Source organism: Thrips palmi, unplaced genomic scaffold, assembly GCF_012932325.1.
Source record: "Thrips palmi isolate BJ-2018 unplaced genomic scaffold, TpBJ-2018v1 HiC_scaffold_8, whole genome shotgun sequence".
Lineage (NCBI taxonomy): Eukaryota > Metazoa > Arthropoda > Insecta > Thysanoptera > Thripidae > Thrips > Thrips palmi.
In genome coordinates, this window is record NW_023144635.1 from 643,312 (window position 1) to 779,071 (window position 135,760).

Genomic DNA, 135,760 nt, shown 5'->3' on the forward strand with positions numbered 1-135,760 from the left:
TACGCGGGCTGGTGCCGGGCCGCGCTGTCTGTCTCTGTCGCACCCGCGGGCTGGTGCCGGGCCGCGCTGTCTGTCTCTGTCGCACCCGCGGGCTGGTGCCGGGCCCCGCCGCGTAGCGCCGCGCGGCCGACCGCCTCACCGCGGCCGTTCTAATGAGACCGTCTTGGTGGTCCGAGTCCGAGCGCGGGGCGGCGCGGGGGGCGGCGCGGGGGGCGGCGCGGGGGGCGGAGCGGGACCAGCCGTCTGTCACGTCCGGCCGCACCTACTTCAGCATATCAAATTATGAGAGGACCGGCCTGTGTGTGTGTGTGTGTGTGTGTGTGTGTGTTAAGGCTCGCGGGGGCCGTCTTACGAGTTTGCTCCTAACGCGCACGACGCGCTGGACGCCTAATCACCCCCTCCGCTCACCGTCTCCAACATGAACATGGCGCCCGCCCAGGCCGCCCAGGCCGCCCTGTTAGCCGGCCCGGCTTCGCGGCTTCGCGGCACCTCGCTGTGCTGCTTCGCCTGCTTCGCGCTTCGCGGTCATCAACTCGCCCGACAGTATTTATGTATTTATTTTTCACTCACTCGCGGCGCTGGCAGCTACGGCGGGGGTGGGGGCAGGGTGCAGGCCAGGCCGCCAGACTTGTTATTAAATAGAGATTTGGCCGCGAGAAAGCGCGTGAGGGGTGCGACGTGCTGGACGCACTGGTCGCCAATGGCCAATGGCAGTAATCACACCAAAGGATGCGCGTGGGTGGGGGCAGAGCGGGGCAGAGCGAGGCGACCACCATGGCGCCGAGGCCGCGCTGGCCGGCCGGCCGCCGCGGGGCGTGACGGGGGGCGGGCCCGGCCGCGGCGCCGCGGCCCGGACGACGGACGACCCCATGCTCGCCCAGATGGACGTGCCCACGGCCCACGCACCGCCAGTGCCGAGGCAGTGCCGTGGCCAGTGCGCCCCGCGAAACGCGTACCCCTCATTACCTGCGTCACCACGCGTGCACGCGGCGTGCCAACGCCGTGCACGTCCCCGGGGTCATCGCGATCCTCGATCCACGTTCCTTCCCCCGCGGGCCGAGCCGAGCGGCAGCGCGACCGAGCGCAGCCGGGCCCGGCGAGCGCGTTGAACGCAGAGAGAGCCGAGCCGGCGACATCGCGTTCCGTTCCATGTTCGGTGATGACGGCAGCGATAGTGTTCTGTGTGCCATGGAGGCGCGCCGCCCCGCCCACGTGATCACATCACACAATGCCGAATAATAATTCGACGGCCCGCCACGCCCCGCCTCGCCCCGCCACGCCAAGCCCCGCCACCGGCGGCACTCCGTGGACCCCGAGGACCCCGTGGGCACGGCCTGCTTGGCCTGCACAAAATTTGAAGACAATGGCCGGCAGCGGCAGCCCGCCCATCGCGTCGTTGCGTCCATCAGGCTGACGACGACGGGCAGGGGCGGCCGTCGCCGTCGTTCGGCTGGCTGGCCGTCACGACCACGGCGGCGCACGGCGGCCGACGGCGGCGCGACCCCCGGCGGCCCCGGCTCTCCCTCGCACTTAGCCGCCATGCTGCACACAGAGCGAGCATGGCGAGCATGTCGTGTACTGGTGCCGTTTGCTTCGGCTCATCTCCGCCGAGCTAACCACTCTATTTGGGGCCACCGCTTGGTGCCGCCGCGGGCGACGAGCACACACACGTACACGCACACACACACGCACGCACACACACACACACACACACACACACACACACACATACACACATACACACATATACACACACACACACACACACACACACACACGCAACATGTGCGTCGCTTTAATCGCGGGAGGCGGTGAGCGTGAGACCGAAAGGTGACGTTGGACGTTAGTCGGTCGCGGGGTTGTAAAGATTCGATCAAGTCGCATGGAGTTACTCAAAACTTGATTCACTTTGCCGTGCGATTCGCCCGTTCTGGCTCAGTGGACGGTCAGCGAGCAGCGTGTCACCGAGGAGCGTGACGACAGCGTGAGACGAGAGCGTGGCACGCACGCCAACTATAGTCGAGCCAGCCAAAGGTGGCCCTTTTGGCGACCGTTGGAAATGCGGCGGCTGGCCGAAGCATTGGCGCTGCCGTCGCCCGGGCTACCCCCTCCTCCTCCCGAAGCCCCGAACCGCCAATAGGAAGCGGTTCGGGAGGTGGAGGGGGTAGCCCGAGCGACGGCAGCGCCAATGCTTCGGCCAGCCGCCGCATTTCCAACGGTCGCCAAAAGGGCCACCTTTGGCTGGCTCGACTATAAGCGGTGGTGATTCGCGCCGAAGTGGCCGCAGCAAGCGCTGGCCGCCCTGCGCAAGTGGGGCCTTGTGAGCGCGGGCACCAGAAGGCGGGCCTCGCTCCGCGAATCGCAGCGAAATTAGTCACATTTTCAAACTAACGATATAAATACGCTGCGATTGCGGCCCCGCTCCGCGCTCCGCCGCGCGGTCGCCGTGTCGCCACGAATGACTTGAGCTTTCAGGCCATCAGCCCTGCTCGGTAAATCACGGCGCGCGTGTATTTTCGTCTCTCTCGCACCGCAGCAGCCGCGCGGCCGGCGACAAAGTCGACAAAGTGGAAGGTGTTCCCGCGCCACGCCGCGCCGCCTGCTGCCTGCTGTCTCTCTCGCACTCACGGGGCGGCCCGCGCCTCGAGTGCGGTGCGAGAGAGACAGAGCGACCGGCTGGCGGCGGCGTCCGTCCTGCCGCGGCCCCTCGGCCCCTCTCCGTCTAACAAGTCGCGACTCTGGCCGCGGTCCCTCGTCAATTAGCAGTGCACAGATTTACACGTGTCTCGCTGTCTCGCTCGCCGCCTGGCTCCCCAATGGCACGGCGGCACGGCCCATGGCACGGCCGAACGGCTCTGAGAGCGGCTCACGCGCACGCCGTTGCGACACCAGCCGCGCCACACAACGCCAACTTCCTCGCCTCATGAAAGGAGTAATCGAAGTTTAAATAACAGGAAAAGTAGCGATATATACTACATCGGCAACTTTGGCCCGTCCCGTACTTTAAGAAATGTGAGAATTTCGCCTATATTCGTCTCTGACGGGATTTGAACCTGAGTCTGGGGTCACAATAGATGTTGGGCATTGTTAGCACACCCCAGCCATGTAACGTGATGTAGACCAATGGATACAGCCCTGCTCCCCCGATCTCTAAACCCAAGTTCAATGCCCATAGATTGTACTATACAAGCATTATTTTTCTCTGAAGTAATGTTGTTACCAAAACCTTGAACTATTCATAAGACATCAGTTAAATGGTTTACGCCTTATATTGACTGAAATACTTAGATTACATTTGTGTCACCTGAAGGCAAAGAACGAGTGCCACTTAACAAAATTGATAAATTGCTTCTCTAACTTGTTTTACAAAAAAATACACGGGACGGGCCAAAAAGTCGTCCGATGCGCCGTTGGAGAGATTGCAACTCTAAGTTGAACCGCACTCTCACTGCACTAACGTCCAAGTTACATCATCACAAAATTGTCGAAGTTTTCAACGGCTTCCAACATAAGCTACGTCCGACTGCTTTTGAGATTCCGGTGGACTTCCGATTTGAAAAATGAAGTATACGAAAGTGACACCCGCCACTCACTCGTCGCTACCCTTGCCGTCGTTTCAGCCCACCCCTCACTGTTGGCCTGGTTCCGGCGCTGGGCGACAGATGCCGCCAGGGGTCGGCGCGCTGCCGGGAGTCTCTTCAGGCGGGGAGTAGAGACGGGGCGGGACGAGGGGAGTAGCGACGCGGACCAGGGCTCGCACTGCGATACCCCGCGCCTCGACGAAGGGATATGCGCAACGCGCGGGATATTGCTGAAGACAATTGAACCTCTTGCTGCTTGCTCTCCATTGGTCGGCGCTTCTTTTCATGTCGCCCCATTTTACCACCAACTTTTAATGAAGTTGTAAATAGTTTAGGGAAACAGAGCCATAGCCTTAATCATTGCCACCCGAATTAAAACTTTAAAACGCTGGTTATTTTACACGATTTAGTGAGAATTTGAACGCTGCTCGTGCGCTATCTTCCAGTTTTAAGTCCGGCCCTGGATATTTCCCGTGAGAAATGAAATGCTGTCACTTTCGTCGCCCACAGCGGCCGTCCGCCTGGAGGTGTTACAAGTGGCGCGGTGGTGGTTTGGGGGATGAGAGGGGCGGGGGGTTGGTTTGGCCTGCCGGCCTCGCCTCGCACAATAGCGTGATTAAGGACGTGTGCAGGCCTCAGACTCCAGCACGCCACGCCTCGCCACGCCTCGGCCAAGGGCACGCCCCAGTGACACGAGTAATCGGCCCGCGGTCACTTACAGTGTCAGGCCGTCCGGCTGAAGGGTGATTCCGTGCAGTGTTTCTCTCTCCCACTCAAAAGAAAGGCCAATATTGGTGAAAGGTCGAGCACCTAACCATTCAGAAGGTGCAACACATTATTGGAAAAAATCCTGCTGCACAAAATGCAAAAATAGAGCAAAAAGATTTTCGAAAATTTTGATGTTTTTTTTTATTTTTATATCTTTTTTCACGCAGAAGGGTTATTTCTCTAAACCAATAACAAATAGGGTATTTTAACGAATCCCTGGCCCAGAAGTCAAAGAACATAAGTAAGAACCAAAACGGCCTCTGCGCATGCGCAGACGCTGCCTCAGAGTGGAGAGGGGACGTCTGCGCATGCGCAGGAGCCGTTTTGGTTCTTACTTTTGTTCTTTGACTTCCGGTCCAGGGATTCGTTACCCTATACGAAAATACTGAAAATCTGTCTTTTCCTCGCACCTACGCCTCAGCAGCAAAGCGCGGTGCGTTCGTGTCGTTGCACTTCGCAACCCTTTTGCAGGAGGCAGCGGGCGAAATCCCACTCGCCCGCCTCGGCGGCGAAGATGAGAGCGTTCTTGCCTTCGCTGGTCTTGGCGTCCACGTCGCAGTCTGTGCCCAGCAGCCGCAGGCCCAGGTCCCACTGCCCGGCCTGGGCTGCGAAGAGGAGAGCGTTCCCGCCCTCGTCGGTCTTGGCGTCCGCGTCGCAGCCCTTGTCCAGCAGCAGCCGGACCGCGCGCCACTCCTCCGCCTCGGCAGCGAGGAGAAGTGCGTTCTTGCCGTCGGTCGTCTTGGCGTCCGCGTCGCAGCCCTTGTCCAGCAGCAGGCGAAGCACGCCCCACTGCCCGGCCTCCGCAGCGAAAAGCAGCGCGTTCTTGCCGTCGGTCGTCTTGGCGTCCACATCGCAGCTCCTTTGCAGCAGCAGGCGAACCACCTCCCACTCGTTGGCCTCGGCGGCGTAGAGCAGAGCGTTCATGCCGTCGCCTGTCCTGGCAGAGTCGTCGCAACCCTTCTCCAGCAGCAAGTGCACCACGAGCCACGACCCGGCCGCGGCGGCGAAGTGCAGCGTGCTCTTGCCGTCGGCCGTGTTGGCGTTCACGTCGCAGTCGCCGCCGTCCAGCAGCTGGTACACCGCCGGCCACCACCCCGCCTGCGCGGCCACGAGCAGCGCGTTCCTCCCGCACTTCCTCTCCAGGAGCCGGCGCACCAAGTCCCACTTGCCGGCCCGGGCGGCGAAGCGCAGCGCGGAGGCGCCCTGGTTCGCCTTGGCGCCTCGCCTGCAGAGCCTCATGGCCAGGGCGGCCAGCTTGCCCATGCCTTCCACCGGACGGCCGTCCATGTCACTGCGTCGCTGCAGAAGAGCGAGAGAGCCATGTAACTCAAATGTCACCTCCTGTCCGTCATGACCTGTGGTAAAGTTGCTCTGCGTTCTTACTTGATTATCGGGTTCTTCGTGCGCTGGTGAAGACCAAAACCTCGTCGTCGAGCGAGTGAAGAGCCGAGCTGAATCACAGTGCACCCTGACGGTCGAGCGGACACGCGGAGATTGAGCAGAGAGACGCGGCAATGCGCACTTCACGGCGGTTCGACGAAGACTGTCAAGGTGGTTATCGGCCGATACTGCGAGTCCACATTCGCTCCACTCTCTACGCGATAAGCTGGCCGCCCCACACCGTGACGCAGTCACACTGTCAGCGGCCGACCGGGCTAGAGTGACGTCATAGATCCCGACAGTCACACAAGCCCAGCAAGATTCTATCTATGACGTCACTGTGCTCATCAACCTCGCTAAGTAACCGCGAGAGGCTCATACTGTACTTGAAAGTCCCTCCTTGATCCTTGAACCTTGAAACGTCTTCGATGCACCCGCACCCGGGCCAGTGCAGGTGTCAGGTCTTAAGAACATCCGCACGCCGAGTGTGTGACAGGAAAAGACAGCCTATTCTTGTCTCACACTGAGGGAGAGCGATTGGCAACAACCGTTCGGGGCAAAGTCAACCCAAAACACTATTTTCAGACCCGTCTGTCCAGTGGCAGTGCGCCCGCAGAGTCGAGCATAGGCAACCCGACTCTCACGGTACGCGCTACTTAAACGACTTGGACTGTCGATTTGTTTCTCATTTATTTCAGACTGGATCCAACTGAAACCATTTCCCATGAGATTCCGCCTCCCGGGCGCGAACGTGTGGTTGGAAACAAAGTCCTTCCAAATGAGTCCTTTCGCCGGGGGCGCCTCGGCTCGGTCCGGTGGCCTCGGCTCGACTCGGCACGGCTCGGCACGGCTCGGCTCGGCTCGGCTCGACAATTGACGCATCGTTATCTCTTTATCCGAGTGCAATGAGTCCGACTCACAGCTCAGCGGTTCCAGAAAGTTTTCTCCGCGATACTCCATTGTCGGCGGCTAGAGTCAGCCGGGGGCTGGGGGTGCGGAGGCGAAGGGGTGAGTGACACTCCTCGCGGAACCAGGCCGAGCCGGGCCGAGTCGGGCGGGGGTGGCGCGGAGTTAAAACCACAAGTGTGGGAACAGTGATGCGCCCAGTGACGCGTTTTAATTGAGAGGAGGGCAGGGCGTCTGCTCCCTGCGATGCAACCTCGGACGCTCTTGAAGCGATTGCTGCCATCAGCGGGATGGCGGTCGGTTGCAACCATGGCAATGGGTCGGTTGCAACCATGGCAATGTGTCGGTTGCAACCATGGCAATGGGTCGGTTGCAACCATGGCAATAGGTCGGTTGCAACCATGGCAATGGGTCGGTTGCAACCATGGCAATGGGTCGGTTGATGAAGGGCATAGGTGGGTCGGCAGCGGGCATTGGGTCGGCAGCGGGCATTGGGTTGGCAGAGGTAGGGTCGTCGGCAGCGGGCAATGCGGGGCAATGGGTTGGCAGCGGGCAATGGGTTGGCAGCGGGCAATGGGTCGGCAGCAGGCAATGGGTCGGCAGCGGGCAATGGGTTGGCAGCGGGCAAACGGGTCGGCAGCAGGCAATGGGTTGGCAGAGGCAATGGGTCGTCGTCAGCGGGCAATGCGGGTCAATGGTTCGGCAGCGGGCAAAGTGTGGGCAGCGGGCAATGAATGAATTGGCGGCAATGGGTTAGCAGCGGGTAAAGTGTTGCCAGCGGGTAAAGAGTTGCCAGCGGGCAAATGGGTCGGCAGGCGTCTGGACTGCCTAACGGCCAGACCCAAGCTGCGTACGGCGTGTATGTGCATTTGTACCGAAGATGGCACGACAATTCTCCGAAGCGTGGGAGGAAGCGGCGAGCAGCGAGCGCGAGGGGCCGTGGCTGCATGCATGCATGGCCAGCCAGTCGGTCTGTTTGTTTTCCGTGAGGCCCTGACGTAAACACGACTCTTGTCCTAACCTCATCTCCTCGCGTATTTATAGTCGCGACGCCAAATGAGAATCAACGCGCCGACCAATGGGGAGGCCCCTTAGCGGAAGTAAGGGGAACGGAGAACGCGAGAAAACGGCCAAAGAGAAATGTAGGCGGTGGATTGGCAATTTGGGTGGAAGGGGGCGGGTCGATTAAAGTCGTTCTTGAAAGCGCGCTGTTGTTGTGCCGAGGCAGGGCGCAGGCAGGGCATGGGCAGGACGAGCGGAGTCCTCTCCGAGTTTGTCCACGTGCTCGGCCTCGGCCGCCGCCCCGCCCCTTCGCCGACGGGGACCCATTGGCGAAGCGGCGGCGAAGCAGCGGCGAAACGAGATAAAAGGAGGACGACAAAAAGAAGAGACTCAAGCACGTAGTTTCACCTTAATCAGCCCGTGGTCGTCCGGAGCCTCGTCCAGGGCGCTCCGCCCAGCGACAGAGGGGGAGGTCACAGTGGGGTACTCTTGATCCTGCAGAGCGTTTCGGTTCCCAAAGCGTCCGTCCCAAATTCAAAGCCGTCGGCGTGCGCGGCGCCGCGCTGCCGTGTCGTCGTCGGGGGGGTGTCTGACCTACCGCAGCGCCGCACCCCGCCACGCTGCGCCTCTGTGCACTTGTTTTAAAAGCTCGCCCCCTCCCCCTTCCCCCCATCCCTGTCGTCGTGGCCTCGCCGGCCGCCCCGCCAGCCCCGCCAGCCCCGCCACTACCCTGCAACCTGATCCACTGAACATCACAAGCTAATGGTTCTTGACTCCGAGCGCCCCCTCCCCCGCCCACACACTCCCACGCACACAGCGCGCTGCAGCACACTTTCCAAAGCGGCATATCCCCCCTGCAACAGCAGGGATGCCCATTCATTCATTTCACGGATTTCATTTACGGGCGGCTTCGGTTTTCGAACAGCCGGACTGCCGTTCCACTCGGCCTTCTTCGTCTCGTTAGAAGCTCGTATTTACCTCGTCGTTTTCACTCATCCATTCATTCGTTGGGGTAAACACCCCATTGACGGCTGCTGCCTGGCCTTGGAGCCGTGCCTGGTGCCCCTGGTGCCCCTGCAGCCCTTGCTCCAGACCCGGTCCCCGCTCATGTGTGCCTGCGCGCCGAGCCCGCCGTGCCCCTGTGGACCACCAGGTTGGATGGGCTCAAGTCTAAACAACAAGCACGCTCCTTTACAGAAACAAGGCTGAGGGAGGGGGAGGGGGAGAGAGGGAGAGAGAGGGGGCGATGGTCTGACAGCGACATCAGTAGCGGATGATCGGTAAATATTTGGCTTCCTCATCATCTCCGCGGGATGAGGCGAAGGACAGAGACGGAGCACGGGGCGGGGCGGGGCGGGGCGGGGCGGGGCGGGGCGGGGCGGGGACAGGACAGCGCCACAAGGCCGGGCAAGGGTCGCGATAGGATGACAATCAATGACCGCGACCGCCACCCCGCCACGCTCACCGCGCACCCCAAGTGCACCGGAATTTCTCATACCGCCTTCCCTTCCTCCTCTTTCTTCTTCTTCTTCGTAGTGCCGCCGCCCGAAAAGCTGGCTGGCTCGGCGGCGGGCGGAAGGGCGTAATGTAGTTCCCGGTAGTCCATAAAGTCGTGGCCGAGCACGCGTTGCAGTGCCGCAGTGCCTTGCAGTGCGGTGCCCATCCACGGGCTGCCAGGACCACTGGCCGAACGGAAAGTATGTAGTCAGTTGTTTACCAGGACCATCCGAACCTTGTTGCTAAGCTACGGATGTCCCGAAAATGTTTCCCGCCGTCATGCTTACCTTACACGATGCGAATGTGCAAATTTCAAAGTATAACAAATCATATCGTATAACAACGATTGTGAGAAACTTAGCGTTCTGTTCCGGTCTTTCCCTGGCCCACTGTGCTGAGTGGGACCGCTGGAAAGGAGAGGGGGGGGGGGGAACTTGCGTCATGAGGTGCCACAGCCCGGCACAGCCCGGCAGACGCAGCGAGCGGCCGCCGCACCCCGCCATTACAATCACACCTGCATTACCATAATACCGGGCGGGGGCGTCAGAGGGGCGGGGAGGGGGGGGGGCATACTTGGGGCGACCGCATAGAAGCACACAGAAAGCAGTTTGCTCCTTCGTTTCTCTCACACTCGCCCATCAGGTTGGCCAATCCGCCAACACGCCGGCCAGGGCCAAACAAGCGCAGGCAGGGCCGCCAACGGACGCCGAGCGCGCGACATCGCGTATACGCCACCGAGTCCACGACGCACAGTGGGCCAGAAGACCGGTGGAGGCGGCCAAAACTCCAGACGCGTTTTGAGCTCCAGAGTCGCTAAATGGGACTCGAACCGAGCGTGTGACCCCACCAATGGATTCCTCGTTCGGAGAGCAATCCATCGGTGGGGCACACGCTCAGTTCGAGCCCCACTTAGCGACTCTGGAGCTCAAAACGCGCCTAGAATTTTGGCCGCCTCCACCGGTCTTCTGGCCCACTGTGCGGCGAGTCGCGCGAAATTTCGAATCGACATTTCTGCGACAAGGGTTGTCAACATTGCATGGACACCGCGCGTCTCCGCGCCGCCACACAGTGGGCCAGGCAGCCAGGTCGGAACAAGTTTATAATGAGCGCTGCGCGTATCGGCCGCGCGCTGACAGATTAATAGGGCCCGGTTTGTTTTGCAGCGCTGGCAGCCCTGCCTTGGCCCTGCCGCCCGTCATATTACGGGAAGCCAGCCGAGCGGTTCAGAACATCGGCTCGTCGCTCTGTCTCTCTCGCACCCTCACGGCGAGCCCCTCGAGTGCGACAGAGACCGACTCTTCGAACCGCTCGGCAGCAGCGGAGCAGCGCGCCAGCCCTGAGCGCCAGCGAGAGCGCCAGCCCTGCCTAAAGTGTTGAACACTTTATTTATCAACGTACGGACTAGTTTCGGAAAACAAATGGACTGAGTGGTTGCGATGACGGGCACGGCACCGGGGAGGGAGCGAGAGAGACAGGAAGCCTGCCGAGGTGAAGAGGAGGAGGAAGGGGTGAGCCACCAGCAGCCGACCATAGCAGCGCCACTACATAAAACAATCTTGGCAAAATGTGGATCGCGTCCAAACGTCAGATTCAAATCCCCAGGTAATTTTTCTGTCCCAGGAAATCATCATGTAGTGGTCAGAACATTGTAGGTGCAGTCCTTTGAAGACAGTGTGTGTCGGTTCGCGGCGACTGCAGTCGGCCTAACTCTGTCTAACTGCGTCTTTTATTGTCTGTTCTTGTTGCTACCTTGTTTGTGGCATTCGAGCGGCTACCGGCTACCGTCCCCATTCGCGCTAGGGGTGGGGTGGGGGTGGCTTTGGGCGGGCTGCTGGATGCAGTAACGCTGCTGCTGTTGGTAACAAGTGTTACACGCGCGGGGCGCTGAGAGAGTGAGTGAGAGAGGCTCACTTCCTTCCGTTCTAACAGAGCCATCCCTAATGATGTGTGTGTGGCCCTGCACAGGCAGAGCGCGATGCCGCAGGGCGGCGCCCCCGTCTCTATCTCTCTCGCACTCATGGGGCGTCCCAGACGGGTGCGAGAGAGACGGAGCGACGAAACACTGCACATGGTTCATTTCACTTAAAGAGAAAGAGGAAAGCTGGAAGCACCGACTACGTACTTGTGCCGGGCCCACTCACTCCCGGCCTCATGCGGCAGGGCGGCGGCGACGAGCGCCAGAACGCCAGAAAACGCCAGAAACCGTCCAAATCTGTCAGGGGAACGACGAAGATCGCGCTGAGCTCGTTCTGACGTTTTGGCTCATAATCGCGCGTAATCATGTTCAGCCTTCTCGCCGACCGCCAAGCGTGGCTCTAGTGGGAGAGGCCGAACCAAGCCGCACTCTGCCCCTGTGCGTAGGCAGCTTTTGCTACATTCCCCCAGAACCCGTTCCTGGATCCGCTCCTGCTTGGCGCAGGCCAGGGCCAGGGCGGTGCCAGGGCGGTGCCGCGGCGCGTCACGTGGTCGGTGGACGGGGAGCGCCCTCTATTTCCTCTCGAACGGCAAAGACGCGCAAACGGATGGGCAGTCGCTTTGAACGGCGTAAACGACTTCGGACTCGTTACGATTATTTATGCAGCCTCGCCTGTTTACCGAAAGCCGTCAGCGTTCCGTTACTTTTTTCCGCGCGAAACGACGCCCCGGGGGGGGGGGGGGGGGGCGTCGGCGAGGCCTTGTCTGATGCGCACCGATGTCGACGAGTCCGACGGAGAGGGCGGCCGCGCGCACGCAGCCATCGTCCAATCGGAATGCTGAGGAGCAGCGGTGTCGCCCGCAAGTCGGCAAGTCAAGTCGGGCGGCGGCAAGTGGCGGCGCCAACATCCGCTTCGGTTCTGGTTTGATCGATGACGATCACGGAGCCTCCACGCGCACCGCACAGTGGGCCAGAAGGCCGGTGGAGGCGGCCGAAATTCTAGACGCGTCTTAAGCTCCAGAGTCGCTATACTGTACAGGACTCGAACCGAACGTGTGACCCCGCCAATTGATTCCTCGTTCGGAGGGCAGTCCATTGGTGGGGTCACTCGTTCGGTTCGAGACCTATTTAGTGACTCTGCAGCTCAAAACGCGTCTAGGATTTTGGCCGCCTCCGCCGAGCTTCTGGCCCACTGTGCGCCGCGCACCGGGCAGACGCCCTGGCCGGCCATGTGCGCGCGGCGCTCGGCGACACGGCCTCCACGGCGTGCCGCAGCATCGGGGACGCCGTGCGCGCCAAACGGGGGCCGTCACGTCAGGGCCGCCCCGAGCCGAAGGGCCCGAAGGCCACCCAGGGCACCGGCGTGGTGCTGCCAGTGCCAGGGGCCGCCGGGGCCGCCGGGGCCGCCAGGCCTGCCGCCAAAGAAGCCCTGGAACAACGTAAACACAGCCCGCGCCTCCAGGCAGCACCGGCAGCACACGTGCGCGGTGCGCGGCGGCGGCTCTTACAGTTTGCCTGCTACTCGGAACCTCGGACTACACTCCACTCGCAGGCATCGCAAGTGTGCAGCACTTGTGTGGACAGCACGCGCCCCGGGCTTCCTCCTGCCGGCCAGCGTTACGGCAAAGCACCTCGAAAACATACGCTTCGGAATCAAATCATAGACGCCACGCCCACCCGGCAAAAAATCATTCTTCAAATGTGGGTCAATATACCACGGGCTTATGACAGAGGCCGCTGGGCGTAAGCGCGTGGTCACATGGGAAACCCATAAATAGGTTGCTCTGTCCGATGACCACTCATGTGGCAATTGTACTTATTTTTTGTGCGGCAGGGTTGGGAATCGAACCCTGGTTACCCAGTTTCGAGGGTCGGTGTCTCTGCGCCCTCGACCACCGCGTTGATCCGCACTGTGTCCGCCACGGCGGGTCTCCGTGCCGTTCACGGCGAGAGGTCCCACGAGAGACTCGCGTGTATCAGCCTCGACCCAAATACAGCGGTGCTCTGGCCGCTCCGCTACACGCTCCGCCGCTCTGGCGCGCATCCTGCCAGACGCCGCGTCGTGCCGCGTGCTCCATGATGCACTCCTTGCACTCCGCTCTCGATTTGACGCGATACTACTTTGCGGCTGTCCTTCTCCCACTCCCCCGTCCGTCCCATTTGCACACATGGACGCGCCCAGACCGGCAGACTGATTCCGAGAGTCGTTTTCGTCGCTCTGTCTCTCTCGCACTCATGGGGCGTCCCCTATAGGTGGGAGAGGGACGGAGCGACGAAAACGACTCTCGGAATCAGTCTGCTGCGCAGCGATCCCGAATGAGAAGTGTCGTCGCTCTGTCTCCGTCGCACTCGCGGAGCGTGCCGCCTAGGGGTGCGAGTGAGACAGCGACGAAGCGCAGTGCGGGCGCAGCCTGCAGCCAACGGCCCATAAGAGGGCATCCCAGGCCGAGCGCCCCTCCGCCTGCCCTCCGCCTGCCCTTCGCCTGCCCTCCGCCGCGCGATCGCCTCTAGCGCCTCTCTTTCGCTATTTGCAAGACAAGAGGCCCGTGATTGTAGTCCGTGTGCCGCCGTCGCGCCGTCCTCGTCACACCCGCGGCGGCCGGCCGGGCTGGCCCTCGGAGCGACAGAGAGAGAGGTGCCCCCCGCTGCGCCGTGCTGCGCGATGCTGCGCGGTGCTGCGCGGCGCTGAGCGAGTGGTGGCACTACCCCAACCCCCGGCCACGCCGCGCCGCCCCACCCCGCCAACCCCCGCCGCGCTGTTGGACCCATCAGCAGCGCGGGGCCCGCCGGCGCGTGAAATTGCAGCCGTATGTGTGTGGTTAGAAATGATTGTGACAAGCCGCTCCGATTCCAACACGGCGCCGCGCCTCCCTCCCCTCTTTATCCCGAGTGACAATGCGCGTGGGAAGGGAATTGCCCGCTATTTCGGCTAGTGGCGTTAAATGAAGCTCGTTCGGCAGTGGCGGTGGCGGCGCAGGGGTGCCGTGGCCGCCGCGGCAAAGGAGGCCGTGGAGAACGCCCTGCCCGCCGACGCGGCGGACAGGTACACCCGCTCGCCTCTTGGCGGCTACTCTCGCGGCCGCGCCGTGGCGGGGCGTGGCGGGGCGTGGCGGGGCGTGGCGGGGCGTGGCGGGGCGGGCGGGGCGTGGCGGGGCGTGGCGGGGCGTGGCGGGCGTGGCGCGCGGCGCCGGGCGTCATGGAGGGCGGGGCCGGCGCAGGTCGCGGAGCGCCCTCACTGGCTGGCCGCGGCGCGGAGGGCGGCGGAGAGCGTCGGTGGGAGGAGCGACGCGCAGCGACAGCGACGCCATGCGTCGGGACGCAGCACGCCGCCCGCAGCCCGCAGCCCTTGGCGCGCCCCGCACAGCGTAGCGGCCAGCTCGGGCCAGCTCGAGTGGGTCAAGCCACGGCCACGGTTTGGGGAGAGGACGGGGCACTCGAGGGGCACGGCCGGCACGGGCCATCGGCAACGCGGCGCGGCGCCGCCACTCAGTGGGAGCAGGACAAGAAGTACTCTCTTCTGCAGAGGGCATGCAGCACGACCGCACGCCCTACTTTTGCATGAGGACAGCTTTGGCGCGTGACACTGGGATTCACTGCGTGTTCACAGAGACACCGCAGCGCCTGGGGACGCGGCGCGAAGTCCGGCCCGGCCTGAGGCTTACCACCGTGTGCTAAACCACCCGTTCACTTTCTGCAGCCTGATTCCAAGCGTCGTTTTAGTCGCTCTGTCTCGCTTGCACCTGTAGGGTACGCCCCGAGAGTGCGAGAGATACAGCGATGAAAATGACTCTCGGAAATCTGCTGGCCTACTTGGGGCCTGGCAGAGGCGGCTCCCGGGCTTTACCACCCCCTGCCCGGCCTGCCTGGTGAGCTGCCCGGTGGCGGCCAGGGCGGTTGGGCCAGGGCGGACAGGGGCGGGGGCGGCGCCCGGGTGGGGCGGGTGGGGGTGGCGGTGGCTCCACTGGTGGCGGCGCGACGCGGCCGCGCTGCGCGCTCAGACGCCTCCCACACACCGACGCGCGCGGAGTGGAGCAGGACGACGAGTGGCGTGTGATGGTGCTCTGAGTTTGTGCGTGGCGGAGCGCGGCGGGCCATGGAAGGCATCATGTCCACCACCATGGCGTCCTCGGTGACGCCCTTCTCCATCGCGGACATCCTCATGAAGCGGCAGGAGACGGCGGCGGCCGCGGCCGCGGTGGCCTCGGCCGCGCACCAGCGCCGGAAGTCCTGCTGCTCCTCCGACAACGACGTGCACCTGATTCGGCGGTCGCCGCTGTCCTCCCCGGGGTCGCCGCCGAGTCCGCGGAGCCGCGGCAGCCGAAGCCGCAGCGCGACGCCCAGCGCCAGCCCGGGGCGGCACAGCCCCGCCAGCCCCGCCAGCCCGGGCAGCGCCAGCAGCCCGCGGCACGCCGACGACCAGGCCCTGGACCAGGCCCTGGACATGCGGGCGCAGCGGCGGCAGGACGTGTACAGCGGTGAGTGTCCCCAATCAGCAACTGCGGGTTCGAATCCCGCTTGGCGGCCAGCAGAGAGTGTGCAATTGTTTAATGAATGAACTGTACTTCCGCACCCGTAAAACCTTACGAAGTATTCTGAGCATACATATAACAAACTAAAATACTTTGTTATACGAAGAAGTAGTTCGTAAATTACGAAGTATTTTCTTTGTAAGCTTACGTATGCTCAAATTACTTTGTTATACAAACTACTTTTCTTTGTAAGGCCCAAAATAGTTTGTAAGGTTTTCTCAGTGCGGGGACCACGGATGCCCCGTGTGTCCTCATCAAGCTCGCCAAGTGATAGCGGAAGGCTCATGCTTCAAGGTCCAACCTTGGACCGTAAACCTTCCCCGCACAATGTAGATTAAGAAGGTGACATTTGGACCCACATAAAATAAGGGCGAGCCCTACGACGGGCACAAACCATGTGATGTGACCGCTCTCAAAAAAAAAGCTTGTGGATAGAGGAAAACCCATAAGGTAAAGGGACAATTTAAAAACCCCACATCGCCTTCCTTTTGATTAGCTCACTTTAAAATCGTAAAACAAATTCAAAATGAGGGTGAGTTACTGGGGCTGCAGGCAGGCATGCGCAGCGGCGAAGTTCGCGAGGCTTCTCTTCGCTTTTCCCGCGAGAACGAGTAAATTTGGCCGCCATGGCGAAGACGCGCTTCAGGCAATGACCGCAGGCAAGGACTCCGCCACACTGTCTACCACCCCGACGCACTCCGCGTGTTGCACCCAGCATGCCTCAGCACGCGTAGCATGCCCACGTGGTGCACGGAGTGGCACGGAGTGGCACGGAGTGGCCGGCCGCCGCGTAAACACTAAACATTTCGCCGCGCCCGCCTATTGTTTGGTCTCATTCGCAAGTCTGCCCAGGAATAACGCAGGCTGATTGCTCTGTCTCTCTCGCGCCCCTCCGGCCGGGGCGCTCCGCGCGTGCGACAGACAGAGGCAGCGCGACGAGCCGCCTCTCGCCTCCATGCAGAGCTTGTTGACCTTGACTGTCGCGGCCTCGGTCGCAGGGATGTGAATAGTGACCCGCCCACCAAGTAAAAGTGAGAGGCTCATGCTTGACGGAGCCGTTTGTTGAACGTCCACACTGAGAATGAAAGAGTCATGATCATGACTAAAATTTTGGGCCAAGAATTCTTTATCACCCAAATTTATGTGAGGAAGGTTTCCTCGCCCAAATTTGGGTGAGGAGAGTTTCCTCACCCAAATTTCAGTCATAATACTGTGGAGCCATATAGGCAGCTAATACACCTTTCCTCACCCAATTTTGGGTATTGATCATGACTTTTTCATTCTCAGTGCATCCGTAAACATAAGCTGGTCACAGAGGGTCACTTGTCTCAAGTCTGCTCTCCCGGCCCCTCAGCGCCCTCAGCCCCAGGTCGGGAAAAACGGCGGCCCGGCCCCAAATATTTGCAGGCCGCGCCGCTTGCCGCTTTTGTGCGGCGAGGCGAGCGGAGAGAGACAAAGACAAAGCCGTTCCCTGAATTGTAACAGCAGCGCCGCCGCGCCCCGTGGCCGTGCCCGTGGCCGCGCCGCGAGCCGCCCCGCCCCGCCCCGCCCCGCCCCGCCCCGGGACGGCCGGCCGAGACGACGCCTGACGTCATAGCCCCTTTGAACGAGGATGAGTGACCACGTGACCACTCGGACGGCGCGCGTAGGTTTCTCGGTAAAGAGCTTATAGTAGTGCGGCTTTCGGGCTCTATGCGGCGGGCAGAGTAAGCAGCCGAGAGCCGTTTGCACTCCCCGAGCTCCAATGACGTTCGCGGAGCGAATCGACGCACATCAACGAGCGTTTCCGCATCACTTTGAGAACCAATTTGACGTTTCATTCCGCATGGCAACCGGTCGAGAACTCTGCTTGCGCTACCTACCAGACACAGGTCAATGTTCGAACAGTTTTCATTTCCATTAAGTTTTTTTGGTGTGGCGCCGTGGCGCGTGGCTTATGAGAATTGGCCGTGTCTACGGATGGGATGGGATGGCTGGGTTGGCGGAGGGAGCAGGCTACTGTTTGGAATATATGGGGCGCCCGCCGCCCTCGCCCCGCCCCGCCCCGCCCCGCCCCAGCGCGGCCTGGCATGGGTTTACCTTCCAGCTGTGTGCGTGTGTGTGTGTGCGTGAGAGAGTGTGGGTGCGTGAGTGTGTGCGTGTGTGTTTTCCTTCAGTGCATATGCATCTCTGCCCCGCCGCCCCCGCGCCCCAGCGCGCCAGGCCTCCCCACCCCCGGCCCGCCCGCCCCGCCGAGTCAAGTGCTTGTTATACCACTACAGATATGAGGGCACTCTTGAGCAGCACGAGATGGCCGGGCCGTGCGGGGCCGCGCGGCGCCCATCCAGCCACCCTTCCGCCCATCCCACTTGTCCCAAATATTTTGTGTGGGCAGGCCGACCAACCTACCACAAGCGCGCGTGTTCATGTTCTGCGCCTCTGCGGCCAGCGCTTACGGTTTTCGCGCAGCAGCCCGATTCCGAGGGTCGCTTTCGTCGCTCTGTCTCTCTCGCACCCATGAGGCGTCTCCTACAGGTGCGAGAGAGACAGAGCGGAGAAAACGACTCTTAGTCTGCAGACGCGGCGCGCTTAAAGAGCCGAGCCCCCGCTGCCCCAAATCGCTTTTTATTTATCCCCACCGCCGGGCCTGTAGTCCTGGCCGCCCTGGCCGCCCTGGCCGCCCCTACACTGCTCTGGCCGGACGGGCCGGGCCGGGCCGGACCGAGGCGGGACTGATGGGTAAACAACCAAAGTGCCGCGGCTTGATGGCTGCAACAGGAGAAGCACAATGTTTGCTGCCATTGCGAAACCAGCATCATCGGCCATCGGCTGCCATTGGCCGGCTCCAAGCCCGAAGCTCGGCGTTGGCAGTGGCGTGGGGGGGGGGGGGGGGGGGGGGGGGGGGGTAGAGTGGTCATGACCCCCTCCCCCCTTTGGCCACTAGACAGCCGCCTGGAAGGTAGGCAAATTGCGTCACTTTCCCCCTGTAAGTAGGCAAAAAGCGTGGCCTGACCCCCCCTCCCCCCTTTCTAAATTTCTGCGCACGCCACTTGGCGTTGGCGTCGGGGGAGTGACGCCGAGGCGCCGGCAAGCGGGGCTCGTTTCAAACACACTGGAAATAGCTGGGGCCGCTAATGATCGCCCTCCGGCCCTCCGCACACTTACTTTCTCATGTACCGGATCCATTTCTCCGGGTTGCGTGGAAATACCCTTTTGCCCTTCGCGCACGGAGTCTGTCTGACACCATGTCCTTGATTTGGGCGCTATTTTAAGGGGGAGATATGAGCTAGCTGATAACGTGTCTCGAGTCCACCCGCGCAGCTTGGCCCACTGCCCATACTCCACGCGCGTGGTGTCAGGGCACTGTCCGGACACGGTGAGGACACGGCCAGGACACCTGCCTCCGAGGGCTCACTCACTCACTGGCACCGCCGCCACACTCGTGGGAACGCTAATTCCATTATTGCCCTCAACTTCCGGACGACCGGATTGATACGCTGTAAACGACTGCCTAAACACACCTCGGCCGGGCGGGCAGGCGGGCTGGCGGGGCCGGCCCTCCCGGTGCCCTGCACGCGGTGGCACGTCGACGGCCACCCTCCCTCCCGCCCCTCCGCGGCCGCAACTTCCGCTTCATCCCCGCTAAAAGGGCCCCGGCCGCCACAGCGCTACGGCGCCGCTTAGGGGTCGGCTTGCCTCCCCGCCGCAGCACCGCATCAACAACACGGGCTAAGCAGGGGTGTCAGGCCGGCGTCAGCGTCACACGTCCTCGTCCGAACAGTGCGGCCGCGGCGTCGCGCTGTCTCCGTCGCACCCCTACCAGACGCCCCACGAAAGAGAGAGACTGATAGAAGACGACGCAAGCACTGTGTTCGGAATCAGCCTGCATAGTGTTCCTTTGGTATTTATAGGGCCACGTTGTGAACGATTTCCCCCCACCCGCCCCACCCCCCACACATTTTACCGGTGTGGTGCGCGAAGCGTCCTGACATGGCAGGTCCTCCCCCTCCCCCTCCCCGCCGAGGCCCCTCCTCTGCTGTCACCCCCGAAAGCCCAAGCGCCAACTTGGAAAAAGGCTATCCGTTGTGGCGTGGCGAGGCGTGGTGGCCCATCCCCCGGAAGGCACTAGACAACGCCCCTTTGTTGGGAGGGCCTCGCCGGCCTTGGCGCAGGTGCCGGGGGCGGCCGGGGGCGGCCGGGGGTGGCCGGGGGCGGCCGGGGGCGGCCGGGGGCGGCCGGGGCCATGGCGCTGCGCTACGCCGTCCACACGCCGTGCTTCGCTGCTACGCTGCTTCGCCGCTACGCGCGCTGCCGTGCGAGGCACCGGAGGCGCCGTCGTGGCCGCGCGCCGCACGCCGCAGGCACGCCCCGCCTAATGGCCCCCGGGCCAAGACCAGGGATCGGGCTTTCAATACGGAAAAGGAGTAATTCTGCTAAAAGCGACCGCGGCGTCGCGCGTCCCGGCGTCCCGCCCCGCATGCACCTGAGTAGAACGCTTTCACGATTCGTCCGCCGTAATGGAGGCGGCGCCGCACGCGCTGCACGCACGCCAAGGGCTTCTCGACGACGGCCGCCCCCTCCCCCTCCCCCTCGGCGCGCACGGGCCAATTTTTGACTTTGTCACTCCGTCGGGGAGCGCCGCTGGCGGCGTGAAATCGGGGCGGTGGCTTGATTCCGAGCGGTGCGCTGTCTCCCTCGCACCCCCGCGGGCGCCCCGTGCGTGCCGTGCGTGCGAGAGAGACAGCTGCTCCGGATTAGTCAGGCTGCCCTCGTCATTACTCAGCGCCTCTACAGGCGTGGGAGTCCCAGTTCCGCGTTCCGCCTCCGCCACGCTTCGGTGAAAACGACTCGCACCGGCTGGGATTCGAACCCGGGGCTCAACGGCCGAACTCGTCTCTGTTCCAGACTCGGAGGCCGACGGCGACGTGGACATCGACGGCGACGGCGACGACGTGGACCTGCTGGACATGCCGCTGCGCGGCGACTCGCCCTTCGCGTTCCTGGGCGCCAGGGCCGGCGGCGCGCTCGTCGGCCACCCCGGCGGCCTGCAGCACCCCCTGCAGCACGCTGCGCTGCACCAGCTGGCCGCCCTCAAGCAGCACCACCGGCAGCACGGCCTGCACGGCCTGCAGGTAAGGCCCACTCGCAGTGCTCAGGGCTCCTCCGCGACCTTCTTGTCCATCTAACGGTAGTGCGCTTGCAGCTGGCCGGCCTGCACGGCGCGGTGGGCGAAGCCGGGGGCGGCAGCACCGCCGGGGGCGGCGCCACGCCGGGGTCCGGGGGCGGCTCGCACGGCGCGCACAGCGCGCACCAGCGCAAGAAGCGTTCGCGCGCCGCCTTCTCCCACGCCCAGGTCTTCGAGCTGGAGCGGCGCTTCCACCAGCAGCGGTACCTGTCCGGCCCCGAGCGCGCCGACCTCGCCCACGCCCTCAAGCTCACCGAGACTCAGGTGAGGCGAGCGGAAATCGAATCGGGAGCTCACAACTCACTCCCGGAACCCAAATAAAAGTCGTTTTCCACCCGCAGGTCAAAATATGGTTCCAAAACCGGCGCTACAAGACGAAGCGGAAACAGCTGCAGCTGCAGGAGCAGGTGGGGCCCTCCGGCGGCGGCGGCAGCAGCGGCAGCAGCAGCGGCAGCTCCTCTGCCAAGCGCGTGGCCGTGAAGGTGCTCGTCCGCAACGACCAGCCCTCGCTCGGGGCGCTGGGCGCGCTGGGCGCGCTGGCCGGCGCCGAGCACAAGCCGCTCATGTACCCGCCGCACGGCCTGCCCGCCGGCCTCCCCTTCCCCTACTACTACTACCCCCTGCTGTACCCCAACGTGCCGCACAGGCTGCCGCCGCCCGGCGCGGGCGTCGCCGCGGACGGTCTGCTGGCCGGCTGCGACCTCACCAGGCCGCCGCGGGAGGCGTCCTTCTCCCCGCAGTGACGTCGCCCGTCGCCACGACGGCGTGCTTCGCGCCGACCGCGGACGTCGCTCCAGTGGCGCCGTCGCAGAGGCGCAAGTGAGGGCTGCTACACTGCGCAACCAAGATGGCGGCTGTTCCAAGACCCCACCCGCCCCACCCTCACTTCGGCTGCGCGATCCGGAATCAAACGGCGGCGTCGTCGCCACTTCCTGCCGTTATGTTGTCCAGCAGGGCCCTTGTTCCGCACCGAGGTCATGCCAGACCGGCATTCGTAGTCAAAACGAAATGTAAACTTTGATCTCAAGCTTTACCGTGAGACGCTAATGATTCGTTGAGCATTAGAATGTACAAAAGCAGCGAGTTACCGCGCAGAGGCGCCGTTGCATCAGAGCAATAATAATTTGTAGATAGAGGCGTTAGGAGTTCTAAGTTTAAATGTTTTTTCTAGCAGTGTAGTCGTGTAGATTCGCGTGTTGAATGATCTGGCCGACTTTGCTGCCGCTGCAGGCCAAGTTGAAAGCACTTTTGTCACGTGGTTGTTGTTCTGTTTTGTCTCACGTCACGTGTATATTATCATTACTTAATTTTAAGGTTGTTACCAATAAATGAATCAAGAGTTGTTGACGCGCTGTGCTTCAATATTCCCTCCGCCGCATTCTGATCAGACGGGTTCGGACCGGCCCGGTTACGTCGGCCGAGCGCCGACCGCGACAAGGTAGCCGTAAACAAAAAGGATTCCGTTTTCTGGGCGCGAGGGCGAACGCGTCCTCCTGCGCGAGGCTGACGTGCCAAGACGCCGCCGGCCGCCGCCGCCGCCGCCTGACCGATCGAGGGTAGGCAACGCGCGCGCACAGGTGTGCTGCGGCCGCGGCCGACCTCCATCCATGCCATTACCATTACGGGCTAGACGACAGAGTCTGACGCTCGGGCTCCGGCCGTGGAGGACATCGGGGACCTCGAGGCGGGGTCGCGCGCTGCCCAGCACCACAAGGGTGGATTCATTGACGGTTTCAGAGGACCCCCCGTCCCCCGTCCCCCGTCCGTTTTGAAAGTTAGCTACCTTTGAGGGGAAAACGCGACTTTTCGTCTACCTTTGAGGCGGCTTGGCTTGAGCCTTCAGGGCGACGCCCCCGTCGCCTCCCCCTGGATCCGCGCCGAGCAGCCCAGCCCGGCCCAGCCACTCACAGCAGGGGTCAGGCTACCGCCGCTACCGCGTTTAGCAGCGTGCGGTCGGCGCCCCAAGGTGCGGCCGGCGGCCAGCACCGCGAGCCGTAAACACGAACAGGTCCTCGTTGACCCGCGGGCCGCAGGGAGTCTGGCGGCCGGCCGGGCCATGGCCGGGACGAGCACCGCCTGCCCCCTCAAGTGGTCCTCCGGAAACGAGGTCACGAGGCACGAGGCGCAATCTTCCGAAATCTTTTCCTGCCATGCGGGGGCAGCCACCGCGGTTTGACCCGCCTCCGAAATCCGGGAATCCGGGGTCGTCCTGATTCCGTTTGAATTCAAAGAGGCGCCGCGCGCACCGCGGGGAAGGCGCGAGAACAAAAAGAAGGGACTCAATAAGCATTATGGATTGGCGCATTGGCCCCTCGATGTCTTTGCCACAATGGCAGGCGAGTCAAACATTTCGGTCGTTTTGATGACGGTCGCGGTGGAGCCCCGCCCCGCCCCGCCCTGCCGTCGTGTTCGGATGATCGCTCTCAAACGCCGTGGCCACAAATTGCCGCAATTCGCTTTCTTTTTCTTCCTAATCCCCGGGAGCGCCCCTCCGTCCTGCGCCCCTAATTCGCCGCGGAGGGTTCCTCGCCGTCGCCCTGCACCTCCCCGTCGTCCTGCACCTCCCCGTCGTCCTGTGCACCTCCCCGTCGTCCTGCACCTCGCCGTCGTCCTGCACCTCCCCGTCGTCCTGTGCACCTCCCCGTCGTCCTGCACCTCCCCGTCGTCCTGTGCACCTCGCTGTCATCCTGCACCTCGCCGTCGTCCTGCACCTCCCCGTCGTCCTGCGCCTGCACCTCCCCGTCGTCCTGCACCTCGCCGTCGTCCTGCACCTCCTCCCCACGGCCCCGCCAGGACGCCAACCTGGAACACCTGGCAGAATCGCACACTCGCGCAGTGCACCGGGAACGACCACTCCACGACCAGTGTGCCGGCGAATTAGTTCCAGCCAGCAGACTCATGCCGAAGAGTCCTTCCATTACTCCGTCTCTGTCGCACTCATGAGTCAACCCGTAAAGGTGCGAGAGAGACAGGGGGACGAAACGACTCTTCGGAATCGCTGGGCCGAAGGAACGACCCGAGGGCAAACTACAAACTACCCCCGTCGGCTGGTGGGGGCTCCTTAGGGGACTCTTCCCCCTCCCCCTCCCCCCACTAATCGGCCGCCCGCTCCGAGGCACGACCCCGCCATTGGTAGGGCTCTATTGAGCACGCTCACCGGAAAATGTCTCCCAATCAAGGAGCTCTCTTTGCTCCGCCAACTCTGCTCGTCGTCCTGGTGGCCCCGCTCGCCCTGCTCCGCGCGGCGCACAGTGGGCCAGAAGGCCGGTGGAGACGGCCAAAATCCCGGACGCGTTTTGAGCTCCAGAGTCTCTAAACGGGACTCAAACCGAACGTGTGACCCCACCAATGGATTGCTCTCCGGACGAGGAATCCATTGGTGGGGTCACACGTTCGGTTCGTGTCCTGCTCAGCGACTCTGGAGCTCAAAACGCGTCTAGAGTTTTGGCCGCCTCCACCGGTCTTCTGGCCCACTGTGCGGCGCCTCGCCGTCGTCGTATCAATTTTTCCGTCGCCGCTCCCCTTTCGCCCCGCCGCGCCGCCTTCCGGCAATTTCTTAAATTCGTCCCTTTCAGCGGCTCGCTCGGCTTGCTCCGCTCGCTCGGCGACGCTGCGGCGGCCAAGTAGCGCGCCGCCACGCGCCGCCACACCGCACTTCCGGTGTGGCGCTTCCGGTCGGCCTGCTGCTGGTCAGCCCAGGTGGACCGCGCGGCGGGGGTTGCTTTTGGTGCGCCGCGTTTTCGCGGAGGCGGCCGAGGATCGCTGCGAGGCAGTGGCCATGCAATGGCGCTGAAAGCGGCCTTTCAAAGCGGCCCGGCCATGAAGATGCAAAACGCGGCGAAACGGCCCTAAGGAGGAAAGGAATTAAAGGAATCGCGCTGAACTGTGGAACTGAGACGCCCGCCCCGGCCCGTCCCACCCTGCCCCGCCCCGCCCCCGCACCTCTGAATGGGGGACTCCAGCGACGCGAAAATCACGTCTCACTTGGAGAGCTGAGCGAAGCGGGGCTGAGTCAAGGCGAGACCAGAAAGACTCTCGCAACTTTGGGGACGACCGCCCTGTCGCATTTCACAGCTCTTGGAGACCGTCGAGGCGGCGGCGGTCGTGGAGGAGGACATTTGTCGAGACCGTCTATCTATGACCACCACACTCGACGTCCTCAAAAAGGTTGACCACCACAGCGCCGCGAGGACACAAGTCGCCCTAGTAGACAAACACCTTTTTCCTCGCCGGGGTCTTTCTGCGAAACTTTCCGCGCACGGCGTGGCAGTGCAGTGGCAGGGCCAGGCCCCGCTGCACCTCGCGACGCCACTGCTAGCCTCGCGCCGCTCCCAGTGCCTCGCAGTGCCTCGCAGTGCCTCGCCTCATCGCGTATGCGAGTCAGGCGCGCGAGGGCCATCCGCCGAATGGCCGAATGGCGGGGTCTCGACTCAACTTTTTGGCTCCTTTCCATCCATCGACACACAATGGCACCTACTTTCTTGGCGCCAACTTACTCTCCTCTTCTCGGTCGGCACAAATAGGGGCTGGTGAAAGGCCAAAATTGGCCGCTCCCTGAATAAAATGACACAGCGGCTCCCCCCTCCTCCCCCCCCCCCCCCCCCCCCCCCCCCCCACCTCCCCGCCCCGAGGGGACACGCGGCCACGCCCACCCGGAGCCACCCGTGCCCCGGGGCGCGTCGGCACGTCCACGACGGCGACGTCCGGGACGTCCGGGCCGCGCGAGGAGCGCGAGTCGCCGCAGGGAAGGGTGCCGCGCGCCGCCGCGCCTGGCCGCGCGTCGCTCGTGCGTGAGAGTGACGCAGACGCACTTGGCACACACATTCGCGTGGGAGTGAGGCAGACACTCGGCGGGCGCATTCGAGCGACAGTCATGATCGTCATTGCTAGAGGGACAGGGATTTCGTGGATTGAAAGTGGGGGGAGATTGTTGACAATGTTGAAATTATAAGATTTATTTGTGTAGGCAGTAGATAAAAGTTTTGTGTTGGTACCCTGTTCCCGCTCTCTACTTCCTGTCAACCATGTGATCTTTCTGTCAGTTGCCGTTGTCTGTTGTCGATCAGTTGAGAATAAACATCATACTGCAATCGAGAGTCTCGTGAATCGTACAAATTCTCAAAGCCCTATAATGTAAATCAATAGAGATGATGTGCACACGTTCGGTTTCTGACTGTCTGGCTCAACTTTGCCAAGTGACGTGGATTCCCCAGTCCCTTTTGACCCTCATAGTGACGACTTAGGGTACTCTATATTGCTCGGCGATCCCCGGTCTCCCGCTCACTCGCCCTCTTTCTTTACCCAAGAGTCCACACCACCACCGCCACCCAGCTCAGAGGAGCGGCGCCATCTGCAGGGTGGCAGTCCAACCCGTCCGCGCGGGCAGGCGGGCGCAGCGCGGAGTACTCCCGCGCCACGGCCCTACCCCACGCCCAGGCACGCGGCAAGGGGTATCGACGAACGCCATGGAAAGTTGAGAGCGGCGCGCTGGTGAGCATTTCATCCGATTTCATCGGCAATGATGCATTGGTCTAAAAGACAGCTCAGCTTTCGATGAAATTAGCGTTCTGTAGGGTCCCTTGTCGAGCGCGAGCGCAGTGTTTGACGAATTACGGTACGACCATGCACAGATTTCAGAGGAAAGGGGGGGGTGTAAATACCTTTCTCCAGATAGGCCACCTGGAATGTAGGTAACAAGCACTTCTTTCCCCAAGTGGACAAAAATCGCTACACAGTACTCCCTCAGAAGAAGAGTCCAGGCTCCGCGCCTGAAAACGACAGCGTCCCTTCCTCCGCGATGACCCCCGTCACCATTCCGCGTTTCTAAATCTTCAGAGCACACAACCTGTTAGGTGGAAAGCACACTGGGCGTGGAATGAATGACGAAAGTATGGCAACGCCTTCGGCATGACATCCACACTAATAATCCTTGACACCACGCAGGCAGAGGGGTGAGAACCCCCACGCCGTGCTCCAGATCGGGCGTATCTTCCGAGGAAACACCACGGGGGGGGGCATTAATGTAAATTTAGTGAGGGTGGCGTCAAGTGTTTCGTCGGGCCTGGCAGGGCCTTGCTGGGCCGACCTGACGCGGCCTGGCCCACCCCCGCCTCTTCCTCCGCCACCATCACCACCACCAGCGCGCCCGGGACGGACTTTGGCATGTTCCCGTCAACAGATCGCCAACAAAACGCCCTATCCGGCAGAAACACGACTCTGCACGCGTGTGTGAGCGTGTGTGTGTGTGTGTGTGTGCGAGTGCGAATGGCCATGCCCAGCCATACCTCCCCGGGCTTGTCGTCTGCCACGAGAGCGACAGTGTGTGTGTGTGTGTGTGTGTGTGTGTGTGTGTGTGTGTGTGTGTGAAAGGACGAAAAGGGGGCGGGGGCGAGGCAGGCACGGACAGCACCCAAGCCAGCAGCAGGGTCAGTGGCCCCGCTGCACGCACACACTCTCACACTCACACGCAGATGAATGCGGCTGAATGCAGCCCAAACGTCTGCACAATCACACTGTATGACGTCAGCGAGCGACCCGCTCACCGGCCTCCGCGGCCACGGCCACGGCCACGCGGCACACCGAAAAGTGGAGGCGGAGGCGAGGTGCCTTGACCGTCGTGCCGCCCGCCGCGCGGCCGCGCGTCCACCGTGGATCTTGACGGGCTTCTCGGCTTGGCCTGGGCTGCGTCGGCCGCCCGGACCCCACATCGCGGCGGCGCCCAGAACGCTATCGAGTGTGGCAAAGGCGCCGGCGCCGCGAGACGGAGACCGAGACAATCCGCAAGGGGAAACAAAAACGGCCCATGACGAGTGGAGCGGCGTGAGGTGGGTTCTGGCTGGACGCAACAGGATTGGACCAACCCGGTCAAAATTTCGCAAGAAGTTTGGGGAGTGAAGCCGCCGGCCCCAGCACGGGGAAGCGACGCTTCTTCGTACTCCCTCCCTAGGCCACCACGGCACATGCTGCATGTCGTCTGAAGTCACGGGTTTGAACACTGGGTGGGTGAGGCAGTCATATTCAATGTTAATATAATAAGGAGTTGAACCTGTGCAAATGTGACGTAGGATCGCAGGACGGTCCTGGAAGTTTTGCCATTTCCTCCAGGACCGTCCTGGAAACAGGCCCTCCATACAACCTTAGCCTTTCGGTCCTGGTTTTTCGAGGACGCGTTTTTACCGTGCAAGTTCGAGCCCCCTCTTTTGAAAATGAGAAATGGACGATTCGGAATCATCAAGGTGACGGAGTTCGCCGCGACAGGCGAGGGAGTGGGAAGGCGGCCGACGGCCTGCATAGACCGACTCCGAGAAACGCTGTCGTCGCCGTGTCTCTCTCGCACCCATAGGGAACGCCCCATAAGTGCGAGAGAGACAGCGACGAAGACGACTCTCTACTGCCTGGCTGCAGCAGGGGGCGTGGAGCTGCGTGAAGCGCACCGCGTTACCGCCGGTTACCGCCCACTTCGGCGCCGTGCACGGCGTGCCGATGAAAGCATAGCAACAGGTCGGCCAGACGAACCCCGAACAGCATGCCGAGCAGGTTCCCAAGAGAATCCTTGAACCCGCGAGGCACAAGCAGCCCTCAAATCGTAAAAGAGTGGAGTGCATGCGCGCAGCACCGCAGCCATGAGGGGTGCGGTAAGGGTTCAACCCGCAGGTGTCAAGTCGAGCGCACGTCGTGTTGCCCTCCAATCGGCCGGCGACGTCAACAAGTCCAGTGGCCACCCAATGTCAGACGAGGTCGCGGCTTCTAAACATTTGTGGGAGTTTTTCGGACGGACTGGACTGTCTATAGTTAGGCTTCGCCGAAAAAGTCAACCGAATCCACGGGGAGGCACTTTGGAATTCGAATACGAATAATTGTAGTCTCTAAATCCAGACTTCTATTATCGGCGTCTTCGTGGCACTCGGGGTCCCACCAACCAGATCCAGGAACTGGGACAGCGACCTGTCGCACCTGCTGAGTGAGGCGCTGGTACGGCCGCCCCTCGCGTCTGTTCATCCTCACCCACACCTCCCTGGAGGGGCGGGGCAGGGGCGGGGGAAGGGCCGGGGGGGGGGGGCTCTTGTCGTGTCCATGGGGGGCGCCCTGCGTCCCCGCGTGGCCCGGCGCTGGCTGGCATGTGGCTGGGTCGTGCGTGGGGTATGGGTGCTGGTCGCACACGGCGAGCCACACTCGTAGCGACGATTCCCAAACTAAATAACTTTTCCAGCCGCGTCGTCAGGTTGTTGTTTAGGGGTGACATGAAAATCAACTCGCGCGCTAGTTCGGGCCCGCCCCGCCCCGCCCCGCCCCGCCCCACGTCGACGCAGCCGATCCCCTTTCCTATTGACACAGTGCTGATTGATTGCCGGAGTGTAATTCGAATACTTTGGCTCGCGGGCTTGGACGCGGCGCCCCGACATTAATGCATTTTCTCGACACCACGGTCCGCCGCCTGTGTCTGTGTGCGCACCTGAACCGAGGACGCGCACCCTCCGCTCGGCCCTGCTTCGCAGAACACCACCTTGCGTCCCTCCCCTAGCCAGCCACCGGCCGGCGCCACTCCCCCACCCCGCCCCACCCCGCCACACCCCCGTCGCTAAACATGACAGTCAGCTGACAACGGCTCGTAATATGCATGATGCATGGCGCGCAGTGCGCAATCGGGATGTGGCACGGCTCGGCACGGCTCGGCACGGCTCGGTCTTCGTGGGGAGTCTAGAGAAACCGAGACCAGCCAGGCCAGCCGTCTCGTGTTATGGGCCCATGGACCCCAAAGCGACATGAATGTACTACCCTCCCGCGTCTGGTCATGAACCAACTCCACATGCGGCGACGCAGCGGCGGTCTAGGTGCCCGCCGCGCCCGCCACTCCCCGCAGGACCCCCAGGACGCCGACGGCTCCGACGGCGACGTCATCCGGGATGACAGCGCGTCCGCAAATAGTGTCTGACCGCACCGGTGCTTTTGGACGGCAAGTCGAGCAAGTCGAACGCGGCGTGCAGGGGGCAGGACGTAGTAAACACGGCGGCGGCCAAACAGGGCGCGGTGGCGTCGGGCGACCGGACCGCGGCGCAGAATCGCAGAATGGAGAGGCCTGCTTCTCCAACCAGCGCCCCAGCGCCTTGCCGCGCCGCGCCCCGCCGCCTCGCCTCTCGGCCCGTGGTCGTGGACCGAGCCCAGACGCAATATTTAGACAACGCGGACCCGAATCTTGTCCATGCGACGGAGCATCGAGGAATCCAACAACACCAAAATCAAAAACAGGGCGCACTTGAAGCGGCCGCTGGCGGCGAGGGCGAAGGATAAGAGGCAACAGCAGGCCGCCGATTCCGAACTGCGTCGCTCCGTCTCTCTCGCGCTCAAGGGGCGTACCGATGGTGTGCGAGAGAGACAGCGACGGAGGACTGTTCGGAATGAGACGGCGGGACGAGCCGGGGGGCGTCCGCGAGCCAAGTCGTAGGGGGCCAGGCACAGTGAACCAGAAGACAGCTGGAGGCGGCCAAAATTCTTGACGCGTTTTGAGCTCCAGAGTCGATTAACAGGACTCGAATCGCACGTGTGACCTCACCAATGGATTGCTCTCCGAACGAGGAATCCATTGGTGGGCTCACACGTCCGGTTTGAGTCCCATTTAGCCCTGGACAGGCGCGGATACCGGGGGGGGGGGGGGGGGGGGGGGTAAATGGGGTTTTGCCCCCCCCCATAGCCCATAGCCCAGCCGCCTGAAAGGTAGGAAAAAAGTGCTACTTTGCCCCCCTAATCCGCCTCTGGACTCGCCACTGGCCCTGGAGCTCAATAAACGCGTCCAAAATTTTGGCCGCCTCCACCGATCCTCCGGCCCACTGTGCGAGTTGCTTCGGGCGCGGCCCCTTGGTGAGGCAAGGCAACATGCCGCCATCCGCCATGCGATTGCGGCGCCGAGGCGAGCTGAGGTCGTTGCCGCAGTGGCCGGCCGGCCGGCCGGTGGGGCGTGCGCCGAGTGGGCGCAGCGGGCGCGGCTGGCGCGGTGGGGGCGGGGCGGGGCCGCGGCGGCCAATGACAGCGCGGGCCGCGGGGCCGCGGGGGCGTGGGGCGCGACTGCCATGCTGCGGCCCGGCCGGCCCGCCGCGCCCACCGAGCCCCGCGAGACCGCGCTTGCGTGACGTGTCTGCATGCCCGTCTACAGACTTTGGCGAAGCACGTTCCAAGAATCGCCTACGATACACTATTAGTCAAGCCTGCAAGGGTTTGACGACTTCAAAAATTCAAGCACGACGAAAATGTCTCTAAAAGAACTCTACTCATTCGTGCCCCAGCTCGTAAACGATTTGGCCACACTTTTAGTTTGGGTGCGTCGGGCTCGCAAAGTTGCCAAAAATGACGAAAAATTCAGAAATGCAGCCTTTCGGCGGACACCGCGTCCATTCTAGCTGTGGCTGCCTTCCCTCAACGTCCTCGTACTGGGAACCCAACTCTTTCATGCCCCAATTTGAAACCCTCACTAGTTTTTGAAGCACCGGCCTCGCAAAGTTGCCAAAAATGTCGAAAAATTCAGTTGCTGTCTTTGGGCGGCCACCGCGTCCAATCTAACTTATGGTCAAAGCTTTGGCAAACCTTCCCTGCGGCGGCGAGCCACCACCGCCTCCGCAGCCCCACCCCCACCCACCCGCTCCCCGCCGCCGGCCCGCGCCCCCGCCGCGCCCCGCTCCACCCCCGCCACCCGGGTCCCAGGCCCAGGGGGTCCTCCCCGTGCGGCTGGGCCACTGGCTGGGCCACTGGCTGGGCGGGCCGCGACATTCGTGCTCGGAGCTCCAGGCAGCCAACAAGTGTTTCCGTTCCGGTCTGGCGCCGCGGCCGAGTCCAGTGACGCCCCCAAGTGACAGCGTGACGTAGTGACGCAGTGACATGTGAGGCAGTGAACCCAGTGACGCGTGCGCGCCGTGACGTCCCCGTCAGTCTCCGTACAGTGCAGTGTCTGTGTTTTGGTGCGGCGACGTCACCGCGACCGGCACCCCGGCGAGCGTCGCAGTGAGTGTCCAGTGCAGTGCCCAGTGCAGTGAATGAGCCTGGCCATGCTGGCCGCGCAGGAGCAGCCGTCCTTCGCGCCCCGCGACGCGCCCACCTACGTGCTGCCGGACACGCCGCCGCCCGGGCCGCACCACTACCACCACCACGCCGGCTACTACCACCAGTACCACCATGGCCTCGCCGCCACGCCGTTCTCCGTGCGCGACATCCTGGCCGAGCACCACGCCGGCGGCGTGGGGTCGCCCTGGGCCGAGGCTCAGCCGGAGGAGTTCGGCGACCCCCTGCAGTACCCCGGGCCCGAGTACTACTGCAGCACCTTGCTGCAGCAGTACGAGCAGCCGCCCCTGCAGCAGCAACAGCCGCAACAGCTGCAGCATCAACACGTCGCCGGCAGCCCCTTCGTGTACGAGGCGACGGCCTGCTCGCCCTCCCCGGCCTCCACCACCTCGACGTCGTCCATGGCTGTGATGGCGTGCTCCAGCGCGGTAAGTTCAGGCGCAAAAAGTTGAGGTGGGAGAAGTGTGTGAGGGTGTGTCACCGCGAACAGAGCGCCTGCGGGGTAGGCTGCTGTCCAGCTTGCCGAACCTCGACGTCGACGTTGAGATGACGGCTAGCCTGCGGTCGGGTAGCCTACCCTGCCCCTGTCCGCACGGCACGCTCGCTATCGCTCAAGTTCGGGTTGTGTCTCTTCCCCCAGATGTCGCCCGCGCCGTCCGCCGCGTCCCCGCACAAGCCCGACGGGGCCCCGCCGGCGCGCCCCGCCCCCGTCCAGCGCGGGCCGGCCGTCGAAGCCTGCCTCGCCCGGCGTCGCCACCTGAGCGTCACGCCCATCCCCCTGGGGCCGACCACGACGGCAGCGCAGCCCCGGCCGCAGCCCCAGCCCGCGAGGAAGGCCGCGGACACCACCACGGGCACCACGCGGCCCCCGCCGCACCGCTCGCGCAGCAAGCGACGCCCGCGCGTGCTGTTCTCGCAGGTGAGCAACTGGAGTAGTTGCGTTGTCCCGACTTCGGCAGTGCCCAAGAGACTGATTCCGAGGGTCGAGTTCATCGCTCTGTCTCTCTCGCACCTCCACGTGACGCTCTATGATGAGTGCGAGAGAGACAGGCCGCTAAGTCAGCCCTTCCGTTCCTCCCGCAGGCCCAGGTGCACGAGCTGGAGCAGCGGTTCCGCCACCAGCGCTACCTGTCGGCGCCGGAGCGCGAGCACCTCGCCGTGGCCATCGGCCTCACGCCCACGCAGGTCAAGATCTGGTTCCAGAACCGGCGCTACAAGAACAAGCGCGGTGACCTGCCCCTGCCGCTGGCCTCGCTGGCCTCCGCCAGCACCTGCAGGACGCCGGCCTTCGGCGAGGCCAAGCGCCCGGCGGCGGAGGCCGCGTCCGCGAGCGGCGCCTCCGAGTCGCGGGGCGCGGCCGCGGCGGCGAACAGCCCGCTGGACTCGCGCGGCACCTTGCCGTCGACCTTCCGCGCCGACCTGGAGCACCAGCAGCACCAGCAGCACCACCAGCAGCACATGCCGCCTGCAGCGGCGCCCGAGGGCTTCTTCCAGAACGGCTTCACCTTCGGCCAGCTCCAAGAGGCGCCACAGCTGCACGCCCCCGCGGGCATCAAGCAGGAGCACCCCGAGCTGGACTTTAACGTGGAGCAGGCGGGCGCCATGTTTCAGTGGTAGGGGTGGAAAAACCTCGTTTTCGTGACAAATGTTTTACACTGCAAACCTAACTGTCTTACTAAGTACACACTTACAAATGCGTGCTTGCAAGTCGAGGGGCGCCCCACTGTAAAATTTGATGTACAATGATTGTGTGAATGTGCAAGAATGTGCAAGATTTCTGGCATTTTTGCCACACATGTTGCCTACTTACAGGCGTTTCCCCCTCCTGAATGTGGAATGTGGTCAATTTTTGTACAGTGAATGTGGGAAGCTGTTCCCCCCTCGTTGCAAGTACACACTTACAAACGCATGCTTGACGCCGTATAACTCCATGCGTCAAGCATGCGTTTGTAAGTGTGTACTTGCAAGCATGCATTTGTAAGTGTGTACTTGGCCAAGCATGCCATGCGTTTGTAAGTGTGTACTTGCAAGCACGCATTTGTAAGTGTGTACTTAGTAGACAGTTAGGTTTGTAGTGTATGCACCCTCTAGGACAACGGCGCTTGTTTTTATCGCGTAAGTTTGTTGTATTTTGTTGTTGTGTCGTATTCGTAATTTTACAGCCCTTTACCACTAATGACCAAAGACCGTAGCCAAATGTGTACGTAAGTGTACTTAAATTTAGTTGTAAGACCCGAGAAATTCTGTGAATAAGTAGTCAGTTTTGTTTTTGTTTGTCGTCATTTTTATTTTCATGGAGAGGCAGCAGTGAAACCTCACAGCGGGAAACGCAGTCGATTTGCCGGAGAGTGTCTAGACCTAGTTGGGTGGGAAAACCCACCAAAGACTAAATTTGACCCTAACTTACTCTTGCCATGCCGTGCCAAGTGTGCACCTGTTTCATATTGATTACAAGAATAATTACTTTTCCAAGAGTGTGATTGTAGATTCTCCAAAATAATGTCATTCTTTTCCTTGCCATGAATTATACTTTTAAAAAGTTTTTAATTTTATTTTTGGTCTTTTTGTTGTTGTTTTTATCCCGTATTTCTTTTTACTTCATTTCCATTGCCAACGTCGGCGTCCTTTGGCGGCTGACCAGCACTGACCGGAGATTTAAGTTAAGACCGCGCCAGCATTCCCAGCCTGGCGTGGCATGTGCACATGGCCCCTCGGACAGGCCCGCCCCGCCCCGCCCCGTCCGAGCAATGGCCGGCCCGAGATTTCACGGCCAAGAGTTGGCCGAGTGATTAAAATATCGCGCACAGTGGATCCCTTGTTCCGCCCAGTCTCGCTTTCATCTCGCTGCGCCGCTTCGACGTGACGCTCGTCACACACCGACGTGTGCAAGTCGGCACACTGATTTCCGAGAGTCGCTTTCGTCGCTCGGTCTCTCTTGCACCTGTGCGCGACGTCCCCTGAGTGTGGGAGGGACAGAGCGACGAAAACGACTCTCGGAGTCAGTCTGCTAAGGGGTTTTCGCGAGGGGGTAAACACTCGTGTAATACCCTGTACACCAAAACCGTGTATTACGCGTAATACACGTAATTGTAATACCATTTTTGGGCCAAATGTGCCAAATTTTGGCATTTTAATGCCGTAATACACGGGTAATACCCCCGTAATACAGCGTAATACCGAGTACTCTGTACACGATTTCTCGGAGTGTTTACCCCCTCGGGTTTTCGGCAGGGTTCTGTTTGCGGCCCTGGCCAGCCTTCGCGGGCAACAAGGCCGCCGTGGGCAGACAGCGAACGATACCGTGGAATGATGTGTGGCCTGATAGCGCGGCACCGCGGACCATCTGCCTGCAGTGTGCCTGCCTTCCGAATGGCTGTCTCCGTCTCACGGCCGCGGCGTCTATTTCTGCCGCCTGATTCCGAAGGATTGTTTCGTCGCTCTGTCTCTCTCACACCACCACGGAACTCCCCATGAGTGCGAGAGAGACAGAGCGACGTCAGGCGGCTGCTTTCTGCTCTCTCGCCGTGGCTGGCCGTGCCTAGGCCTCCCCGGCGCTCTAATGCTAATGGACCCCGATAACCGCCGCCGCCCGCCGGGCCGCCGCCGCACTGTGAGGGATGGGCGCGGGTTGGTGGCGCCGGGGCGCTGGCGCTTCCCCATTCCGAACAGTGGTTTCGTCGCTGCGTCTCTCTAGCAGTCCCCACGGGACGCTCCGTGAGTGCGAGAGAGGCAGAGCGACGCCAGAAGACCGGTGGAGGCGGCCAAAACTCCAGACGCGTTTTGAGCCCCAGTCACAATGGGACTCGAACCGAATGTGTGACCCCACCAATGGATTGCTCTCTGAACGAGGAATCCATTGGTAGGTTCGGTTCGAGTCCCATTTAGCGACTCTGGAGCTCAAACCGCGTCTTGAGTTTTGGCCGCCTCCACCGGTCTTCTGGCCCACTGTGCGACGAACGCGCCGTTTGGAATCCGCTTGCAGGCTGGGGAAGTCCCTGCGGACTTTGGCGCCGCAGCGACGAAAACGACTCTCGGAATCAGTCTGCCGCCGACGCGGCGGTGTCGTTCGCTTTTGGGCTTACGAATCATGCCGTATTTGAACGCGCGACATCATCACGATCCCGGCGTCGTCATCCATCATGTTCGAGTTTGGCGGCGCCATGGCCATGGCCGCGTGTTGCCTACCACCACGGCGCTCGGCGCCCGCTAGTTCCCACGACGGCCGTAGAAGGTGGCGGCGGCGCCACTGAGCGGGGCTCTGGCGGCTCTGGCACGGAGAGGGCGCGCGGGGTATCGCGCCTGGGCGGGCCGCGTGCCGGTGTCCGTCGCAAGGAGTATCGCCGCTCGCCGCTTTTCAAAGTTGTAAGCGATGCGATGGCATAGCTAAGTTATGAAATGGAAGATACTTTGATTTCGGTCGTGAGGGTCTCTTGCATAAGCGCATTAATCACATAAGGAATAAGAAAGAAAAATCGTTATTTCATAAATTAAGAATGCTAAATTTCAAAATTTTATTTACAATCTTGTACATATCACAACATTTAGCACATGGCACACAGTTAATTAAAATAATGATAACACTTTTTGCGGTCTCTTAAATATATGACATTTGATTTTTGCCAAGCTCTTTGTAAGCCTTCACTACAGACTCTAATTTAACAAATGCATCAACAAAGTCTTCCTCCATAAGACCAAATCTCAGGTACTGGTACATGTAGGCCTTGTGAGTAAACATTTTCCAAGCTTTATCAACAACAGTATTAAGTGGCACATGAAGCTGACTATTATTTGAGACAAGGAAGGCAAATTTATCTTGATCATTGAACCTGCGAGTTTGATGGCTATGTGTAAAGGCAGCATTTTCAGGCGCCCATCTGGGGTGCATACCTCTGCCAACAAAATCTTCCTCGGGACGGTATTGATTATTTGAAAATGCTAGTCCTCGAGTTACAAGATGGTTAGCGACACTGCATGAAAACTGTGTGGTAGAATGAACTGATGGCGGGACAGAGGATGGTTGTTTAAGTTCCCAATCCAGGGATACTGAATCAGAACTTAAAATATTTGTTCGAAGCATTTGCCTCATATGCTTTGCCAGCACACTCCATTGACACCCTCCATCAAATCTTCGGCTTTCTTTTGGTACATGTGGTGATGATTTAATGCAAAAATATTTAAAGGCAGGATGGGGAGCGATGCGGGCGATAATATCAGACATATTCAATTTCATGGAGAATGGGGTTTCTTGAAGAGGCTGGAAGCTTCCGGCCATCTTCAAAGCAATAAGGGAGTTCAAATCACCAATGCCAACAGTTTTGAAATTCAACAAACTAGACAGCATACTATGCAAATGATCATTTTGAAGCAGGAGAGTGGCATCTGACACACTCAAAATTTTGGCCAAGCTAAGCAAAGTATTATAAGACTGTGTAACTACTTCACCTGCCTCAAAGGGTAAAACTACAGCATTGAAGAAGGCCTTCTTTGAATATTCGTCCCGAATATTTTCCATGATGTAACTTCCAACTCCTGATCCAGTTCCTCCAGCTGAGCTCATAATACTGAAAATACCTGATAACCGATCAACTTTCTCATTTTGAAAGCGAAGAGCTTCAGAAACGCTCTCCAGAAGCTCTGGACCTTTTCTTTGGTATCCGAGCGCCCAGTTGTTACCTGCCCCTCCACTTCGCACAGCACACGTACGTTCATTGTACGCCCATTGCCTGTTTGATGATTGCTTCTTAAATGACTCTTGTACAACTTTGTTTTCAGTATCAACAAGAACGGCTCGAGCAAATAGTTTTTTAGAGTCCACATCTTCCTCAAACCACTGATTTACGGAGTTTTGAATGTACAACTCATTGTCTCGAGCTGAAACACCTGGCTTCGGGGAATGTATGTCTTTTGCTAACGTTGAGAACAACTCGTGTCCCACTTGATTTCCACACTGTCCAAACTGCAAGGTTGTGAGGGCCATTGCTGCTCACTCTAATGAAGAATCTGTCCACAATGTCTGAAACGCAGAAACAAATGTCATGGAGTGGAGGCTTGACTAAATAGCTTGTGGAGCTACATGAATACTAACCACCAAATCTGAGATTGGAGATTTTTCTCTCACATTCTTTGTCACTGAATTCAAACAAGAATGACTGAATTGACAGTGAACCATTTTTCATCTGTCACATAACCTGGTTATTCTGCTGCCGGGGAAAACAAATAACAATAACAACAACAAGATGGGATACAGTGTATGCAGCACAACGGAATCAACGACATGCAGAAGTAGTTCAACATTGGTGACTCAGCACTTCAAAGGAAGAACAATAGATATTCTGCAGTGTTTCTGGAAATTACTGAGAGAAGGGATATCTCCTTGTTCAAGATATTGTCTATTGAACGGTGATGCCACTCGAAGGGAATTTAGCGTTGAAACTGTGGGAGCCGCAAGAATTCCATACCCATGATGCCTCAGTGCATGTTTTTAGTATGGCTGGTGTCGTGTGCTTGTAATATTTTCTCGTGTATTTGAATGAATTCTTGTATTAAATGTACTTTTTCTTCACGAAGCTTTTTCTTGAACCATTCAAGAGTTTTGAGAGAACACGGAACCGTCTTCTTTAAGTTTGAGTGAGTACATCTAAGGCACGGTTTCATTCTTTTTTTTACTTCCTGATCTGTCATCTGGTTTGTTTATCGCGATGCAGAACATTGTAGCCCATAACTTAAAGCCTTTTCGTACATCCGACTGCTTTCTTATGAACTGCGTGATCGGATTTTCTTCGGAAGCGTTTTATATTCTTTAATAACAAGATACGAATGTGATTTTACCCCTTTCGTAGCTTAGGCGGTATTATGTATAGGTTAGTGTGTTAACCATTTTTATTTTGAAAAAGTAGAAACAGATTTTTGTAAATGGTTTAACAAGTTTGACTTTTGTTACCGAGCCTTCTTCTCCTTTTTAAGTTTGTTTTCTTTATCATTTTTAAATAATATCACACTATGGACCAATTTTCTGAACTACCAACTTAGCATTCTTTCATTTTTTCAATGCCACAACAATTTCCTTGACAATTTATGGTAAATTTATGTATTAGAACTTACAGGCATTTCAACACAGTTTTATTGTATTTCAAGTACATTAAAATTCCATTGCAACAGTAATGAATGCTAAAAATGTTTCATTGTTTGTCTTAAGACAGAAATTATTGATCAGTCATTTTAATCAGTATTATCGTAACTGGTGGCATGGCACTGTGATAAATGACAGAAAATCGTTTATGGTTGAGGGTGAGGCATCAATTTTTAGTTCATCCGCAAAATCCATAAAAGCCAATGAATTTACTTTCTGTTCCGTTGTGTCCAAAAGACTCAAATTTATTCAAACTGCTCGTCCACCCACCGTACTCTCTGGATATTTCTTTTTAATTTTTCTTCCCATCATGCCTGGTGTGTTTTAATTATTATCTTTGTGCTAGTGGCAAATTTCTGAGGACAGTGACCTCATGTCAGGACTGGAGTGGTTTAGGCTTGAGTCGTGATGATGTTCGTGCCATGAGCTGGGGCTGGGACAATACAAGAGGGATTCACCCAGCAGAGCTGCTGAGCGATTCAGAGGATCGGTTTGTCGCTCTGTCTATCTCTCTGGCGCCCTCATGGAGAGCGCCATGAGCGCGGCCGAGACAGGGTGGCGAAACGACTGTTCTGAACCGCTCGGCTGCGGCCCACATGACGTTCGCGCCGGGGGCTCGCGGCTCGGGGCTCGGGCCCCACCACGCTACGCCAAGCTACGCCCCACCGGGTCGCTCTGCCAAGACCGGGGGCGAAGTGCCATGGGACGCCGCGGCGGCGTGGGGCCCTGGCCGGGGCCCGGGCCGGGCAGGGCAGCCTAGTCCTGAATGGCACATGGCTCTACGAGAGTGCGTCGCGGCGCATCGCGCAGTCCGTTTCGCGTCTCCGCGTCGCGTCGCCCAGGCCGCGGCCCTCCGCGTCGCGTCGCCCAGCCTTGGCCGCCCCGTCCCCGTCCCCGGCCCCGGCCGCGCGGTCCGCGGTGACGCTTGACGGCGTGGTTCGCGGTACTCGTTACAGTGCGGCGCGCGTCGCGATTGTGTTGTCCGTGGTGTCCCGGAACCGCGCGTGACGCGGCGGAGCCCCAGGCAGGACGTCGCAGTCGGCTGCAGGGCCTGCACGGCCTGTCCTGTCCAGGGTAAGGAAAGCAAGGGAACGCGGACGGCCGCCGCCGAGGCGCCGAGGCTCGAAGCGCCCCGCGCCAATCCGCGAATCGCGAAGCGGCGGCCCGTCGACGCCGACACGCCGGCAGTGGAGGGGAGGGGGCGTCGTCGTGGCCCCGGTGATACTGTGACCCCGTCGGCCCGTCGGCCCGTCGGCCGGCACGACCCGCTCGGGGTGCTGACGGCCTGGCGGCCTGGCGGCTCGGTCGGGTCCCAGGCCCAGCCGCGCCAAGCCGCGCGAAGCTAGTCAGGCTCGCGGGGCTGGACTCGATACAAAGTACGTGCGCTGCGCCCGCTGCGCCGCGCAGTGCCCGCTGTATGTAGTACCGGTGACGTCACCGCCTTGCGTTTATTGCCATTGTCCGAGGAGGCTGTGTCGGGGGCGCTGGGCGTGGGGCCGAGGATGTCGCAGAGGCGGCGGAGGCGTACGGGCGCGGAGGCAGCGCGGCAGCGCCCATGAGGGAGCCCGCAAGGGAGCGGGCTTGACAAAGGTCCACGAGGCCGTCGCCCTGAACGGCGCAATCTCCCCACCAAATTAATTCAAATGTACTCGAGTAAAGCCGATGTTGTCTCCGCTGGAATCGGCTCGCTCTGTGTGCTCGTACTAACAGTGTGCTCGCTGCTTTGCTTCCAGGCGCGGCGATGGCTCTCGAAGCGCTCGGCGCTGATTTCGGCTCCACGCCCCCGGCCCAGTGCAAGGCCCAGTGCAAGGCCCAGTCCTAGGGTAAGTACTGTATGACTTGACTTCCTGGCTGCTGTGAGGCTTCCCCCTTCCCCAGGCCGCGGGCCTCGCGGTCGCGTCTCGGCTGCTGCATGACTGCATGACCCTGGCCCCGTCATTGAGTCTGTGCACTTTTTGTCCCATTCGGTGCATGCATGACCCCCGCGCGGTGGCGGCGACATGAACCCCGGACCCCCTAGGCAGTCCTACCGACGCGAGGTACATCCGGGACTGCCTACCCAGTCGGCGCCGCGGTCCCAGTCCCGGGCGCAAGCAGAGGGCCGGATCGACGCGCACTGTAGCAGGGCCGTCGGCGCGTCCCCCATGGAGGCCTGCATCCTGCATGCCGAGACTGCCGAGAGGTTGGCGGGGAAAGCTGACCTAGGCCGCTGGGCCGCGCTGGGCGGAGGGAAGGGCGGGCCCAGCGCGGCCCAGCGCGGCGCTGCATCTCATTCTTTTGCCAAGCCGGGCCTCTACCAGCCGCCAGTCCGGCCGCTCAGTTTGTTTACGCTCCCCAGTGCATGATTATGTATCGGCCCGCTCTCCCTCCACGCTGAGGTGCACATGGTGTTGCAGATGGACGGCGTCCGCGCGCTGGACGTGCTGCAGCTGCTCCAGGAGCGCCTGGCGGTGCTGCCGGGAGGCCGCGACCGTCGCGGCGGCCCCGTGCTGTGCTTCCCCGCCGCGGCGCGCCGAGACCGCGCCAAGCCGGACGACTACCGGCGCCTGCTGCAGTACCTGCTTCAAATACCCGGGTAAGTGGTGGTCAAGGGTCGGGGCCTCGTTGGCGGCGTCGCGGTGCTCGTGGTCGCCCTCGGCGCGCGGAATGCCGCCCGGGCGGACGACGCGGGCCTCGCGCGTGCCGATAGCCGCGCCACGGCGATCAAGGAAGTGGGGGCGGCCGGCCGGTGATTGCTTCTGGCCGTCATCTGTCGAAGCACCTGATGTGCAAAGCCGGGCAGGCCGTGCAGGCCGTGCCGGGGAAGGGAAGGCGCACCTGCAGACTGCCTGGGCCGCGGCGACCCAGTGAGGCTTGGCTGTGCCGGCTGTGCCTGGCAGCCTGAGTTATGCAACTGCAGCGCCCCGCGGCTCGCGGCCTCGCGGCCCATGGCTCATCGCGGTGCCTGCACGGCCTGCATGCCCCTGCCCTGCCCGTGAGCCGCCAGCCGGCACCGCGGCCTGCACACTCATTCCGTCGCTCTGTCTCTCTCGCACCTGTACAGAACGCCGCGCGAGTCGGACAGAGACAGAAAACGACTCTCGGAATCAGTCCGCTGCCTTCGCCTTCGCCGGTCCAGAGCACGTACGCGGCCCGCGCCTGCCGACCCGCCTGCCTGCCGGCTAGAGGCATTGTAATGGGGCGTGTGCTCGTCAAGCTCGTTCCGTTCTCTCACGGGGCGCCGCCGTGCCGTGCCTTGCTGGGCCTGGCCGGCCTGGCCTGGCCGTCCGCGCCGACATGTCGGCATGTGAACGTGTGCACACGCCGCGCCCGCCGCGGGCCTCCAGGCCTCCAGGCCGCCGGGGGCCCTCGGCGTGCGTTGCCGTTAGGCCTGCCTCGCGCTATTATTGTGACTCTCATTGACGGATATCAAAGGACGGCCTGCCCGTAGGCGCGGCGTGGGGTGGGGCCCCGGTTGGGCGGTAGTAGGCGCTGGCAGTGTGGGGGCTTCCGCTCCGACGCGCGCCTAATTAGGCGTCCACTCGCGGGGCCCTCGCGGGCGGACGCGGGAAAGCGAGAAAAAGGCCGCATTTCCATGTCTTTTTTTGCGCGCGGCGTCGGGGCGGTCGGCGCCTTGTTGACCGTGGCTGTTACCGCCCTGCGAATCGACGCGTCCTTTCCCCGCCGACTCGACGGCACGACACTGGCGGGGCGCGGGGGGCGCCGAGTCCTTTCGCGGAGACGTGACGCGCTGGTGACGCGGATGGCGGAGGAAAGATGTTTCCCGTCGCGACCGTCGCCGCCTTTGCCAAGTGGGCGGTCGGCTGGCCCGCGGTCTGCCTGCTTGGCTGCCTGCTTGGCTGCGGCCGGCCGGCGTTTATGTCCGTCAGGCTCCGCTTTCGCTTACTAATGCGTGTGCTGCGTGCGGCTGCGTGCGGCTGCGTGCCCTGGGTGGGGGAGTGCTCGGTGCGCGGGCCGGGCATGCGGGGCAGGATGCAGAACCGGCTGGAATATGCATCTCAGCCGCGCACTGCTCGGAGTCGCCCGCGCGCCCGTCGCCGACGTCACGGACCTCGTTTTCCCAGGGCCGGGCGGCGGCCGGCCGCGACCGAGGTTTCGGCGGTCCGCCAAACGCAGCGGCTAGGTGGGCGCGTCCCGCGGCGCCGGGCCCTGGCGCCGGCGCCACATGGCGGGCAGGTTCCCGGGGGGCCTTGTTCTTGCTCCTTGTTTCCGGGAGCGCGAACTAGACTCCAGTCCCGGGGCTTGGGAGCCTCGGTGCGCCTCGGTGTGTCGAACGCGCCCGCCACGCCCACGCCACCCGCAGCAGGGCACAGCCACGGCAAGGCACGGCCAAGGCAGCAGGGCGCGCTGGATAACGAAAGCGGAGTGCGTGCCGCACCGCTGCGCCGTGCGGCGTGCGGGCGTGCGCGTCGGCGTGCGTGCGTGTGCAAACGGGCAAACGGCGGGTAAAGCGAGTCAGTAGGACATGATGCCGCCGTCGCACCGTGCCCCGCCCCGCCCCGCCCCGCCGCGTGGGCGTGCCCGAGGGGCGTGCCTCGGCCCGTGGTGCGTCGCCGGTCGCTAGTCGCGCACCAGGGCCTCCCCATTCTCTCTGAAGGGGTTCCTGCACTGCAGACCGATGCCCAGAGTCGTTTCCGTCACTTCGTCTCTGTCGCACTCTTGGGGCGGGGCTAGGACCTAGGTGCGAGAGAGACGAAGCAGCTCTCGGAATCAGTCTGTGTGGGCAGTGCTGCGAACAGTGTCCGTCTTCGAAGGACGTAACTTCGCCCCGGCCCGGCACCGTGTCGGCTGCGGGCGGCAACTGCACTGCAGGGTGCAGTCCAAGTCGAGTCCAAGTTGGTCCAAGTCCGCGCACCACTCTCCACGGCGCGCTCCGTGCTGTCGCTATGGTTACTGGCGCCCCGCCAGGAACAGCAGGAACAGCCCGGGCAGCTGCGGGCCGCTCCTCTGCCCGCTCTGCCGCGCCGCTCTGACTGTGACTTGCGCCCGATTTTGCCGCCCCCCCCCCTCTTCCTCCCTTGTGGGGCCGGCGAGGCAGCGCGGCCGGCGCGATGAGGTGAACGGGGTGGGTGGGGGAGGAGGGGGAGTCTTGGACAAAACGGAATGGTACTTCCTCGGGCTGGTGGCCGCGGCGGTGGCGGGGTGCGCCGGGGTGGCGCCTGCGAGTCGCGGCCAAAGACACCAAAGGCCCCGCTACAGACATTCCGAGAGTCGTCTTCGTCGTCCTGCCTCTCTCGCACTCGTGGGGCGTGGCGTGTACGAGCGAGAGAGACAGAGCGACGAAAAAGACTCTCGGAATCAGTCTGGCAGCGGGCGGTGCGGCGGTGGCGGCGTATAGCAGCACGCCCGGGAGTGCGGCCCCGTGCCAAGCATCGCCAAGCATCGCGCCGGGCTGCTTTCGTAGCTTTTGTGTCCGCCGCCACCCACACCGCTAGCGCGCCAGCGTGCGCCAATGTAGGGACCTCTAGCAGAGGGCCGCCTCGCCATCGCCCCTCGATAATGACGGCGTCGTGTCGTTTTGCCTTTCCCTCTTCCTTTGACTTGCCTCTCGCGTTACACTGTTACACGGCCACCATGATGGCTTACTCCGCCTTTTATCGGCGCCGAGCCGAGCCTTCAAGCCGACCGGGTCGCGGGTCGGGTCGGGGGGTCGCCTGTCATTACGTCCAATATGTCCCGGCCTGCCCGGCCTGCCCGCGGCTAACTCGCTATCGCTGGCGCGCGGCCGCAAGTTCAAGACCCCTCTGGTGCCCAGTGCCCCCGCGGCCACGCGGCCCCGCCCAGCATGCGGGCTGGCCCCGCGCTTTTCTCGCACGCTTTGTCAAGGCCTGCCCGAGGGCCTGCCCGCCCTGCCTCCTTCTCCTCGTCGTCGTCGTCGTCCGCGTCCCTGATGGGTGTGGGTTGTGGGTGCCGCCATGGAGCGCGCGCGCGTGCGCACTTCACGCAGCGCCGGCAAAAACTCACAATTGAATTGTCCTCACGGCCATGCCGTTCCGTTTTCGTCCCGAGAGGGGGCCCTGGGCTGCAGGCTGATTCCGAGAGTCGTCTTCGTCGCTCTGTCCCTCTCGCGCTCATGGGGCACCCCGCATAGGCGCGAGAGAGACAGAGCGACGAAAACTACTCTCGGAATCAGTCTGCAGGCCGGGCCCCGTCGGCCGGAAGGCGGCACGCGCGGCACGCACGCGGCACTGGCGGCGCACTCGACGGCGCACGCCGTAAATTAAAGTCTTCCTTCCCCGTCGCGTCCGCGCCGTCCGCGCCGTCCGCGCGTCACCCCAGCGGCCTGGTCTAACGGCGCCGAAACGCAGAGCGACGCGCGAGTTTGTCTTAATTAAGTGCATCCAGCGAATTGCCGGTCGCGGAATTGCTGCCGGTCTGGCGGTCCGCCGCGGACAGTTTGCCGTGGAAACGCGTCGTGCAGTGCGACGGCGTGGCAAGGCCGGAATTGGCGGCCGAGGTAGCCGGGGGAAGCACCAGAGTGGGAAAATAGGACTCGCTCCCCTCACGGACCGAAGATCCCTCGAGCGTGGGGTAGTGCCGCGGCTCCCTTTTGTCACTCGGTCACTGGAATCGTCTATACTCCACGGTCAGGGCGTTGCCTTTGTTGAGTGTCGTCGAAGTCATTTGTTGTCGTAGATGTGGAGGGAATGACCTTTGTCTATACCCTGCGCGCGCGAAGTGTGTGGTCCGCTAGGTTGGCAATGCGAGTGCCCAGCCGGCGCGTGGGGTAGCGACGCTGGGCGGCAAGGGAAGGCCCGAGGTTGGCAATGCGAGTCCCCGGCGCGTGCGTTAGCGACGCTGGGCGGCAAGGGAAGGCCCGAGGTCGCGTGCCGCGTGCCGCAACCGCCTCCGGTTTCCCCGCGGTCGTTGTCGATGCTGCGGAGCGATTCAGAAGAGCGGTTCGTCGCTCTGTCTCTCTCGCACCCCCATGGAAAGCCCCACTAGTGCGAGAGAGACACAGCGACTGAAATAACTCTCGGATTCAGTGTGCAGTGCAGGTGACTAACGTCGATGTCGTTTCGGTTGTTGGCAGCAATGAGACGCGGGAGCGCGGCTTCACCGCCGTGCTGGACATGCGCGGCCAGGGCGGCCAGGCCACCTGGGCCGCCATCAAGCCCATCCTCAAGGTGCTGCAGGAGCACTTCGCGTCGCAGGTCCACACCGCCTGCATCATCAAGCCGGACAACTTCTGGCAGAAGCAGCGAACGTCTCTGGGCAGCCACAAGTACAAATTTGAGGTGAGTCTTCCCTTCCTGGCGCGTCGTTATGCACTCTCATTTTGCTCTCTTACTGACCGCTACCCATTCCTTTTCAGACCAATATGATGAGTGTCGAAGCATTACCAAAGATTATAGAGACTTCACAACTTACGTCAGATTTAGATGGCACATTACATTATGATCATGCTCAATGGATAGACATGAGGCTGGTATGTAGACAATAGCCTTTTGTAATTGATGTTTGTATGTGTTGTTTTAAGATTATTATTAGTGTATGTTGAAATTATTGTAGGCCCTGGAAGACTTTGTGTGGCAAGCCGCAGATTTATTAGATCGTTTAGATGATCTACAAGAAGATTTGAGCCGTAATGATTTTGCTGACGATGTGAATGGTGCAAAGCATGGCATTGATGTTCATAATGATATGAAGAAGAAAATTATGAAAGCGCCCGTTGAAGAAATAGATATGTTAGGTCAAAGATTATTACAAAGGTTTGTTCTCCAAATATCTACTGGCATTCACTTTCCTGCCTCTTTTTAAGATTCACTCATTGATGTTCTATTTGGTTTCAGGTTATCTGGTGATTCAAATAGTGGTTATGACTCTGGGTATTCAGGCCGTGACAGTGAAGCCAGCTCAGGCGTTTCAAATCCAGATTTGCAAGCATCTGTACCTCAGGTCCTGCAGCATCTGGAAGCCATCCACTCACAGCAACAACAATTGCTTCAGTTATGGCATCATAAAAAACTTAAATTAGATCAGTGCTTTCAGCTGCGCTTATTTGAACAAGATTGTGATAAGGTGAGTTCTCCTACACAAATAACATTAATCCTGTGAAATTATTTTAAGTAAATGTGTTCCTTTGCTTATTATTGCTGCAGATGCTGGACTGGATATGCCACAACCGTGATATATTTCTGATGAACTATGTTGAAATTGGACGCACATATAAATTAGCTAAGCAACTTCAAGAAGAACATAGTCACTTCACTATGAGCTCAATGGTTTGTACATAACTATTCCTATTATTACTTCATTTAACATATTTTTTGTTGCTGTTTTACCTATTTCTTCTTCCCACAGAATGTTTATGTTAACATCAACCACATTTTGTCTGTGGCCTCTCGGCTTATTGAAAGTAACCACTATGCATCCCAACATGTAAGAGCTGTTGCTGCAAGATTAGACCGAACATGGAAAGAATTTGCTGCAGGCCTGGATGAAAGAACTTCTGTGCTGGGCCTCTCTGTTCTTTTTCATCATAAAGCAGAACAGGTTTGATTTGCAACCAGATAGTTAAAACCTTGTTAGTTATTGGATGCATTGAAATTTTATATCATTCATTCATTGTCACTGTTTCAGTATGTGGAGAATGTTCCCAATTGGAGCCAAGCTTGTGAAAACATCAGTATTCCATCTGAAATTATGATTCTTGAAGCTGCCATTCATCAACATCAAAACCTTTATGAGTCAATGTGTCAAGCTTATACAGAGGTAAGATTCCCCATTAGCATTTTCATTCATACAAAAATTAAGTTTCCTAATTATTTGACATTAATTAAAGGGCATGTGTTTGAATAATTTGTTGTGAAGTTCCCTTTTCCCGATTCAAAGCCTCTGTAGTAGAAGAAAACTCTTTGACTGTAAATTACATCAAAGTGTGTTTCACCACTATTATTGTTTGATGTGCGACTTAATTGTGTGTGATGGATCAATACGCATTTATAATTTAGCCTATTACAAATGACTCTTGATCATTTTCAGTTCTGTATCACTATAGTTTGATGTAGCTTTAACACCAGCAGTGCACAATGACCACTGAAATCAGAACTCGTCCATGGATTTCAACTTGAACCTAGGAAAACTGCTTGTACTTCAGCCGGACCAATAGGACCGCATTCTTGTAACCATTTACCCTAAAACAGCTTAACATGAAAAATTCAAACTTTTACTTTGCCTAAAAAAATTTAAACTGTGATGTGTATTATATGTATTTCAGATTTATATGTATTTCAACTTTACATCTTTAATTGTAACTTATTTTTTTTACTCTTTCGGTTAGGCTGACTTGTTGGTCCAGAATCGGATTTTTGCACAGGCAAGCGGCACCTTTTTCCTAGAATGTTGCATCAACCCTCTCTTACTACATGGCATGATATTTTGGAAACATTCAACATCTCAATTTCTATGGATGTGTTGAATCCTGCATGCAGTGTGTTTATTTATCTATTTATTTCAGTTTATAGAGCTTTACCACTACAGTTTAACTATATGTACTGTACAAACATGGTTGTCTGTCTTTAGAGCTGCACCATGACAGCAAACAATATTTGACCCTTTTCAATTTCATTGATTTTTCTTGAGTTGGCTTCCACTACTGTTGCAGAAATTTCTATTCTTCACCCACACGTTAAATTGATTATTTTAAAAATTTTATCAGCACCCTAATTTTTTTCTCCTTTAAGCACTGTTTTGTTGAAAGTGTGGTAAAATGTTGTGTGCTAGTTGTGGTCATAGATAGGATATTTATCACCAACATAAGGTCATTTAGTAGAAATGAAAAAAGATGTCCCTCATATGCCATGCCATAAATGCTCATAGCAACACTGCTCATCTTAACATTTAGAGTTAAGATGTGTGATATTTTCATGGTATCACCTAGCATGTGATGGTGTTGTAGTGCTAGTTGAGCCATTATGGTCTTCATAGTTTCATTCATTTATTCTTCTGTATTCATCATGCGGACGTTTTCTGAAAGATGTAAAAGTGGAAAAGAAATAACAAGTTTGAAAATTTGCTTCATATACATGTTATGTCTCACAGGTGTACGATTCATATCAGTCCCTTCTTAATGGACTTGACCTTTTAGTTCAAGTATGTCACAACTTCCCGTCTCCGGCTGTCCGCAACGAGAACAGCAAAGTTACAGCCGTGACAGAAGTTTCCTCAAACACCAGTGTCGATACTATTGATGGAAAAAATGTATGTTTCTTTCCGCCATCAGCTTCCAGTGAATGATAACATGGTGTTGGCTAAATAAAATATTTTTGAATGTAAAGCCAGAATACGGGTGGAGGTTCTAAGAAATAATTTAATCAGTCTGGTTCTTGATGGCATGTTAAAATCTATCTTCCATGTCTATCTTCTCCAACAGTGTTGAAATGTGCTGAAAAAGTTTTAAGCCAGCCCTGTCTCTGAATAATTGTCTCAGTGAGCTGGTCACAACTCGTGTACCATACACCCTTGCTGAAAACTGCAATCTCATGGAAGAGGCTCTTTTCTTTTCTATCTTTCTCTTTCAGGAAACAGTGCATATTGAAGCTCCCACTTCATCTTGGGGGATGTGGTGTACCTTGTATTGCTGTTTCTCACATTTGTACTCATCTCTCATTAACTGGTGTGGTGTTGGTTTTGTCTTGCACAGGTCCACAGCACAAGCAAAAAGTTGTTATATCAGCTGGATCATCTTGTACAGATCTGTAACCAGCCAGGAATGGATCCTCCTCGCAAACATGTATGCCATCCAGTTTTCTCTTCTATGGACGTTAACCTAGACAGTAATTTTTATAATAAATTCGTGAAAGGCTATCATTAAAATTTTGTTCAGTAGATTGTAGCACATATGTTTGTGCTGAATAGTAGTATTGGGCAGAACATGCATCCTGCATTGTGTGTATTTTTTTAAAGTTTCATTTTTATATTATGTTCTTTCTGTTCGCAGTTTTTTTTTTGCCATTCGTTCTGTTTCCTAACTTACTATTCCTTTAAGCTTCTTTTATTTTCATAATTTGTTTCTTTTTACTTATTTTAAAGAAAACAAGAAGAAAATCATCAGGACGTGGATCTGTAAGTCCTCATTAGTAAATTCATTAATTTGTGTTAATTTGTTTTTGTTGCTTTCTTAATTGTTTATATTTTTAGTTTTGTATTATTTGTTGGTTAAAGTAAAATAGTCTGTTGAGTGCTGTTGTATCTACTCCTGTGGTTTGTGGGTTGAGTAGTTTGCTGTTGGAAAGTTGAAGTCGATAATTATGGCTTTCAAACTCTCTTTTGCTTTTTGCTTTCTAACTGACAATAATATTTAAAGGTATATAGAAACACAACTTTTTTTCCACATGTCACATCTGATAAGTTTAAGCAGCACAGTAGGGCTTTCATATCCACTTATCCTGGACAACTCTCCTTCAATTGTTGAATCTTTTTCACTGTCATCTGATAATTACAATTCAGTATGAAGCTTATCGGTGCTGGCTATGCATCTCTCTGTTAGATCTAAATGGTGTATGCTTCATTTTGATAGGCATCACTTTTTTTTTTTTTTTTTTGCGCACGTTGAATGTTGTTTTGTCGGTTATCTGTAAATAGTAATTTGTTTGTTGATTCTTGTGTAAGACCATGAACTATTGACTTTTACTTACGTTCCCATTTGAAAGGCGACACTCTGACCGCCGTTTGCTCTTGCCCCTCCTAGCAGACGGGCAGTGGGGAAGGCCAGCAAGGCCAGCACTTCGAGGCCGGCACTGGCACCGCCCCCGCCCGCCAGGGCACCAACCCCGCGGCGGACTACTCGGAGGGCGCGAGCCACGTGCTGGACGTGATCCACAGGATCCTGAACCACCACCGCGCGCTCGAGCAGAAGTGGCACGTCAAGAAGATCAAACTGCACCAGCGACTGGCCCTGCGGCTGTTCCAGGAGGACGTGAAGCAGGTTCGTTTCGCGGCCGACCGTGTGCTGCAGTGCTGTACCTTTGTGCTGTGCACTGCCCGACCCAAGCACCCTGCACTCGTGCGTGGTGGGCGCGCCCTCCTTGATGGTCACGGCCTTCGCTCTTTTCTCGGCAGGTGCTGGACTGGCTGGCCAACCACGGGGAGGTGTTCCTGCGGAAGAACATCGGCATCGGGCGTAATCTGCAGAAAGCGCGCGTGTACCAGAAGAGTCACGAGCACTTCGAGAACGTGGCCCAGGTGAGTGATGGTGCATGGACCGGCTAGGCTAGGCCTGGCCCATCCGCTGGGCCGCGCGGCGAGAGGGCGAGAGGGGGAAGGACGACGAGGACGATGAGTCAGATTCCTCGGAGTCGGAGAGGGAGGGAAGGCGAGGCGAGGGTGGCACGCGTGCCGTCTCCGCGCGGCCGTCACGTCCACGTGCGTGTGTGTGTGCGTGTGTGTGTGTGCGTGCGTGCGTCTGTGTGCATGACGGCCACGGTCCGTACAGGACAGTAATCCGGGGCGAAAGGCAGATCACGTCGACGGACTCATTACCTCGCGCGGCAAATTCCTGCCCACGGCGACACTGACCCGACCGACCGGCGACACGGCGACACCCACACCGACGTCACCGGGCTAACGGCAACCTGACGCCCGCCGCGCTGCCGCCAGTGCCAGTGCCTCCACCGCGTGGCCGTGGCCTAGCGCGCGGCGCGGACGGACCCGGGTTCGCGAGCCGCGTGCCGCCGCCGCGGTTTGCAGTGACGAACGCGTTTCTTTGTGTCCGCCCCCGCACCACGCTGCGCCACGCGCCCTCCGTAGACAAGGGCTCTCGGACCGGGGCGGGGCAGGGCAGAGGAGGCTGGTTCCGCACGGAAGGTCCCGTCGTATCTCTCTCGCACCCACACGGGACGGTTGATGAGTGCGAGAGAGAGGGAGAGGCCGCCCTGTCGGATTCAGTCCGCAGGGGCGTGCGTAATGATCATTGCGGGACAACTAGACGGGGTGGATGGGACACTGTTGGGACGGGCCGGACGGGCGGATCGACAGCAGGCTTATTGTCTTCCGAGCAGCTCTTGTCGGGGTGAACGAGCCGAGCAGGGAAGGGCCGGTGCCGGCACGGCCGGGGCGGGGGAAGGGGGGAGGGCGTTAGGCCCCGCCCTCCCCCACCCGGCGAGCAAGTAGACAACAACATAAACACAACAACCAAGACCAAGGCGGCGACGAAGAAGACGAGGCAACGGAGAGGGGCGGCGCGGAGCGTGTGAGCAGAGCTGCTCGCCGCGGTCTGGACGACGACGACGACGCCCCGGTGTGGAGTGTGGAGGCCGGTGGAGGCCAAGCCGTTCGCCAGGTTGGTGGTTGGACTCGGGGCAGCCCTAAGGGCAGCCCTAGAAGTGGCGGTGCATCCAGCCGAACCGATGGCCCGCGGCGGCGTCCCGCAGCAGCCTTTATCGGCAACCTCGCCTCCAGGACCAACGGACCCCTCATGCTCATGTGTGCTGGGGTTGGGCTGGTCCTGGTCGGGCGCGCGCCTCCCCTCCCTCGCCTCGGCACGCCACGCCGCCACGCCGCCACGCCCGGTGTGCCCTAAAGAGCTGCAGGCAAGCGTGCTGTGCTCTGAGCCCTGCCGGCCCTGCCGGCCCTGCCCGTCTGGTTTCCCCATGCGCGGAGAACGAGATGGTCCAGACAGACTCCGACTCCAGCCGTGGCTGTGCAGTGCTGTGTGGGGCGGCGGCTAGCGGCGGCGTGTGTCGTGTCCGGGACCTCTGAGGACCTCGCCGGTCCTCCAAGCCTACCTCACGGCGCGGCACGCCAGGGCGCGGCACGCCGGGCACCGCCAGGTGAGGAGGACGCGGAGTGGCAAAGGCAGGTAAGAGGAGAGGGAGCTGCGCACGGCACGGCGGGGCGCGGGGCTACCTGGCCGACCTGGCCGGCCCAACAGGCCCGGCGAGGGCCCGGCTGCCCCGCCGCCGCGCCCCGCGCCGCCCGCGCCCCCTCCCCTCTCTCCCTGTCTCGTTGTGCCGGGGCTGCCGGGGCCGGGGACGCGCCGCGCCGGGCTGGGCCTCGTCGGGCAGAGCAGAGCAAGCTGCAGGCAGACGGTGCTCCGCTCCCTCCGTCCTCTCCTCCGTGTAGTCTGTGTAGTGCAGCCTGTGGCGTGCCCCGGTGTGCCGCCAGGTGCTGCCCGATAACGCGTCGCGTTAGTCTCGTTCGCGTCGCGCTGCCGCCGTGCCGCGCCGTGACTGCGGCGGCGTCCTTATCGTGTCGTGTCAGTGGGGGTGTGCTTGTGGGTGTGGGTGTCAGTGCCAAGTGTCAAGCGAGTGTCGGCCGTGTCGGCCCGGAGGCTGCCTGGCCCGACGGGGACCCGACGGGGACCCGGGAAGGGGAAGCAGGTGCGGCTGCAGATCCCACGGGACCTTGTTGCTCGCTCCAGGCCGCTCCAGGCTATTCGCCGCTCTGGATACGCGCTGGATAACCCGATCGGCCTGACGCTGGCGGCGGTGGATCTCAAGATGTGAAGTGGCCGAGGTTGGTACCGCTGCGCTGTGCTGCGCTGTGCTGCGCTGTGCTGCGCCTACGCTGCGCCCGATGCACCGTGATGCACCGACGAGCCGAGCGGCCGGGCCAGCCAGTGTCCTTCCGTGAACGCCGAGTCAGTCCAGTCCTTCCTTTGTCTCGCCGAGCAAAAGTGAAGCTGGTCGGGCCGGCTGGTCGGGCCGGCTGGCCGGCGCGCTCGAAAAAGTGCCATCGGCTGCGCGGCTGCGCGATTCATGGGGAGGGAAGGAAGGGACGCACCTTTTGCAGTGCAGTGGCTCCCTTTCATTCCCACCTACACGCCGTCGTTCGGTTTCGTTCATTGTGCGTTTTTACTGGCCGCTCATCGACTTTGCTGAAGGAAACTCTATAGTACTACAGACACCCGCCGAAAAAAACGGCAACCGCAAATGCGGTCCCTGATTAATAATCGGAACGGGCCTAAAGCTCGCTGCCGGCATGCTGCCTTCGCCGTCGCGGTGTCTTCGGCCGCCTCCTCGCTCGCCTTGGGCAAAACGGCGAACAAAAAATTGTCGGACCTGTTTGACGTGTCTTCTCACGCTTGTTTCTGGGAGGGTATGACAGTTGCCACAATAGAATGTCCCGCTCCGGCCGCGGCGCCGTGGCGTGCCGTGGCGTGGCGTGCCGTGGCGTGCCGTGGCGTGCCGTGCCGTGGCGTGCCGTGGCGTGCCGTGCCGTGCGGCGGTGGCGCTCCCGTTCGCCATTGGAGGGGAAAATTCGGTATCAGTCGGGAGCCCGTCCCGTCGTGCCGTCGCGCCGTCCTGCCTCGCCAAGGAACGGCCAGACAAGCCAGACGCTTGTCAATTATTCCTCGGAATAACAAGAGCGTGGCCGGCTGCTTTCTACCTCGGCATCCTCGGTACCCTTGCTCGCTCGCCTTGCTCCTCGCGGCGTGGCCGGGGAAGCTAGGGGAGCCCTGCGCGGAGGCCGCGGAGGCGGAGGCACGCCCATGTGTGTCACGTGTCCCGCCGCGAGGAGGTGCTCTTGGGGCTCGGGGCCGCGGGGCCACCCTAGCCTCCCCCTCTCGGGAGGAGAGCCCCCTACAGAGAAAAGGAATAAAAACAATGAGCCGGGATGCTGGCGGGGCGGGGCGGAGGGGCGGCGCTGCGGGGCTTACAGCCGGGTCGGTACTCTACTCTGTGGGTCAGGCGGTGTCAGCAGCGCGACTGCAGCGTCAAGTGTCGCCCCCCCCCCCCCCCTTGCCGCAGGTCTGGACGGACGGACTGTCTCCAGCTGCTTTACATTTACCGTGCCGGCTAGCTGCACCGTTGTGGGCACCGTAGGCCGCCGTAGCCGCTCGCGGGCCCGCCGTGACGGGGGCGCTTTGGGGCGGTAGCACGGCAGCAGCGCCCCAGCCCAGTCCAGCCCAGTCCAGCCCCACCGGACCGGTTGCGTCGCGTCGCCCCGAGCTGGGCCCTGCGGGGCACTCGCAGCACTGTAGTGTACGGTACGACGGGGCCACCGGGTCGCGTCACACCGTAAGGGCCGGCCACCGTAAGGGCCATCTTGAGGGCCGCGCGTCGCGTCGTGGCGGCGGCTGCCAAGGCGGCTGCCTGGGTGACCGCACGGCGGCCCTGGAGCGATCTGTGGGTGCGGCGACCGGCCGGCGGCAGTGAAAGAGTGAAGGGTCGCCGTAGTCGGTCGACCGCGGTCTTGGATCTTGGATTGCGACTCCGCGTCGCGTCCCGCCGCGCTGGCATTTAAGAGACGCCGCGGTGCCGCCAGAGCACCGCGATGGTCATCTGGCGGAGATGAATGCGCCCGCCCCAAACTTGCGCAACCGGCGCCGCGACCCGGTCGGTCGCCTCGCCGCTCGCGTGCGAAAAGGCAGGACCCGAGTCCCGCCGGAAACGTTATCACTGACGGCGCCAAGAAATTAGCGGTGAGGTCGCGGCGGAGAGGGAGAGGGGGGAATGAGAAATGAAGTGCCAAGCCCGGCGTTGCTGGAGAATCGTTATGGGACTGCTGACTTCGATTCTGGAGCGTTGCTGGAGCATTGCTGGAGCCTTGCTGGAGCCTTGCTGGAGCGTTGCTGGAGCGTTGCTGGAGCGTTGCTGGAGCGTTGCTGGAGCCACAGCGATGCCAGGCGATTGCGACGCGGCCCCGCGGCACGCCCACTGCCAATAGTGCGTCGAACCCGTCCGTCCCGTCCCGCCGGGCCGTCCATTGCGAGAGTGCGTGTTGTGCGGTGCGCTTGCTCGGTGCGTTGGCCCTGTTGTCGTTCGCCGCGGTCTCGGTTGTCTCGGCGCGGCTATGCGCATGGCTGCGCCGCGCTGCGCCGCGAGCAGACAGACAGGCGGGCAGACATCTCCTCCCACATGCTGGGTGCGTGTGGTGTGTGGACTCGTAATTTTACGACGCTGTGTGTGTGGCGTTTGTGTTTACCCCCGCTGTAAAGCTCTTCCAAGGCCCAGGCCCGGCCAAGCCTAGCCCAGCCTGGCCTGGCCTTCAGTACTCACTCATCCCGACTCAGCCCGTTCGCCCGAGTTATGTCATGTCACGGGGGCACGGGACGCGGGTGGCTTGGCCAGTGTGAGGTATGAGTGCGCCGTAACACGGTGGTGTCGGTGTCCTGCCCGCGCGCCGCGCAGTGGAACGTGTGTTATGGGACTTCCCTGCTGCCGTACAGCGCAGCGTGCGACCCGCCCTGCCGGCCGTCCGTCCGTCCGTCTGGACCAGTACCTCTTACAGTGTGGTCGCCTCCTTGGTCGGGTACGCGTTGCCGCGTTGCGCGTGTTTGTCGTAGTTGTTGCCGCTCCCCTCCTCCCCGTCCTCCCCGTCGCCGCGGTCTTGGTCGTGTTTACGAACGCTTTGCGGTCCTGTCGGTGGTTGGGCCGAGCGGGGCCGAGCGGAGCGGTACCGAGGCCTGCTCCAGGCCCCGCAGTGCTCCGCAGCCTCAGGCCACTCAGGCCCGGTAGAGAGGTCGCGCGGTGACGGTGACATAACCCCTTCGAGTGGCGTGGATGCCGGCAGGATGCGCGCGTCGCGAAAGCGTCGCAAGTCGCAGGGCGGCGCCGGCGAAGGCAGCGGACTCACAGTGGGCTAGAAGACCGGTGGGGGCGGGCAAAACTCTAGACGCGTTCTGAGCTCCAGAGTCGCTAAACAGGACTCGAACCGAACGTGTGACCCCACCAATGGATTGCTCTCCGAACGAGGAATCCATTGGTGGGGTCACACGTCCAGTTCGAGTCCCATTTAGCGACTCTGGAGCTCAAAACACATCAAGAGTTTTGGCCGCCTCCGCCGGTCTTCTGGCTCACTGTGGGACTGAGTCCGAGAGCCGTTTTCGTCGCTCTGTCTCTCTCGCACTCGTGGGGCGTCCCGGATCGGTGGGAGAGAGACAGAGCGACGAAGCCGACTCTCGGCGTGAGGCGAAGGCAGGACAAGACAGGTGCGGCGATGCCCTGCCTTTGCCGCCAGCGGCCGCCAGCCCCGCGCGATGGCGACACGGCACGCCATATGTAGCCAACGCGGCCTGCTGCAGCATGCTGCGAGCTGCAGTAAGTCGGTCTCGAACTGTGCTCCGGTCGCGCTGTCTCTCTCGCACCGCGATGGAACGCCCCGCGAGTGCGAGAGAGACAGACAGACCGCACCGTTCCGAATCAGCCTGCAGGTGCTCGGTGCTCTCCTCCGTGTCCGGTGGCCCTCGGCCCGCGGCGGTACGCGGCGCCTCTCCGTGTGTTGTGTTCTCGCTCGCTCCCGCGGGACGCCGGCCTGCTCGTCGCCCTCTCTCCCACACGCTTGGTTGTGACAGCGCCTCGGTGTGGATAGCGCCGGGGAAAAAGCGAGCAAGGCGGCGATGATGAGCCGGGGCACCATGATGGGGCTGGGCACCTCGGCCGGGGGACACCGGCAAAAAAGGGCCACGAGTTGGACTCGAACTCGCGGCCCTCGCGGCACGGCCGACAGCGCCTGGCCCTCGGCCTGGCCGCGGCGGGCGGTTCTCGGAACGCCCCGTGCTTGCCGCCCTGCCGCACGCGGCTGTGGTGCTCTGCAGTGCTGCAGTGTGCGGGATCACGCATGGCGGGGCGCACGGCGGCACGGCGGCGCGGTACGCGGTAAATGGCCCGACGCGACGCCGCGACGCTGGGAAGAAAGGAAAGGGGAAAAGCGTGGCGCGCACTTACAGTGTCGAGGCTGTCGGGGCAAAGAAAAGAATGGTCCGGTCGATACGCCTCGCGCCAGGGACTCGCGCGATGCTGGCTGACTTGGACCGACTGGGTGTCACTTTGTGCGTGGGGTATTGGCAGAGCGGCGGGCTCATTTCTTTCTCATTTCCATTCCCCTGCCGTTTCCGCTGACGGGGCGCGGTGCGTGGGGCGCGCGACGTCGACGAGGAGGTCGAGGACTCTGTCGCTGCGTGGCTGCTGTGGCTACTATGTAGCACTACTGGCGCACAGTGGGCCAGAAGACCGGTGGAGGCGGCCAAAACTCTAGACGCGTTTTGAGCTCCAGAGTCGCTAAACAGGACTAGGACCGAACATGTGACCCCACCAATAGATTCCTCGCCCGAAGAGCCATTGGTGGGGTCACACGTTCGGTTCGAGTCCCATTTAGCGACTCAAGAGCTCTAAACGCGTCCGGGACTTTGACCTGACCGCCTCCACCGGTCTTCTGGCCCACTGTGTGGCGTTGCCCGTTGATTGGAAACCGCGCGGGCAGCCGCAGCGTTTCTCCGCCGATTGTGATCGCGGGGCGTGGCCGCGAGGGCCGCGAGCGTGGCGTGCCGCGTACCGCGGACCGCGTGTGGATGAGTATGAGTTCCGCGCGGGCTTCTGACCGGACCGGGCGGAGCCGCGCGGGGCGGGGCGGGGCGGGGCGGGGCGGGGCGGGGCGGGGCGGGGCGGGGCGGGGCGGTCTTCCTGCCTGTCGACCTGTCTGCCTCCACCGCTCTGCCGGGGACTTCGAACTTCCCGCCCGCGAGCGCGAGGCGGGCAGAGCTTTGTGAAAAAGGCTGCGCTGCTTCCGCCCCTTCGATCGCGCGACACCGCTCGTGCTCTCTGCCATGCTCTGCGGTGCTCGCGCAGCGTGCGTGCGCGCGCGCGTGTGTGTGTGTGCGTGTGTGCGTGCGCGAGGCGGAATCACGCTCCGCGAGAGTGAAAACGGAGCGGTCATGTTGATCGGCTCGGCACGGCGGTGCGGTGCGGTGCAGCACGACGTATGGACACAAGGCCCGGGCCCGCTGCCCGCTTTGGCGAGGCGGCTTTGCTCGTGGGCCAGCCTTCCAGTGTACCAGCCTTCCAGCCTTCCAGGCCGTTTGCGGTCGGGTCGGCCCCTTCGGGCCGCCTAGCCGCACTGTCCGTACTGTCCGTCTCCGATCGGCAGGATTGCGATGCGAGCTGCGAGTGGATCGCGCAGCTTTCGCCGAAGCGGGCACGGCGTGCCGGGGCCGCGGGGCCGCGGGGCTGCGACGGTGGGCTCGGACAATGCGCCCGCCGCGGCCATGGAGCCCCCCGCGAAGGGGGAGGGGAAGGGGGCTGCGTGTCAGCGGACGTTCTGCCGCCCACGCCCCGCCGACGCCACGCCACGCATTCTCATCCTGACGGTGGCGCGCCGCCGGGGTACAGGTGTATACGGTGTAAGGTCGCAATCGATAGCGTGTCCAGGAAGACGCCGCGCCGTGGCTCCGCACCACCAGACACCCTATTCTCGCTCCTAGAGGGCCTCCTCCTCCTCCTCCTCGTGCTCCTCGTCGCACTCGTTCTTTTTTCTGCCCGGGGGCTCATTACGCCCCGGGGCGGGGCCCGCTGCCTGCCTGCTCGGTCTGCCCGGCCGAGCGCCCCTCTTGTCCGCGCTCCCCGTCGTCCTGCTTGAGTGCGCCGCCAAGTTGGGGCGTTGGCGCGCGCTCGGCAGGGCAGGCCTAGAGGCGTTGGCGACCTGTAGCCGTCCGTGTACTACACCGTGCGCTACACGGTGCGCTACACCGGCCGCTACACTGGCCGCTGGGCGCCCTTTGGGCCCTTTCCCTCGGCGCCTGGGAAGATGGGCGCCGTCTCGTCTCGTCTCGCGGACTCTGTTCGTACTTTGGATTGCCTCTTGCTTGCGCCAGGCCGTGCCAGGCTATGCGCCGGCGGCCCCGCCCCGCCCCGCCCCGCCCTTCCTTCCCTTCCAATCTTGCGGTGGCCGCAGCCACGCCGTTCTACGCCCCGCCGGGCCGGCGGCCGGGCTATCCGAGCCTTGGCCAAGCCTCGGCCAAGCCTTGGCCAACAACACAAGCCGCAGCCTAGCGGTGCGGCGGGACGGCGACGGCGCGGCCTCTCTGGCGCCTCGGCGGGCCACCGCTCGCGACGTCGCGTCACGCCAGGCCGCTCCAGGCCGCGCCGGGCATGAAGGAAGAGGGAAGGCTCGGCGAGGACAATGTGCGATTTGCACAGTGCCGCGCCGCCGCGCCGCCGGGCGCGCACGCTGCGGACTAGGCTGGCTGGACTCCGGCAGGATTCGCCCTCGGTCCACCCCACCCTACGACCCTCGCCTCGCCAGGCCCCGCCCTCCCCGTCGACGGCGTGCTTATCCGCACGGATTAACGGGCGGGTTGTCTGCTTGCAGAACACGTACACCAACGCGGAGAAGCTGCTGACGGCGGCCGAGGAGCTGGCCCGGACGGGCGAGTGCAACGCCGGCGAGATCTACGCCGTGGCCCGCGAGCTGGAGAGCCACGTGACGTCGTTCGCGGCCCGCGTCGACCAGCGGCGCCGCCGACTTGACCTGGCCGCCAAGTTCTACTCGCACCGCGACGAGGTAAGTTGCAACTCATTTCGTGGGTCGTTTTCGTCGCTCGGCCTCTCTCACCCTCATGCGGCGTCCCGCCCAGGCGCGAGAGAGACAGGGCGACGAAAGCGACCCTCGGAATGAGGCTGCCGCGCCGCGGGGCCGCGGCCGCGAGGAGGAGGGCGGTGCATTCCGCTGCCGGGTGGCCAGCCTGGCCACCGAGCGATTCAGGCGGATTCAGAGCAGTCGTTTCATCGCTCTGTCTCTGTCGCACTCACGGGGCTCTCTGCAAGGGTGCGAGAGAGACGCTCCTCTGAATCGCTCGGCTCGGCCTCGGCAGATTGGTTCGGCATTAATGCTTGTTCTCTGCGTTCTAGCTGGCCAGCTGGGTCGAGGAGCTTCGGCAGGAGGTGCAGAATGAGGAGGCCGTCGACTGCGTGGAAGGAGCGCAGCGTGCACTGGAAGAGTGCCAACGCCAGCGTGACCATTCGCTGCACGAATGCAACGCGGCTATCGCGCACGGACAGGCTCTGCTGCAGGAACTGAGGTCAGGATTGTTGCAGGATGTAGTGGAACCTTCGTGTTTTGCTGTTCTGCTGTTTTGCTGTTCTGCTTTCTCTAATATTGTAATTTTCTCTTGCCCGATGTAGGAGTGTTGGTTTGCACAATGCTGTCATGGACACCACTGGATCGGTAGGGGCGGTGGAAACCTCCCTGGAACGATTGAATAAGCAGCGGGAAGAACTGGATCAGCTGTGGTCCACACGCAAGCTCAAACTGGACCTCTGCCTGAGGCTACGCATTTTCGAAAGAGATGCGTTAGAAGTCTCCTCGCAGCTGGAAATATGGGCCGAAGAGCTGCAGCACATGGAGCTGAGCCATGAGATGGCTGCAGCGGAACAGCACCTGCAGCTGCACAACGACAGTGTGACTCACATGCACAACACCGTTTTCCAGGTGATGCAACAAGGTCAAGAACTAGGCCAGTCTTTGGAATCATCTGGATTGACGTTGATGGCAGATAGTCAGTACAGTGCTGCCACTAGGGTGCAAGTTCTCCTTGAGTTTCTTCATGAGCGTGAGATTGATGTGGACGAACTTGCCGAACTGAAGCGGGTCAAACTAGAACAGTGTGTTCAGCTGTGTCAGTTTAACAACGATTCAAACCAAGTGATAAGTTGGATACGAAATGGGGAGTCCATGCTGATGGCTAGCTTCAGCATCCCCACATGTCTGCAAGACGCAGAACAGCTGAAGAAAGAGCACGAACAGTTTCAAGTTGCCATTGAGAAGACTCATACCTCAGCTATTCAGGTGAAACAGAGAGCCGAGTCATTAGTCAATAATAACCATTATGAGCCACAAAGCATAAGAGACATGGCTGAGGAAGTGACACAGCGTTGGCAGCAGCTAGTGACCTGTGCCGAAGAGCGCCACAAACTTGTCACAGCTTCTTTAAATTTCTACAAAACTGCAGAGCAGGTATGCATTTTTATTACTTCTCCCCCCCCCAAATTTTCAAAGTCATTGACAAAGTGAAATTTTGTTCATGAAATCATTTTTCTGTCTTTGAATCAGGTATGCTCTGTCTTGGACAGTCTGGAGCGAGAATACAGACGTGATGAGGACTGGTGCGGTATGGACAAGCTCATGGCTGAGCATGGCACGAGTGGAGGTCCAGGCTTCACTCTGCCCCCAGCAGTAGCAGACAGGATATCCCAGCTCATCACCAAGCACCAAGAGCAGAAAGAAGCATTCCTGAAAGCCTGTACTTTGGCCAGGCGCACTGCAGAAACGTTCCTAAAGTACTCTCAGCGTTCATTGCAACTGTACAGTTTCCAGGGGGAGTCCACCCAACGTTCTGCTCATGCTAGAGTTAAAAGTATGTGGTTATTTCTGTTCCCATCTGAATATGTTTTCGTTTTCATATCATTTTTTTTTCTGAGTGTACCTGTTGACAGTGAACTTACCTAACATTTCATTTTGTTTACAGCCATTCTTGACAAGCTCTTAAATCAAGAGAACAAAGTTTTAGATAATTGGACTCATCGAAAGAAACGGTTAGATCAGTGTCAGCAGTATGTTTTATTTGAGCGCTCTGCTCAGCAGGCACTAGACTGGATACAAGACACTGGTGAGTTATATCTGTCTACTCACACATCAGTGGGACACACAAGACAAGAGACTGAAAAATTGCTCAGTGAACATAATGAGTTCAAAGGCACTGCCAAGGTTAGTATTTTTAAACACGTAATTTTGATGATTGTACAGTAATGTGGTTTAATTAACAAATTACACATAAATTAACTGTTTCATCCTATTTTTACAGGAAACAAGAGATCGAGTAAAACTTCTCATCCAACTTGCAGACAGCTTAGTTGAAAAAAGTCATGCTCATGCAGGATCCATTAAACAATGGGTAGCTGCTGTTGACAAAACGTATAAAGACTTCAGTGTTCGAATGGACAAATACCGCTCACAGCTTGAAAGTTCCTTAGGAATTCAAGATACCAAACATGATCTCTCTATTGACCGGAATTCAGATCCACTTCTTGAAGCTAAAGTGAAAGAAGCAGCTGCAGCAAAGGATCTGAAAGGCCTGAATGAAGAGAAGAGACGATCTGCTAGGAGAAAAGAGTTCATTATGGCTGAGTTATTGCAAACAGAACGTACTTATGTAAAAGACTTGGAAATTTGTGCTAGAATATTCTTAGATGAAATGCGCAATAGTGCCGCAGTCCCTCCATCAATACGGGGACGTGAAGATGTAATTTTTGGTAACATAGAAGAAATATTAGCTTTTCATAGAGACATTTTTCTTCGTGAATTAGAAAAGTATGAAACAATGCCTGAAGATGTTGGGCATTGTTTTGTAACCTGGGCTTCCAAATTTGATATGTATGTAAAATATTGTAAAAATAAGCCAGAATCAAATAGCCTTCTTGTCCAACATGGTGGGGCCTTTTTTGAGGACCTACAGAAACGTCATAGAGTAGAACACCCAATATCAGCATATTTAATTAAGCCAGTTCAACGAATTACCAAGTACCAACTCCTCCTGAAAGATCTTCAATCCTGTTGCCAAGAAGGACAAGGAGAAATTAAGGCAAGATACAATTTTCAGACTCTTTTGTTTTTAATACTAATTATGTATGAAAAGGGATGTTATTCATTTTCATTTCGAGTAAGTTTTTAATTTTTTTCTCTTGCTTGTGCCCTGTTTTCAGGATGGATTAGAGGTGATGCTCAATGTACCAAAGAAAGCAAACGATGCTATGCATCTTTCCCTGTTAGAAGGCTGTGATAAAAATCTAGACAGTTTAGGAGAAGTTATCCTGCAAGACACCTTCCAGGTGTGGGATCCAAAACAAATTATTCGCAAGGGCAGAGAACGTCATATTTTCCTTTTTGAATTATACCTGCTGTTCAGCAAAGAAGTTAAGGATTCTAATGGAAAGGCCAAATATATTTACAAAAACAAATTGATGGTGAGTAATGATCGTTGCCTCTTTGAAATGTTGCGTCTTACTGAATTGAAAAAAACTCGTATTTACTTTCAAAATATTTATTTTTCCAGACCTCAGAACTGGGTGTGACAGAACACATCGAAGGTGATGAGTGCAAACTTGCCGTGTGGACTGGCCGAGCCCCAATTTCAGACTACCGCATTGTTCTTAAGGCATCTAATTTAGAGACAAAACAAATGTGGGTTAAAAAGCTGCGAGAAGTGATTCAGGAAACTTACTTCAGCTCTGCGCTGCCTCTCAGTCTGCCCAAGAGCCCAGCCAAGACGAAACCCCCTAGCTATCGTTCAAGCAGGTGTGTTTGTGTCTTAGTGGAGATCGCATCGGACGTTGTTGGTGTCTCGTTTGAAACTCTACTGACTTTGTCTGTCTCTTCCTGTTCCAGGGATATGGAAGATTCGACATCTCTCGACGAGAGTGTTGAGAACCTGGACCGCAACTCGCTGGCCTCCTTCGGCTCGGGCAACACGACGGACTCGGACAAGGTAAGCCTCAACCGTGTGCATGTGCAGGCAGTCGTGTGGCGCGCACGGCGGATTTCAGTCAGCACCTCGACGTTTCAGCCCGCTCAGCAGACAGCGTTCCAATGGTTCCAAAGCACCTCCCCTACCCCCATGTGCGACAACGTGCACAAAGCGCCGCTTTAATACCAACCCCCAACCCCCAACCCCTCGCCCCAGAGGCCCTTTGGAGGCGCCTAGTGCCTAGGGGAGGCAAGGGCCAGTCGCCTCGCCCTCGCCCGTTGGCCGTTGGGGTGGCGTGCTCAACAAGTAGCGCTACTAGCGCGGAGGCTCTCGGCCACCCTCGGCCCTTAGGGCTTGCCCTTAGGGCTTGTCGCCATCCACTCTCATCTCTCCTCCACTTAGTCCTCCCGGCCCCGCCCGGCCGGTTGTCCGGGCCTGCTTGGCCTCTCGTGAGTGCTTTGCGCCCCGCCCCGCCCCGCCCCGCCCCGCCGCGGCGCCGCTATGCGTGGCGTGCCGCGAGCGCGGGGAAGGGGAAAGAGAAGGGAGTAGGGGGCTGTTGACTTTTCCTGTGTGTCGTCCTCGCCTGCCGCCTGCCCGTTCACCGTCCAGGGCCTTACCGTGCAGGGGCGGCCAGGGGCAAAGCCGAGGGCCGGGGCCGGGGGGTCGCCCCTGGCCAGGTCCTCAAGCACGGCAGCCGCGCCGTAAACACTGTGTGCTCCACGGACGACGTCGCCTTGGCCCGTGGCGTGCCGTGCAAGCCGCGCTCGCCGCGTTGGCCGCGTTGGCCGCGGCCGTTAACGCCGTCGTGTCATGCCACTCGACACGAGGCCCGCCCTGCCCCTGCCCTGCCCGTGCCCCCCGTCAACCTGTTGATGTGTCTCTTCGCCGAGGTCTGTCCCGCTGTCTCGCTGTCTGTGACGTTGCATGCTCATATCATCGGCGGCGCGTCGTCCTGGCTGGCCGCCCCTCGACCCTGCCGGGCCCTGAGAGCGTTGCCGATTGCCAAAAGCCTCGGCCAAGGCAGCCAAGGGGGGCCGACCCGCCCGTCCTGGCCTCGGGCCACCAGTTGTGCGTCGAGGCAAGGTCGGCTCGCGGGCTTGGGCTCGGACCGAGAGCAAGGACGGAACGGTGGTTTCGAAAAAGAAAAAGGCACCCCTTGTTTGGGCTGAAACGCAAAGCGCAACGCACCCTCTCGAGACTTCACTCGGCGGCGGCGGGTTCGGGGCGGGGCGGGCTCGTAAAAATACACCGCCCCGAAGCGCAGCGCACTGTATGTCTGCATGTTTGTGGAACGCCATTGTGTATGGGCTCCTAGCCGGGGCTCTAGCTGTAGCCAGGCCCGGGCGGCCCGGGGCGGCGGCGCGGTGGCGCGATCGAACCGCCTCGGGTCGGCGTTGTCTGTCCTTGCCGTGGCCGCGCGCCGCGCCACGCCGGACTGCTGACTTAAGAAGCTTTTCGTAGGGCACCGCCTTCGCCTTCACCTTGCCTGGCCTCGCCGGCCCCGAGTCGTCCGGTATCGCCCCGCACCGAAACATTGCCCCTGGGCCGACATCGATTTCGCATACCGCCCTTAAAGTGATCCGCTTCCGTCGACCGTCGCGCCCCCCTGGGCCATGCCTGGGCCATGCCTGGGCCATGGCTGTGCCATGGCCTGGGCCGGGGAGGGGGCAACCGGCAGGGGATGCGGGCAGACCGGGTTGGTGGACGCGACCCACGGTTCTGGTGACAACCGTGCCAGCAGCGCCGACAGCGCCGTGCTGGAGTCTGCGGACGCTGGCGAAGTGCCTGCAGGGGCAGGGCCTGGAGCCGCCTGGAGCAGTCCGGCCGGCGGAGGAAGGTGGAGGAAGGTGGAGGGGGCGCGGCCGGTCCGGGGCAGAGCCGGGGATGTCCGCTCGATGGTGACTAAGGGCCCAATGCGCAATCTGCTCAGGTGTAGTATCGGCGCCACCCGTCCGTCCTCTCCGCCTTGACTGATTCTGTTTCCCTCGCACTAATGGTCCTTTTGGGTGCGAGGTAGATACACAAGCGCTGGTCGGACTGAGCTCTGCAGGTGCGGGGGCTGCGGGCCGGGTCGACTCTCCCTCTTCCGATGACTGCGGATAAAGCGAGCCGCCAATCTGGCAATCTGGCGCCGTCCGCCTGGGGCGCCCTGTCTTACTTCCGCACCGCGGACGCGCGGGCGGACCAGAGCGACCAGAGCGGGGTAGGGGTGGGGGGTATCGGGCGGATAGGGATGGAATTAATACCCCGCAAGCAGCCGTGTGATAAGGAGGGCGGGGTGGGGGTGGGTGGGGTGTTCCGGCGGGGTCCTGGCCGTCCTGGCGTGGGGGTGGAGCTCGGCTTGGATCGGGACGCCCCCCGGCCGCCCTCCGGACCCCGCCCGGCCCCCGCCCCCTCCCTCTGCTCTGGCAGTACGCGCACAGCGCCGCGTTGGTTGTGCCTCGCCGCGCTGTGCCGTGCCCAGGCCCAGGCTGTGCCGCTGTGCCGCGCCGCTTCTGGCCGCGCCGCGCCGCGCCGCGCACAGTACGGCCGCCAGCGCCGCCTCGCCGCCTCGCCGCTAGTCGCCCCGCCAGTCAGTCGACGGCGCGACCTCTGTGTGGGACGACACGCGGCCCGACCCCACACGCGTGCCCGGGCGAACGAACCGCGGAACGAACTACCCCTGAGTAAGGCGGCGGTGGAACCGCCAGCCCGGTCCCCCGGCCGCCGCCGCGGAGACCGGCCGTGCCCGCGTGCCAGCTACTTGCGCCTGTGTGTGTGTGTGTGTGTGTGGGTGTGTGGGTGCTTGAGCGCGTGAGGATTAGTGCGTGTGTGTCTTTGTCTATGTGAGCGCGCGTGTCTATGTGCTTGCTGGGTGCAGGGTCACTGCACCCGCTGCCTGTCGGGTTCGCTTCGCGCGGTCCCGCCCCGGTCCACCGCGCCCCGGTCTACCCCACCGCTGGCCCTCTGGCCCTGGCCGCTAATCGCGGGCTTGCTTCCCCCGAGCCCCACCTGGCCGTCGTGGACGCTGGCACGCTGGCGGGTCGGCGCAGCGCGCTCGTCTTGACGCCCAGTGTCGTCCGATGTCGACCCGCGTTGGTGACCCGTGCGCCCCACGCCCCCGACACGCCCCGTCGCGTCACGGCGGGGGCACATGCGCGGCCCGTGACCTGTTAGCAGCGCCAACCGCCCCCGGGCCTGCCGCCCCCCGGCCGCCCCCGCCGGCCCCCGCCGGCCCCCGCGCGCGAGAGCCCAGCCCACCGCGGCGCGTGACCTGCGACCTTCTGCATCGCCAGCGGGCTGTACATGGCGTGCCTCGGCGTGCAAGTCCCTTTGGCTGCCCGCGACACGGCGAGGCACGGCAGCGCGGCCCGCGCGGCGTTTAATGTCGCCACCCACTGCTAGTTTGTGCGAGTTTGTGTGCACAAGCGGCCCGGTCCGGTCAGCCCGGTCGGCCCGGCGCCCCCGCAACCATCCCGTAAGAAGCGCTGCCGGGGGCGCCGCCATCCCGGTCCTTTCCTCTCGCGGCTCCCGCCCCGCCGCCGCCCCGCCCCGCCGCGCCCCGCCGCGCCCCCGCGCGCAGCCCATGTTGTGATTAGATCGATCGGTGCGCGGATCGCGGATTTATGTACCGGTGGCATGCGGATGCGGTGCCGAACGCGAACCTGACGGGCCCCAGAGTGCGTGTCTAAGTGTGTGTGTGTGTGTGAGAGAGAGAGAAAGTGAGAGCGAGTTGCAGGGTGTGTGTGTGCGTGTGTGTGTGTGTGTGTGTGTGCGTGCGTTTGTGCGTGTGTGTGCGTGTGTGTGCCCAGGGGTCAGCGGGTAAACATGCAGGGAGTGTGCGACGCGGCGCGGCACCGCAATCTGCCCCCCACTGAAAAAAATTTTCAATAGAATTTACTGTCATGATAATAAATTTTACTGAACGGCTCAGTGAATTTTCGACGTGAAGACCTGCCAATAGATTCTACTGAACAGGCCGCTCAGTGCATCCTACTGGTCCGTTCAGTAAATCGCATCGACCCGTTCAGTGGACGCTACTGGCGCGTTCAGTAGATCGCACTGCTCCGGTGTAGTACAATGTACTGGTCTGTTCAGTAGATTGCATTGCCCAGCAAAAGTATTTTGCCCCCAACGCCTCGTCTATCGCAACCCCCACCCCCCGCTCATTGCACCGTCTCCGCCGTACCCCTCTGCCTCTCACTTCAGTCGTATGACTTGCCACACTGTGATGGCAGCGACCCGGAGTTGAACCCGGGCCACCCGATCACAGCGCAACCGCCGTACCACTCGGCCATGCCTGCGCGTTGAGGAGCCCGCCTCCAGAGACGGTACACGTGCACATCTGCGTCTGAGCGGCCCCGGCCAGTGCGCCTCCAGAGAAGCAGGGGTGGGGGAAGCGTGCGGGTGGAGCCAGGGCCCCATCGGGGGTGAGGAGGCAAGTGGTGGGGAGCGCGACGGAACAGCGCTTTGTAGCGTCCACTGGACTGCAATAGCATTTACTGAACGGCGCTTACTGAGCCGCTCAGTAAAATATATCAAACCTCGTTTCGTAGCAGTCACTGCGCGAGCAGTACATTCTATTGAAATGAGCCTTACTGAACGCGTTCAGTAAAATACATTGAGCCACTTTTTTCAGTGCGCCTGAGCGCGTCACGGGGAGCCCCGAGCCACTAGAAAACGGCCAAACGGTCGGCGTGGTCGCTCTCAGCGTCTCGCAGCTGCAAAGAAAGGCACCCGTGACTCTCCTAGCGGAGTTTGCAGTCCGTGGCACACTGACTCCCTGGCAGTCAAGGGGTAACCAACTCGAGATTTTCATGTTCATTGATTGCTGAATTAATAAAATTATAGCTCTGTATTGATTACATTTATATACTTTTCATTATTATGAATATCACTGATTATGGAAGCATAGAAAGGATTATCATTGAAGATTATTAGCTATTATTTGGGCGCCGGCCTCGTAAAGCGGTTCAAACGCCGAAACATCGAATACATTGTTGACTTTAGGCTGCCACTGCGTTCAAACTAGCTGTGTCTAAAGGCCTCACGTCCTAGCATACTCTTTCGAGCATGCTCTTTCGTGCTCTCGGCAATGCCTTAACCACAAATGAGTTTCGAAGCAGCAGCCTCGAAAAGTTGGTCAAAAAGTGATTGAATTTTCGAAAGTTATTTCACTGCTACCAACTAGACCGAACTAGACGTACCCCTATTATCTTGAGTTGGTTACCCCTCGCTGGCAGTCGCCTCGCGTCGCTCCCAGTGCTTGCAGTGGACGGCGAGTGGCACTGTAACAGGGGCTCTAGCCGAGCCGTGCGCCGTGCCCCGCGCGTGTTGCCGTCCCGTTGAGCCCCAGCGCGACAGTGCGGCCGACGGGGCGTGCAGTGCACGACCGGCCCGCACGCTCGCCGGAACGCGCTCGCACGCACGCACGCTCACACACGCGGCCACAGGCTGAAACACGCACGCAGACACACACACACACACACACACACACACACACACACACACGGGCGCAGTGTGGGCTGTGGGCGCGGATCGATGTCCGCCAAGGCCGTGCTCGCCGTGCTGCTCCACGCCGTGGGCGTTGCGTTGCGCGGCGTGGAGCGGCGCGGCGGCGCGGCGTTCGCACGGCCGTCCGTGGCGCGATCTTGAACGGCGTGCGTTAGCAGGTGCTGGGCCGGTGGCCAGCCGGTGGGCAGGGCCCCCGCGCGCCCCGCCCCCGCGCGCCCCGCCCCCGCGTGCCCCACCCCTCGCGGCATCGCGGTGCATCGCGGCCCCCGTGCTGAGGCTGGCCAGGCGCGCCCAGCGTGCACGTGCAGCCCCGCGGGGAGGCGATGGCCGCGTCCGGGGCCGAGGCCGGCTAGGGTACCGGCTAGGCCAGGGCCTTGGCCAGGGCCACCCAGCCCATGGCGGCCGCCGCGCCCAGTGGCTCGGGCCCTCCGGGGCCGGGCGCCAAGACGCAGGGCTCCAAGTCGCGGCGGAAGATCTCGCTGCCATGGTTTCGGCAGAACTCGCTGACGCCCGGGAGGGCCCACCTCACGCGGCAGCACACCATCGACACCCCCAGCGCCTTCCATCGCCTCAACCGCCACTCGTCGCACAGCCAGGTACAGCGACGGCAAAGGCCGTCTTGTAGTGGTCTTCCCCCCTCGCCCCTGTAATTGTGTTCCTTCGTCGCCATTCATCTCGCCGCGGAAGGGTCCGGGGACGTCGGAGACGTTGGAGACAAATGAAGCACCACGCCCCCCACACCGCGCCGCCGACGCTATCGCCGTGCCACCGCGCCCCGCCGCGCCCCGCCACGCCCCGCCACGCCCCGCCACGCCCCGCCACGCCCCGCCGGTAACGTCGCGGTACGGGCCGCGCGACACGCTTTCCGGCGGCGTCGCCTTGACGGCGGCAGTCCCGGCGAGGCGACGCGAGGCGGCAGTGTAGTTGTGCCGGTGATGGGTCTCGACGTGCCGCCGCCGCCTCGCCGCCGGGCCTGCCGCTGGAGGCGCAGCTTGTGCGTGGACTTGGTGCGCCGCCGCCCCCGCGCGCCCCGACAGGGGGTAAGTGGCAGTGCGGTCCGCGCGAGGGGGTCATCACTCGCTCTTTTCGTGTACAGAGAATACTTCGAGTGAATACCCCCTCGGGTCCGCGCGTCCGGCGTCCGCGGCCGCACAGGGACACAGGGACGCGGAGGCGGCCAGCCGTCCGGCCCCGCCGCCGGTTCGGACTCGACCCTGCTGCTCGCTCGATGCCCATGGCTTTGACCTCGATTCGATTCGAGGCGGAATCGGAACAAGCAATTTGGCCATGCATGCCCAACGCGGCGTGGCGGAACGCCCGGGCAAACACGCGGCAGCAGCGGTGAAGGGCCTGTACCTCGGCGAGGCCGAGCAGGGCGAGAAGCATGTGGCTTTGCTGCAGCTCCCCCCCCCCCCGCACCGAGTTGCCTGGATCCGCCCCCTCCCTCCGCCTTTCCCTGCCGAGCGCCCCAATTGGATTCGTCAGCTGCATTGCAATGACATTGTTCTTTCTGCCCCCCGCCGCCCCCCGCCCCGCTCCGTTTCCGTCGACCTCATCTCCTGCCCGGCCCTTTCGCCGCCATGTGTTGTTTTCGCTCGATGGCCGCTGCTGCCGCTGCGCTGGCACTTCTGGAAGGGTAGGGGCGCGCGGGGTGCGGGGGCGGCGCGGTTCGGCCATGAGTCGTCTCGCTGGGAATGGAATTGGTGTTATCTGGAGTGGCGGTTCGGCGAGCGCGGGTACCTTAGTCCGCGAGTCAGAGTCGCTTTTTTTGCTGCTCCCTCAGCATGTGTTTTGCGGTGGCCGGTTCGGTTGGCCGCTATCGGCTCGCCGGCATGGCCACGGCCCTGGCCGCCCCGGCCCTGCGGCAGGGAAGGGGAAGGGGGAGGGAGGCGGCCTGACTCATGGGACGTGGCCTCGTCATGACTGCATGACTGCATGTCTGCATTAATAGGCCAGCCTGGTGTCGGTCGGTGGTCCCTGGACACGAATGCAAGCGGCCCTCTTTGCACGAGTCTGCCGGCCAGCGATAACGTGACAAAGCCGGCCTAGGCAGCCCGGCCAGCCCGGCCAGAATGTGTCACTCCAAAGCGCGCGGCCTGGATGGCCTGGATGAGCTGGTCGGCGACGCGCCCCGCCCCGCCCCGCCCCGCCCCGCCCCGCCCCGCTTAGCCGTTTATCTGTTGTGGGGTGGAGCAGCGCCTCGCCACGCGCCAAGGGACCGAAGGACCTCAGCCCCCTCCCCCTTTTTGCTTTCCGCTCTTTTCGCGCTGGACTGGGGAAATGGGGCTGCATTATGGAGTCGGCAGGGTTGGGGCTGCGGGGGCACCGCGCGGCATTTCGTATCGGCTGGCTGTGCTGGCTGTGCAGGCTGTGCCAACCACCGGAGATGGACGATGATGGATGAAGCTGCGCGCCGAGGCCGAGGCGGGCCGAGGCGCCAAGGACTCCGGGCGGCGCCCCTTTACGCTATTCCAGTCATGGAGTGGCCGCCTGCAGGCTGCTTCCGAACAGTGCTTTCGGCGCTCTGTCTCTCTCGCACCGATGGAGCGTCCCGCAAGGGTACAAGAGAGAGAGAGAGAGAGAGAGAGAGAGAGAGAGAGAGAGAGAGAGAGAGAGAGAGAGAGAGAGAGAGAGAGCAGTGAAATCTCCGTTCGGAACCAGATTACGCGCCACGAGGCCACGACGCCGAGGGCGCGTGCATCCGCCGCCTAAATGGTCTCGAGGGCGCGGCCGGAAAGTCTTTTCGCCGGGGAGCGGTGCGTTGCGTTGCGGTGCGGTGTTCTCGCTAAGTGTCGCACCGCCACCGCCTCGGCGCCGTCCTGGCCGGAAACGCGTGCCGCCGCACTGTGATACGGTCGCGTCCTCGCCCTTGTTGTCGTCAAGTGTCTCTTTTTCGTCGTTAACCGGGGCGTTTGTGTTTTGCAGGCCGCGCCGGGTGTGGAGATGACGTGGGTCATCGCGGACTTCACGGCGGCCTCGACCGCGGAGCTGACGGTGCACAAGGGCCAGCAGGTGGAGGTGCTGGACGCGCCCTCGGCCGAGCGCAGCGACTTCTGCCTGGTCCGCATGCCCGCCGCGGGGTCCGGGGGGCCCGGCGCCGTGGACGCGGACGGCCCCGTGCCGCAGGGCCTGGTGCCGCTGTCCGTGCTCAAGCAGCCCCCGCAGGGACTCAAGACGGCCGGCGCGACCACCGCCACCTCGCCGTCGCGGCGCCTCACCACGCTGGCGCAGGACGACTCAGGTAAGCGAGAGGATGAGGATGCGGACGGCGAGCGCCGCGGCGGTAGGCAACACGATGCACGCGCGTGCAGCCGGCGCGGCGGCTGCCTGCCGCCACGGCGCTCGGCCGCGGCTTGGCGCGGATCTCTAGCGCTGTCGCTGTCGCGCGGTCCACCGGCTGCGCGGCGCTGCGCTGCGCTGCGCCGAGGGCTGCGCGGGAGTGGGGGCGTGGCATGACGCACGGAGCGGGGAGCGGGGGCCGCGGCATGGTCGGGGTTGGTCGGGGCAGCCCGGCTGTGGCTCCCTGCAGGCTTGCACCGCGCCGCACATACCCCGCGCTGCAGAGACTCCGCAAGCGAAAGTGGATTCCTGGGGACGAGGCTAGGCAGCCTGGGGCAGCCCGCAAACCGCGCCCGGACGCGTCTCTGAAAGGAAGGCGACGGGGCGAGCTGGTGCGGCCGGTCTTGGGGCATTCTTACGGACAACGTGGGCCAGTCTGGCGTCGGACTCATTCTCGGACCTTGCGAAGGGCTTGGGCCGTTCTGCAACTGCGACAGAATTTTTGCAAGTTTTAGATTCTCAGTGGCTGTGTGGACATGGGCTTTCTGCGCGCAGTGTTCACCACTCCGGCTCAATTCGGTTTTGTTGAGAGTGGTGGTCGGCCGGGCCGGGTCCCGACCAGGCCCCGGGCCCAACGCTCTGCTCGACAGCGTCTTGGACCAAGAGAGAAAGAGAGGCAGAGAGATAGAGAAAGAGAGCCTGGGACCGGGGGTGCGAGTGCGCGGGTGCCGGGCGCAGGGAGAGGGCCGAGAGGGCAGGGTGGCGGGGGAGGGGGAGGGACGGCTGCCCGATCAATGTGTCGGGGCGTGCGCCGCTCCGGGCCCAGACTCTCTCTCTCTCTCTCCCTCTCCGCCTCCCGGATGTCTCTCCTTTTGGAACCCCTCTGTTCTCCCCGTCTGCGCCCTTGTCAAGCCCATTCTCATTTGTTTCGTCACTTGAATGTGGAGAAGCTGAAGGGGGTGGCCGCCCGCCACTGTGCCATGGCCGGGGAGGGGCGGGGCGTCCTGCCCTGTCCCGTCCCCGAGGCTGGCCGTCGTACACACGGAGCTGTCCCTCCACGCCAGCCTAGGGTGCGCTGGGGAGTGTTGCGCCCCCACCCCGCCCCGCCGCCCTCAACGCCACCCCCTACCCGCGACCTGCCTTAGACTATCGCCTCTGCCCAACGCAGCCCTGGCGGCCCTTCTGGGCTGGGCCCTCCACGCTCCGCGGCGGACAGCGGACCCCCCGCCTCGTCTTGTTGTTCGGGAGAGGGCTTGGACTCTGGGGAGCTGGCGTCGTCGAGTCTCCGAAATGAAATCGGCCCTGTTCAAGGGTTGGGGCGGGTTGGGGCCGGCCGGGGCCGCGCCAGCGTCGAAGTGGCTCCCGGCTCTACCTGGCTCGACCAGGGCCTGCTCCTCCTTCTCCACCTAAAGGTGCAGCTGGCAATACGGGGCTGGGGCTGGCGGGGCTGGGTCGGCCCCTGGCTGGTCCAGGTCCAGGACAGGCGGGCTCGGGGCTCTGAGACGGTGTGAAGGGTGGCCGTGGAGCACCGTGGAGCACCGTGGAGGGGGTGGGGCTCCTTGTAGGGGGCAAGGCTCGGGCTTGCAAGGTGGAGGGGGCATGGCGCTGTGGCTAGCGGGCTAGCGCTAGCTGTGGCATGGCATCAGCCGGCAGCCAGCACAGCACACCAGGCGCAGCGCGCGCAGCGTCACCCCAGTACGGCCAGCACGCACCGCGCAGTGCCGCACCGCCGCACCGCGCAGCGTGGGGCAGACGCAGCGCGCAGCGCGCACCGCCCGCGCAGCGGACGCAGTGTGAGCGGCGCCCTGCGCGGAGTCCGTGGCTAGGCGGGCTAGGCTCGACGCGACCGTCATGGCGTGCAGGTGACGAGGCAGGGCAGGCTAGGCCCCGGCCCTGCCGTCCCGGCCCCGCCGCCCCCGCACCCCGCCGTCATTGCCGGAATCGCGACGGCGCCCTCCCCCGAGGAGGATGGGCGCACCCCGCTGCAGCCGCTGCAGCCGCTGCAGGACAGGGACCCCGGCGTGGCCAGGTCCAGGACGTTCTTCAGACTCTGGATCGCCAAGGTGAAACAAGGTGAGCAAGCAGGCCGACGACGGAGTCGACCCGCCAACGCGTCAGCCGAGGGGCTCGGGTGCCGACGGCAGCGTGGCGCGGTGCAGCGGAGCGTGGCGTGGCGCGGCGTGGCGTGGCGTGGCGTGGCGTGGCTTGTGGTGGCGCCGCCGCTGATTGGCGTGCTAACAAGTCACTGGGGACGCCTCGCCGCCTTGCGCCTTCCCCGCTCGTTGCTCATTACCGACCGCGTGCCAAGTGCCTCCGTACGCCCAGCACGCCCAGCACGCCCAGCACGCCCCCGCGGCCTGGCCCCAGCGAGGCGTGCGCGTCGGCGACGGTGGCCTGGAATCGGTCGGGACTCATTCCCATTCGCTTAGTGCATGCCTGTGGAAGTGCACCTGCGAGTGCCAATTTGGTCGCAAACACCCAAACGCTGTCGCTTGATTGCCTGGCGCTGCCTGTGTACCCCTCCTTCTCCTCCTCCGCGGTCCTTTCCTCGCCGCCTCCATGCCCCTCCTCCTCCTCCTCCTCCTCCTCCTGGCCGCGGCCCCAGCTCCGGCCAGGCTCCGGCCAGGCTCCGGCCAGGCTCCAGCGCCACCGAGCAGCTCCAGCAGCTGCTCCCAACTGAACCCCCCCCCCCTTGCCCCCTGCAGCCGCAGAGAGGGGATCGATAGCGGAGGGGCCCTCGCCCCCCTGCCCCCCTCCCCCTCGCGGCCCCCGCGGCCTTGACCGTGCGCACACCGCGGCGTGCGTCGTGCCCGTCGTGCGCGTGCTGCGTGCTCGTGCCGCACGGCCGGGCCGCGTGCTCGTGCGCCAGGCGCGCGCGATTGTGTGTGCGAGTGTCTGTGTGGCGCGTGCGCCGGCGTGCCCGCTGCCCCTGCGACGGGGACGCGCGCGGCCCCAACCAAAATAGAATGTGGTCCTGACTTGGCCATCCTGCTGACCCTCTCCCTCGTGAACAGGCACCGCGACACGGGCCGGACACGGCGTTGGTGGAGTCGGCGTTGGCGGCGAGTCCCGGTTGGTTCCAACGCGCCACCCTCCAGCTTCCCTCCCTTTTCCCCGGCCGCCCTGCGCGCGCCCTGCCACCCGAAGCAAGCAATGGTAACGTCATTTTTAGACCCCTTGCGCTCGTCGCTCGTCCCGCGTGGCGGGCACGGCCGGTGGGCGGCTCCCCGGCCCCCTTTGGCGACAGCGGGGACAGCGCAGCGCGGCGCAGCGCGGCACCCCAAGCGGGAAGAGCCGCGTGAAGCCAAGGCTTCCAGTTGACCCGCCACTGAAAACTCGCACGCTGATTGCCCCTTTCCTGCGGGGCCGTGCCGTGGCCGTCGACCGCCCGCCCCGCCTCCGCCTGCCTGCGTCCCCCGTCGCCATGCCGTCGCCGAGGTCGAGGTTCGAGGACCGGAGCCCCGGATCTATACCTCCTCCCCGACTGGTCATACTCCGTCATACTGGGAGTGGGAGCTTCGAGCCGCTTGAGGTTCGTCTCCGCCGGTATAACGTGTCACCCTAGTAAGGACAGCCACGTCTCGTTTTGCAGTGGAGGCGAGCTTGTGTCGGGCCCGAAATGGCATACGATCATGTCTGGTCTAGCCCGTAATGGTAATGATAATGGGCAGGATAGGCAACATCTGGATCCCGCGCGCCGCGCCGCGGCGGGTTGCCTACCGCGTGGTTCGCAGGCGTTTTGTCCGTCGGTCGGTCGGTCGGGGCGAGGGCGAGGCATCTGTCTCTCTCCGCCGCAGTTGCTGCTATCGGCAGCGTTGGCGCGTTATCGCCGTCGCTATCGCCGAGGCACGGCCGGCTCGGCTGGCTCGGCTCGGCGGGGGGCAGCTGACGACGATTTTGTTGTTGAAGGTGAGCCCCCCCTCCCCCTCGCGTGCGGTGGCGTGCGGCTGCCCAGTGGCTCGCTTCCGCCCGGCTTCCGCATTACTTAGCAGCGTTCTTTTCTCCGGAAAGGCGCGGCCGAAGCACGGCCAAGGCTCGGCCCAGCCCCGGCAAGGCACGAAGGCCGTAAGCGAAACGCGGCGCGCCATTTCTTCGTCGCGCTCGGAGAGAGAGAGAGAAAGAGAAAGAACGGCTGTGTGCGTTTCGCTGGCTGTTCACTGAGGGAAATGTTTTGGGGCCACACCTAAACTTACAGCTGTGACAACCAATCTGTTTGGTCGCTGGGGGTTCAATTAAACGTTCGATGGCCACATTTAAATCGTTTAGTCGCACTACTTTAGTTGTGAGATGTACTCTTTTTCTAACATGTCGTCTGTCTATTTTAGCCACTGCCACTAAATCAAATCTTGTTACAGTGACTGAATGCGATAAGGTCTGACGATTGACTGTTTAGTCCTGACACATAAACGTAAACCGATGAAAAAACGACTTCAATACGAGTGCTCGAACCACGGACCTACGTGTTACGAGTCCGTCGCTCTACCAACTCGCCCACCTGGCTGACTGAGAGACGCCGGCATTGATGGGCCTCTTGGACTGACGAATGTGTGCGGACGCACCGAGAAAATGATAGCTCGCTCCCTTTCCTGGGGTCCCAAGTGTCCCACAGTCCATCTCCTGACAGCACAATAGTATACAAAGATACTATGCCAGGAGAAACTGGTTGCGCTACGGGGAGTTGAACCCCCGAACCCGGCTTCTTATCCAGCCTCCAGGCGCGGAGACCACTGAGCTACCGCACTGTTGAGAATGTGGCGGAGCGCTGGGCGATGGCAACGCGACTTCCGTGTTGAGTGTCGCATCGCCAGTGTTCCGGTGCCACACCTAAACGCTTTAGTCGCGACTACTGACCATCGATCAAGCCTATGACTAAAGCCAGTTTAATCGAGTCCTTTCATGCTGACTATTATTGGCGGTTCAGTCACTCTCACTATTTAGCAGTCTTATTGTGATCATCGGCTGAACAGTTGCAAGGATTGAACTCGTGTAACTGTCGCCATTGGGGGGTTCCACAAAACACAGTTTTATCGTGAGGCACCGACCCCTTCTCTCAGTGTTGTCTCTTGAAACGGATTGTTTTGGAATGGCGCTCGGCGTGGCGCTCGGCGTGGCGCTCGCCTGGCTGGCTGGCCCGGCGCCAGGGGCGCACCGGATTGGAGAGAGTCGGCGGCCGAGTGTATATATGCAGGTTTCCGACGGAACACTTAAGTCCGCGATGTGGCGCGACGACGCGCTCCGCCTTTCAGTAGCAGTCGTGGATCATAGCATGGCGAAAGAAAGAGGCGAGGGAAGAGCGGAAGGGGGGAGGGGGGCTTGTTTGTAAACACGTCACCCCGTCAGCGCGCCGTGGTGGCCGAGGCGGAGGCACGCCGAGTGGCTCGCGGCTCGCGCTCCCGGGGCTCAGCATGCACACCGCGCAGCGCCCGCCGCGGCCCGCCGTGCTTGCAGGCAATCTCCCTTGCATGCTAGAGTGGGCCTAATTGTGGCCGGGCAGGGGCGAGGGCGAGGGGGCCGAGGCGGGAGCGCACCGCGGCACCGCGTCCCCCTCCCTCCCCACTTATTATTTTTGCGAATTGGACATGACGGTGGCGGGGCAAGGCGGGGCACGGCGGGGTGGGGAGGAATTCCCCCTCGGCGTGGCCCGAGGCTGTTTGGCATATGAAGGTGGCCCGGCGTGGCGCTGGCCGGCCGCCCGCAAGGGGGCAGGGCCGGGGGCAGGGCCGGGGGCAGGGCCGGGGGCAGGGCCGGGGGCAGGACGGGTGCGGTAGGGCGGGAGAGGGGCGCGCGGGGAGGGGCGGCTCTGGCGGTTTGCGACGGGCGGCGACAACCAGTGCGGCTTGTCGAGTCGCTGCTTGAGACCAGCCCCGTGTGTGTGCGTCGTGCGTCGAGCTCTGCGTCAAGCTGCGCGTCGTGCCTCGCCTCGTCGCGGTCCACGCAGTGCACGCAGTCGGCGCAGTGCGCGTTTTCGCGGTCGCGGTGCGTCGGTGCGCGTGCGTGCGCGCGGCATGCGGCCGTGGTGGTGCTGCTGGTCGTGATGCTGGAGGTGCCCGGAGCCCCTGACGGCTCGGTGCCGATGGTCTTCACCACCGCCGCGACGTCGTCGTCGTCCGATCCGCCCACGCCGCCCACGCCGCCGCCATGGCCGTCAGGGGGGCCGCTGGCGCCGCCGCCGTCTCTGGAGCGGCGCCGCACGTCGTCCGTGTCCAGCAACCTGCGCAGCATGGTGAACATGGTGCAGCGCTACCTCTCAGGTCAGCACCGGGACCACCGGACGCGCGCGATCGACCCCACGCCGGTGACGAAGTGGGTGCGGCAACTACCAATACCCGCGGCAACGGCCAATACCCGGTGCGGGGCGGAGCGCGGTGCGGACGGCCGACGCGGGCATTAGATTGACGGTGACGGCCAGGCCGAGCGGGGCCGAGCCCTGAATGAGTGGCCGCGTGACGCGCCGCGACGGCCACGGCGACGGGCTGCTGGTGGCGGTGACGCTGGCCAGCGCGCGTGTACCTTGGCGGGCGCCGCGACGGACGCCGCGACGGACGCCGCCATCGCCGTGCGACGACCAGCGTGGCGGCGACGGCAGCGTGGCGCGCAGAGGCAGAGCCAGGCAGAGCCTTGCCACTGTGCCACTATTAATAGCGAGGATTGGGGCACGCAGCAGCGGCGGCAGCGGCAGGCGGGGTCCGGCAAAGCCAAAGCCCGGCGCGGCCGCGCACGCCAACGAGCGCCGGGCGTGCGGCTTGGTTATCGGCGCGGCGCTTCCAGTGGCTGCCCCTTGCCTTGCCCGGAGTGCGGAGTGTGGCGTGGCGGGCTTGGCAGGCGGCGTGCAAGTCTGCAGGGCTGCAAGGCTGCACGGCGCTGCTGATATGTGCGCCCGATACCTTGGCGCCGCGCTGCCGCCCCTGCCGCTCCCCCGGCCCGCCCGCTTTGAGTAGAGCGTGGAGCACGGCAGGGCGGGGACCAATATGTCACGATAGGGCGAGCCGGGACCAGGGAGAACGCGATACTCCCCTGCAACAAGCAGCTATCTACGCTCACTGTCTCGATAACCGACTATCTACGCGCGCTCTCCCGACAACCGGCTATCTACACGGGCTGTCTGGATAACCGACTATCCAACATCGTAGCGAGGTTAGGGTTGTCGTATAACGAAGTATTTTTCTCCATGACACTTAAAGCGACCCGTTTAAACCATACTTAATCTTGCTTTGACAAACTTTTGACAAGTTTTGGTAAAGGTTTTGCGAGGGCAACTTAATTGGTTGGATAAATAAAAGCATTCAATCTCGCGAGGTGGAGAAAGCAGATAGTCGGTTATCCAGACAGCCCGTGTAGATAGCCGGTTGTCGGGAGAGCGCGCGTAGATAGTCGGTTATCGAGACAGTGGGCGTAGATAGTTGCTTGTTGCAGGGGGGTATCGAACGGGAAACGGAACGGACGCCGCGGCCCGTGTGCTTATTGGTGCGTGACAGGCCGACGGGGTGGTGTATTCTCGACAAGGGTGGCGTGGCGCCCAGCGTAGCCCATCGTAGCCCAGCGCCCCCAGACGACGCCGGGGAGGGTAGGGGAGGGGGCCACGGTGACTGGCCGGTGACGGCATCGCGGCCACAATGGCTTCGCCCGGAGGCACTTGTTGGCGTCCCGCGGATTATTTCGGAGCCGTGTGTTGGGCCCGCCGCGCCGCGCCGCACCGCGCCGCGTGCTTGGCGCGGAGGGGCGAGGCGAGTGCGTTTCTGGCGTTGCCTTTCTCTCCGCCCCCCGCCCCCACCCCGCGTTATTTGCGGAATTCGCCGCCGTGTCGCCGCGGCGACGTGCCTTTGTTTTGGCCGCGAGTGCCGCGAGTCAGCCCGCGTACCGCGAACCGGTCGCCGGGTTCCCCTTGCAGGCCTCGGCCGCGGTCCACTCTCTGAATCAGCGCGGCCGCCGATTCACATTGATTTTTGTTTGTCGTTCCTTTTCTAAATGCGTGCATGACACAACGGCGCGCGGCGGGGAGGCAGCTCGTGGACCGCGCGTCGGGTCGCGCGCCGGCTGCGTGGGCGGAATAGGGCGATGCGTCGACGGCTGGGCGAGCCAAGCGAAACTGACGTCACCCCGCGGGGACATCCCCCCTCGCCCCCTCCCCCTTCCCTTTTCCCGACCACCACTACTCATTTAACGGCGTTGTGGGGCCGCTCTTTTTGCCGACGGGGTCGGGCCCCGCTGACACTGATTCGTGATTGTGACTGCCGACGGATGCAGCGAGCGCTGCCGCTGGTTGCGGCAGGTTGATTCCCAACAGTGGCGTCCCTCTCGCATTCGTGGTGTATCCCTATGGCGTGCGAGTGAGACAGAGCGACAAGGCACTGTTCGGCACGAAACTATACTGCTGCCGGCATGTGGTCGCCGTGTGCCGTGTGCCCGTCATGTAGGCCGAGGCCGGCCGAGGCCCAGCATGCCCAGTCCGTGGCTTGGACAGGCCGAGTTGTCGTGGCCATAGTGTGCGTGCTGCGGCCGCTGCGGCTCAACCGGTATAGCGGCACCTGTGCACACCGCGCCATATGGGATCTCTACTCCACTGGGCCGGCAGTCTGGCAGGGCGAGCTCGAGGGCCGGGCGGTAGGCAACGCGCCGCGCCTTGATTTGACCTCTTTGGACGTGGATGAAATGAAGCTTGGTTCGCGCCGAGTCTGCTGAATGTAAAGCAGAGAGACGTCGAGGTGCCCACGTACGGCACCCGTGTCGTCAGGTGGCTCGCGTCGAGTCGAGGGCTTCGCTCTTCTTTCTCCCCTGTGGGGCTGTCCTGTGAGTGCGAAAGGGACACAGCGACATTGCATCCGAAATCTCTCCGTCGAGCAGATACCGCACACACCGTAGTGGCCCAAACGTCCTCGACGGCGTCCTCGACGGCGTCCTCGACGGCGTCCTCGACGGCGTCCTCGACGGCGTCCTCGACGGCGTCTTCGGCACGTGTTCTGTGTACAAGGTGCGCGCGCCACGCGATTATTACCCTGTAATTGCAGTGCATCCGCGTTGCGGGTGGCGGCGATGGCGTTACGTAAAGGCTGGACGAAGAATGATTTTGTCGCTCTGTCTTCCTCGCACTCATGTGGTGCCCCTCCGAGGTGTGTGCGAGAGAGAGCTGGAAGGTGTGTCTTGGCCGTCTGCGGCCTGTGGCGCCCGTAGTCCGCCTGCGAGTTCCGTGCCGCGAGGACGCGGAGAAGTCCAGCTGGAGCCAGTTCCGCATTTCACGCGCAGTGTCCAACCTGGTCCAAACTGGCGGGCATTGGTAACGTCTCTGCTCTTCGCTTCTATCGGGGTGCGCCCGCTTGTCTGGGAACTGAAAGCCGAATGCTTTGAACTATACTGCAAACGAGGCGGCCGGACCGCCCGGTCAGAGAGAGGGCCGCCCGGGACGGAGCGCGTTGCGGGGGGCGTGGGGCGTGGGGTGTGGGGGACCGGCAGCGCCGTGTATGGCAGTGCGGCGGAGCGCGGCAGCGCCTTGCCTTTTTCGTCGTCCGTCGTCAGCGCGTGCATGGTGCATGATGGTGGTCCGGGTCGAGGGGAAGGAAAGGAAGGTGGACGTCCGTGACACGGCACGGCCAGCACGGCCAGCACGGCCAGCACGGCGTCCCCTGGGCGCCACTCGCTGCTCGGTTGACTCAGGCCTGGCCTGGCCGGGCCGATGGAGGGAAGGACGAGACCGTTTGCATCGAGTCTGGTGCCTGGTCAAAGGACTCGTGCTTCTCTGGAGACGACATTCCTACTCCTGGCCGGGGCAGTGGGCAGCGGAGCGTCCATGGAAGTGTACTATCACTCTCCAAAAAAAGAGACGCCCATCCATATGCTCAGCGCAGAAAGTCTATTGGGCGGGAAGTGTAGCCTGTCTCTTTCATTTAGCGAGTGATAGTACCGGGCCCAGTTTTTTTTTTGTTTGGCAATGGTGGTACCTTTGCTTTGGTAGCGCGCCCCCGAACGGGTCGGACCGTGCAAGGATTGAAGCGGGTGAGGTGAGGTGGGGCGGACGGGGGGGGGGGGACGCAGTGTGGTGCGGGTAGGCCTGTGCGATTATTGTCCAAAATCGAAATCGACCGATTATTGAAATAATCGAAAAGCCGACCGATACGATGCTCGGTAATCGGCAATCGAAACAAGGCCGATTAATCGACGAAAACCGATTAATCGAATTATCAATAATCGAACATTTGCGATTAATCGCCCTCAATCAATTATTTCTTGCCCAATAAATTGAATAAAACTGAAAAGAAATAGAATTCGTAAAGCGTAAACATGGTCCACAGTTAAGGCTTTTCAAGTACAGTGCAAAGATTGTCAGGTCTTCTGTTAATAAACAACAATAAATGTAATCGATAACCGTTTCAAAATTATTAATCGGTTGAAAATCGGCCACCGATTTTTAATCGTTAAAAGTTCGATTACCGAGCATCGAATCGGTCCACAAAAATAATCGTCGATTACTAAAATAATCGGAAATCGATTTCGATTATTCGATTAATCGCACAGGCCTAAGTCGTCCTGCCGGTGGGGCAGCCCGTCGCCCCACTACTGTGTTGTTTCATATCTCCTTTGTTTTGGTTTATTTCAGAACCCGGTAGTAGCGACACTGGAGGTGCCAATTCGACTGCTGGCCTCGCGGCTAGTTCACCTGTCAACAAACGCAGAGGCTTCAGTGGGTAAGTGACGGACCCTGATCTTAAATCTCAGGTAAATGTGATGGAGGGTATGCCCGAACTGCAGATAATCGTCATGGCTTATCTTCCGCAGGCGGAAATGGTTACCACCTCCTCTAAGAAAACTAAGTGGAGGCAAAGTAGAAAAGGCGGACAAGGATAAAATTTCCGCTGCATCGTCATCAGCAACTTCATCTTCAGCATCTGAAAAACCAGCTCTCAAAAAGACAGGTTCTGAGAAGAGGTTTAAGGTATGTAATCCTTTCGTTGTGTTATTGCACCTCCTGTCTCCAGAATCAATTGCATATACACTTGTATGATAATTTATTTTTATCCTTTTAGGTACCGCCTGCAGATTTGTCACCGAGGTCACCAGCACCAGCGGATCACAATGGAGAGGAGGCTGAAGAAGAAGTAGAAGTAGAATTACCACCTCCAATGAAACCAATATCTGAAACAATCCTTGTTGGTGGAGCTGCCTCATCTGAAGACAACCATGGCAAAAGGGTAAGTCACAGCAAGAATTATGTCTAAGGAAAAATGTCATCTCTCAGATCTAAGATGTTCAGGGACCTTGGCCAAGAGTTACATACGTTAAAAAGCGTTCCATTATTTCTTTATCTCCAAGTACCTATTTGCTTTTTCAGTCATCTAGCCTCTCTGTTAAGGCATTGGAGGGAACCTCAGCTGATCTGGCTGAAATCGAACAAATCGTCAAAGAAAGAATGGTGTGTTGGCTTTCAAAGCCTACATTTATGCCTGAAATTTTAACTAATTTGTAGAATTGAGCTTGTGTGTATTTTTATGCACTCTACCGAACTATGTTTATGTGATAGTTTAACCACATGTATCTTAATCCTTCTGCTTTTCCTTGTTGTGCAATTTTTTGAATATTTTCCCAACATTATTTGTTTTAGTATCGTTGTTTGAGTAGTATGCATGATGTAATTTTAGTGAAACATTTAGCGTTTCATTTTTTCAAGATGTTTCAAGCTATATTTGTGTTTTTAAAAAGGCAATATTATGTGCCTGGGTAGAAGTAGCTGGTAGAGAGTACTGTTTTATGGCAATCATCACTGTTCTACATTCTGCAGTGTGTGACATTGCAGATTAGAACAATAAGTCACTGTTGTTGCATGTTCACACTCCCTTTGTTGTAATATCTTAGTTTCCCAAGTAGTTCAACATATGTCACATTTAATTACGTGTATTAGCTGAGTGCATGTCAGTTGTAACTGGTATCATAATATTGCTCAAGTTTGTTTTGAAGTTTGGACCTCTCACTTTCTCTTCCTAAGTTTTTAAATTGTGAGGCAAAACAGTACAAATACTTCTGAAAGTGCATCTGCTGTAGTTTTACCGTCAAACGTTTGCCTTAATATATGCCTTACATATTGCTTTTTTTTTCTAGGAACAACACACCGAAAATCAAGAGCGCAACAGCTTGATGAACCGTGACTCCAAGTTGTCAAATGATATGTCAGCGACTGGGTCTGGGTGTGAAGGAGAGGGTGAGGCAGATGGTGGACCGACTGAAGAGAGTGCGGATAGCGAAGGAACTGCTGGTGCAGGGAGTGGAAGTGGGGAGGAAGATGCCATGCACAAGAGGGAATATGTGATCCAAGAACTAATTGAAACTGAAAGAGACTATGTGAGAGACCTGCAGCTAGTGACTGAGGGCTACATGACGTTGATGCGTGATCCAGATTGTGAAATACCTATGCCTGAAGATCTACTAGGACGTAAAGACAAAATGGTGTTTGGCAATCTTGAGGCAATTTATGAGTGGCATAGAGAGTAAGTAAACCTTCAACTATTTTTATACTTTGACTTTCTGGTTAAAATGGTTTTGTTCCTCTCCATTTGCTTATCCTTTTCATATTACTGTTTCAGTTTTTTTCTGAAGGCTTTAGAACGATGTCAACTTCACCCTGAAGAAATTGGCCCCCTCTTTAAAAGATATGAACGCAAGCTCCACATGTATGTTGTATATTGTCAAAATAAACCTGTATCTGAATACATAGTTTCAGAACATGACACCTACTTTGAGGTATGATAAACCCCTAGTCTATTGTACCAAGAATAATTCCTCACGATTTCTTGCACCACTAAAATATTCTTTTTCCAATTTAGGAATTGAGGCAGAAATTAGGGCATAAATTGACCTTATGCGATCTTCTTATTAAGCCAGTTCAACGCATTATGAAATATCAACTGCTTTTAAGAGACATTTACAAATATACTGAGAGAGCACAACTGACAAATGAATTAGAGTCACTTAGACAAGCAACCAGAGTGATGCAGATTGTGCCGAAGTCTGCAAACGACATGATGGATGTTGGCAGACTTCAAGGATTTGATGTAAGTGCATTTAGTACCCAAACTTTTGTTCATTTTGTAGACCCCTTTTCTTCAACTTTTGTTTAATACTATCTCTTATATATTGCAGGGTAAAATCACTGCACAAGGAAAGTTATTGATGCATGGTCCTTTAAACTGCATAGAAGGCAAATCAGCCTTAAGTAATTTAAAATCAAAAGAACTACAAGTATTTTTATTTGAACAAACCATGATCTTCAGTGAGGCTGTCGGTAAAAAGACACAATTTACCAATCCGGTTTACATACACAAGGCACATATACAGGTATGTAGATGTGAATTGACTCATTTTAAAGATGTCCATGTATATTGTTGTTTTTTATGTTTCTGTAATGTTTTTTCCACATCAAGGTTAACAAGATGGACCTGAAAGAATCTGTTGATGATGGTGATCCCTGCAAGTTTTCAGTTTGGTCGACAGATCCAAAAAAGACCAGTCTAGCATATGTGTGCCAAGCTGCATCTAAAGAAAGTCATGATGAGTGGGTTTCCACCATTACAAACATTTTTCAGACTCAGCGAGACTTCCTCAAAGCCATCCAGTCACCCATCGCTTACCAAAAAGAGCTCACCAAAGAGGTGTAAGTAACTGGTATATGTTATTCAAACTGTGGCAATAAAATCAAAGATCAAAGATTTGTTGAATGAGGTGTATGTTTTTATAATCTACTTTTTTCTAAAAGAAATTCGTGAAGCAATTGATGTTTTATATTTTATGAAATAGATTTATTTAAATTTGTAGAAAAGCTACAAAGTATTGTTGTGAGTAAAATTCATTGTGTAAGTACATCTAGTAGGAAGTGTGATAAAAGCATTGAGAGGATATCTGAAATACAGTTGGAAAGATTTTTTTTATCTAGTGCAATGATTAGTTTGAGGGAATGCAAAAAAACTAAGACAGTGATTTTTAGCCATTTGCAGTAATTCTGACTCAGAACTCAGTGTTGTGGAGCTATAGTATAAGTGCATTTCCTCATTAAAAGAAAAATCTTTTCCTGAACATGTTGGTCTTATTGTGGAAAATCAAGCAATTAGCCGTGGGAAAATAGATGTCATCCTTCTCTGCTTCCCTGATACCAGTTGATTGTACCAATACTTGTATCTATTCCATTCTCTCTTCTTGAGTGAAATCTATTTTAGAAATTTTGGCTTTCTATTGCTCTGGTCAAATGATTTTGTGTCAACATTCGGATTTGCTTAATCTCACTGGGTCTGTGGTTCTCAACATTACTCACAATTATCTCATTGGGTGTTTTTATTTTTGACTCAAGTGTTGTATTTGAATTTTTGTAAAGAGGAATCCCAACAACAGCCACTTGTAGGAATTTGTAAAGAAAGTTTTCTTATGATTTTGTTCTTAATGGAAGTGATCATGATGAATAACAAAACAGTTTTCCACAGTATTGCCGACGCACAACATTTCATAACTTACACCAGGCAATAAAAGCTTTATTTACTTCAAGAATCACGGAAAGAGGATTGATCTTGAAGGGAGAGGGTCCATCAAGGTTTAAATGATTGTATTAAGTCTTATGATGATTTCCTTGTTTTAATTATTACTCAAGTTAAGTCAGTGCAGTGTGAAAATGAAAAGGGAGAGGGTAAAGGTATTAAAATAATAGTCTTGCGTGGGACATATTAACCTAAGTTCATGTTTGCAATTGGCCAAGTATGCCCAAATCAAAAAGAGTAAGTGATATAAATTTATAATTCGTCAAAAGCTGTGCTTTTTCAGGTGATGTCAAAGCTACTAAACTTCAAAGATGTTGATCATATTGGCAGTTTACCATTAGCAATTGCTTTAGAATTGAGATAACTTACAAAAATTTTGAGTGGCTGTGGTGGGGCAGTTACTGTTGTTCAACATAATGTGTTGGACAACACAAAAATTACAATATTACCTGTCTATTTTTATTATTATCTTTTTTGATACTCTGTGGAGTATTGGTTAGTTTTGAGCATTATAATGTGATGACGTCTCCCCCCTCTCTGAACTGAACACTTTGCAATAGAACATGTCAAAGGGTCACAAATGAGTGGGAACATTATCAACTTCATATTCCCTGAAACCATCCTTGTTAAAAACTGCATCACCTGACATGTTGTTCACTATTTTAAGTGACTATTTCTGAAATTAAATTAAAGAGGTCCGTTTTGAACTTTTTTTTTCCCCATGGAAAGAAAAAGAAGACTTAGTGTGTAGATTTGTCAGTTACCATAGAACAAGATGGTTATACAGAGTATGGAGTTACCACCCAGAAGTGATAGCGTTTAAAAATATCTTTTTCCCCCTCTCCTTGTGCCCACTTTTATTTTTCAATTGTCTTTCCACTTTTGTCATCAAGATGTGCACTTATTTAAAGATTTAATATGGATTTTATTTGGTTTGATATGAAGCGCATAAGACAAAACTTTCTGTATTTATCTGATACAGTAATTTGCTGATGTCATATCAGGGTAAGACGAGTTGTACCCTCTACCATCCCATGGTAGATGACATTCCAGGGTGCATTAGTGGAGTGTGTGTTGTGTGTACTGTTTTCTTAGAAATATTCTCTTTTTCTTCAGTCATTTTGGCTGTAGTTATATATATGTAATATCATTTTTATATCAGATGAATTGAATTTCAAAGCTCCAAATTGCAAACTAGTTCTCTTGGCACGTATGTGTTCTATTTGAATGAAAGGATATTCTAAGGTAAAATTGCTTAGTGTTTTATGTTACCAGTACTGTGTTACAAATTCATTTTGTAATTGTAGCAATACCAGTTCAGAACTAAATTTCAGTTGTGTTTTGTCTTATGTGCCGATCAGGATACTCAGCAGGAATGTGTATTGAGTACTGTTTAAAAGTTGTGTATCCATTAATGATCCATTGAATCCATAGAAAATTGCAATAAATTTTCTGCTTGTCCAAAAATATATGGTCATTGATGGCAATTTGATAGTTATATAATGTGAGCACTGTTATTATTTGTGACTAAACCAATACTGTGTAGTAAGTGTAGTTAAAAAAATCATGCCAGTTCAACAAAAGAATTGTTTAAGTCCGTTTTTGCTCAATGGATCCTATTAATTTTCTTTTGATAATTGCCTGTTTTGTCATAATTTTTTTTTGTTAGGCTTTCTTATTTGTATTACAACTTGCCACTGAAAGCAAACAGTTTGGAGTTACAAGTATGTATGCTCTTTTGACACAATTATTTATGTTGATGGAAAGTTGAAGTTTTGTATTGAAACGCCTGACATGTAGTGGCCTAGCCAGTGATAGAACATCAAGTGACAAAGAGCAACACCACTTTCACTTGACTTCCATGATTTCTTCTTGTTTGTTCCCCCTCCCCTTTTTGTGCCCACTGCAAACCTGGTCTATGATCAGTGTTCATCCCACATGTCAAAATTAATTTGGTGGTTTTGATGTGCACTTGTCTTCTTGGCTATGTCACTGCTGTGATACCTAGGATTTAACCTTTGTTCATAATTTTCTCCTGCTCTTTCTCTGCATTGCAGCCACAGCATCACAAGCAACATCATGAATTTGTTGGCATACTGTTGTCAGCTCTGTACCAGTTATTATTGTGACAACTCAGTGTTTAGTAAGACGGAAACAGGCTGCTGAATTTTCACTAGTCTCTAAGATCTAGTCCATTTTAACTTATAGCAAGGTTAGGTTTATCTTTTCTTTTCTGTTTTTTGTTTTCCTGATTTCCTTTTTTTATGGCTGTTACGGGTATGTATAGGGAGCAAGCAAGTGGCTAAAAAAATTATTCCCGTTCCTTTCTATAAGTTCATTTTTCATATATTAGCTGTAAATTCTTGCCTTGTTAGCTCGACCCTTCAGCAGCAGTTTGTTGAAAAGAAAAAATAATTGAAATTCCATACATTCTTTCTAGTCATGCCCTTGTAAGATTGAACAAAAGTAAGAACATGAAACATGTTTGGAAGTAGTTATTGTTTCACTCGGTACATTACTCTCTGTTTTGTAAACATTTTGCTTCTTCAGCGTTTTGTTTGTTGCGTATCTTGCTTCTTTTCCAAGTGCAACAGTTGTCATATGGTTATTATGTTGTTATTAACCATGACTAGGTTATGCTATTTTGTGGTGCATTACCTTATGTGATAGGGAAACTGACTATTGTAATGTAATCTACAACATGGCCAGTGTTATATTGACTGTGCAAAATCCTATAATGTACATAAGTATGTATGTTTGTACATAAATAAATCAAAATACAATTTTTTCATAAACGTGTGTTTGCAGTTGATATTTTTTAAATGACCATAATGTGGCCATATCGTGTATCACACAGAAGATCATTCTTCTCACCAGAAATCTACTTTATTTATTTTTATTTATTTTCTGCGTGACTTGTGGTTTGGCTGCTTTTAGATGTACTGCCTACGACTGCCTACCTGTAGTTAGATGTGTCATTTGTTTGATTATTAACTTTTTCTTTAGCTTTTTCTCTTATTTTTGCTTAATTATAACTAGATAGTGTGTAAAACTTGAACCCTTTTAGTGGTCGATTTGATAAAAGGTATTTGTGGCACTTGAAGCGAAGCACTCATAGCACTTTCTGTCAGGCATCCTTTAAACCTGTCACCTCAGTTTGCCACGCAAGCCATTCTTAAATATTTCTTGAGCATATAATTTTGAATAAGAATGTAAGCTATTGCAACTATTTCTTGGAAAATGCTACAAAATGTGAAGTTCTGTCATGTTTGAATATTTTCAAAGTTCCCTGTTGAGCTTGATTTGATTTATGAGTCAATGTTAGTCAACCTGTACTCCATGATGTTTCAAGAGTACATGAAGTTTTGAATCGGAAAAATCTGCAGTAAAGATGACCCTAGTGTATTGACCGAGCCAAAATTTCCAGAATTAAACTAGCTTGATTTGAATGTGAATGAACCATTAAGTAAAGTTTTCTATGTTTTCTAGTATAGCAACATACTTGTATGGCAATAATGCTTTAAGTGATGCATGCTTTCACCTCATTTGATTGATTGATTTTTTTTTCTTTTCTTCAGTTTCCACACAGAAACTAACATATTTTTTAAAATAATTTTATTTTGGTTTATTATTTATGTTGTGTTTTTTTTTTGTTTGTTTGTTTTATCAACACTTAACAACGCACATCCACCATCTACTAATGAAGGCCGGAATGGGGCTCAAGATTCTCTAAAAGCATCAGTGACCCAGGGAATAGCGACCACCTGTCTGATGATGACTGTCCGGTTATCGTGGAAATGCCAAACTTTTCTTTAACTCAAGATAGGTTACTTGATATTAGTAAAGATTGCATTTCCGATAAACCTAGGACCCCAAGCCCCTCCAAAGTGAAACTCCCATTCTTTGAAGGGTTTCGTAACACATTTCGTGCAAGAGCTAGGAGTGAGGATGTGGACTGCAGTAATGGAGACTTAATGCAAGCTCTTAATGTCAGTCGCAGGTGGTCAGAGACACAAACAAATCATGTGGTAAGGCAGGAATAATTTCTTCCCATCTTTTGCTTACCTTAACTTATAGTCCTGGCATCTAAATATAGTATCAATTCATTATCTGGAGACATTTAAAATTGATTTCTGTCATTTTGTCGCCCTTCAATCCCAATTTATGAATGGTTTATTTATTGTGTTTTGATGCAGGTACTTTGCTGCTTTACATTATTAGAAGCTCAATTTAATTTACAGTAAAATGAAGTCAATGTGAATGTCTCCAGAATCAAAGAGAAAAGCATGGATTTTGGCATGGTTTAGCTTGTTTTTACTTAACTTTCTCTTTCTCCTCTTCCCCTCCCTACTTTTATGCCTTGCATTACTAATTTTTATGCCTGATATTGCATGAGTTGGGTGCAAACATGATTGTTTCTTCTGAATCAAAAAGAATAGATGTATACAATCTGTTCCTATAACCAAACATAAACACAAGCATATTCAGAGTTAAATCAACACGTTAGTGTGTGAAATGACTTTCATGACCCAAGGTTATTTTATTTACATCATGGATTTTCCAGAAGCACACAAATGTGTATGATTAGTTTCTGCAAAATCTACTGCCTGATTAATCCTGCCCCTACGGCAACCTATTGGAATCATGCATATTCTTGAACATATTTTCCAAAGGTTTGAAAATATAGTATTGAAAGAAAAGGAAACAATAGTTGACTGTTTTTACTTTATTGGAAGAATGTAGAGTAGCTTTTGTGGATGAGGTTTAGCAGCATGCAGTTGTTTTGACTACTATTAAATTGCCATCATAGATGCAAGTTTATTTAACTGGTAAGTGTACTTCATTTTATCTTATTATTGAAATTTCATCTCTTGCATCTTATTGTAGTAATTTTTACAAGAATCTATTAATATATTTTCACGCTTGACCTGCACTGGTCTTTGAACTGTTTCATTAAAATGTTCGGGAATCACATGCAACTATTTCCCTCTTCTTAAGTGTGGACTTCCATTTAGCTTGGTTGAGTTGATTATGTAGAGTGTTGTTGGAATGGCATGCTTACTTTAGATTGAAATACTACACTGTGCTGATCTATTTTCATGTGGCTTTCTCCTTTCTCACCTCCTTGCTTTGCATGTAATGGCAACAGTGTTATTTGAATGTTTCTTAATTTGGATTGATTTGAAACTTGCTTGGTTTGGATTATTGTTTCAATAAGTTGTGGCCCTTTGCAGGAGGCAGTGGACAACACTATTGCTTGTGTAGTATCAGACTGGCAAGCTTCGGAAGCTGGACAGCTCTCCCTGCGTCGTGGAGAGAGAGTGAAAATTTTGAAGCAATCAAAGGCTAATGGAGTTTTAGTCCAGAAGCTGAGAAATTCACAAGCAGCAGAGTTTCATTCAACAGAAGAAGGATGGGTACCCGCTCATGCACTTGCTTTCTCCAGCACAGTAAGTATTCGTAGGATGCATTGTGCTATTTCTCAGTAAATTTCATAAATATATTTATGAATATTCTTTTCCTTTTGTAGGCGTCCATTTTAAATGGGACCTCAAAGAAGCCATGGTCTTTCAAATTTCGAAAGCCTAGTTTTAATTCTGGCACTGCTGGAATATTGAAAAAGCGAGTTGCTGGTCAAGTAGTTGCTGATCAAGCAGGCCTTGAAAAAGTTAATGGAAATAGCTCTGAGTCAAAATTGGAAATTGTGAACAAATTGGCAGACACTACAGTACCAATTGGGGTTACTGCGCAGTTGAAGTGTCAGCTGCATGTTCCCAGTTTTATGGGTAAGGAAGTTCAAGTTTCCTAACTTTCGGCAAGAAACTTTTAAACTCTTATTTAAATAAATATCTCATTTTCAGATGTACAAGATGCTAATATTATTTGGAAAAGAAGCATAGGTAAAGACAGCGGATTTAGCAGCTGCTTGGTTGAGGGAAGAAGATATTCCATGGACTTCAGTGAGGAGGGTGTTGCATCCTTAACAATTAGTGATTGTCAATCATCTGATGCTGGCATTTATTCCTGTACTATCAATGCAACTAACCCAACTAGTCTGTCTGTTACAACTTCTGCATATCTGTCAGTCACAGGTTAGTGCCTATCATTTATAAATGATAATACATTTGCCATATAGAGAGTGACATTTAGAAATATAAACTTGGGTGATTATTTTACAGTCATGCCTGTAGGAAAACCAAGAGCTCAGGCTTTGTCACCTACAAGTGCTTTAGTTGTGTGGGATGGAGACCCTGAAGCTCACTACACGCTTCACTATCACAAATGTGACCCAGAATTTTCAACCTGGTCCGATGAGTCTTCTGTTAACACACTCTCAGTTCTTGGCCTGTCCCACTGTGTAGATGGGCTCTCCCCTGGATGTTCTTATGTATTCAGAGTGTCTAACAGTGTACCCTCAGCTCCTCTTGCACTACCATTACCAGCTATTTCAAATGGATACAACTCATCAAGGTCTGTGTAGAAATTTTTATTTCAGTCGTCTCGTGGATTTGGCATTGTAATTTACCAGTCTAAAATCTGAAAGAGAATTATTTTATTGTAGCGTTTTGTTTTGTTTTGTCAGGTGGCAGCAAGAACTATTTGGAAGACGTTACCTGGAATGTGAGGTGCTAGGGAGAGGAAGGTTCTCTATTGTGAGGAAGGCACAAGATCGTGGAACAGGTCAACTTGTGGCAGCAAAGCAAGTGAATAAAGTCCGACAGGGCACTGACGTCACACATGCTGAATACTCAACTCTACTTGGCTTACAGCATCAAAGTATTGTTAGAGCCTTTGCTCTTTTTGAATCGTCTCCCCTTCCAGAAGTGGACACTATCATTATGGAATTGTAAGTTCCTGTGGCTGCAAAATAACTCTTTGCCCCTTCCCCTTCTACCCTTTTTTATGTAGTGATTTCTTTACAATATTTTGGATACTGGACATATATTATGTAATTGTAATAATTTTTCTAGGGTTTCTGGCCCCATGCTTCTCACCTTCATTTGTCAGCAAGACACAGTATCAGAAAATGAAGTCCGCAAGTACATGAAACAGCTATTCACTGCTCTAGATTATCTTCACAACAAAGCAGTTGTTCATTTAGACATTAGGGTGTGTATAGATTCTTTTCACTATGACTTTATACTAAGCACTAAATCTTTTTGTATCACTTAGATTTATGACTACTAATTTTTACTTGTATCTAACAGCCAGAAAACATTCTTGTTGATTTGGCTGGTTCTGGTCCACTTGTTAAATTGATTGATCTAGGTGGACATGTCCACCACCAGTACTTACAAGAGATACCTCCACCTGCAAGCTTAGAATTTGCTGCCCCAGAGTGTGTTCTTGGACAACCTTCAGGTCCTTCCAGTGATCTGTGGGGTGCATCTGTGTATTTGTATATCTTGCTCAGGTATGAAAGATTAAGTTTTTTTTAAGGAATGGTTTTTAAAATATTCTAAATTTACCCATAACTATGTGCTTTTTTTTATTTCAGTGGCCTTTCACCTTTTCTTGATGAAAGCGTAGAAGAAACAACAGCTAATGTTTTGAAGTGTGATTATTCCTTTCCTGATGAGTTTTTTGGATTGATATCTTCTGAGGCAAAATCTTTAATAAGCAATATTTTGATTGCTCAACCGAATCACAGAATGTCTGCTCATGATGCTCTTGATAGCTTTTGGTTCCAACTGGTAAGCACTTTTGTGTACCATTGATTAGACCAACCAATTATTCTTTGGTCATTGGAGTTATTTAAATATTATTAATATTTTCAGGATGATCTTCCATGCAAGATTCCAACTTCCCGTTTGGTATTATTTGTTAGCAGAATACAACCACCATCTCAACCTTTATCTGTGTGAATTTTCTGTTACATCTGTTAACCATCTAAATCTGATGTTTAGAATGTGCTATGAGTGGTTTAAAATTATATTTAAATGTTGTGATACTCTTTTCTAGTGTGATGCTTAATAACATGTATCTGATCAGTGAAAGGTCTATCAAGTTAGTTACATAAGTTTGTGATTTAGTTTATGACAATTTTCTAGCAATTTGTGTTAATGACATTTTTAAATTATCTATTGTCATTGTTTGTCTGTGATCAATGTGTGGTTATCATGTCTTTCAGCAGGCTGTTAGAGTCTGACAAATAAATTTATTTTAATTGAAAAAATTGTCATGTTTCGTTTAATACAAAATCCAAACGCTCACATCCTGCAGCAAACCATGAATTCACTTCTGCTAAAATGATATGGTCTGTTTCCAAAATACCTTGCCCGCCTCCATCCCCTTTGTTTGAGGGAGGTCAGACAAATTATTTGTGTAGTTAGAGTCATTCATTCATGTTCATTCATATCTTTCTATGGATGGTGTGAAATTTTATTTAAATTCAAGCATGATCTCAACCGTAGTAAGGACAGGGAATTCTGTAAGATGTAAAGGTCTAGCAGACGAAAATAAAAAGCAAGCAGACGAAAATAATACGAGATGAAAAAGGAAGGGGGGGGGGGAGCCAGGGGGACGGAGGGGAAAGGGGCCGGGGCCAGGAGGGCCGAGGGGGCGGGGGGCGGGACAGAAGACAGAGCGGGGGGGATGGTGGTGGTGGTGGTGCGCAGAACAACAACAGTGAGCTGAGAAAGTTATTATTCAGGTTCTGGTTACTTGATCTTGTTTTCGGCTGGAGCAGTAGACTATTTCCAATTATTGAATTTTAAGTATTTGACTTCAAATATAGGAGATGTCGCACCGTCGTGCCCGTTAGGCTTATCCTAAAAGGAGGTAAGTTATAGTAAACAACTCGGTCAGGTTATGTTCCTGTTCAAAGTAGTCACTTATCAATCATTTGCAGTCATTTGTTAAGTGATCAATATTTGACAAATGATAGTACTTTTCTTTCTTATTTACGATTGTTTAATTTCTCTTGAGTAAAATCGAGTAAAATTGTTTATGAACACGACAATCCTTATCCACTACTTACCTCACTAATTTTTTTTTCGTTTTACAACTACATTTTCCTTATTTTCTTGTGTCACTGTTTTCGCAGGTTTCTTCAGGATGGCTCCACACATTCAGCCAAAATCCTTGTATGCACTCTCCTTAGCTCACATTCGAAATGCAATTGGAAACGCTTGTGAGAAAATTCATTTACAGTATGGCAATTACGACCACCCTCAAAGTAGTGAAGAAGTGTTATACCTCCAAAATTACCTCCTTTCAAGTCTACCCGGTATGGTTATTGATGAGCTGTGTGAAGAGACAAGATTCTCAAATATTTATAATAATACGGATGTTCGAATCAAGTTGGGTGTCTATATGCATCCACTCATGAAAAAGTTCAGTGTCTTACAACGCTCGTGGGAATTCAGGCAGCTTGATGAATTTTGGCTTCAGAAAATTCCTTCCTTAACTCGTCTTGTTGTGCTGAATCTTTATCATGTTGCAACTGATGAAATTATTGAAGAAGTTAGCAATAACTGCCCTCTCTTGGAGGACATCAATGTTGTTTCAAAAGTTGAAAATGTGGGCAACTCAGCCAATCAGAACTTCAATGCAATGAAACTGAAGTTCTTTGTGTCAGATGTAGGTCTCAATCATTTAGTCAAATGTAAAAGATTGAAAATTATTGTAACCAACAAGACTATTCGTTCCAACTGTGGTGGTCGCATGATGACTCATGATGGCTTCCGGGCATTACTGAAGGGTTTGCCTCATCTGGAAATGGTCAGGTATGGTGATTTAGGTTCTGTGATTGCTACTGGGATGGACAATGTTGGAGAGTTGTCTCTAACATATGTAAGTGATAACCATCCAGATGCAAGTCACATTGAGGCCGCATCTCGGTTGTGCCCACATTTGAAGCATCTCAGTCTTTCTCTTCCTCATCAAGACAGGCAATCAGGAGCTGACACTGCTAGTGAAGACATTGCAAGGTCTCTGGCACAGAGTGGCTTGACCCCTTCTGTACTTGAATTGCAGCATTTTTCATTTAATGTTGAAATTGAAAATATGTTTGCAATCAAAGGAATCCATCTGTCTAGTTTATTTTTGTGCTCTATGAATATTATCACCTCTAGAGAAGTGATTATAATAGGTCAAAATTGCCCAAATGTGAAAAATGTTCATATAAAGGGTTTAGGTACTGAGATGTCTTCCAGTAGTTTTTCTCGATCATTCTCTCAACCAGGGCCCATGTATAGAAATCTCAAGTGTCTTTATGTTTCTGGAAAGGCCTGGGATGTGGAGTACATTCTTCAGCTATTTTTAGCCTATGCAACAGAACTGACAGGATTGAATATTTGGAATGAAACACCCTCACCTGAATCAGATAAAGCATTGAGTAAAGTGATCTCTCAACTGACATTCAATGAGCTTAAGACTGCTAACTTTTGCTATGGCTGTCGTCTATCAGTGGAAACTGTCAGGAAGCTTATCTATCGTTGTCCAAAACTAACCCATATTACAGTCTGGGAGCATGAAGCTCTTCAACAAGCTGAAATTGAAAATATACAGAAAGAGGCTTCTTCTAGAAATTTTGATGTTGATTTACAACCTCTCGTCATGAATTGATAATATGTATTATCAGAAATGTAAACAGAATCGGTCAATTGTTTGTCCCTGATATTAGTCCTGAAGTTTTCGCACAAGAAATGAGCCTGCTGATGCTGTGTGTGGAGTACCACCAGGTTTATTTCTTTTGCGAGTGGTTGTACATTTTGCTCTTTTGATCAAGCCATTCTTTGGCAGCTATTCTCATTCTTTTGTGTAAAGTCTGTCTCTCTGCTAGCTTTGTGAAATTTACATGGAAACACGCCAAGGTGCATGTTACAGATAAATTACAAATTGTTTACCCTGTAAGTTCCTAACAAGGTTTCCTGTAAATTTATTTTAAGTTTGTAATCCTTTACACTGTCATTGTTAAATAGTTCTCATGTAAAATAATGTATTATTAGATCAAGCCTGCCTTTTGTAAATTAATATGTAATAGTTGAAGGGTAATACCTGTTGAAGAAATTTTTTGATCTCTCCTATGAAAGCATGTACCCATTCACATGTCTGTCTATCATAACATACGTCATTTATGTAAGGTTCCATTTCTGTGATAATAAATTCTTTATGTCAAGATTACTGTTTCAAGGCATCAATCTCCATTCCATTTTCCAGTGGTTGAGATGAAATTAAAACCCGTCATGTAGCGGTGGAAAGCCTCCAAACTGACGCAGCCGCTTGTTTCCATGCGGTGTTTTTATATTTTCTATAAAATAAGTAGAGGTAGTAAGTTGGGCAAGAAAAGTAAAGGATAAGAGAAGTAAAAAAAAATTAAGAAATTTAATAGGCGTTCACAATCAGATTTTCATGTTTAGTTGAAATTATTGAAACGAAGTCTAGGTGCCAGCTCCATCAGGGTGAACTTTCCTTACCCTGTTGTCTTCCCCAACGTACCCCACGTTTGACATGTTCGGATGGGGGCGGAGCGGGGCGGAGTGAGATGAGCCTAGAGCTTGCAGCTGGCGGCGAAGGCGGACGGGTCCTTGCAGTACTTGTAGGTGGTCCACGCCTTGAAGCCGTCCTTCTTGAGGCGCTTGGTCTCGTCGTAGATGGCGTGGACGCACTTGTAGACGCGGTCCATGTCCGTGAGCAGCGTCTGGCACGCGACGCCGCAGCCAAGCTTGGGGCCGCGGTCGCACCACCAGCGGCTGTTGATCTGGAAGATGCCGTAGTCGATGCTCTTGTCGCGGTTCGGCTTGCTCACGGCCGCCGTGTCGTACCTGCCAGGCGGGCCGACGTCCGAAATGAACACACACTCGAAGGGCTCGTAGTCGTCAGAATGTGAATTTTGTCACGTTCATTTGAAGGCGATGTCACGTTTCGTCGGAACGTGACACAGCCGTTAAATTAAATTGCCACAGTGTGGAAAACAAGGGAAGAAAGATGAATACGACCAACGTACCGGGACTCGTGGTAGGCGATACACACGAAGGTGGGAATCTGGCTGACGGGGAAACCGTTCTGCTTGAGCTCCCTGGCCAGCTCGCACTCGCCGTAGATGCGGCCGTGCGCGGGGACGGCCGCCAGCAGCACCAGCAGCGCCGCGCTCGAGCACACCAGGCCGGCGGGGGTCATCTTCTTCTCGCGGAGAGCGTTGTCGGATGGGCGGTATCGACCGACGCGAACAGTGTCGACGTCGCGAATATCGCGCGATGCGAGTGCAAACTCGTTATATACCCCACGTAGGGCCCCACCGACGCCCCGCCCCGCCCCGCGCGTCCGCGGACGAGGAAAAGAGCACTTCAAACACGGGCGGAACGAAGCGGACCCGCGCCGAGATGCCACACTACAACGAGCATAAGCGACAGCAAACGCGGAAACGTGCGCAGCCAGCCTTCATGAAGCCCACCCACTCAACGCAAGCTAGTAGATGGCCTGGCCGAGTCCCAGTCGTCCAAATCAAAGCGAAGCGCCTCTTTTCCCCCTAGAGACAACCTTTCCATCTCGCAATGCATCACGCCTTGCGACCCACTCGCAACGTCTCAAGTGCTCACCGGTACTGTACTTGGCTAATCTGTGAGCTGCAGTCTGAAACCGTTTTCGCCGAGTCGGCCTCAAACAAGCCTTAGGTTTAGAGGAGGTAAGCGAGGCCATGAGACTAGGGGTAATGGACTCGCAACGGAGCTGGCCGGAATCTCTGCTTTGCTAATTGTAGTTCACTATTTCTCCGACTAAATATGAGAGTTTTGAGATGGCTCGGGCATTTTTGGAAAGAAGACATCTTAAAGTATGCCCTAAATTCAAAAAAGGTTCAATTTTCCCACCAGGGCTCGAACAGGAACAGCTTAACCGTTGCGCTACTCAAATGCACAGGGCGACGGGCATGGTGCCAGGGGCGACGCAGGGGGGGCGCCTCTTCACCTTGCGCTAGAAGCTTCCGGATGCCGCAAAAGTGATGGGACAAGTGGTGCACCTTGATATATGTCGAAGACAAACTATGTCCCATCACTTTTGCGGCATCGGGAAGCTTCTATCGCAAGTTGAAGATGCGTCCCCCCTGCGTCGCCCCTGGCACCATGCCCGTCGCCCTGCGCATTTGAGTAGCGCAACGGTTAAGCTGTTCCTGTTCGAGCCCTGGTGGGAAAATTGAACCTTTTTTGAATTTAGGGCATACTTTAAGATGTCTTCTTTCCGAAAATGCCCGACCCATCTCAAAAATCGCATATTTAGTCGGAGAAATAGTGAACTACAATTAGCAAGGCAGAGATTCCGGCCAGCTCCGTTGCGAGTCCATTACCCCTAGTCTCATGGCGAGGCAGAGAGCACGTGCCCGTTGTTTATCAGGCGCCACGGCCCCGTCCGGCCCTATCCACGGGAACCCCCACAGGGGCCCGCACACTGGACCAGAAGACCGGCGCCGGCGGCCAAAGCTCTAGACGCGGTTTGAGTTCTAGAGTCGCTAAACAGGACTCGAACTGAGGATATGACCCCACCAATGGGTTCCTCGTTCGGAGGGTGGTCTCACGTTCGGTTCGAGCTTCGTTTAGCGACCATGGAGTTCAAAACGCGTCCGGGAATTTGTCCGCCTCCTCCGGTCTTCTGGCCACTGTACCCCGGACAGAAGCAGCGGCGAGGAGGGCACGCCTTTGGCACTCGACCCTTGGGGCCGGCACGCACAGGGCGTCGCACCCCTGCCGAAAAGAGATTCGAGAAAGGCGTGCCATAAACAGTGCGCGAGCTACTGATAGTCTGCGCCGATGAGGCTGATGGGATAGAAGGAATAATGATGAGCTCGTTATCTGAGCTGAGGCGGCAACGGCCTGTCGGTATCGGGGACCGAGGAACCGCGAACTGCGTGCGCACAATTGCTAGTGGCGCAGCAAGCAGGGGCGGATCCTGAGGCGGGTTAAGAGGGCAGACAAAAGTTTCCAACTTCCAGACACGAAGTGCGACGTTTTGCCTGCCTTTCCTTCTTGGTGGCTTTAGTACCTTTAGAGTCGACGCCCCCAGCGCCCCTTCCCTCCCCCCGATGCGCACCTGGCAGCAGGGCGCACTGATCCCTGATCACTTCCTTCCCGCCAACCGCCCTGGTTGTTCGAGCCCCACCACACCGTCGCTGACTCGGGGGTTCCCCGTTCCCCGGCTCGGCGGCCACCGGCGGCCCGACCAGAGGACCAGAGCGCCTGCCAACCGGGCGTAGGCAACGCGCCGACACGCGGGCGTTGTATTGCCTAGCTGCAAGGCGCTCCCCAACCAGAGGACCAGAGCGCCTGCCAACCGGGCGTAGGCAACGCGCCGACACGCGGGCGTTGTATTGCCTAGCTGCAAGGCGCTCCCCAACCAGAGGACCAGAGCGCCTGCCAACCGGGCGTAGGCAACCCGCCGACACGCGGGCGTTGTATTGCCTAGCTGCAAGGCGCTCCCCAACCAGAGGACCAGAGCGCCTGCCAACCGGGCGTAGGCAACCCGTCGACACGCGGGTGTTGTATTGCCTAGCTGCAAGGCGCTCCCCAACCAGAGGACCAGAGCGCCTGCCAACCGGGCGTAGGCAACCCGCCGACACGCGGGCGTTGTATTGCCTAGCTGCAAGGCGCTCCCCAACCAGAGGACCAGAGCGCCTGCCAACCGGGCGTAGGCAACCCGCCGACACGCGGGCGTTGTATTGCCTAGCTGCAAGGCGCTCCCCAACCAGAGGACCAGAGCGCCTGCCAACCGGGCGTAGGCAACCCGCCGACACGCGGGCGTTGTATTGCCTAGCCGCAAGGCGCTCCACCGGGGCTCTTCACCCAGCTCCGCGAGGGCGGGCGGCGGGCTGTGCGCTCCGTCGCCGTCGGCAGCCCAACGCAGCGCGCTGCGCGTTGGGTGGCCTGCCTGTCGGCATGCCTGCCGCGCCGCGCCCAGATTGGCGACGCGGCTCCGCGACCCGCGCAGCGAAAGGTGAGGTGAGGATGAAGGCAGGATGAAGGCAGGATGGTCTAATCAGGAGCCGCACTCTAGCCTGAAGCAGGCCGAGATAAAATTGGTTAATAGAGGCGGCGGGCGGCGGGCGGCGCGGTCGCGTTTGTTGTTGTGAACGCGGCGCCCCTCCTCGACGCATTCACCGGGACGCCGCGAGAACGCCAACATGACCGCCAAGGCCACCAGCGACGCCGAGCACGCCGTCGACCTGACCGCGCGCGGCGGCGACACCCTGACGGACAAGGGCGGCGGCGAGCACCACGCCGTCAAACACCCCACCTCGTAAGACAGCGGCCAGCCGACGACCGCCGCCTCGCTGACGGACTCTACCATGCTGGCTCTGCGCCACTCTGCGCAGGTACTTCGACACGCTGGTGCACCTGGTGAAGGGCAGCGTGGGCTCGGGGATGTTCGCCATGGGGGACGCGTTCCGCAACGCCGGGCTGCTGGCCGCGCTGCCGCTCACCCTGCTCGTCGGCACGGCCTGCGTCTATGCGCAGCACCAGCTGGTGAGCCGCCAGCACTCCAACCAGGGCGGGGCGGCGCACACGCCGGCGGCACCCAACTCACTGTTGCTCTCCGCCGCCAGATCACCACGGCCGAGGTGCTGTCGCTGCGGCTGGGCATGAAGCACCCCCCGGACTACGCCGAGACGGCCGAGCTCACGTTCCGCGCGGGGCCGGGCTACTTCCCGCGGGTGGCGACCATCGCCCGCAGGCTGGTCAACCTGTTCATCATCATGACCCAGCTGGGCTTCTGCTGCGTGTACTTCGTGTTCGTGGCCACCAACATTCGGCAGGCACGGCACAACCAAAGCGGACTGGCCACACCCGTTCAGGCAGAGCGGCTGGGCGTAATTTCCCCCTCCGGTTGCAGGTCCTGAACCAGCACATCGTGGCCATCGACGTGCACGCGTACATGGCGATGGCGCTCGTGCCCATGCTGCTGCTCAGCCTGGTGCGGAACCTCAAGTACCTGGCGCCCGTGTCGCTCGCCTCCAACGTCGTCATGTGCGCGGGTAAAGTATTTATTGGCTTCAAAACAGGCACTCGAGTGCCACTCGCACGTGGTCCAACACTGCGGCGCGCCACCCATGCTGTCCATGCCGAGGCCGGGCCGATTAGTGTCAATCGGTCGAGGAACAAAATCATCGCAGTTAGCGGTACGATAGTCGATTATCGAAAACACATACGATTAATCGAAATAGCTAAGATTTACGATATCTTCTAGTTAGAAGATAATCGATGATCGGTTATTGTTTGATGATCGATCGAACCTACGATCACCGTACCGCCTATCGGCTAGTTGAAATAGTCGTTCGATTAACACTATAACCGCGATTATTTTCGATTCGTCGATTAATCGCCCTCCCTGCAGGCGTCGCGGTGACGCTGTACGAGTGCGCCAAGGACGGGCTGCCGCCGCTGTCGGAGCGCCGCCTGGTGGCCGAGTGGCAGCGCTGGCCGCTCTTCTTCGGCACCGTCGTCTACAGCTTCGAGTCCATCTGCATCGTAAGCAGCGTAGCCGAGAGGGCCACACTTCCCTCGATGCACCAGTGTCGAAAGGGTTGCCAACCTCAGTATGCAAATTATCTGGGCTTTGGCATCGAGGGCTGAGGTTGGCAACCCTTTCGACACTTGTGCACCTCGGGCAGTGTCGCTGACTTTTGCTCCAGCACAGATAGTAAGTCCATGCCTGCGGTTTTCAACGGTTTTCAACCTGCCCAGGTGATGCCCCTGCGGAACGAGATGAAGAACCCGCGCGACTTCTCGCGGCCGCTGGGCGTCATGAACGTCGGCTCCGTGTTCATCGGCGTGCTGCTGGTGTCGCTGGGCAGCGTGGGCTACCTCAAGTTTGGCGACGCCGTCAAGGGCTCGCTCACCCTCAACCTGGAGCAGACCAGCGTGTAAGCACTCGCCCTTTACGAAACACAGTAAACACTGGGTGTTTATGTACTTTCATAGTCCATGAGTATTGACCTATGTGCAGCTGTAAGCTATACACAAATTTGTTCATAAATTAGGGACAACATTGCCGTATTGTGTGTAAATATTTATAAAATTGTACATAATCTAAGCAGAAATTAGAAACAAAAAGTGGAAGCATTTGGAGAGTACAAGACGTGTACTAAATCCCTAAGATCCGAGCCGCTTGCTTGCAGCTTGTGCCAGGTGCTGCGGGTGAGCCTGTGCCTGGGCATCATGGGCACCTACCCGCTGCAGGCCTACGTGCCCATCGAGATCCTGTGGCCCTCCATCGAGCGTCGCTTCAGGCCACTGCGCCACCCCGCCCTGGCTGAGCTGGCCCTGCGCGCCTGCGTGGTCCTCTTCACGTGTAAGTTCAGTTCAAAATTAAAAGAAAAAAGTCTGGCCGTCGGTTTTTTGTGCGGGATCAACGGCCTCATGTTTTTAAAATTTTTGCAACGAGTGCGCAAGAAGAAAGTGAACGCACCTCGCTGACTGGTGACTCCCGCCTTTCTGCTGCAGTCCTACTGGCGGAGTCCATCCCGCGCCTCAACCTGTTCATCTCGCTGGTGGGGGCCTTGTCGTCCAGCGCGCTGGCCTTCGTGTTCCCGCCGCTGCTGGACTGGGCGTGGCGGTGGCACGGCGACCCAAAGCTGTCGCTCCGCACGCACATCACCAACGCCGTCATCCTGGCCGTGGGGCTGCTCGTCACGGGCTGGGGCACCTACGCCGCGCTCAAGGACATCATCGAGGCCCTGGCCACGGGCATCGACGACGACAGCAGCTGAGCCAGCGGTACGCTGCACATTGGGCCAGAGCCAGAAGAACGGTGGAGGCGGTCAAAAATCCCGGATGGATTTTGAGCTCCAGAGTCGCTAAATGGGACTCGAACAGCACGTGTGACCCCTCCAATGGATTGCTCTCAGAACGAGGAATCCATTGGTGGGGTCACACGTTTAGTTCGAGCCACATTAAGCGACTCTAGAGCTCAAAACGCGTCTAGAGTTTTAGCCGCCTGCTTTGGTCTTCTGGCCCACTGTGCGCTGTGGGATTAGTCACCGGTTGTCGTTGCAGGGTGATGAACCCGCACGGGTAACACCGCCCGACTCCTTGTCGCGAGTCCCGAAATCCACGGGTCTTGATTTATCGAGTTTGCCGTTCTGCGGGGCTCTCGGATTTTCATCGCGATAAATTATGAATTTCGTCCGGCGCGCCCTGCGCCGTTGGCAACCGTATGACACACCGGGCCGGGGGTCTTGGCTTGGGGCTTCGGGCAGCTCCAGCGTCTCGGGGTCCCAGACTGCTCGTCGCGCCGTCCGCGGCGCGCTGCCCACTCTAGGCGGTCTAACCGGACGGGTCGGTCGCCGTTCTCATAATCACCGCCAAATAAAAGAAAAACCAAGTGCTCGATTTTCTCGGACGGTGACAAAAGGCCAAAAGCCGAGGCAAATTGATGCCCTCTATATTTTTTGTGCTTTACCCGCGGGACCGACCTGGTGATAGCTGCGCCTCTTTTTCGGCGAAGCGGCACGGCACGGCACGGCACGGCCCATTACGGAAGTTTTATGGCTGTCATTATTTACTGTGCTTCTAGCAAAAGCCAGCCCAGCGGAAGGTGCCAACTTAATATTTAGCGCGAAACACGATACGTCTCACTGCGAAACGAGTTGCGGTTTTCACAGTGTACCGCACGGGCGTATCTCCGCGGTCCGACCAGCTCGGGCTTGGGCTCTGGGACCTCGCTCTCATAATGACGGTTCACGATATTGTGCCAAATCGTCCGTCTCATCTCTTTCCCACGGTGACAATATTTTTAAGGCTATCTGCGCGTCGCTCGGGGAGCAGCCTTTCAGTTGCGTAACACACTTCCGAACGGCGTGGTCGTTGGAAGGCTGCTGGATTTTGTTCTTGTCCTGCCGGCCGCAGATTACTCCAACTACGAGGCCCGGCCGGCCCGGCCCAAGGTCGCGCCAGAGAGGCTCGCGAGACGAGAGGCATCAAGACTCGAAGCCGATCAAACGCCGGTGCTGGAAAATCTCACCAGTTTTCTGGAAAAACAAAACCGGCCCGTGATTGCCGCTCCGCGCCGCAGCGCTGCGGCACTTTGGCCGCGCGTCGGCCTGGCGTCTGGCGTCTGGCGGCGGCGGCGAGTCGACTCCAAGTTCAACTCGGCGCATTGCCGCTCTTGCCTGCAGTCTCCACGTGGCCGTCGACATGGAAAGTTGGCTGCGGCCGCTCCGCGTTCGTTGGGTGACCTGAACGCACCCCGGCCAGTGCGGGCAGTCCGGCAGTGCAACGAACCCAGGCCCTGCGGGGCGCGACCAGGGAAGGCCTGGGGCCGTCGCGGCCGTCTTGGCGGGGCGGCCAACTCCACCCGCCGCGCCACCGCCCCCCACTCCACCCCGCGCCGGGCAGGGGCATCTACATACACCGCGGCCCGGCCGCCCTGCGTCCAGTCACCCGGCAGCCAGCCTCCAGTCCGGTCCAGCGCGCCGCTCCGCTCGAGATGCTGCTCCTCCTCGCCGTGGCGCTGGCCTGCGCCGCCGACCTGGCCGCCGCCAAGGTGTACGACCGGTGCGAGCTGGCCCGCGAGCTGGCCCAGCGGCACGGCGTGCCCGCCGACGAGGTGCCCGTCTGGGTGTGCATCGCCCGCCACGAGTCCGAGTTCAACACGACGGCCGTCGGGCACGTCGGCGAGGGCGGCGACCACGGCCTGTTCCAGGTGTCGGACATCTACTGGTGCTCGCACTCGGGCCGCGGCAAGGCGTGCGGCATGGCCTGCGCCGAGCTGCTGGACGACGACATCTCCGACGACGTCGCGTGCGTCAAGAAGATCCACCGCGAGCACCAGGGGCTGACGGGCAACGGCTTCAACGCGTGGGCCGTGTACTCGCGCTACTGCAAGAGCCCCGAGCGCGCCGCCAAGTACGTGGACGGTTGCTTCGGCGGCACCGGCAACGAGATCGCGCCGCAGGCCTTCTACGGGCTGCCACCGCCCGCCATCACCGCGCCGCCGCCCCCCGTCAGGCGCCGGCCGCACCCCGCCGCCACCCCTGCACCGCCACCCGCCGTCGTGGCCGCCCGCTCTTACGGCCTGCCGCCCGCGACGCCGCGCCCCATCGCCAGGTGGAGCGCTCCGCCCCCCGCCCCCGCCTTCAGGCCCTTCGCCGCCCCCGCCCTCTCCAGGTCCTTCGGCCCCGCCGCCGCCCCCGCCTTCTCGAGGTCCTTCTTCACCGCCACGCCGGCTCCCCAGCGGCCCGCGGCGGACCCGAGCCACTTCTGGAACTGGCAGCGCTTGCCGACGCGGCGCTGGTTCTGAGCGACGAGCGATGCGACGCGCGAGACGGTGCGTCGCGACGCTCTGCCACGCGCGCAGCGCGAATCGTGATTGGTGCTAAAAGACTTTCCGTCACTCCGGCGTCACGGAGTACGTACGGCAGCGCGCCGGTCTGCAGGTCGCTCCTTTGTGATAACTGATAACCCCAAGCACTTGCGACTCCACCTGCCGTACTCTCTTGTATTTTATTATGTCCTGTATCAGGAAACTGACTGTCGCGCGCTTTAGCGCGCATGTGTGTATGTGTGTGCATGCGTGTGTGAGTGAGTGTGTGTGAGCGTGGTCGCAGCAAAGCTGCCTTGCTGCTGCTTGCGAGTGACTCGAATGATTAATTAAACGGTCGTAGTGCCCGCTGTTGTTGTTGATGATGTTGTTTTATGCGGTTCGTACAACATGGACCGGTTGGCTAATCAAGGACTCACGTCAAAACGCGCACCGCGTCCTGTCCGTCCTGCACGCCGACTGAGGCCGAGGCGATGAAGCCACCGCCCTTCCATTCGTGTGGAACAAAGAAATGTGCCAATAAATTATTGTTTTGTATATTTAAAAAAAGACAGTCGTCTCTGCTTCGTTTATTTTCCTAAAACAAAAAGGACACATCCCAACACAGAAATACTACTATACACTTATATATTTATTTCTCACAGTTAAAAGTTTATAATAATCTCGAGGGAGAACATTGAGCAAATTGTTTCAAAACAAGTCAGTCAAAAAGATACGTATGAATGACAGGCAGGTGGGTGGGACTTTGTGGACTGCTCAGCCGAGGGGCCGGATTTGAGATTGCAAGCTGTTGTTGACCAGCTTATGGTTTTGTTTGCTCGGTAGCTGCGAAGCACTCGAAGCGTGCGGACGCAACAGGCGACGCTATCTTAGATAATATAGTTCACCTATCACAATGGAAAGTTGGTTGCAACGCTATATATGGTATCTAAATTAATTTCAGTACGGCACCACGTAAATACTACAAGAGACAACGATGAATCATTTCTAGTTCGAAGTTGTACATCCTCTTTGAGACAACGCATACAAACGATCTTACAGAGTGGTTGAGCATTTCGTTACACAATAAAAGTAATGGTAAAATAGAGTCGGTTTTCCGCATATTGACATATTTCCATGGCACATGGGTCAATGTAATAAAATATCCGTTAGGTTTTCGCCTTTTTCAAAGTAACATGGCGAGAGTCAATAAAGTTTTAGTCTTGAACAATGCGAGAAAAATCGGATGAACAGTCGCTTTCACAGTTTTTCATCTCCTCAGAAGGCATATCACATATCTGACAAAGTAAAAGAGCGTTGAAGCCGTACAAGCCGCACACGTAGCTTGACCAACCTTGACGGAGATTGAGGAAACGGGGAATGGGTCCGTTCCTGAACTCCGCACCCAGCCCAGCGGGCCCGGCGGCGGTCGTACGTGGTCCGGAAATTGATACGCGGACGGAGCTCCTTCCAGAGAGAAAAGGAAGACTGACTACTGCTGAAATGAATGTCCCAGCTGGCGAAAAACGCGCACTTAGACTAAATCACAGACCTTTGCTTAACGCGCCTCGGGGCGCGGGGCGCCTCCCAGGCCACGTTTTACCCTGTTGGTTGCCCGGGCCGTTGCACGTGCCCGTCGCAGTTCGTCGGGGAGGGTACGGCCGGCGTCGAGGCTTCGGAGGAGAGCCGCCTCGGGCCGACAAGGCCCCGGCGACGAGGCGGAGTCCCCCACGGACTCGCGGACCTCAAACGCTGGACGGCGGCGTCCTAGGCGTTGCCGTTGGCGCTGCCGTTGACGCCGGCCTGCAACTTGGTCTCCGCCATGTCGCCGACGGCGCCGTTCGGGGCGGCGTGCGGGCCGGGGGCCATCAGCCCCACGTCGCCGGCGGCGCTCGTGGCGCGGTCGGACGGCCTGCGGTCAAATCAGCGCGAGATGAACATCAAAAGCCACCCACCCACAACACCGGCAGCCTGCCCGCCTGCCAGCCTTCCACGAAGATCGCGGGTCAATCGACGGGGATGTGGTGGCCGCGGACCACCGCGGAGCCGTCGACACGCCCCCGGGCACCGCGCCAGCCGCGCCAGCCGCCGAGCACAAACACGGGGTAGGCGGAGTGCGCGATGCTGGCGGTGCTGGCGATGCGCGACGCGACGGGGACGTTGGCGGCGGTTGGCGGCCGCTGCCCTCACCTCTGTGGCGCCTCCGGGGACTGCGGCCGGACCGCGGAGGGCGACCGCCGGACGCGGTAGTACATGACCGCGCCCACGAGGAACAGCAGCAGGCCCAGCGACAGCAGGGTGTACTTGACGGCGTCCAGGATGGTCAGCTTGCTGAAGAGCAGCCCGTTCAGCAGGTCCACCATGGGCGTGTTGAGCGCCGCGCCCTGTTGGAAGCCAGGGAAGCGTTAGTCCACAAGTGGACGAGAGCGTGGGTTCGAGTCCGGGCCGCGTCCCACAGTGGGCCAGAACCCGGCGCAGGCGGCCAAAATTCTAGACGCGTTTTGAGCTCTAGAGTCGCTAAACAGGACTCGAACCGAACGTGTGACCCCACCAATGGATTCCTCGTCCTGAGAGCAATCCATTGGTGGGGTCACACGTTCGGTTCGAGTCCCATTTAGCGACTCTAGAGCTCAAAACGCGTCTAGAATTTCGGCCAGCTGCGCCGGTTTCTGGCCCACTGTGCGTCGCACCGCCTTGGCGCTTACCTCGTACATCCAGGCCACGGGGAACAGCGTGGGGCGCACCCCCTTGGTCAATTCGAAGCCCTCCACCTGCCGCACCATCCAGTTGAGCTGCATTTTCTTACCGCCGTGCAGCGGCGTGCCCGTCATCTGGGGGAAGAAACGCGTTCGAATAGAGGGAAAACCGAGAGGCAGGCGTTGCCCCTGTAACTAGGCAACTATTGTCCCTTCTGGACCCCTCCAGGAGGAGGACGGCACCCACCGGTTCAATGTCCAGCTGCATTCGGTGCAATTCCGCCTGCGGGTTGAGGCCCTCCACGCCGTCCAGGTACGACGGGTCGGACTCGTAGAAGTGGGGGTACGTGACGATGATGGGGATGCCTGCGAAAGAGAGAGACGGAAATGGAATCCAAATCCAACAAAGACGGCACAGTTGGTTTCGCTCGCCCCCATGTGGTAGCAGTGTAGTTACCCTGGCAGCCGGACAGGTCGAGGGCGCCCTTCTTGAGGCAGCCGTTCTCCTTGGTGAGCCCGCGCGCCACTTGCGGGCAGAAGCAGTAGTTGTTGCCGTTGTCCGCGGCGCTGGCCATCACTTCCGAGCCGGGCGCGAAGCGGTAGCCAGGGATGCCGCGGTAGCTGGCGTCCTCCAGGTACTTGAGGGTCATGGACCTGCACACCAGCACCGCAGTCAGAGCACGTCTCACAGACCGACGCCGCCGTGCGGTCGGCCCGGCCCACCCCGCACCTGCAGATGTCCGTGGAGAAGACGCTGATGGTGCTGGTCTTCTCGATGTAGGGGCTGAAGATGTCGCCCTGGGTGCCGTTGACGGCGTTGCACGTCGGTCCTCCCCACGCCGTCGTGGTCGCCTTGCCGTTCCAGGCCGTGATCTGCGCGATCTCCTCCGGCTGGGTGATGCCGGATTTGACGGTGTACTCGCCGTCGGCCGTGTTGTTTTTCTGGAACAGACTCAGCGTCAGCAGCGTCAGCGTCGGCCACTACCCGCCGCACAGTGGGCCAGAAGTCCGGTGGAGGCTGTCAGAATTCCGGACCCGTTTTGAGCTCTAGAGTCTCTAAATGGGAGTCGAACCGAGCGTGTGATCCCACCTATGGATTGCTGTCCGAACGAGGAATCCATTGGTGGGGTCACACACTCGGTTCGAGTCCTGTTTAGCGACTCTGGAGCTCAAAACGCGTGTAGGGTTTTGGCCGCCGCCGCTTTTCTGGCCCACCGTGCGCCGACAGGGCAGCTCGCAGTGCCTCCGCCTCTCACTTACATAGCCGAAGAGGGAGAAGGAGACGTCCCCGTTGTCCAGCACATTCATGGTGGGCACCTTGATGTGCTTGAAGGAGGAGCAGGTGATGAGCGCGGCGAGGCGGGGCTTCAAGGAGGGCGCGTTGGCGTTGCGCTGCCACTTCCCGGCCGCCAGGTTGGCGATGGGGTTCTGCGCCGCCATGCTGAAGGCGGGGCTGTCCGCGTCCGAGCCCGACCCCAGCTTGCCGCACGCGATGTGCACGCCGCCGAACAGCAGCGCGCCGGCCGTGGTCGTCAGGAAGATGCCGTCCGGGAACAGCAGGGGCGCGGCGGCGTCCACGAACATGGTGCCCTTGGCCAGCACGGGGATGTTCGTCATGATGTTGATCATGCTCTGCGGCGAGCGGGAAGGGAGGGAGGTCAGTGGTTGGTGCGCCCGCGGGGTAGGCAACCCATCCGGCTTGGCGCGCGGAACGGTGGCCTGCCTCCGGGCGTGCGTCCCGTGCGTCGCCGTCGCGGTCACGGCCTTGCCGGCCTTGCCGCGGCCGCGCTGTCTCTTTCTGTCTCTCCCTCTCTCTCTGTTTCCCACGCCGTGCCCCGCCGGTGACGCGCCGTGTCGCACCGTTCGCACGTCGGCACCAATTGTTTTGTGGCCCGCCGTTCGGTTCGGAAGAGTTGTTTCGCTGCTCTGTCTCTGTCGCACTTATGCAGTTCTCCATTAAGGTGCGAGAGAGACAGAGCGACGTCTAGGGCCCGAGGGCCTGACTCACCATGAGCGCGGGGTGGATCGTCGTGACCACGTCGTCCTCTTTGAACGGCGCGGACTGCTCCGCGTCGAACGTGTGGATGAGGATCTGGCGGTACGTCCAGGTGTCGGCCTCCTCGTCGTACTTGATGTTCACCTTGTGGCGGTGCTGCCTGCAGGCATGCGGAGCGCGCAGGTCCGTCAGTTCAACTTCCGCAGTGGCGGTCCAGAGCCGGCCTCAGGGGAGACGACAAAGTACCGCTTTTTGTCTACTTCGGGGGCAAAGCATTGCGCTTTCAGGCGGCTATCTTGGGGTCAAAGTGGCCGACCAATCCCTTGCCCCCTCGCTCCCTCGGATCCGCGTTTGGTCTACTCACTTGTACACGTAGGGCCCAAGTTCCTGCAGTTTCGGCTTGGCGCCCCTCATGATCTCCTCCTTGTTGGTCACGTTGAAGATGGACAGCTTCAGGTCGAGGTCGATGGGCAGGGTCACCCAGCGGTCATACGCGTCCGAGCCATCCTTGAGCGCCAGTTCCTGCCCGAGTCACACAAAAGCATGATTGAGACCGCGTTGTAGGTTGTAGGACAAGGAAAGTGGTGGTGAGAGTCCCCGCCCCCTTCCCCGCCCCCCTCCCGCCCCTTCCCTCAGGGCCAGCCTTCTGCCTTGTGCAAGCTTCAACGGATCGCTGCTCGGCGGGAGCAGCTGGCTCATTCCGAACTCTGCTTTCGTCGCTCTGTCTCTCTCGCACTCATGCGGCGTTCCGTGTGGGTGCGAGAGGGACAGCGCGACAAAACGCTTCGCGGAATCGCTCTGTAGGCAGAGGCCGCTCCTGACCATGACACTCGTGCAATCTCTTTAGTGTTTGTCCGACACATTGCCCTTTTGACACGAGCTCAATAATTATGTTCTAATCAAAACGAAGGCGGCGCCCGGGCTTCCTTTTATTCTGGCTGCTTTGGCCGGCCCGGCTCGAAGCGCGCCAGAACAAATAACAATAACAATAATCAATTTAGAAAAAGAGGCGACAAGAGGTTTTTTGCTTATCATATCAGTAAACAGCGCATGTAAGGCACGATTTTTATCCGCGCGTGGCTCAGCTGGTCTTGTCCATGGCGGCAGCGGCAGATGTGAATGGAATCACTCATTGGGCTTCCTGGGAATGCCGTCTGGTTCCGGCACAGCCAATCACACGTCACTGCGTGCTGCTCGCCCACTCACAGGACGTCTCAGAGGCTTCAGCTTGAGGGGCTTGATGACGGCGAGGACGAGTGGGTATGCCGGAGGACTTTGCCCGCGGGCCCGTGCCGTGCCGTGGTGCGGCGTGCCTCCTGCCCGACATTGTCCCGAACGATCTCCCACGTTTTGTACACTGTATCCATGAGGGCTTATCTCTCTCCACAGGTGTGCCTGATACGCAGCAGCGGCTTCTGCGGTTTTTTTTTGCACGCCAACCCGAGCCGTGCGCGCGCGCGCCGTGGCCGTGCAGGTCATGGTTGTGAACGACCCCACCTGCATCCAAACATATGACTCACTCAGCGGACCCTCCCCACCGCATCCCGGGGGCATCAACCAGCACCTTGACGGCGTCCTGGTGTCGCCCCATCCCGGTGTCGTCCAGGCGGCATCCTCGCCCAGGTGCCTGGCTTTGGCTCGGCGGTGATGACACTGATAAACACCTGCATCGCCGTCTCGCCGCCTTGCACCGCGCACGTGGGCGTCGCGGGGCACTCCTCGGAGGCGCGCGGGGTCGCCGTCATCGCGCCTCTGCCAAACGGTGGCAAAAAATCGGGCGAGAGGCAAAATGGCAGAGTGTTTGCCGAGTATAATGGGCGCGCCTCGCCTCGCCTCGTCGGGAGTATCGTTTGCGTCATCGCCGTGCTCGAGGGCCTCCGGTGGCGGCGGCTCCCGAGGCCCGCGTCGCTGTCGCACTGTCGCCGAGTAGTGTACCCCGGTCGCTTCAACTAGACCACGTCCTCGCGCATGCCGCTTGTACGAGTTCACCGTGCCGGCCACGGACTCCTGGTTGGCAACGGCTCAAAATCGTTAGAGCGTCTCCTTGCAAGGCTGGTTCAAGTTCAAAGTCAGGACAGCGGTGCACACAGATTGTTCCAGAGACACCCATGAGGAGGCCCACGGCCTGGCCGCCCAGGACACGACCTGGCCGCGCTGCTCGTCGTGCCGGACAGGCCGCGTGCGTGCCGACAGCCCAAATGGCGGCACTCAGAGCAAACGACACCGACAAGAAGACGTCCCCCAGCAGGCTGATTCCGCACAGCGCTCCGTCGCTCTGTCTCTCTCGCACCCTCACGGGAAGGCCCGGGAGTGCGAGAGAGACAGCCTGCCGCCCGGCCGCGCACAGTGGGCCAGAAGACCGGTGGAGGCGGCCAAAACTCTGGACGCGTTTTGAGCTCCGAAGTCGCTAAATGGGCCTCGAACCGAACGTGTGACCCCACCAATGGATTCCTCGATCGGAGAGCAATCCATTGGTCGGGTCACACGTTCGATTCGGGTCCTGTTTAGCGACTCTGGAGCTCAAAACGCGTCTAGAGTTTTGGCCGCCTCCACCGGTTTTCTGGCCCACTGTGCCGCGCCCGGCGCATCCAGAGAGAGGCCCGCGGCACGCGTCATCATTTCGCCGGCGTTCATTCTGGCCCGACAGCGGCATGGCGATTTCAGCGTGGCGACAAGGCGCTCCTGCACTGCGCCGTTGGCAGCCCGGCCCGGCGCGGTCGGGAATGCATCTTTCATATTGCGCGTTGTCATCCGAGTCGCGAGTGATTCTGCGAGGCCGGCGTTAAGGCCGGTCGCAGGCTCCATACAAAGTCGGTGGCGTGACCCCTTACCGCTGGTTTATCGATGAACCAGCACTGAGAATCCAAACGCTATGAGTATAGCGTCCATTGGTGCAATACAAAAGCATTGCACATGAAGTGCAATGCCTCCCCATTCCCATGCATTAGCATAGGGCATTTTCGGGATGCATTGCACGTATGGTGCGATATCTTAGCTGTATTGCACCATACGTCCTATACTCATAGCGTTCGGAATCTCAGTGAGGAGCCTGCTCCACGCAAAGTCAGTGGCGTTACCCTTTGCCTGGTTTATCGATTTACCAGGAGCCTGCTCCTGCTCCTATCTTGACCGCTTGACCGTCCGCAAGATTACCTGATAATTTGTACATAAACGTGTTGTTGTTGTGCGACGGTGGTGGCAGTGCTGCCGCGGCAAACACCGCGTGACTCACCGCCACACCGAGGGGGTATGCACTCGCGTAATAGTCGGTTCACTCTATCTGTAATAGCACGCGTAATAATTCGCGTAATAGTCGCGTAATAGCCGAAATTGTCAAAATTTTATCAATTTTGGTGTGTTTTAGGCCGTTTTTAGCTAAATTCCGATTAATTTGTGGCGTAATAGAGCGTAATAGCGTAATAGTCGGTACACAGGTTCAGAGAGCGCATACCCCCTCGCGCCACACCGTGCTACCCTGCAGTGCAGACAGTGCAAGCAGTGTAGGCACAGGGCGGCCTGGTGCTCCATACTAATGCACTCCTTTACCGCCGCCAAGCACGCCGGCCGGCGCGTGGACACATCCGAAGGCGACCGGCGACGTGAGCCCCGGATCCTGATTCCGAACAGTTGCCTCGTCGCGCTGCCTATCTCTCTCTCGGCCGTACGGGCCGCCCCACGAGTGCGAGGGAGACCTCTCCGTTCGGAATCACTCTGCTGGAGTAACGACTGCTGCAGCCTTTGCTTTCATTAGGGTCAGCACGCGCGGCTCGCGGCCTGGAGGCCCTGGAGGCCCTGGAGGCCTCGGACTCGGACCAGCTCGGCCTTCCCTGCGGGACACCCAGTGGCGGATCCAGAGCTGACGGGGAAGGGGGTGGCAAAGACGTACTTCTTGCCAACCATTCAGGTGGTCATCCAGGGGCAAAAAGGACCGCCCCCACTTGTCGTGCTTTCGCTGAAGATTCTCGACTCGATGTCGCTTGAACCCCGAAAGCAGCCATCACCACCATCCATGAGGCCGTCTCGAATCATTGCCCGAGTGACATCATGAGGCAGGACTGCACTCTGCATGTGGGCCGGCCTGATTCGAAGAGTCCTTTTCGTCGCTCCGTCTCTCTCGCGCCTTTACGGTACGCCCCAGGAGTGCGAGAGAGACAGAGCGACGAGAACGGCTCTCTGAATCAGGCCGCTGCAGCGCGTGCTATGCTGCCGGCGGCAATGACCGCGCACCGCGCCGCACGGCTGCCGCGGCACCTCGCCTTGTTCCGCCTTCGACGACTCAAACGGTGCCGCCAAGCCGCCGCACTGTGCGCAGTCGCGCTTTCAGATTATTCGCAGTCGCGCTCATGGCATGGAGACATGGAGCAGCCGAGTCCACTGCTGGTCCTCTCTGGCCGGAGAGGGTCAATGGAATGTTTCGAAACTTTCGGGGGCGTTCTTGGCCAGGCAACAGGCGCCGCCGCCACCACTCACCTTGCCGATGAGGAGGTGCACGAAGTAGGGGAACGCCACCCAGCCCAGGAGGGCGGCCAGGACGACGAGGAGGACGCCGGCGACGCCGGTCCAGCACCAGCCCCTGGCGGAGAACCGCATGGTGCACGAGAGGCGGTGGACGCGGCGGTGGCGAGGCGGCGCGCGGCGCGGACTGAGCTGGTGGCCGGCTGGACCTGTCCGTCGACGCGGCGCGGCGACGCGGCTACCTTATCATCCCCGATAAGGCCGCCGAGATCGGGAATCGGATCAGGGCGCCGCGCTCGCCCCGGCAGGACACGCCGGCCCCTCGAGGCCCTCGGCGCGAGGCGTCGCAAGGGGCGTCGTCGTGGAGGTGCCGCGGCCGTCCACCGAGGCCATGCTTTGCGACGGCGCCGGCCGGCGAGGGTGGGGGCGGCTTGGGCAGAACGTGAATGGCGGCCGCCCTGCCTGCCCCGGGCCGTCCACCACACTGCACTATCGCGCACCGCGCTGCCGCTGCGCCGCAGCGCCGCAGCCTCCCGGACGATGGTGAGACGGGTCGGCCCCGTCCAAACGCACTGCTGGACCGGCACTGGGAAGTGGCGGTGATGTAGTCGCTTCCGTTCAGACCGGTGTTGCCTTCGCGAGTACTCTCGCGCCTCGCGCGGCGCGTCTTGCACAAACACTCAAACACTTCACTCGCTGCGCACACAGTGTGCCGCACACGCCGGGTCCACGGCGAGTAGAGAGGCCGGCGGGCCGGCGGCGGCCCCGGAGAGAGGGTGTGGACGCGGAGCACGCGGAGCGGACCAACGCGGCCGGTTCCGCCGAACGGACAGAATGCCAAGACCCACCAGAGCAGCGGCCGCGGGCCAGTCGTGTCTCGCGTCTCGCTGACTCACATCATGCAGTGCCTCCTCGTCGCCCCGTCTCTCCGTCTCTCGTCTCTCTCCCTCGCGGCCGGCGATGATTACAGCTGGGTCAGGCGGGCGCGGCGGGGCGGGGCGGGGCGGGGCGCACGCCAACGCCAGTGCACTGGTGACACTGGGCGACACAGGGACACGCGCCGGGAAATAAGAGAAAACGTCTTATCATTTGCCGCGACCGATCTCTCGCCAGCCGCCCCGCCCGCCCTGCCGAGCCACGCACAGCGGCCCCGGGATCGGGTTCACTCGAATCGGGAGCAAGGGCTCGTCGTTGGCGGGGTTGCGGTTCGGCGCGGTGCCCGGTGCGGTGCGTGTGGCCTCGGCAGTGCTCTGATTCCGAGCAGTGCTTCGTCGTTGCACTCATTGGGGTAGTCGGAGGGGTGCGAGTGAGACAGAGCGACGAAACAACTTTTTCGGAATCAGCCGACAACCGTGCGCAGTCGCGGAAACATTCAGGCCGCGAACGAGAGCTAGGGTGTGGATGGAAATGACGCAGCCTTTTGTATTTTCCTTTGTTTCCTCTTTTCTGGTGAGCTGACGACGCGACGCCAATGAACGGAATCCACCTCGCGATGTCCGATGCACACTGGCCGGGCGGGCGGGCGGACCGGACCCCCACGACACTGTACTTCCGCGCCGACGACCGACCGTTGCTCGTAATGTTGATGCTCGGCGAACAAATGCGAGTCTAATTGGTGTGAGGAGCGCGGAGGAGCGCCAGGGGTTATCATCGGCGAGGGCCCAGCAAGGGCGTAATCGCCTGAACGGCGACGAGTGCGGTCCGAGCTGTAAATCTGGCTAATTGCCCCGAGGCAGTCCGCCTCTTCCATGTCTCCGTCGGCAAGCAGTCGGAAGCAGCGTAAGCGACGTCGTCCCGATAGCGACTTTCGGCCTTTAAATATAGATTAAAAACAATCCCCCCCCGAAAACGACGAGCTGCCGGCTCTTTATCGGAACGGAAAGCAAACGGGTCGACCCAACAACCAGCAGGCTGATGCCGGAGTCGTTTTCGTCGCTCAGTCTCTCTCGCACCTCCACGGGATGCTCCACGAGTGCGAGAGAGACAGACCGATTCTCGGGATCAGTCTGCAGCGGCCACACAGCACCGCCTCCACGCTACCCTTCCGTATACCAGCGTTGCAGACGATACTCCGCGCGCGCGTGGACGCTGTTAAGGCGAGGTGTATCGCCGCGCCGCGCCGCGCCCGCCCGGGGTACGTCCCGTCTGCTGCCGGTGCCCGATGGGCTGCCTGCCCGCACGGCGCCGCGGCGTCCCGTCTCGTGTGCGCTGGGGAGCCTGCGGCCAGGAGCAGCGGGCGGCGCACAGTGGGCCAGAAGGCCGGTGGAGGCGGACAAAATCCCGGACGCGTTTTGAGCTTCAGAGTCGCTATATGGGACTCAAACCGAACGTGTGACCCCACCAATGGATTGCTCTCCGGACGAGGAATCCATTGGTGGGGTCACACGTTCGGTTCGTGTCCTGCTCAGCGACTCTGGAGCTCAAAACGCGTCCAGAGTTTTGGCCGCCTCCACCGGTCTTCTGGCCCACTGTGCGGCGCGTGGTCGGTCCGGAGCGGCGAGGTGGAGCGTGGAGCCGAGAGCGCCTAACCAACCGAGGGTAGGCAACCCGCGCGCACGGCGGTTCGACGGGGCGGTGCGCCCGACAGGCGCTCCGCGGCTCCGCCACGCGACGGCGCTGCGCATCGAGACGTCGAGAGAAACAGACAGCGCAGGCAGACCGATTCCGAGAGTCGTTTTCGTCGCTCTGTCTCTCTCGCACTCAGTGGGCGTCCCCTATGGATGCAAGAGAGACAGAGCGATGCTGGCGGCGTGGTCGTCGGCGGCGGTCGAATTCGGCAGAAACGCAGTGGCGACGCGGTGACGCGTCCGCAGCGTCCGCAGTCCTCACCGCCAGCCCGCGTGGCGAAAGCGCTTGGCCGCGACGCCGCGACATCCGGCTGCCGCCCGTCATGGGCATCATCGTGGACGAAAACGCAGTTGGGGTATTCCGCGGCTAAAACGCGCTCCGGCGACGCGAAAAATTGGAACCTCGTCTGCTGGACATCCGGGATGCTACTATTTGATTTATCCACTCCAAGCGGGGAGAGGAGGAGGGGGAGGGGGAGGGGGCCTTCGCTTCCCGGCTCGGATTCATCGCCACGGCGCCCGCCAGCGAAGGACTCCGGCCGAGGTGCCGCCGCCAGGCCTGGAATCTGGAATTAGTGTTCGCCGGAACTCTCGTTAAACATTCTCATTTTTCGAGCCGAGAGAGCCCAGTGACCGAGAGAGACAGAAAGAGAAGCAGAGACGGAGATATTCGCTCCGTGCGGCGTGCCTCGGCGTGCCGTCGTGTCGTGACTCAATGTGCAATAAATGTGCAGGCCACGCCGGTAAGGCTGTAATAAGAATTTGAGCGTCGTTTCAAGGTCATCCTGTTTGCGCGCGAAACAGTGCAGTCCGGATTATGCATACCATAATGCCGACTCTCGCACGCGGTGGCCGCGGCGAACACACACACAGAGGGGAGCGCGCGCGCACACACATGCCGCCTGCTCTTGGCTCTACTGACACCGTGCTCGCGGCGGCGGCGGTGGCGCCGGTGGCAGTATTGGCGTTCGCGGGGTGGCCGGCCGGCCGGCCGGGCTGCGGCTGCGGCCGGGCTTGTGCGCCGTCACGATGGATAGGAAACGTAGCCGTCATGCGCGGACAGCGAAAATCAATTAGAGCCCCACAGCCTTCATCGCGTGCTGCGGTGGCGGCGAGCGAGGCACACCTGCGGTATCGCGAAACGCGCGTAGCGTCGCGCCGGCCGGGATGCCGCCACCACGATGCGCCTCTCCTTTGTGTCGGGGGAGAGCAACGAGTGTGGCGCGCCAAGTACCAACACCAGGCGGTCGCATCGGGTACCACAAATCGGGAGTACATCGTGGACGTCGGACTCCGCGGTCAGATTATGAGGTTCGGAAGCGTGTTCAAGCACCCCGTTGCCGGCAGGGGTGCCGGACCGCCCCATGGACATGACGTCGAGCGTGGTGCCGAGCGTGGTGCCGAGCGTGGCCAGTGGGAGGCGTGGACGCGTGGAGGTGGGGCCGTCTCGCCCGAAGCCGTCGCGGCGGGGCTGCAGTCCAGAACAAAGTAAGACAATCTCCATCGATAATGGGACTTTGAAGACGCGCGGTATGACGACAACGTGCAGGTGTGTCGTGTGTGTATATCTCTCTCTCTGTGTGTGTGTGTGTGTATGTATGTCTGTGTGTCTGTGTGTGTGTGTGTCTGCGCGCGCACGCGCGCGTGTGTGTGTGTGTGTGTAAGTGTGTGTGTGCGCGCGCGACTCGTTGATGACTCGTTTCTTCTCTTTGGTTTTCTCAGACCGCTCGCCAGGGGCGGGGTCCACACGGTCCACACGATCCGCACGAGGAGGCAGTTATTGTCGCCGCGTTAGTTGATCCTTTTCATGAATATGCGAGATTATACGTGCATAATACGAATGCAAATCCGAGTTATCCTTTTCCAGTTTCGCCCGTTATCGTGTGTCGCTGGGAGCGGAGCGGGTCAGGTGCGAAAAGATTGACGGTTTTTCTCATAGATCGTGCCCATTTATTCTTTTTTTGCTGGACTGGTACATCCACGTTACAATGTCTTATCACAATGTTGTAGAGAGAGACGATACAGAGGGTGTAGACGTGCAGAGACAGACAGAGTGACACCGGCACTCCGAGGCAGACACTGTAAAGGACTATGGACACACTCACTTAATATAATATGTCACAATCGGGGAACACACCAAAACTAGTTTTACAATCTCGATGGGCGACACACCGCGAAACTTTTTACAATAGGAAGAAATGATAAATTAATTTACTACGAAATACATCACTCCTGTTGGGCTCGCACAGGTCACTTTTGCGCCAAACCGCACACACACTCACACACACACGCACGCATCCTCGCACACACACACGCTCACGCGCACACACGCACGCAAATCACAAAGAGCTTAACTTAAAACACAATTTACAGTCAAACGCATTACTCTCTAATAGGAATCGATGGATGTGACCAGAGAGGCGATGGAACTACCTCCCCTCTGGTCACAACAAAAAATAAAAAAAAACATACACACAAAAACAAGGCTTCTAGCTCTAGGGTATGTACATACCGCATTCTATGTACACAATTTTGTTTAATACTGTCAAGAGATTTACGAAGAATCTGTAATTTAAATAGGAGGGGGTGGTTACACCCCTGTCATTGTCAACCGCTGCGCAGAACACATTCTTGGGAGGGGAGGGAGGCACTACTGGGTACTACAGTGCATTCGATAGCAGAGCCGGCAGAAGCTAGTGGGCCTTTCTAGCAGCTTCGCAGAGCTTCGCTGAGCTTCGCAGCCTTGGTGGCCTTGGCGGCCTCCGGGCGAGTGCAATGCAGAGCACGGCATCGGGGACCCCGACACCGGCCTGCCCGGCGGCCGCCCAGAGCCAGAAGGACTCGTTAGAGACACGAAACCTAATAATTAGAATAAAATAATACAAAGCGATAAATAAAACAATGAGTGAGATGAAGGGGTTGGTTGGTGATGGTGGTTTTGGTGGTAACTGAGAGGGCCCCGGCCGCGCGCCTAGAAGCCGGCCTTGATCTTGTTGACGGCGTTCTGCAGGTGCATCATCTCGAGGTGCAGCTGGGACATGAGGTTCTCCAGGCCCGCGACGCTGTCCAGGACCTCGACGCACTGCGTGTGTGGGTTGAAGCGCACCTCGTACGGTCGGCTCATGCCGGCCACCCACTTGCGGAACTTCTCCTTGGCGTCCTCGAAGCTCTCCGCCACGTAGTAGATGGGCTGGTACTCCTGGTCCTGGTAGGGCTGCAGCGCGGTGCTGGCGGGCTCGAAGGGCCGGCGCTCGGGCTTGTCCGACACGGCGTGCAGGAGCTCGCCGTACGCGGACAGCAGCCCGGCGCCGTAGGCCTTGACCACGCCACCCTCCTTGCAGAGCCCGAACTCCACCGTGAACCAGTACACTGTGGACAGCTTCTCGATCTCGGCGTCGGAGGCGCCCAGCGAGGCCAGGCCGATCTCCTGGGAGAACTGGGCGAAGCTGGGGTCGGCCAGCAGAGGCATGTGTCCGAGCAGCTCGTGGATGCAGTCCCTGTGGGCAGAGGCGAGAGGCGAGGTTCAAACACCGCGTCGAGAAACTCCACTTTTAAAATTGAGAAGTGATCTGCGAGCGCTCTTTGCCGGAATGAAATCGGCTTATGCCGGGGGAGGTCGCGGGCGTCGCGAGGAGGGAGTGGCTCTATGTTTCAATTTAACAGCGGGCCGTGCCATCACCTCGTCATCAGGCGCGCCAATACGGGCATAACTCAATTGCCCGCGCGAGGGGGACGAGGGGGACGAGGGGGACGAGGGGGAGGGGAGGGAAGTCCCTCGACAGGGGGCGCTGCCGTCCCCGGCCGTCCGGGCGGGGAGGCATCACTCTCTGATCGCCTTATTCAATTACCCGCACCGCGACCTGGGCGGGGCGGGGCAAGGGGCGAGGGGAGAGGGGGCGGGAATCGAGCGTGCGGATTGCAGCAAAATGAAAAGACGAGAGAGAGGTACTTACGGCTCGGGCGTGTGGAAGGGCGACGTGGGGTGGCGCACGTACTGCGTGCTCTGGAAGACGCGGAAGGCGAGCGACGCGAGGAAGTCGCGGGCGGTCAGCAGGCCGGCGGCGGGCCGCAGCGTGAAGCCGGTGTGGCGCTGCAGGAAGTCGGACATGTCCTTGAGCTGGGGAATGGCGCCCTCGCGGAAGATGCCCTCGTCCTGCAGAAGCTGGAACACGCGGTTGTACTCGGCGCACGCGTGCTTGGGCAGCAGGTCCACGACGGTCTTGAACACGGAGGTCCAGGTGGAGATCTCGTCGTCGTTGTAGTCGATGTGCGGGATGGGGTCGCCGTACTTGTAGCTGAAGGCGATGTTGGCGATCTGCTTGCGGCGCTCGCGGTACGCCTTGTCGGCGAAGCCGGGGTGGTTCATGTCCAGCTCGGGCTCGTACTTGGTCATCAGGTGGTTGCAGTTGTCCAGGTCGCGCGCGTGTCGCGGGAACCACGCCTCCTTGGCGTCCACCTTGTTCTCGCTGAGGAGGGTGACGCCGGCGAGAGCGCCGGACTGGCGGAGCGAGCGCAGCAGCTGCAGCAGCGAGGAGCGGGCCATGTCCAGCGTGACCAGGATGTCCAGCTGGCAGCCGGGCGTCTTGGAAGGCCGCGACTCGAGCTGCACGACCGTTCCCTTCAGGTTCTGAAGCAGAGAGCACGCGGGTTAGGACGGACATCGCGTGCGGCGCCGTGCGGCCGGCACTCGGAACACGAGCCCCAGCCAGCCAGCCAGGAAGGAAGCAGGATGCAGCAGCTAGCCAGCCACTCCGGTACTCACCTCCACGGTCTTGAGGATGCGCGACAGAGAGCCGCCGCTCTCACGCAGACGCAGCACCAGGCCGGCCCTCTGCACCGCCGTCTCGGCCTCCTTGTTCTCGGCGGCGGCGTTGGCCAGGAACACCTCCTCCTCGGTCAGGCCGGCGTCTGCACAGAGAAGCATGGTGCAAGGTGTCAGCGCACGGTGTCCGCGAGGTGTCCGCAAGGTGTCAGCGCGGCAGCCCGGCCAGGTGGCGACTGACTCCAGACTCCGCTCCACGTCCGGCGCAGACCGGCAATGCGTCCGGAGCCGTCCGGAGCCCGCACTGCAGCGTGGGGCCTACGTGACCGGACCTGTCAGATGGCCGCCCCGCCACGCGCCGCCACGCGCCGCCACGCCCCGCCCGACCTTGATTTACGCCAACAGGACTATGACTACTTCCACGACTGCAGGCCGTGGCACGCCGAGGCACGCCGCGCCAGGCGGCCTGCCCGTGGCGTGACGTGGAGGTGCCTTGATCTTGGTACTCATTTCGTCGCGGCGGCTCCGCGGCTCGCGTCGCGGCCCTGAGACCCCGCCGTCCCTCCCCGTCGTCCGCGCTTCCGCGATGCGGCGATGCGGCGATGCGCGCACGGGCGTGGCGCGGCTGCCTGGCTGCCTGACTGGCCGGCTGGCCGGCTGGGCTGGCGCAGCCTCCGTTTCGCACGGCAACCGGTTTGTCCAGAGGCGACAAGTGCAGGAGGTGCTTGTGCCGGCCACGCGCCACGCCACGCACCGCGCCGCCGACCGCCGCCGACCTGCTACACGCTACAGGACCTGGTCCCAGGCCCCCGTCCCACCGCCCCCGGGCCCGATACCGACATTAACGTCGTTTTCGCGTCTCATTTCCGGAGGCAGCCATCAGACAGCCAATTAGAAGCCACCCCTGCCGCCCTGCCGCCCGCCGCTCCGGATGGGGTGGCGGCCGCCGCCTGCCGCGTTGCCTCGCCGAGGCCGCAGCGAGGGGGCTGCTTTACGCTTTATTATCGCTCGTCGAGAAAATCCAGCCGAAAATGAAGAAACGCCAACTTTGCTTCTTCGAGGCTTCCAGACCGTGGCTGCCGTGGCCGTGGCGCCGCGCAGGGCTGGGCGGCCAAAGTCAGAGAGCGCAGGAAGGAAGTGGTTAGGGCGGCCGGGCCCGGGCCGTCGTCGGGGCGGCTAGCGGCTAGAGCCTCTGCGACCCTTAACCGCCGCGAGAACAATACGCCGACCCGGGCGGGGCCGCCCTGCGCCCCACGCCCTGCGCGCCACAAGTGGGCCGCCCTAACTTTTCAAAGTCACCCCACAATGGCGGCCCCGCGGCCGGCAGCCCCCGCGACCCCACCCCCTCCCTCTTGACTCCGCTCGGCACGTCGCAAAGGCCGTGGTGGCCGACGACGCCCCACGCCCCGGGGAGGAAACCGCCACGCCACGACGGCCACCTTTTTGCGCGGCAGGCTGCTGTTGCTGCTGCCGGCGGTGCGCGGCGCGGCGCGAGGCGCCCGGAAGGAGCAGCACTAGGCCACCGCGCCGCGCCGGTCGTCATTGACTGCAAACGAGGCATCGACCTCATTGGCCATTCCGCGAAGCAGCGAAGCACCGGAAGGAAGGAAGGAACAGCGAACAACAACAGCACGAGAGCAAGAGAAACAAAAACAGGCGTGGGAACCGTGTCGCACCACAAGGCGAGGAAGGCAGTAATCCTCCTCATGACCATAGCGGGCTGCGTGCGCGCAGGCGGCCAGTCGACGGCCGCCCTGGACGCAGCCCGGGGCCTTGTGCGTGGACGGCGCGAATGGCGACCGGCACCGACGCCGTGGTCGCGCGGCGCGGCGCGGCGATCATCGGACTGCCCCAAATCGGCACTTACCGTTCTCATCGTCATCGCTGAGGGGTGCGGGCTCGTCGTCACTGTCTGAGAGCTCCGTCTGCTGCTGGGCGTCTACACAGGCCAGGCGAACAAAAGAAAAACGCAAAAGTAAGCAAAACTAGGTCTACACTACATCGAGCAAGCAGCAAAACAAAACAAAAATGAAAAGAAGTGCGCCGTCCTCGCCAGTGCTCGCCAGCAGTGCGCGCGTCGCCTCGGGGGAAGGAACTCCAGGCTTGCCGGACTGTGACGTCACGGCCGCGGCGTGACGCGCTGCCTGGCGCTGCCCTCGCGGCTCGCGCCCCTGCCGACCGGCCAATCGGCCAGCCGCAATGGCAAACGCGAGCGCGATCTCGCTGGCGATAGGCGCGGCGCGGCCGACGCGGCACCCCCCTTTCCCCGAGGCCGTGCACGGCCACGCCGCGCGCGCCGCGCCGTCGCACCCAAACGGCTATTTAAGTTGTGCGAGGTCGCGGTGCGGCGCGCCGCGGCGCCGCGCGGGAGTCTTGGCGCCGTGCCTCCGGCGCGCACTTGTAGATCCTCTCCGCGGACGCGGCCACCGCTACAGCGGCGCGGGCGAGAACGGCACAACAAAATAAAAACAGAAAATCGTAAACTAGCGGCATGCAACTCACCGGTGTCGGCGTCGCCGTCGTGAAGGCTCTCGATGGAGCGGGAGCAGTCTTCGACCTCCTCGCCGTCGGAGCCGATTTGTGTGGTGAGTGAGTAGCAATAGTCGCACGGGGTGTCGGCGCCACTGCAGTCTGTGGAAGCAGCCAAGCCATGCACGTCAACTACTGGAGCACTACGTCAAACAGCTGTTACTACACTCTATGGAAAACTACTACTGGAACACACACTGCCTCTGGGCTCTACCTTCTACCCAGCCTCGAACGGCTCTACCGCAACTCAGATAACTAGACTCTAGAACCAATGAACCTACAAGTGGCGCAGGGCCCTTACCGTTGCAGCGTTGGCGAGCCTCCTCGAGCACGCTCTGCTTGGTCTGGCGGACGACCAGCGACTCGAAGCGCGCGTCGTCCACCAGGGAGCGGCGCCTGGAGGGGTAGCCGTTCTGGAACAGAGAGAACGGCGTCGTTAAACCGAGGCTTCGTCATTGTCGTTAATCCCTTTTTAATCGGGCGCTTCGGGGGCGTCGGGGTTTCGCAGTGGCGGAGATCAGTGGCCGAGGGCGTGGCGCGCTGCGCGTGGCGGGTCCTGCAAGGCGTTGCGCGTTGCGCGGCGCAGGGGCGTGCCCGCCAGCCCGCCAGGCGACGACGCGCCGCGCTCCGCCCGCACTTGCCGTGTGGTCTCGTCGCCCTTGAAGCGGCTGCTACATTCCTGTATCATCACCTCCGCGGGACTGCTAATTTTCCAGCGGCCTTCAACCTATCAAACGCATGCGCTCCAGAACTGGCCGCGCCGCGCACAGACCACTCCAGACTCCAGTGGCGGCACGGCATGGCACGGCGTGGCACGGCGCGGTGGTGCGGTAGCAGCCCATTAGCACGCTTTTAGAGCGCCGCCAAGCCGAGCCGAGCAGCGAGGCGAGGTGGCCGAAGGGTTGCCGACGTCCCGGGGGCTGCCCGTAGCCGCAGCTCGGCGGCGCCACGCTCGGCTCGGCCACTCGCTGACGACCTTGCTGGCCTTGCGCGCCGTGAGCCGTGGCGTGGCGTGGTGTGGCTTGCCGTGGCGTGCCATGGCGTGCCACGCCGTGCGCCACGCGGTGGCCGAAGCCATTCCTCTTCCGCTTTCGCTGCCCCATTTCCACTGGGAGTCTCCACACCACGCGGTCCGGCCGGCCACTTCATCATTAAAACATCGCCGATATCGCCCCACCCCCGACCGCCCCCGACCGCCCCCGACCGCCCCGGACCGCCCCCCACACTGTGAGTCCACACCGGGGCTGTCAGCGCCAGGCCTCATTTCCTGCGCCTGCACAAAGCCCAGCCACCCAGCCCCCGCCGGGCCGCGGGGCCGCCGGGGCGCGCACAGTGTACAGTGTACACGCCGCGCGCGGTGTTGTACCGGGCCGCGGCTTCCCTGCAAACACCGCGCCGATGATGAGGGTGAAGCCGACGCGTGCTTGCCGACGAGCTCGACCTGCATCCGGAGCTGGGCCGCCCAGCGCGCCGAGCTGCAGGGAGCAACAGGCGCCCCCGCACCCCGCCACCCCGCCACCCCGCCGCCCCGCACAGCTTCATTGTGGCGGTCACTCGGGCCGTGAAATCGCTTAGCGCCTTTCCGGACGGCCCTCACCCTCCCCTTCCACCCCGCCACCGTCGCGGCATCGCGGCCGGGCTCTCGGTCGGTAGGGCTTTTGCCCCGACTCGGGCGCCGTTTCCTGCCCAAAGTCCTGGAGGCCCTGCTCGCTGTGGGGGCGCTCCGTCCTGTCTCCCACCCCACGCCACCTCGCGGCAGTGGCGCTGCAGTGCACCACGCTGTACTATGCCCCCCCCCCCAACACCATCAGCACGCACCACAAACGACGCGTGTGTCTCATCACCAATACCATTACGCCCGCCGCCTCTTTGCCTCTTTCCGCGTTCGTACCCAGTCATCCAGCCCCCCCCCCCCCCGTTTCCCGCGCCTCCACCCCCGCGCGAGTTTTCAACGCCCGCGTCACGAACTGGAGGCTTACGGCGTTATGGCCGAGTCGTGTCGCCACTTCACGCGTGTCGCGCCTCTGACAAACGACTGTCGTACCTACCCCCGCGCTGGGGCGGCCGAAGGGGCCGAAGGGGAGGGGAGCGGTCGGCGGGCAGCGAAGTCCGCGTGCTGACGGTGCACACACACACACACACACACACACACACACGCCCACGCACACATGCATCCCTGAGTGCGTGTGCGTGACCCCGCCGCCCAGGGCTGGAGGGAGGCCCTAGCGCATCGTCGGCGATGCAACGCGCGCCAATTTCGAACTTCACCGGTTGCGTGGCGGGGCTGGCGGGGCCCCAAGGCGAGAAGGCGAAGACCGCGAGGGGGAAAGGGACAGACAAACAACAAACGCACAAGGGCGTGGCGGGGCGGGGCGTGGCGCGGCATGGCATGGCGAGGCGGGGTGGGGCGGGGTGGGTCGCGGCCGTAGTCGAGACGCAAAGTCGCTAAGACGAGACGACACTTTCGTCATGAGGGGCTCGGAGGAGAAGGGCACCTCGATTACATTTGCCGTTGGGCGGGAGTAGCTGTTTGTCTGTTTGTCAACGCGAGGTTAACAATCGTCGCTTTCACTACGACGAGTACGACACGGCACGGCACGGCACGACACGGCACGGCACGACACGGCACGGCACGGCAGGGCAAGGCACGGCACGACACGGCACGGCACGACACGGCACGGCACGACACGGCACGACACGACACGACACGGCACAGCACGGCAGGGCAAGGCACGGCACGACAAATGCAACCTGCTGCAACACTTTCGCCTATTGCACTAGGCGCTGCACTGGTGGCCGCAGTCCACGGTAATCCAGGGGGGCGGACTGGCGGGCTTCGCTGCTTCGCACTGCACTTTGCACTCGCACTGCACTCACCTCGATGCTGTAGGACTTCTTGATGGCGAACATCTCGCGGTTCTTCTTGGCGGCGTGCACGCCCATGTTGTTGGACTCGGGAGTCTTCATGTTGAACAGGGGTAGTCGGAGGGGACGGGGGTTGTGGGTGTAGTTGTACAGTCCAAAGGCCGAGAACTCCAGCGCGAATAAATGGGATTAGCGGTCTCTTCGGACGAACTTTACGAACTTCGGATGGGACGGGAGCTTCCTGAACGCGACCACTGAATGACTTCAAATCTATCTCCACCTCTTGATCGAGGAGGACAAATGAGAATTTCTAATCCGTCTGTCGAGGAAGCCGTCGAAAGGAGTCCACCCGATCCCGAAGTGTCTCGGTGGCAGTTGCACGGAAACAGACGCCGTGGGCCCTGTGTCAACTGCTTAAATAGGTTCCAAGAGGTGGCGCTCCGGTGCTGCCCCCGCCTCCCCCCGCCGGGCCCCGCGCGCGCCCCTCCCGCTGCGCGCACGCTGGTCCGCGCCTCCCGCCCCCTCCCCGCGGCCCCGCGCCCCGCCCCGCTCACCGCTCCGCCGGCCGGGCCCCTGCCCCAGCGCCTGGCTCCAGACTTGAACTTGCCGAGGCGCGCGCCAGCGGCCCGGCTGCCCGGCCGGGCGAGTTCCGATGCAGGCAGATTTCCCGCCAACCTGGGCCTCGTGCGTCACAGGGCTGCCCGTCGAGGCGGCCTCCCATTGGCCGCGCCGGGAAACCCCCACCGTTCGCTGGCCAATCACGGCGCGGCTTCGGGGATGACCCTTGGCGCCGTCCCGCACCTCCCGCACCGCGTCGCACCGCGTCGCACCGCGTGCTGCTGGTGCTGCTGCAGAGGCGGCGGGCGAAGCGTCGCGCGGCGCAGGCCTCATGGCGGAGCGCAGCGGCGGCAGCGGCCAGGCCGCCCCGTCGTCATATCGACTGGCAGGCCTGGAGCCTGGAGCCTGGCAAGGGCAGGGCAGGCAATCCGTAACACGCGGCCGCCCCTCGCTCACGCGCCCTCGCGCCCCATGCACTGGCAGGGGCACACTTGGCTCTCTTTAAATTTCAAGCCGTTCGCCCCTAAACAAGTAATTGAGACAAATGAAAATAAGCTTCACTCTACGGCACTGTATTTGAGGACTTGGAAACGCGAGGACAGGCCGCATGGAGGCGCTGGATGGCCGAGTGCAGGTCCACACAGTGCGGGCGCGCAGCACACAGGGCGCCGCGACCGGCCGTTGAACCGGTAGCATCAACACCTCAATCCTGGACCACTTGGTACAGTCGACTTTCCAGATGGCGTGTCCTCGGACTGTCCCAGCAATCGGGGATCCGGCCAGGGCCAGGTTCACGCGGCCGGGACTGGGACCTCGGGGTCGAGAGTCGAGAGCCGAGACGCACGTGGAACACCGTGGAACGCGGACAACAAGGGCGAGTCAATGCGCCTGACCCGAGGGTCGCGAACGTCGCCAACGTGGCGAATCCGCCGCGATGCCTCCGTCTCTCTCGCACCTATACGGGACGTCCCATGAGTGCGAGAGAGACAGAGCGACGAAAGCAGTGCTCGGAATCAGCCTGCAGAGGCAGTGCAAAAACACGTTCGCCGTGACAGAGGCAACCGTGTCATTCGCCAGCATGCACCACCAGCTCGCCGAAGGCAGCCCACCGGCTTTCACAGTGCAGGGGCTGAGGTCCTAGAGGCACCAGCGAATCCCACCCATGCTGCGACCCGAGCGAGTCAGAAGAGCGGTTTGTCGCTGTCTGTCTGTCTGTCTGTCTGTCTGTCTGTCTGTCTGTCTGTCTCTCTCTCTCTCTCTCTCTCTCTCTCTCTCTCTCTCTCTCTCTCTCTCTCTCTCTCTCTCTCTCTCTCTCTCTCTCTCTCTCACCCTTATGGAGGGAGCCACGAGAGGAGAGCGACAGAGACAGAGCGGCGAGGCGAAATTGCTACCTATAAGCAGGGGCGCCCCAGCCCGTCACGCGTCTGTGGGACTCGGCCCGGCCCGCCCGCGTCCAAAGCCAGCCTAGACGCCATCGGAAGGTGATTCATCTCGGAAGTGTCGTCGACACCCGCCTCATTTGCGCCTGCACTGCCTACACCGAGTGCAGCGCCACAGTGTAGGCACTCGCTGTGAATGAACCTCGCCAACCGCCGAGGAGGCGACGTGGCGTACGTGCCGATGCTGCAGTTGTGCAAACAATTTCCTAACCGCTCATTCGCGTCCATTCATAAAGCGTTCATTCACGGCGTTTTCACCGCAACGCGCAGCAACGCGCCGCTGATAGTACGTGGTGACTCACTGGCAGTGCACCGCGCGTCACCGACGTGCGCCACGCACTACACCACTACACGCACGCCGCGCCGCACGCCGCACGCGGACGTCACGCCGCGGATAAGCCACGCGGGACTACCGAGAAACGGTGCGGTGCCGTACGCGTGTAGTGCGCGCGTGCGAGTGTGTGTGTTTGCGTGTGTGTGTTTGTGTGTGTGTGTGCGGGTTTGTTCTGGTATTTGAGGAGAGCGAAGCGTTATTCCCGACGCTGTAATGAGGCGTCGCGGTCGCATTTTCCTCGTCGGGAAGCCCCAGGCCGGCCCCCCGACGCCTCAGCGCACCGCCACGCGACGCCACGCGACGCCACGCGACGCCACGCCGCGGCGGGGCTCGGTTCGGACACGCCAGGCCACGCCGAGCGGTCCAGGTCCAGGGCTGTCCCTCAGGACGGCAATCTCCACGGCCGGCCCGGCGAGGGCGAAGGCGGGGAAATCCCTGCCGCGGGGGGCGCGGCGGCCTCGGCGGCGGCGGACGACGCCCAGCAGCCCATCCTCGCCGCGTTCCAGAAAGCCTCCGCGCTCCGTGGAAACGCCGCCGGCGCCGGCTGGCACCGACCCACAGTGGCGCGAACGGGGTGGTCACGGGGTTAGTCACGGCCTCCTAGTGGAAACCCAGGGACGCGGCGGAGGCGGCACGGGGCGGCACGGCGCGGTTTGACGCACGGCGCGGCCGCCACCAGCCCATTCCCTGGGCGTTCCCTGGGCGTTCCCCGGCGGGGCGCCCTTGATGACCGACTCTTTGTCGGGGAGCTACCTGCCGGCCGCCGGCCGCCTCTGACGCAGGTGCGGTCCACGCGCTGCTGCAGCACGCCGGGCGCGGCCATGACGACCACCACGGCACACAGTGGGCCAGAAGACCAGTGGAGGCGGTCAAAACTCTAGACGCGTTTTGAGCTCCATAGACGCTAAATAGGACTCGGACCGAGCGCGTGACCGCATCTGTGGATTCCTCGTTCGGAGAACAATCCATTAGTGGGGTCACACGTTCGGTTTGAGTCCCATTTAGCTGCTCCGGAGCTCAAAACGCCTCCTGTGCGGTATGGCCAGCTCGAGCAGCCCGGCGGGCAGGCAGCCGCATCGCGCGGGCGCGCGGCGTGCGGCCTACCTCGAAGGCGCTCTGCCAGGCGATTGCGATTGCGATTAATGCCTGGACCACAAGTGATCGTCTGGCTTTCGGGCCCGCCGGGACGGCCGAGTGGATGCTGTGACGAGTGTTGTGACGAGTGTTGTGGCAAGTGTTGTGACGAGTGTTGTGACGGGTGTTGTGGTCATTGTTGTGGCGATTGGCTAGTGTTGTGTGGCCTCCATGATATGACAGCGAGGCAGCTCGACGGGCCGTCCACTGGATTATCAGCGGGGCGACCGAAGTGCTGCAACCTGGGTGACGTTTCAGCTTGTATTGTGTCTCTGTCGCTGATTAGTCTGTGGCGTCAGAGGGTGTTCAGTATGTGTACCGTTTGAAGGTCGTATTTGTTTATACACTGAATTAATTAATTTTTTAAACTTTGTTTATATTTGCGCAGCACCTCTGATTAAGCTTACGTACAGCAGCACAGCTGCGCATACTATGCAAAGACACCGTGTCCGTCCTTTCTTGGGCGCTCCTCGGTGAAATCAGTTTTCCCCAAATTGGAGCAACTGACCGCAGCAGGTGCGTGAGTCAGGATAAGCAGGCGTGGCTGCGCCCTGGGGCTCGCCCAGGCTGCCCAGGCTACCCACGCCGAACCGGGAACCGCCGTACCGCGATACGCCCGACGCACGGGGAAACGGGGGAGATCCCCGGGGCCCCGACGGCCCGACGCAGAGGCCCGACGAGAGGACCCCCTCCCCCCCCCCCCGCTCCGCAGCGTCCGCAGCCTCCACCGGTCGCCCTAGCTTGACCTATCCCAAGGCAGAGCCCCGGCGATGTTGACTTGGGCGCGCGGGCGGCGCGGGCGGCGCGGCCACAAACAAACCGAGTTTGGTGGCGTTCCATCTTCGAGTTCCTCCTTTGTTCGGAGTGCCTGCATTGCCTGCATTGCCTGCAGCACGCCGCCTTAGTGCAACATTATACCCACACGCCAGTCCACTGTAAGCCGCGCCGCTCTTCCTGCTGCGTTTGATTTGAATGCACGCGTTCTGCGTCACTCCGTTATTCCGCCTCATTCCGCAGTCCAAGTCCTCGTAATTAATCTTCTTCATTTCTCGTTTCCTGGCGAAAAGCGCGGAGCGCGCGAAGCGAGGACGGCGACGACAAGTCGAGCGGCGTCGCTCGAATCAATCATGGCTTCGAGGTGTTTTAATCCGTTCGAGAGGATAGGGTAAGGTGCCCAGTGATGGCCATGGTACCAGTGATGGCCACTTTAGACTTTGCACTGACTTCTCATCCAGGCGAGAGAAGTTAAACAGTTGAGCTTCTGGGGTATTGTACCCTCACCTATTAGCAACACGACACCGCAAAAATTTCGTCTAGTTACTGTCGTGGGCGGCCGCACGGGCTCAGCGCAACGAATGCTGCGTTGACATGTTTTGTTCATTTTGTAGAGCTGAGATCAAACCAGTAATCACAGCGTTTCTTTCGCAGATTTGGAATTTTTACTTTGTTTCTAACTGATTTCTGTCAAAAACGGAAGCACTGGGCTACTCCCCGCTCAAAACGTAGAGTAGCCATCACCATGCAGGGCACAGGCCATCACCAAGCAAAGGGTGGCCATCACTGGGCAAACTGCACTGATATTTTGGTCACTCTTTTCGCAAAGACGAAGTTTAATTTTGCTCCTTTTCAAAGTGAAGAACCTTCACTCTATCCTTCTTGCATGCTCCTGAAAATGTTCAAAACGGTACGACGATTAAAAGACTTCGTACACGGGTGAAAGACGCATCTGTGCGCTAAAAGTGGCCATCACTGGGCACCTTACCCTAGGTCCTCTCGAGACGCTCCGCGCGCGAAGCGATAAGGCGTTGTCGAGGCTGGTCCGCGTCACGCCGTCACGCCGCCGTCGGCCATCACCGCGGAGAGATTACATAGACCACTCGGACAGTCTGGGTTATACAACCTGGGTATGGAAATGACCATCCCAATTTTTCCCTCTCTGCCTCGGATTTCTCACGAGTTTGAAAAACACGCGGTTCGATGCGAGATGCGAGCATCGTGGACTGTTCTGGTAGCGCCGCCTTCCGCGTCCAACGTTGGGTAACTCAGCGACGACCAATTTGGACGTTCCTCTATTTTCTGGTCGATCAATTAGAAAAACCGCGCGGCCGAAGCGGCGTATTTCGATGATCGCCGCCTCGTCCTCCTTGGTCTTGTTCGTCTTGTTCTGCGACCCGCGTGGCGGCCGCGGTGGCCGCGGTGGTGGCCGCACCCGTGACGTCACGCAAGTGCGTCGCCGCGCGTGCCGTGCCGGCCGTGCTGACGTCACACGCCGCGTCGCGCGCCGCCGGGTTCTCCGTTGCCTCCAGCATGCCTCCAGCATGGCTCCAGCATGCCTCCAGCAGGCGGCTCTGGCGGCTCCAGCCGCGCCGGCCGGTCAGACGGGCAGCCAGCCAGCCAGCCCGCAGCCAGCAGCTAACCCGTCCAGCAAGCTGCAGCGCGATTTGGGCCATGCCTGACGCAGTCCACGCAGCAGGGGGAGTTCCCTGGACTTCCCCCGACCCTGAACCAGAGCAGGCCGACGACGCAGACGCAGGCCCTCCGATCCCGTCATCGGCGTCCTTGCGAAAGCATCGGTGACGTCGGCCTGGTGACTTGCGACACCCCGGGAGTCGGTAGTCGGTGACGCCAAGAACGTCGCGGCGCGGGCCAGAAACCGGCGCTGGCGGCCAAAATTCTAGACGCGTTTTGAGCTCCAGACCAGAGTCGCTAAATGGGACTCGAACCGACCGTGTGACCCCACCAATGGATTGCTCTCCGAACGAGGAATCCATTGGTGGGGTCACACGTTCGTTTCGAGGCCTGTTCAGCGACTCTGGAGCTCAA

General features: G+C 58.7%; 11 protein-coding genes across 18 annotated transcripts; 6 read left to right on the plus strand and 5 right to left on the minus strand.

Moving 5' to 3' along the window:
* Positions 1–4,502: 4,502 nt before the first annotated feature.
* LOC117653762 (putative ankyrin repeat protein RF_0381) lies at positions 4,503–5,886 on the minus strand. 2 transcript variants are annotated; one of them, XM_034399646.1, is made up of 3 exons: positions 5,733–5,886; positions 4,726–5,648; positions 4,503–4,557 (listed from the first exon to the last, which is right to left on the minus strand). In XM_034399646.1, the coding sequence occupies exon 2, from the start codon at positions 5,634–5,636 to the stop codon at positions 4,767–4,769; it is 870 nt and encodes a 289-aa protein (XP_034255537.1). In that variant the 5' UTR covers positions 5,637–5,648; positions 5,733–5,886; the 3' UTR covers positions 4,503–4,557; positions 4,726–4,766. The 2 variants fall into 2 exon arrangements, with proteins under 2 accessions (XP_034255537.1, XP_034255536.1); XM_034399645.1 differs by having other exon boundaries at positions 4,516–5,648.
* A 9,268-nt stretch (positions 5,887–15,154) lies between these two features.
* On the plus strand, positions 15,155–22,126 carry LOC117653022 (homeobox protein zampogna-like). The gene is made up of 5 exons (XM_034398360.1): positions 15,155–15,347; positions 20,463–20,584; positions 20,872–21,006; positions 21,084–21,367; positions 22,057–22,126. The coding sequence occupies exons 1-5, from the start codon at positions 15,155–15,157 to the stop codon at positions 22,124–22,126; spliced, it is 804 nt and encodes a 267-aa protein (XP_034254251.1).
* Positions 22,127–31,775: 9,649 nt separating this feature from the next.
* LOC117653023 (homeobox protein Nkx-3.1-like) lies at positions 31,776–33,405 on the plus strand. The gene is made up of 3 exons (XM_034398361.1): positions 31,776–32,216; positions 32,872–33,105; positions 33,223–33,405. Exons 1-3 carry the CDS (start codon positions 31,776–31,778, stop codon positions 33,403–33,405), a joined length of 858 nt encoding a protein of 285 aa, XP_034254252.1.
* Positions 33,406–36,291: 2,886 nt separating this feature from the next.
* LOC117653760 (tubulin delta chain-like) lies at positions 36,292–38,113 on the minus strand. The gene is made up of 2 exons (XM_034399638.1): positions 37,874–38,113; positions 36,292–37,801 (listed from the first exon to the last, which is right to left on the minus strand). The coding sequence occupies exon 2, from the start codon at positions 37,763–37,765 to the stop codon at positions 36,383–36,385; it is 1,383 nt and encodes a 460-aa protein (XP_034255529.1). The 5' UTR covers positions 37,766–37,801; positions 37,874–38,113; the 3' UTR covers positions 36,292–36,382.
* A 170-nt stretch (positions 38,114–38,283) lies between these two features.
* On the plus strand, positions 38,284–95,600 carry LOC117653752 (kalirin). 2 transcript variants are annotated; one of them, XM_034399625.1, is made up of 44 exons: positions 38,284–38,415; positions 40,651–40,740; positions 41,314–41,492; positions 45,951–46,155; positions 46,233–46,346; positions 46,430–46,629; positions 46,711–46,939; positions 47,020–47,142; positions 47,222–47,413; positions 47,501–47,632; positions 48,201–48,236; positions 49,563–49,652; positions 49,952–49,984; positions 50,610–50,846; positions 50,981–51,103; positions 59,948–60,139; positions 60,487–60,656; positions 60,760–61,591; positions 61,688–61,991; positions 62,103–62,341; positions 62,439–63,215; positions 63,337–63,597; positions 63,687–63,928; positions 64,019–64,118; positions 72,516–72,831; positions 83,458–83,545; positions 83,637–83,793; positions 83,885–84,049; positions 84,190–84,270; positions 84,954–85,339; positions 85,436–85,592; positions 85,676–85,903; positions 85,992–86,186; positions 86,273–86,502; positions 91,080–91,401; positions 92,608–92,823; positions 92,904–93,159; positions 93,235–93,465; positions 93,553–93,844; positions 93,957–94,220; positions 94,345–94,483; positions 94,582–94,787; positions 94,872–95,067; positions 95,152–95,600. In XM_034399625.1, the coding sequence occupies exons 3-44, from the start codon at positions 41,314–41,316 to the stop codon at positions 95,236–95,238; spliced, it is 9,222 nt and encodes a 3,073-aa protein (XP_034255516.1). In that variant the 5' UTR covers positions 38,284–38,415; positions 40,651–40,740; the 3' UTR covers positions 95,239–95,600. The 2 variants fall into 2 exon arrangements, with proteins under 2 accessions (XP_034255516.1, XP_034255517.1); XM_034399626.1 differs by lacking the exon at positions 48,201–48,236.
* A 354-nt stretch (positions 95,601–95,954) lies between these two features.
* LOC117653759 lies at positions 95,955–98,509 on the plus strand. Its single transcript, XM_034399637.1, has 2 exons — positions 95,955–96,154; positions 96,420–98,509. Exon 2 carries the CDS (start codon positions 96,431–96,433, stop codon positions 97,940–97,942), a length of 1,512 nt encoding a protein of 503 aa, XP_034255528.1. The 5' UTR covers positions 95,955–96,154; positions 96,420–96,430; the 3' UTR covers positions 97,943–98,509.
* A 173-nt stretch (positions 98,510–98,682) lies between these two features.
* LOC117653765 (lysozyme C-like) lies at positions 98,683–99,572 on the minus strand. Its single transcript, XM_034399650.1, has 2 exons — positions 99,324–99,572; positions 98,683–99,141 (listed from the first exon to the last, which is right to left on the minus strand). The coding sequence occupies exons 1-2, from the start codon at positions 99,494–99,496 to the stop codon at positions 98,868–98,870; spliced, it is 447 nt and encodes a 148-aa protein (XP_034255541.1). The 5' UTR covers positions 99,497–99,572; the 3' UTR covers positions 98,683–98,867.
* Positions 99,573–102,440: 2,868 nt separating this feature from the next.
* LOC117653761 (proton-coupled amino acid transporter-like protein CG1139) lies at positions 102,441–106,629 on the plus strand. Of its 5 annotated transcripts, none has more exons than XM_034399643.1 (9): positions 102,441–102,601; positions 102,678–102,828; positions 102,909–103,118; positions 103,196–103,337; positions 103,697–103,830; positions 104,047–104,225; positions 104,481–104,653; positions 104,806–105,078; positions 106,479–106,629. In XM_034399643.1, the coding sequence occupies exons 1-8, from the start codon at positions 102,486–102,488 to the stop codon at positions 105,069–105,071; spliced, it is 1,371 nt and encodes a 456-aa protein (XP_034255534.1). In that variant the 5' UTR covers positions 102,441–102,485; the 3' UTR covers positions 105,072–105,078; positions 106,479–106,629. The 5 variants fall into 5 exon arrangements, with proteins under 5 accessions (XP_034255534.1, XP_034255531.1, XP_034255532.1 ...); XM_034399640.1 differs by lacking the exon at positions 106,479–106,629 and adding an exon at positions 105,358–106,434; XM_034399641.1 differs by lacking the exon at positions 106,479–106,629 and adding an exon at positions 106,102–106,427.
* Positions 106,630–106,804: 175 nt separating this feature from the next.
* LOC117653766 (lysozyme S-like) lies at positions 106,805–107,317 on the plus strand (the record flags this gene model as incomplete). The annotated part of the gene is made up of 1 exon (XM_034399651.1): positions 106,805–107,317. A coding segment is annotated over one exon (513 nt), but the record flags the coding sequence as incomplete, so codon positions are not given.
* Positions 107,318–108,176: 859 nt separating this feature from the next.
* LOC117653755 (sensory neuron membrane protein 2-like) lies at positions 108,177–116,948 on the minus strand. The gene is made up of 10 exons (XM_034399633.1): positions 116,765–116,948; positions 112,659–112,816; positions 112,307–112,454; positions 111,559–111,930; positions 111,029–111,240; positions 110,756–110,952; positions 110,546–110,664; positions 110,308–110,433; positions 109,793–109,986; positions 108,177–109,514 (listed from the first exon to the last, which is right to left on the minus strand). Exons 1-10 carry the CDS (start codon positions 116,882–116,884, stop codon positions 109,370–109,372), a joined length of 1,791 nt encoding a protein of 596 aa, XP_034255524.1. The 5' UTR covers positions 116,885–116,948; the 3' UTR covers positions 108,177–109,369.
* A 4,295-nt stretch (positions 116,949–121,243) lies between these two features.
* LOC117653756 (tyrosine 3-monooxygenase) lies at positions 121,244–129,873 on the minus strand. 2 transcript variants are annotated; one of them, XM_034399634.1, is made up of 7 exons: positions 129,485–129,873; positions 126,909–127,020; positions 126,581–126,709; positions 125,946–126,017; positions 124,079–124,224; positions 123,270–123,943; positions 121,244–122,813 (listed from the first exon to the last, which is right to left on the minus strand). In XM_034399634.1, exons 1-7 carry the CDS (start codon positions 129,572–129,574, stop codon positions 122,288–122,290), a joined length of 1,749 nt encoding a protein of 582 aa, XP_034255525.1. In that variant the 5' UTR covers positions 129,575–129,873; the 3' UTR covers positions 121,244–122,287. The 2 variants fall into 2 exon arrangements, with proteins under 2 accessions (XP_034255525.1, XP_034255526.1); XM_034399635.1 differs by lacking the exons at positions 125,946–126,017; positions 126,581–126,709.
* Positions 129,874–135,760: the final 5,887 nt, after the last annotated feature.

Bases quoted from the DNA above. Each gene is read 5' to 3' on its own strand.
- LOC117653762 (XM_034399646.1), bottom strand. From the start codon at position 5,636: ATGGACGGCCGTCCGGTGGAAGGCATGGGCAAGCTGGCCGCCCTGGCC.
- LOC117653022 (XM_034398360.1), top strand. From the start codon at position 15,155: ATGTCCACCACCATGGCGTCCTCGGTGACGCCCTTCTCCATCGCGGAC. The intron at 15,348-20,462 runs GTCCGCGGAGCC...TCTCTGTTCCAG, and splicing joins CTCCCCGGGGTCGCCGCCGA to ACTCGGAGGCCGACGGCGAC. The intron at 20,585-20,871 runs GTCGGCCACCCC...AGCGCGCACCAG, and splicing joins CCAGGGCCGGCGGCGCGCTC to CGCAAGAAGCGTTCGCGCGC.
- LOC117653023 (XM_034398361.1), top strand. From the start codon at position 31,776: ATGCTGGCCGCGCAGGAGCAGCCGTCCTTCGCGCCCCGCGACGCGCCC. The intron at 32,217-32,871 runs GTAAGTTCAGGC...TTCCTCCCGCAG, and splicing joins TGATGGCGTGCTCCAGCGCG to GCCCAGGTGCACGAGCTGGA. The intron at 33,106-33,222 runs GCCGCGTCCGCG...GAGCACCAGCAG, and splicing joins CCAAGCGCCCGGCGGCGGAG to CACCAGCAGCACCACCAGCA.
- LOC117653760 (XM_034399638.1), bottom strand. From the start codon at position 37,765: ATGGCCCTCACAACCTTGCAGTTTGGACAGTGTGGAAATCAAGTGGGA.
- LOC117653752 (XM_034399625.1), top strand. From the start codon at position 41,314: ATGGACGGCGTCCGCGCGCTGGACGTGCTGCAGCTGCTCCAGGAGCGC. The intron at 49,653-49,951 runs GTATGCCATCCA...CTTATTTTAAAG, and splicing joins TGGATCCTCCTCGCAAACAT to AAAACAAGAAGAAAATCATC. The intron at 64,119-72,515 runs GTAAGCCTCAAC...TGTGTTTTGCAG, and splicing joins ACACGACGGACTCGGACAAG to GCCGCGCCGGGTGTGGAGAT.
- LOC117653759 (XM_034399637.1), top strand. From the start codon at position 96,431: ATGGCTCCACACATTCAGCCAAAATCCTTGTATGCACTCTCCTTAGCT.
- LOC117653765 (XM_034399650.1), bottom strand. From the start codon at position 99,496: ATGACCCCCGCCGGCCTGGTGTGCTCGAGCGCGGCGCTGCTGGTGCTG. The intron at 99,142-99,323 runs GTACGTTGGTCG...CCCGCCTGGCAG, and splicing joins ATCGCCTACCACGAGTCCCG to GTACGACACGGCGGCCGTGA.
- LOC117653761 (XM_034399643.1), top strand. From the start codon at position 102,486: ATGACCGCCAAGGCCACCAGCGACGCCGAGCACGCCGTCGACCTGACC. The intron at 102,602-102,677 runs GTAAGACAGCGG...CACTCTGCGCAG, and splicing joins GCCGTCAAACACCCCACCTC to GTACTTCGACACGCTGGTGC. The intron at 103,831-104,046 runs GTAAGCAGCGTA...CAACCTGCCCAG, and splicing joins GCTTCGAGTCCATCTGCATC to GTGATGCCCCTGCGGAACGA.
- LOC117653755 (XM_034399633.1), bottom strand. From the start codon at position 116,884: ATGCGGTTCTCCGCCAGGGGCTGGTGCTGGACCGGCGTCGCCGGCGTC. The intron at 110,953-111,028 runs GTGCGGGGTGGG...GCTGGTGTGCAG, and splicing joins TTCTCCACGGACATCTGCAG to GTCCATGACCCTCAAGTACC. The intron at 109,515-109,792 runs GTGAGGGCAGCG...ATTTGACCGCAG, and splicing joins TCCCCGGAGGCGCCACAGAG to GCCGTCCGACCGCGCCACGA.
- LOC117653756 (XM_034399634.1), bottom strand. From the start codon at position 129,574: ATGAAGACTCCCGAGTCCAACAACATGGGCGTGCACGCCGCCAAGAAG. The intron at 127,021-129,484 runs GTGAGTGCAGTG...TCTCTGTTCCAG, and splicing joins AGAAGTCCTACAGCATCGAG to AACGGCTACCCCTCCAGGCG. The intron at 124,225-125,945 runs GTAAGTGCCGAT...TTCTCTGTGCAG, and splicing joins CAGCGATGACGATGAGAACG to ACGCCGGCCTGACCGAGGAG.